This window comes from Oncorhynchus mykiss, chromosome Y (assembly GCF_013265735.2).
Source record: "Oncorhynchus mykiss isolate Arlee chromosome Y, USDA_OmykA_1.1, whole genome shotgun sequence".
Taxonomy (NCBI): domain Eukaryota; kingdom Metazoa; phylum Chordata; class Actinopteri; order Salmoniformes; family Salmonidae; genus Oncorhynchus; species Oncorhynchus mykiss.
The window spans coordinates 42,857,443-43,001,621 of NC_048593.1; the positions used below are offsets into that span (position 1 = coordinate 42,857,443).

The following is a 144,179-nucleotide window of genomic DNA, read 5'->3' on the forward strand; positions in this document are numbered from 1 at the left end:
TGTTAGTGTGGTGTGGATGTTAGTGAGGATGTTGGTGTGGTGTGGATGTTAGTGTGGTCTGGATGTTGGTGTGGATGTTAGTGTGGATGTTAGTGTGGTGTGGATGTTAGTGTGGTGTGGATGTTAGTGTGGTGTTGGTGTGGTGTGGATGTTAGTGTGGTGTGGATGTTAGTGTGGATGTTGGTGTGGTGTGGATGTTAGTGTGGTCTGGATGTTGGTGTGGTGTGGATGTTAGTGTGGTGTGGATGTTAGTGTGGTGTGGATGTTGGTGTGGTGTGGATGTTAGTATGGTGTGGATGTTGGTGTGGATGTTAGTGTGGTGTGGATGTTAGTGTGGTGTGGATGTTGGTGTGGTGTGGATGTTAGTATGATGTGGATGTTGGTGTGAATGTTAGTGTGGTGTGGATGTTAGTGCGGTGTGGATGTTAGTGTGGTGTGGATGTTGGTGTGGTGTGGATGTTAGTATGGTGTGGATGTTGGTGTGAATGTTAGTGTGGTGTGGATGTTAGTGCGGTGTGGATGTTAGTGTGGATGTTGGTGTGGTGTGGATGTTAGTGTGGTGTGGTGTGGATGTTAGTGTGGATGTTGGTGTGGTGTGGATGTTAGTGTGGTGTGGTGTGGATGTATTGTGGTGTGGATGTTAGTGTGGTGTGGTGTGGATGTTAGTGTGTTGTGGATGTTAGTGTGGTGTGGATGTTGGTGTGGTGTGGATGTTAGTGTGGTGTGGTGTGTGTGTGAGAGAGACCCCACTGCCCCCCCCCCCCCCCCGTTGCGTCGTGGCAACGCTCATCATCACATCCAACTTTTAATCTGCAGCCCAGTCACCTCCAGTCCCAACCACAAACTCTGTCCCAAAGACCATTACCTCTAGCCCCAACACCATCTGTCCTAGAGACAGCCACCTCCAGCCCCAACAACATATGTCCCAGAGACAGTCACCTCCAGCCCCAACAACATCTGTCCCAGAGAGACCTTCAGCCCCAACAACATCTGTCCCAGAGACCGTTCCCTCCAGCCCCAACAACCTCTGTCCCAGAGACCGTTACCTCCAGCCCCAACAACGTCTGTCCCAGAGACCGTTACCTCCAGCCCCAACAACCTCTGTCCCAGAGACCGTTACCTCCAGCCCCAACAACGTCTGTCCCAGAGACCGTTACCTCCAGCCCCAGCAACGTCTGTCCCAGAGACCGTTACCTCCAGCCCCAACAACCTCTGTCCCAGAGACTGTTCCCTCCAGCCCCAACAACCTCTGTCCCAGAGACCGTTACCTCCAGCCCCAACAACCTCTGTCCCAGAGACCGTCACCTCCAGCCCCAACAACATCTGTCCCAGAGACCGTTCCCTCCAGCCCCAACAACCTCTGTCCCAGAGACCGTTACCTCCAGCCCCAACAACGTCTGTCCCAGAGACCGTTACCTCCAGCCCCAACAACCTCTGTCCCAGAGACCGTTACCTCCAGCCCCAACAACGTCTGTCCCAGAGACCGTTACCTCCAGCCCCAGCAACGTCTGTCCCAGAGACCGTTACCTCCAGCCGCAACAACCTCTGTCCCAGAGACTGTTCCCTCCAGCCCCAACAACCTCTGTCCCAGAGACCGTTACCTCCAGCCCCAACAACCTCTGTCCCAGAGACCGTTACCTCCAGCCCCAACAACCTCTGTCCCAGAGACCGTTACCTCCAGCCCCAACAACGTCTGTCCCAGAGACCGTTACCTCCAGCCCCAACAACATCTGTCCCATTGAGTCACCTCCAGCCCCAACAACCTCTGTCCCAGAGACCGTTACCTCCAGCCCCAACAACATCTGTCCCAGAGACTGTTACCTCCAGCCCCAACAACATCTGTCCCATTGAGTCACCTCCAGCCCCAACAACCTCTGTCCCAGAGACTGTTACCTCCAGCCCCAACAACCTCTGTCCCATTGAGTCACCTCCAGCCCCAACAACATCTGTCCCAGAGACTGTTACCTCCAGCCCCAACAACATCTGTCCCATTGAGTCACTTCCAGCCCCAACAACCTCTGTCCCAGAGACCCTTACCTCCAGCCCCAACAACATCTGTCCCAGAGACTGTTCCCTCCAGCCCCAACAACCTCTGTCCCAGAGACTGTTCCCTCCAGCCCCAACAACCTCTGTCCCAGAGACCGTTACCTCCAGCCCCAACAACGTCTGTCCCAGAGACCGTTACCTCCAGCCCCAACAACGTCTGTCCCAGAGACCGTTACCTCCAGCCCCAACAACCTCTGTCCCAGAGACCGTCACCTCCAGCCCCAACAACATCTGTCCCAGAGACTGTTCCCTCCAGCCCCAACAACCTCTGTCCCAGAGACTGTTCCCTCCAGCCCCAACAACCTCTGTCCCAGAGACTGTTCCCTCCAGCCCCAACAACCTCTGTCCCAGAGACTGTTCCCTCCAGCCCCAACAACCTCTGTCCCAGAGACCGTTACCTCCAGCCCCAACAACATCTGTCCCAGAGACTGTTCCCTCCAGCCCCAACAACCTCTGTCCCAGAGACAGTCACCTCCAACCCCAACAACCTCTGTCCCAGAGACCGTTACCTCCAGCCCCAACAACCATCTCCATCCTAGAGACAATCACCTCGAGCCCCAACAACCTCTGTCCCAGAGACAGTCACCTCCAGCCCCAACAACCTCTGTCCCATTGAGTCATCTCCAGCCCCAACAACCTCTGTCCCAAAGGCAGTCATCCCTTGATCTAGAGAGGGAGGGAGGGAGGGAGGGAGGGAGGGAGGGAGGGAGGGAGGGATGAGAAGAGGGAGAGGTCATTAATTTTACAAGACCCAAAACCCAAACAAGTGTCTCTCTCTACCTCTCAGACAGAATACATTAAGAAACAAGTGTCTGAGACAGTTGAACCAACATACACGCACACACACATAATACATTCAAGAGCAACCGAATCAAAAAAGCAATTTCTCCTTTTGAAAACAGTTCATGTGGCATCGATGAGTCAGAAATGTTGTGTTTTTTTGTTTCAAAATTGACTACAAAATGTAAATAGGATAATTTTGGTCATGAAGTCAGTATCACCCAAAACGGAGATTTGCAAGATTCAGGGATGTAGAGTAAGTCAGAGCTTTTCTTGGTTTGACATCATCAACCCTGCCCAGAGCTGGCAAGATATCATCAACCCTGCCCACAGCTGGCAAGATATCATCAACCCTGCCCACAGCTGGCAAGATATCATCAACCCTGCCCAGAGCTGGCAAGATATCATCAACCCTGCCCAGAGTTGGCAAGATATCATCAACCCTGCCCAGAGCTGGCAAGATATCATCAACCCTGCCCACAGCTGGCAAGATATCATCAACCCTGCCCACAGCTGGTAAGATATCATCAACCCTGCCCAGAGCTGGCAAGATATCATCAACCCTGCCCACAGCTGGCGCAAGATATCATCAACCCTGCCCAGAGCTGGCAAGATATCATCAACCCTGCCCAGAGCTGGCAAGATATCATCAACCCTGCCCAGAGCTGGCATCACCCAAGAAATTACACATTTAGAGCGCAGCTGCACATGGCCCTGATTGTAATGCCCACTAGCACGTGGATACACGTGGATTGGTTTAATTAAATTGATAATTAGAAGATTGTGGAAGCTGTACTGTTAGATTTCAGTGCAGCCGTTGATATTATTGACCATAACCTGTTGTTGAAAAAAACATGTTTTATGGCTTTTCAACCTCTGCCATTTCGTGGATTCAGAGCTACAGTATCTATCTAATAGAACTCAGAGGGTTTTCTTTGATGGAAGCTTCTCTGTTAAACATGTAAAGTGTGGTGTACCACAGGGCAGCTCTCTAGGCCCTGTACTCTTTTCCATTTTTACCAATGACTTGCCACTGGCATTAAACAAAGCATGTGTGTGTCCATGTACGCTGATGGATGATTCAACCATATACCAATCAGCAACCACAGCTAATGAAGTCACTGAAACCCTTAACAAAGAGTTTGAGTCTGTTTTGGAATGGGTGGCCAGTAATAAACTGGCCCTGAACATCTCTAAAACTAAGAGCGTTTTATTTGGTACAAATCATTTCCTAAGTTCTAGACCTCAGCTGAATCTGGGAATTAACTGTTTGGCTGTTGAACAGGTTGGGGAGACTAAATTACTTAGTGTTACCTTAGATTGCAAACTGTCATCAAAACATATACACTCAATGACTGTAAAGATGGGGAGATGTTTATCTGTAATAAAGAGATGCTCTGCTTTTTTTGACACCACACTCCACAAAGCAAGTCCTGCAGGCTCTAGTTTAGTCTTATCTTGATTACTGTCCAGTCATGTGGTCGAGTGCTGCAAAGAAAGACCGAGTTAAGCTGCAGCTGGCCCAGAACAGAGTGTGGCATGTCTTGCTCTTCATTGTAATCAGAGAGCTGATATACAGTTGAAGTCAGAAGTTTACATGCGCCTTAGTCAAATACACTTAAACTCAGTTTTTCACAATTCCTGACGTTCAATCCTAGTAAAAAGTCCCTGTCTTAGGTCAGTTAGGATCACCACTTTATTTTAAGAATGTGAAATGTCAGAATAATAGTAGAGAGAATTATTTACTTCAGTTAGTTTTTCTTTCATCACATTCCCAGTGGGTCAGAAGTTTACATACACTCAACTAGTATTTGGTAGCATTGCCTTTAAATTGTTTAACTTGTGTTAAATGTTTTGGGTGGCCTTCCGATGGCGATGGGTAACGATGCTTCGAGGGTGACTGTTGTTAATGTGTGCAGAGGGTCCCTGGTTCGCGCCCGGGTATGGGCGAGGGGACGGTCTAAAGTTATATTAAAATATTCTCTAATAACAAATCACTTATTTTATTTTGGACATTCAACATCTATTTAGACATCCATCTCTCTGTATCTCTCTTTATCCATCTCTTTATCTCTCTGTATCTATCTCTTTATCTCTCTGTATCTATCTCTTTATCTCTCTGTATCTCTCTTTATCTCTCTGTATCTATCTCTTTATCTCTCTGTATCTATCTCTTTATCTCTCTGTATCTCTCTTTATCCATCTCTTTATCTCTCTGTATCTATCTCTTTATCTCTCTGTATCTATCTCTTTATCTCTCTTTATCTCTCTGTATCCATCTCTTTATCTCTCTGTATCTATCTCTTTATCTCTCTGTATCTCTCTCTATCCATCTATTTATCTCTCTCTATCCATGTCTTTATCTCTCTCTATCCATCTCTTTATCTCTCTCTATCCATCTATTTATCTCTCTCTATCCATATCTTTATATATCTCTATCCATCTCTTTATCTCTCTCTATCCATCTATTTATCTCTCTCTATCCATATCTTTATATATCTCTATCCATCTCTTTATCTCTCTCTATCCATCTATTTATCTCTCTCTATCCATATCTTTATATATCTCTATCCATCTCTTTATCTCTCTCTATCCATCTATTTATCTCTCTCTATCCATATCTTTATATATCTCTATCCATATCTTTATATATCTCTATCCATCTCTTTATCTCTCTCTATCCATCTATTTATCTCTCTCTATCCATATCTTTATATATCTCTATCCATCTCTTTATCTCTCTCTATCCATCTATTTATCTCTCTCTATCCATGTCTTTATCTCTCTCTATCCATCTCTTTATCTCTCTCTATCCATCTATTTATCTCTCTCTATCCATCTATTTATCTCTCTCTATCCATCTCTTTATCTCTCTCTATCCATCTATTTATCTCTCTCTATCCATCTATTTATCTCTCTCTATCCATCTATTTATCTCTCTCTATCCATATCTTTATATATCTCTATCCATCTCTTTATCTCTCTCTATCCATCTATTTATCTCTCTCTATCCATATCTTTATATATCTTTAGCCATCTCTTTTACTTTATCCATCTCTTTCTCTCTCTATATCAATCTTTATCCATCCATCCATCCATCCCAAAGACAAAGTGTTTAACTTAGTAGACCAAACAAACATGCATGGTGTTAAATCTACTCCATATTGGTCATAATCCTAGACACCATATGAGCAAAATATGTTTTTCCTCCTCTATAGCTTCTATTGTTCCTGCTGGTACAGTACAGTACAAAGGGCTGTCTGGCTGGAATTACTGGTCATCATCGCCACCTAGAGTTCATCTCTGGATATACTGTTCTTTTTTTTTAAACTTGGAAAATACCCCTATTAAGGAGACAAAGAACGAGTCTGAGTGCCAGTGTTTGAGCGATCATCAAAGATGGTGGATAAATGAAGATGTCCCACTCATCACTCAATTGTGATCTCCATTTTTGGGGTGCTCTCCCATAGGCACCAATACATTAGCAGCTGGGTCTGGTCTGCTTAGTTCATCGACTGTAGGCTATATGAACCAGAAAAAAAAGAGTGAGTGGGATGTCTCGCCCTCCTCTTCCATCTATCATGCCTTGGGTCCTGTGTTTTGATTAATTATGTCACATGACCTGAATTTAACCTTTCGTTTCAGCCTTTTCCAGAAATTAAAATTTGACAAAAAATAAAAGCAATTGTCTGAGGATGGTGCCGGAGGATGGTGATGGAGGGATGGTGCTGGAGGGATGGTGCCGGAGGATGGTGATGGAAAGATGGTGCCGGAGGATGGTGATGGAAGATGGTGCTGGAGGGATGGTGCTGGAGGGATGGTGCTGGAGGGATGGTGCCGGAGGATGGTGATGGAAAGATGGTGCCGGAGGATGGTGATGGAAGATGGTGCTGGAGGGATGGTGCCGGAGGATGGTGATGGCAGATGGTGCTGGAAGGATGGTGCCGGAGAATGGTGCTGGACACCAGGCTCTTTCTCAAATGCTTAAGAAGGACTGTACTGTACTGGCTGATTTCGTCTTGGTTTTCCTCCTCCTTTTGGGGAAACAAATGATACTGAAAACAAGATGTGTGTCTTGGAGGCATGGTTTGATGTGAGTGTGTCTTGAGTGTGTCCTCACTACCCAAGGTAGTGTGTTTGTAAAGTCACTCTGTCAATCCACTCCGATATGAGACCATTGCAAGTAAAACATTTGTGATAGAGCCTTTTTGGGACCTGATCAAAATTAGTGCACTCAACAGGGTTCCATTTAGGCCTCAAGCCACTGTTAATAGTGTGTTGGGGTTCAACCTGTTTTTTTTCTCGACAGCGTATCTGTACTCCGGTGTGGCTGGCTGCTGCTTGGGGCTCACTGCTGCCACCTGCTGACTGGAAGAACCCCAGGACAGTAGCTGTATGGACCACAGAATAAGATTAGATCAATCCAATCAAATGTTATTTGTCACAGCTGTAGGACTAACAGTGAAATGCTTACGGGTCCTTTCCCAACAACGCAAAGAGAAAGAAAATATAGAAATAATAGAAAAGTAAAACACGCAATAATAAATACACAACGATAACTTATAATATATATATATATACACAGAAGGGGTACTTTCCAATGTAACAGTATAACTTTAGACCGTCCCCTCGCCAAGACCCGGGCGCGAACCAGGGACCCTCTGCACACATCAACAACAGTCACCCACGAAGCATCGTTACCCATCGCTCCACAAAAGCTTTGATGTTGGAGGGGTACGAGGTAATCGAGGTAGATAGATAATAGCAACAGCGTGTGATATTATTTTAATTAACTTTCATCTTTATTTAACTCGGCAAGTCAGTTAAGAACAAATTCTTATTTACAATGACGGTCCACAGTCGTGTTGACGGCAAACTTAATGATGGTGTTGGAGTTTTGAGCAGCCATGCAGTCATGGGTGAACAAGGAGTACAGGCTGGAACTAAGCACGCAACCCTGAGGGGCCCCGGTGTTGAGGCTCAGCGTGGCTGATTTTGTGTTGCCTAACCTTACCACCTGGTGGCGTCCCGTCAGGACGTCCTGGATCCAGTTGCAGAGGGAGGTGTTTCGTCCCAGTCCCAGGGTCCTTAGCTTAGTGAAGAGCTTGGAGGGCACTATGGTGTTGAACGCTGAGCTGTAGTCAAGGAACAGCACTCACAAAAGGTGTTGCTCTTGTCCAAGTGGGAGAGGGCAGTGTGGAGTGTAATAGAGATTGTGTCATCTGTGGATCTGTTGGGGTGGTATGTGAATTGGAGTGGGTCCAGGGTGTCTTGGATAATGGTGTTGATGTGAGCCATGACCAGTCTTTCGAAGCACTTTATGGCTACAGGTAATCATTTAGACAGGTTACCTTGACGTTCTTGGGCACAGGGGCTATGGTGGTCTGCTTGAAACATGTAGGTATGCCAGACTGGCTCAGGGAGAGGTTGAAAATGTCAGTGAAGACACTTGTCAGCTGGTCAGCGCATCCTCCGAGTTTGCGTCCTGGTAATCTGTCTGTGAATGTTAACCTGTTTAAAGGCCTTACGTACATCGGCTACGGGGAGCGTGGTCACACAGTTGTCCAGTCTTAGACCTATATTGACACGTTGCCCGTTTGATGGGACATCAGAGGTCATAGCGGGATTTCCTATAAGCATCTGGGTTATTGTCCCACTCTTTGAAAGCGGCAGCTCTAGCCTTTAGCTCATTGTGGATGTTGCCTGTAATCCATGGCTTCTGGTTGGGATATGTACGTACGGTCACTGTGGGGATGACGTCATCGATGCACTTATTAATGAGGCTGATGACTGAGGTGGTTTACTCCTCAATGCCGTTGGATGAATCCCGGAACATATTCCAGTCTGTGCAAGCTTAGCAACCGCATCATCGGACCACTTCGGCATTGACTGGTACTTCCTGTTTGAGTTTTTGCTTGTAAGCGGGAATCAGGAGGATAGAGGTTTTACAAATGGAGGGCGAAGGAGAGCTTTGTATGCATTTCTGTGTGTGTAGTTAAAGATGATCTATAGTTGCACAGGTGACATGCTGGTAGAAATGAGATAAGACGGATTTCGGTTTTCCTGAATTAAAATCACTGGCCTCCGGATGAGCATTTTCTTGTTTGCTTATTGCTTTATATAGCTCGTTGAGTGTGGGTCTTATTGCCAGCATCAGTTTGTGGTGTTAAATATACAGCTACGAAAAATACAGATGATAAACACACTTGGTAAATAGTGTGGTCTACAGCTTATCATGAGGTGTTCTGACTCACGGGAGCAGAACCTTGAGAATGACTTAATAGGAGAGATCTCACACCAGCTGCTGTTAAAGGACAACTTGTCACCCAACCGGATACCTAGTTATTTGTAGGATGACACTTTTTCAATGGATAAGCCACCAGATGTGACAATGTTAACGTTCTCTGAGTTCAGGCTCTGGTAAAAGGTCATGAATGTAGTTTTTTTTTTGTACATTCAAGACCAGTTTGAGACCATAAAGGGAGGTGTCTGTTTCCAGTGATCCAGAGTCCACTGGCGACGAGCTTTCTACCACTCCAGCCGACACTTGGCATTGCACATGGTGATTTTATGCACATGGTGATCTTATGCACATGGTGATTTTATGCTTGTGTGCGGCTGCTCAGGCCTTGTTACCCCATTTCATGAAGACTCCCCCCGACGACCAGTTCTTGTGCTGACGTTGCTTCCAGATCTAGTTTGGAACTCGGTAGTGAGTGTTGCAACCGAGGACAGATGTTTTTTTACGTGTTACACCCCCGTTGTTGCTCGTAGACGTTTCCACTTCACAATAACAGCACTTACAGTTGACCGGGGCAGCTCTAGCGGGGCAGACATTTGATGAACTGGAAAGGTGGCATCCTATGACGGTGCCACATTGAAAGTCACTGAGGTCTTCAGTAAGGCAATTCTACTGCCAATGTTTTCCTATGGAGATTGCATGGCTGTGTGCTCGATTTATACACCTGTCAGCAACGGGTGTGACTGAAACAGCCAAATCCACTAATTTGAAGGGGTGTCCACATACTTTTGTTTATATAGTGTAGTGTATATCTCTTCTGCTTTATAAATTCTGTCTTTATGAATACCTGATTGATCTAGTCTCAGTCTGTGGTCCATGCAGCCGTGTCCTGGGATCTTCAATTAAATTGATTGATTGAAATTTAGAGAATGGCGATAGATGTTTATTGAAAGAATGTGGAATTTTGTCAGTAGAATGTTTAGCGGCCATTTTTATAGCCTCCTGACTAGTTCTGCTATTTAATTGGGGGGGGGGGGTTGCACTGATCGTAACTTCTTCGTTGTTGTTGTTGTACATAATGTTTCCCCCATTGTTTCCTGTGATGAGAAGAGCTTCTGGACATCAGAACAGAGATCACTAACCTGGATTTGGATAAAGATTGCTACTTCAACGTTTCGGCAGTGTAGCACATACTGCTCACCCCGGGAAAAAGGCCCCGATCCCCGACACTCAGTAGAGACGGCGATACAGAGGTCGACGTGCGGCCGTCCTGATGAAACTGCGGAGGAATAAACTGGATAAACCGCCTCTACCCTCTGTTCTGTTGGTACTACTGGAGAATAAACTGGATAAACCGCCTCTACCCTCTGTTCTGTTGGTAGTACTGGAGAATAAACTGGATGAACCGCCTCTACCCTCTGTTCTGTTGGTACCACTGGAGAATAAACTGGATAAACCGCCTCTACCCTCTGTTCTATTGGTACCACTGGAGAATTAACTGGATAAACCGCCTCTACCCTCTGTTATGTTGGTACCACTGGAGAATAAACTGGATAAACCACCTCTACCCTCTGTTCTGTTGGTACCAATGGAGAATAAACTGGATAAACTCCCTCTTTACCTCTGTAGTCTGGTCTCCTTCACCCCCAGCAGGTAAACTCCCTCTGTAGTCTGGTCTCCTTCACCACAAGCAGGTAAACTCCCTCTGTAGTCTGGTCTCCTTCACCACCAGCAGGTAAACTCCCTCTTTACCTCTGTAGTCTGGTCTCCTTCTCCACCAGCAGGTAAACTCCCTCTTTACTTCTGTAGTCTGGTCTCCTTCACCCCCAGCAGGTAAACTCCCTCTTTACCTCTGTAGTCTGGTCTCCTTCAACACCAGCATGTAAACTCCCTCGTTACCTCTGTAGTCTGGTCTCCTTCACCACCAGCAGGTAAACTCCCTCTTTACCTCTGTAGTCTGGACTCCTTCACCACCAGCAGGTAAACTCCCTCTTTACCTCTGTAGTCTGGTCTCCTTAACCACCAGCAGGTAAACTCCCTCTTTACCTCTGTAGTCTGGTCTCCTTAACCACCAGCAGGTAAACTCCCTCTTTACCTCTGTAGTCTGGTCTCCTTCACCACCAGCAGGTAAACTCCCTCTGTAGTCTGGTCTCCTTCACCACCAGCAGGTAAACTCCCTCTTTACCTCTGTAGTCTGGTCTCCTTCCCCACCAGCAGGTAAACTCCCTCTGTAGTCTGGTCTCCTACCCCAACCAGCAGGTAAACTCCCTCAGTAGTCTGGTCTCCTTCCCCACCAGCAGGTAAACTCCCTCTTTACCTCTGTAGTCTGGTCTCCTTCACCACCAGCAGGTAAACTCCCTCTTTACCTCTGTACTCTGGTCTCCTTCACCACCAGCAGGTAAACTCCCTCTTTACCTCTGTAGTCTGGCCTCCTTCACCACCAGCAGGTAAACTACCTCTTTACCTCTGTAGTCTGGTCTCCTTCACCACCAGCAGGTAAACTCCCTCTGTAGTCTGGTCTCCTGCACCACCAGCAGGCAAACTCCCTCTTTACCTCTGTAGTCTGGTCTCCTTCACCACCAGCAGGTAAACTCCCTCTTTACCTCTGTAGTCTGTTCTCCTTCACCACCAGCAGGTAAACTCCCTCTTTACCTCTGTAGTCCGGTCTCCTTCACCACCAGCAGGTAAACTCCCTCTTTACCTCTGTAGTCTGGTCTCCTTCACCACCAGCAGGTAAACTCCCTCTTTACCTCTGTAGTCTGATCTCCTTCACCACCAGCAGGTAAACTCCCTCTGTAGTCTGGTCTCCTTCACCACCAGCAGGTAAACTCCCTCTTTACCTCTGTAGTCTGGTCTCCATCCCCACCAGCAGGTAAACTCCCTCTGTAGTCTGGTCTCCTACCCCAACCAGCAGGTAAACTCCCTCAGTAGTCTGGTCTCCTTCCCCACCAGCAGGTAAACTCCCTCTTTACCTCTGTAGTCTGGTCTCCTTCACCACCAGCAGGTAAACTCCCTCTTTACCTCTGTACTCTGGTCTCCTTCACCACCAGCAGGTAAACTCCCTCTTTACCTCTGTAGTCTGGCCTCCTTCACCACCAGCAGGTAAACTACCTCTTTACCTCTGTAGTCTGGTCTCCTTCACCACCAGCAGGTAAACTCCCTCTGTAGTCTGGTCTCCTGCACCACCAGCAGGTAAACTCCCTCTTTACCTCTGTAGTCTGGTCTCCTTCACCACCAGCAGGTAAACTCCCTCTGTAGTCTGGTCTCCTACCCCAACCAGCAGGTAAACTCCCTCAGTAGTCTGGTCTCCTTCCCCACCAGCAGGTAAACTCCCTCTTTACCTCTGTAGTCTGGTCTCCTTCACCACCAGCAGGTAAACTCCCTCTTTACCTCTGTACTCTGGTCTCCTTCACCACCAGCAGGTAAACTCCCTCTTTACCTCTGTAGTCTGGCCTCCTTCACCACCAGCAGGTAAACTCCCTCTGTAGTCTGGTCTCCTGCACCACCAGCAGGTAAACTCCCTCTTTACCTCTGTAGTCTGGTCTCCATCACCACCAGCAGGTAAACTCCCTCTTTACCTCTGTAGTCTGTTCTCCTTCACCACCAGCAGGTAAACTCCCTCTTTACCTCTGTAGTCCGGTCTCCTTTACCACCAGCAGGTAAACTCCCTCTTTACCTCTGTAGTCTGGCCTCCTTCACCACCAGCAGGTAAACTCCCTCTGTAGTCTGGTCTCCTTCCCCACCAGCAGGTAAACTCCCTCTGTAGTCTGGTCTCCTTCACCACCAGCAGGTAAACTCCCTCTTTACCTCTGTAGTCTGGTCTCCTTCACCACCAGCAGGTAAACTCCCTCTGTAGTCTGGTCTCCTTCCCCACCAGCAGGTAAACTCCCTCTTTACCTCTGTAGTCTGGTCTCCTTCACCACCAGCAGGTAAACTCCCTCTGTACTCTGGTCTCCTTCTCCACCAGCAGGTAAACTCCCTCTTTACCTCTGTAGTCTAGTCTCCTTCACCACCAGCAGGTAAACTCCCTCTTTACCTCTGTAGTCTGGTCTCCTTCATCACCAGCAGGTAAACTCCCTATTTACCTCTGTAGTCTGGCCTCCTTCACCACCAGCAGGTAAACTCCCTCTATAGTCTGGTCTCCTTCACCACCAGCAGGTAAACTCCCTCTTTACCTCTGTAGTCTGGTCTCCTTCACCACCAGCAGGTAAACTCCCTCTTTACCTCTGTAGTCTGGTCTCCTTCACCACCAGCAGGTAAAATCCCTCTTTACCTCTGTAGTCTGGTCTCCTTCAACACCAGCAGGTAAACTCCCTCTTTACCTCTGTAGTCTGGTCTCCTTCACCACCAGCAGCTAAACTCCCTCTTTACCTCTGTAGTCTGGTCTCCTTCACCACCAGCAGGTAAACTCCCTCTTTACCTCTGTAGTCTGGTATCCTTTACCACCAGCAGGTAAACTCCCTCTGTAGTCTGGTCTCCTTCACCACCAGCAGGCAAACTCCCTCTTTACCTCTGTAGTCTGGTCTCCTTCACCACCAGAAGGTTAACTCCCTCTTTACCTCTGTAGTCTGGTCTCCTTCACCACCAGCAGGTAAACTCCCTCTTTACCTCTGTAGTCTGGTCTCCTTCACCACCAGAAGGTTAACTCCCTCTTTACCTCTGTAGTCTGGTCTCCTTCACCACCAGCAGGTAAACTCCCTCTTTACCTCTGTAGTCTGGTCTCCTTCATCACCAGCAGGTAAACTCCCTCTGTAGTCTGGTCTCCTTCACCACCAGCAGGCAAACTCCCTCTTTACCTCTGTAGTCTGGTCTCCTTCCCCACCAGCAGGTAAACTCCCTCTGTAGTCTGGTCTCCTACCCCAACCAGCATGTAAACTCCCTCAGTAGTCTGGTCTCCTTCCCCACCAGCAGGTAAACTCCCTCTTTACCTCTGTACTCTGGTATCCTTCACCACCAGCAGGTAAACTCCCTCTGTAGTCTGGTCTCCTTCACCACCAGCAGGTAAACTCCCTCTTTACCTCTGTAGTCTGGTCTCCTTCCCCACCAGCAGGTAAACTCCCTCTGTAGTCTGGTCTCCTACCCCAACCAGCAGGTAAACTCCCTCAGTAGTCTGGTCTCCTTCCCCACCAGCAGGTAAACTCCCTCTTTACCTCTGTAGTCTGGTCTCCTTCACCACCAGCAGGTAAACTCCCTCTTTACCTCTGTACTCTGGTCTCCTTCACCACCAGCAGGTAAACTCCCTCTTTACCTCTGTAGTCTGGCCTCCTTCAAAACCAGCAGGTAAACTACCTCTTTACCTCTGTAGTCTGGTCTCCTTCACCACCAGCAGGTAAACTCCCTCTGTAGTCTGGTCTCCTGCACCACCAGCAGGTAAACTCCCTCTTTACCTCTGTAGTCTGGTCTCCTTCACCACCAGCAGGTAAACTCCCTATTTACCTCTGTAGTCTGTTCTCCTTCACCACCAGCAGGTAAACTCCCTCTTTACCTCTGTAGTCCGGTCTCCTTAACCACCAGCAGGTAAACTCCCTCTGTAGTCTGGTCTCCTTCCCCACCACCAGGTAAACTCCCTCTGAAGTCTGGTCTCCTTCACCACCAGCAGGTAAACTCCCTCTTTACCTCTGTAGTCTGGTCTCCTTCACCACCAGCAGGTAAACTCCCTCTGTAGTCTGGTCTCCTTCCCCACCAGCAGGTAAACTCCCTCTTTACCTCTGTAGTCTGGCCTCCTTCACCACCAGCAGGTAAACTCCCTCTTTACCTATGTAGTCTGGTCTCCTTCACCACCAGCAGGTAAACTCCCTCTTTACCTCTGTAGTCTGGTCTCCTTCACCACCAGCAGGTAAACTCCCTCTGTAGTCTGGTCTCCTTCACCACCAGCAGGTAAACTCCCTCTGTAGTCTGGTATCCTTCACCACCAGCAGGTAAACTCCCTCTTTACCTCTGTAGTCTGGTCTCCTTCTCCACCAGCAGGTAAACTCCCTCTTTACTTCTGTAGTCTGGTCTCCTTCACCCCCAGCAGGTAAACTCCCTCTTTACCTCTGTAGTCTGGTCTCCTTCAACACCAGCAGGTAAACTCCCTCTTTACCTCTGTAGTCTGGACTCCTTCACCACCAGCAGGTAAACACCCTCTTTACCTCTGTAGTCTGGTCTCCTTCCCCACCAGCAGGTAAACTCCCTCTTTACCTCTGTAGTCTGGTCTCCTTCACCACCAGCAGGTAAACTCCCTCTTTACCTCTGTACTCTGGTCTCCTTCACCACCAGCAGGTAAACTCCCTCTTTACCTCTGTAGTCTGGCCTCCTTCACCACCAGCAGGTAAACTACCTCTTTACCTCTGTAGTCTGGTCTCCTTCACCACCAGCAGGTAAACTCCCTCTGTAGTCTGGTCTCCTGCACCACCAGCAGGTAAACTCCCTCTTTACCTCTGTAGTCTGGTCTCCTTCACCACCAGCAGGTAAACTCCCTCTTTACCTCTGTAGTCTGGCCTCCTTCACCATCAGCAGGTAAACTCCCTCTATAGTCTGGTCTCCTTCACCACCAGCAGGTAAACTCCCTCTTTACCTCTGTAGTCTGGTCTCCTTCAACACCAGCAGGTAAACTCCCTCTTTACCTCTGTAGTCTGGTCTCCTTCACCACCAGAAGGTTAACTCCCTCTTTACCTCTGTAGTCTGGTCTCCTTCACCACCAGCAGGTAAACTCCCTCTTTACCTCTGTAGTCTGGTCTCCTTCACCACCAGCAGGTAAACTCCCTCTGTAGTCTGGTCTCCTTCACCACCAGCAGGTAAACTCCCTCTTTACCTCTGTAGTCTGGTCTCCTTCCCCACCAGCAGGTAAACTCCCTCTGTAGTCTGGTCTCCTACCCCAACCAGCATGTAAACTCCCTCAGTAGTCTGGTCTCCTTCCCCACCAGCAGGTAAACTCCCTCTTTACCTCTGTACTCTGGTCTTCTTCACCACCAGCAGGTAAACTCCCTCTGTAGTCTGGTCTCCTTCACCACCAGCAGGTAAACTCCATCTTTACCTCTGTAGTCTGGTCTCCTTCCCCACCAGCAGGTAAACTCCCTCTGTAGTCTGGTCTCCTACCCCAACCAGCAGGTAAACTCCCTCAGTAGTCTGGTCTCCTTCCCCACCAGCAGGTAAACTCCCTCTTTACCTCTGTAGTCTGGTCTCCTTCACCACCAGCAGGTAAACTCCCTCTTTACCTCTGTACTCTGGTCTCCTTCACCACCAGCAGGTAAACTCCCTCTTTACCTCTGTAGTCTGGCCTCCTTCAAAACCAGCAGGTAAACTACCTCTTTACTTCTGTAGTCTGGTCTCCTTCACCACCAGCAGGTAAACTCCCTCTGTAGTCTGGTCTCCTTCACCACCAGCAGGTAAACTCCCTATTTACCTCTGTAGTCTGTTCTCCTTCACCACCAGCAGGTAAACTCCCTCTTTACCTCTGTAGTCCGGTCTCCTTAACCACCAGCAGGTAAACTCCCTCTGTAGTCTGGTCTCCTTCCCCACCAGCAGGTAAACTCCCTCTGAAGTCTGGTCTCCTTCACCACCAGCAGGTAAACTCCCTCTTTACCTCTGTAGTCTGTTCTCCTTCACCACCAGCAGGTAAACTCCCTCTGTAGTCTGGTCTCCTTCCCCACCAGCAGGTAAACTCCCTCTTTACCTCTGTAGTCTGGTCTCCTTCACCACCAGCAGGTAAACTCCCTCTTTACCTATGTAGTCTGGTCTCCTTCACCACCAGCAGGTAAACTCCCTCTTTACCTCTGTAGTCTGGTCTCCTTCACCACCAGCAGGTAAACTCCCTCTGTAGTCTGGTCTCCTTCACCACCAGCAGGTAAACTCCCTCTGTAGTCTGGTCTCCTTCACCACCAGCAGGTAAACTCCCTCTTTACCTCTGTAGTCTGGTCTCCTTCTCCACCAGCAGGTAAACTCCCTCTTTACTTCTGTAGTCTGGTCTCCTTCACCCCCAGCAGGTAAACTCCCTCTTTACCTCTGTAGTCTGGTCTCCTTCACCACCAGCAGGTAAACTCCCTCTGTACTCTGGTCTCCTTCACTACCAGCAGGTAAACTCCCTCTGTAGTCTGGTCTCCTTCAACACCAGCAGGTAAACTCCCTCTTTACCTCTGTAGTCTGGTCTCCTTCGCCACTAGCAGGTAAACTCCCTCTGTAGTCTGGTCTCCTTCACCACCAGCAGGTAAACTCCCTCTTTACCTCTGTAGTCTGGTCCCCTTCACCACCAGCAGGTAAACTCCCACTTTACCTCTGTAGTCTGGTCTCCTTCACCACCAGCAGGTAAACTCCCTCTGTAGTCTGGTCTCCTTCACCACCAGCAGGTAAACTCCCTCTTTACCTCTGTAGTCTGGTCTCCTTCGCCACTAGCAGGTAAACTCCCTCTGTAGTCTGGTCTCCTACCCCAACCAGCAGGTAAACTCCCTCAGTAGTCTGGTCTCCTTCCCCACCAGCAGGTAAACTCCCTCTTTACCTCTGTAGTCTGGTCTCCTTCACCACCAGCAGGTAAACTCCCTCTTTACCTCTGTACTCTGGTCTCCTTCACCACCAGCAGGTAAACTCCCTCTTTACCTCTGTAGTCTGGCCTCCTTCACCACCAGCAGGTAAACTACATCTTTACCTCTGTAGTCTGGTCTCCTTCACCACCAGCAGGTAAACTCCCTCTGTAGTCTGGTCTCCTGCACCACCAGCAGGTAAACTCCCTCTTTACCTCTGTAGTCTGGTCTCCTTCACCACCAGCAGGTAAACTCCCTCTTTACCTCTGTAGTCTGTTCTCCTTCACCACTAGCAGGTAAACTCCCTCTTTACATCTGTAGTCCGGTCTCCTTCACCACCAGCAGGTAAACTCCCTCTTTACCTCTGTAGTCTGGTCTCCTTCACCACCAGCAGGTAAACTCCCTCTTTACCTCTGTAGTCTGGTCTCCTTCACCACCAGCAGGCAAACTCCCTCTTTCCCTCTGTAGTCTGGTCTCCTTCCCCACCAGCAGGTAAACTCCCTCTGTAGTCTGGTCTCCTTCACCACCAGCAGGTAAACTCCCTCTTTACCTCTGTAGTCTGGTCTCCTTAACCACCAGCAGGTAAACTCCCTCTGTAGTCTGGTCTCCTTCCCCACCAGCAGGTAAACTCCCTCTGAAGTCTGGTCTCCTTCACCACCAGCAGGTAAACTCCCTCTTTACCTCTGTAGTCTGTTCTCCTTCACCACCAGCAGGTAAACTCCCTCTGTAGTCTGGTCTCCTTCCCCACCAGCAGGTAAACTCCCTCTTTACCTCTGTAGTCTGGTCTCCTTCACCACCAGCAGGTAAACTCCCTCTTTACCTATGTAGTCTGGTCTCCTTCACCACCAGCAGGTAAACTCCCTCTTTACCTCTGTAGTCTGGTCTCCTTCACCACCAGCAGGTAAACTCCCTCTGTAGTCTGGTCTCCTTCACCACCAGCAGGTAAACTCCCTCTGTAGTCTGGTCTCCTTCACCACCAGCAGGTAAACTCCCTCTTTACCTCTGTAGTCTGGTCTCCTTCTCCACCAGCAGGTAAACTCCCTCTTTACTTCTGTAGTCTGGTCTCCTTCACCCCCAGCAGGTAAACTCCCTCTTTACCTCTGTAGTCTGGTCTCCTTCACCACCAGCAGGTAAACTCCCTCTGTACTCTGGTCTCCTTCACTACCAGCAGGTAAACTCCCTCTGTAGTCTGGTCTCCTTCAACACCAGCAGGTAAACTCCCTCTTTACCTCTGTAGTCTGGTCTCCTTCGCCACTAGCAGGTAAACTCCCTCTGTAGTCTGGTCTCCTTCACCACCAGCAGGTAAACTCCCTCTTTACCTCTGTAGTCTGGTCCCCTTCACCACCAGCAGGTAAACTCCCTCTTTACCTCTGTAGTCTGGTCTCCTTCACCACCAGCAGGTAAACTCCCTCTGTAGTCTGGTCTCCTTCACCACCAGCAGGTAAACTCCCTCTTTACCTCTGTAGTCTGGTCTCCTTCGCCACTAGCAGGTAAACTCCCTCTGTAGTCTGGTCTCCTACCCCAACCAGCAGGTAAACTCCCTCAGTAGTCTGGTCTCCTTCCCCACCAGCAGGTAAACTCCCTCTTTACCTCTGTAGTCTGGTCTCCTTCACCACCAGCAGGTAAACTCCCTCTTTACCTCTGTACTCTGGTCTCCTTCACCACCAGCAGGTAAACTCCCTCTTTACCTCTGTAGTCTGGCCTCCTTCACCACCAGCAGGTAAACTACCTCTTTACCTCTGTAGTCTGGTCTCCTTCACCACCAGCAGGTAAACTCCCTCTGTAGTCTGGTCTCCTGCACCACCAGCAGGTAAACTCCCTCTTTACCTCTGTAGTCTGGTCTCCTTCATCACCAGCAGGTAAACTCCCTCTTTACCTCTGTAGTCTGGCCTCCTTCACCATCAGCAGGTAAACTCCCTCTATAGTCTGGTCTCCTTCACCACCAGCAGGTAAACTCCCTCTTTACCTCTGTAGTCTGGTCTCCTTCACCACCAGCAGGTAAAATCCCTCTTTACCTCTGTAGTCTGGTCTCCTTCAACACCAGCAGGTAAACTACCTCTTTACCTCTGTAGTCTGGTCTCCTTCACCACCAGAAGGTTAACTCCCTCTTTACCTCTGTAGTCTGTTCTCCTTCACCACTAGCAGGTAAACTCCCTCTTTACATCTGTAGTCCGGTCTCCTTCACCACCAGCAGGTAAACTCCCTCTTTACCTCTGTAGTCTGGTCTCCTTCACCACCAGCAGGTAAACTCCCTCTTTACCTCTGTAGTCTGGTCTCCTTCACCACCAGCAGGCAAACTCCCTCTTTCCCTCTGTAGTCTGGTCTCCTTCCCCACCAGCAGGTAAACTCCCTCTGTAGTCTGGTCTCCTTCACCACCAGCAGGTAAACTCCCTCTTTACCTCTGTAGTCTGGTCTCCTTCACCACCAGCAGGTAAACTCCCTCTGTAGTCTGGTCTCCTTCCCCACCAGCAGGTAAACTCCCTCTTTACCTCTGTAGTCGGTTCTCCTTCACCACCAGCAGGTAAACTCCCTCTTTACCTCTGTAGTCTGGTCTCCTTCATCACCAGCAGGTAAACTCCCTCTTTACCTCTGTAGTCTGGCCTCCTTCACCATCAGCAGGTAAACTCCCTCTATAGTCTGGTCTCCTTCACCACCAGCAGGTAAACTCCCTCTTTACCTCTGTAGTCTGGTCTCCTTCACCACCAGCAGGTAAAATCCCTCTTTACCTCTGTAGTCTGGTCTCCTTCAACACCAGCAGGTAAACTCCCTCTTTACCTCTGTAGTCTGGTCTCCTTCACCACCAGAAGGTTAACTCCCTCTTTACCTCTGTAGTCTGGTCTCCTTCACCACCAGCAGGTAAACTCCCTCTTTACCTCTGTAGTCTGGTCTCCTTCACCACCAGCAGGTAAACTCCCTCTGTAGTCTGGTCTCCTTCACCACCAGCAGGTAAACTCCCTCTTTACCTCTGTAGTCTGGTCTCCTTCACCACCAGCAGGTAAAATCCCTCTTTACCTCTGTAGTCTGGTCTCCTTCCCCACCAGCAGGTAAACTCCCTCTTTACCTCTGTACTCTGGTCTCCTTCCCCACCAGCAGGTAAACTCCCTCTTTACCTCTGTAGTCTGGTCTCCTGCACCACCAGCAGGTAAACTCCCTCTTTACCTCTGTAGTCTGGTCTCCTTCACCACCAGCAGGTAAACTCCCTCTGTAGTCTGGTCTCCTACCCCAACCAGCAGGTAAACTCCCTCAGTAGTCTGGTCTCCTTCCCCACCAGCAGGTAAACTCCCTCTTTACCTCTGTAGTCTGGTCTCCTTCACCACCAGCAGGTAAACTCCCTCTGTAGTCTGGTCTCCTGCACCACCAGCAGGTAAACTCCCTCTTTACCTCTGTAGTCTGGTCTCCATCACCACCAGCAGGTAAACTCCCTCTTTACCTCTGTAGTCTGTTCTCCTTCACCACCAGCAGGTAAACTCCCTCTTTACCTCTGTAGTCTGGTCTCCTTCACCACCAGCAGGTAAACTCCCTCTGTAGTCTGGTCTCCTTCCCCACCAGCAGGTAAACTCCCTCTTTACCTCTGTAGTCGGTTCTCCTTCACCACCAGCAGGTAAACTCCCTCTTTACCTCTGTAGTCTGGTCTCCTTCATCACCAGCAGGTAAACTCCCTCTTTACCTCTGTAGTCTGGCCTCCTTCACCATCAGCAGGTAAACTCCCTCTATAGTCTGGTCTCCTTCACCACCAGCAGGTAAACTCCCTCTTTACCTCTGTAGTCTGGTCTCCTTCACCACCAGCAGGTAAAATCCCTCTTTACCTCTGTAGTCTGGTCTCCTTCAACACCAGCAGGTAAACTCCCTCTTTACCTCTGTAGTCTGGTCTCCTTCACCACCAGAAGGTTAACTCCCTCTTTACCTCTGTAGTCTGGTCTCCTTCACCACCAGCAGGTAAACTCCCTCTTTACCTCTGTAGTCTGGTCTCCTTCACCACCAGCAGGTAAACTCCCTCTGTAGTCTGGTCTCCTTCACCACCAGCAGGTAAACTCCCTCTTTACCTCTGTAGTCTGGTCTCCTTCACCACCAGCAGGTAAAATCCCTCTTTACCTCTGTACTCTGGTCTCCTTCCCCACCAGCAGGTAAACTCCCTCTTTACCTCTGTAGTCTGGTCTCCTGCACCACCAGCAGGTAAACTCCCTCTTTACCTCTGTAGTCTGGTCTCCTTCACCACCAGCAGGTAAACTCCCTCTGTAGTCTGGTCTCCTACCCCAACCAGCAGGTAAACTCCCTCAGTAGTCTGGTCTCCTTCCCCACCAGCAGGTAAACTCCCTCTTTACCTCTGTAGTCTGGTCTCCTTCACCACCAGCAGGTAAACTCCCTCTGTAGTCTGGTCTCCTGCACCACCAGCAGGTAAACTCCCTCTTTACCTCTGTAGTCTGGTCTCCATCACCACCAGCAGGTAAACTCCCTCTTTACCTCTGTAGTCTGTTCTCCTTCACCACCAGCAGGTAAACTCCCTCTTTACCTCTGTAGTCCGGTCTCCTTCACCACCAGCAGGTAAACTCCCTCTGTAGTCTGGTCTCCTTCCCCACCAGCAGGTAAACTCCCTCTGTAGTCTGGTCTCCTTCACCACCAGCAGGTAAACTCCCTCTTTACCTCTGTACTCTGGTCTCCTTCACCACCAGCAGGTAAACTCCCTCTGTAGTCTGGTCTCCTTCCCCACCAGCAGGTAAACTCCCTCTTTACCTCTGTAGTCTGGTCTCCTTCACCACCAGCAGGTAAACTCCCTCTTTACCTCTGTAGTCTGGTCTCCTTCATCACCAGCAGGTAAACTCCCTCTTTACCTCTGTAGTCTGGCCTCCTTCACCACCAGCAGGTAAACTCCCTCTGTAGTCTGGTCTCCTTCAACACCAGCAGGTAAACTCCCTCTTTACCTCTGTAGTCTGGTCTCCTTCACCACCAGCAGGTAAACTCCCTCTTTACCTCTGTAGTCTGGTCTCCTTCACCACCAGCAGGTAAACTCCCTCTTTACCTCTGTAGTCTGGTATCCTTCACCACCAGCAGGTAAACTCCCTCTGTAGTCTGGTCTCCTGCACCACCAGCAGGTAAACTCCCTCTTTACCTCTGTAGTCTGGTCTCCTTCACCACCAGCAGGTAAACTCCCTATTTACCTCTGTAGTCTGTTCTCCTTCACCACCAGCAGGTAAACTCCCTATTTACCTCTGTAGTCTGTTCTCCTTAACCACCAGCAGGTAAACTCCCTCTGTAGTCTGGTCTCCTTCACCACCAGCAGGTAAACTCCCTCTTTACCTCTGTAGTCTGGTCTCCTTCACCACCAGCAGGTAAACTCCCTCTGTAGTCTGGTCTCCTTCCCCACCAGCAGGTAAACTCCCTCTTTACCTCTGTAGTCTGGTCTCCTTCACCACCAGCAGGTAAACTCCCTCTTTACCTATGTAGTCTGGTCTCCTTCACCACCAGCAGGTAAACTCCATCTTTACCTCTGTAGTCTGGTCTCCTTCACCACCAGCAGGTAAACTCCCTCTGTAGTCTGGTCTCCTTCACCACCAGCAGGTAAACTCCTTCTGTTGTCTGGTCTCCTTCACCACCAGCAGGTAAACTCCCTCTTTACCTCTGTAGTCTGGTCTCCTTCTCCACCAGCAGGTAAACTCCCTCTTTACTTCTGTAGTCTGGTCTCCTTCACCCCCAGCAGGTAAACTCCCTCTTTACCTCTGTAGTCTGGTCTCCTTCAACACCAGCAGGTAAACTCCCTCTTTACCTCTGTAGTCTGGACTCCTTCACCACCAGCAGGTAAACACCCTCTTTACCTCTGTAGTCTGGTCTCCTTCACCACCAGCAGGTAAACTCCCTCTTTACCTCTGTAGTCTGGTCTCCTTCACCACCAGCAGGTAAACTCCCTCTGTAGTCTGGTCTCCTTCGCCACCAGCAGGTAAACTCCCTCTGTAGTCTGGTCTCCTACCCCAACCAGCAGGTAAACTCCCTCAGTAGTCTGGTCTCCTTCCCCACCAGCAGGTAAACTCCCTCTTTACCTCTGTAGTCTGGTCTCCTTCACCACCAGCAGGTAAACTCCCTCTTTACCTCTGTACTCTGGTCTCCTTCACCACCAGCAGGTAAACTCCCTCTTTACCTCTGTAGTCTGGCCTCCTTCACCACCAGCAGGTAAACTACCTCTTTACCTCTGTAGTCTGGTCTCCTTCACCACCAGCAGGTAAACTCCCTCTGTAGTCTGGTCTCCTGCACCACCAGCAGGTAAACTCCCTATTTACCTCTGTAGTCTGGTCTCCTTCACCACCAGCAGGTAAACTCCCTCTTTACCTCTGTAGTCTGTTCTCCTTCACCACCAGCAGGTAAACTCCCTCTTTACCTCTGTAGTCCGGTCTCCTTCACCACCAGCAGGTAAATTCCCTCTGTAGTCTGGTCTCCTTCACCACCAGCAGGTAAACTCCCTCTGTAAACTAGTCTCCTTCACCACCAGCAGGTAAACTCCCTCTTTACCTCTGTAGTCTGGTCTCCTTCACCACCAGCAGGTAAACTCCCTCTGTAGTCTGGTCTCCTTCCCCACCAGCAGGTAAACTCCCTCTTTACCTCTGTAGTCTGGTCTCCTTCACCACCAGCAGGTAAACTCCCTCTTTACCTCTGTAGTCTGGTCTCCTTCATCACCAGCAGGTAAACTCCCTCTTTACCTCTGTAGTCTGGCCTCCTTCACCACCAGCAGGTAAACTCCCTCTATAGTCTGGTCTTCTTCACCACCAGCAGGTAAACTCCCTCTTTACCTCTGTAGTCTGGTCTCCTTCACCACCAGCAGGTAAACTCCCTCTTTACCTCTGTAGTCTGGTCTCCTTCATCACCAGCAGGTAAACTCCCTCTTTACCTCTGTAGTCTGGTCTCCTTCACCACCAGCAGGTAAACTCCCTCTTTACCTCTGTAGTCTGGTCTCCTTCACCAACAACAGGTAAACTCCCTCTTTACCTCTGTAGTCTGGTCTCCTTCCCCACCAGCAGGTAAACTCCCTCTGTAGTCTGGTCTCCTACCCCAACCAGCAGGTAAACTCCCTCAGTAGTCTGGTCTCCTTCCCCACCAGCAGGTAAACTCCCTCTTTACCTCTGTAGTCTGGTCTCCTTCACCACCAGCAGGTAAACTCCCTCTTTACCTCTGTACTCTGGTCTCCTTCACCACCAGCAGGTAAACTCCCTCTTTACCTCTGTAGTCTGGCCTCCTTCACCACCAGCAGGTAAACTACCTCTTTACCTCTGTAGTCTGGTCTCCTTCACCACCAGCAGGTAAACTCCCTATTTACCTCTGTAGTCTGTTCTCCTTCACCACCAGCAGGTAAACTCCCTCTTTACCTCTGTAGTCCGGTCTCCTTCACCACCAGCAGGTAAACTCCCTCTGTAGTCTGGTCTCCTTCCCCACCAGCAGGTAAACTCCCTCTGTAGTCTGGTCTCCTTCACCACCAGCAGGTAAACTCCCTCTGTAGTCTGGTCTCCTTCCCCACCAGCAGGTAAACTCCCTCTTTACCTCTGTAGTCTGGTCTCCTTCACCACGAGCAGGTAAACTCCCTCTTTACCTCTGTAGTCTGGTCTCCTTCATCATTAGCAGGTAAACTCCCTCTTTACCTCTGTAGTCTGGCCTCCTTCACCACCAGCAGGTAAACTCCCTCTTTACCTCTGTACTCTGGTCTCCTTCACCACCAGCAGGTAAACTCCCTCTTTACCTCTGTAGTCTGGCCTCCTTCACCACCAGCAGGTAAACTACCTCTTTACCTCTGTAGTCTGGTCTCCTTCACCACCAGCAGGTAAACTCCCTCTGTAGTCTGGTCTCCTGCACCACCAGCAGGTAAACTCCCTCTTTACCTCTGTAGTCTGGTCTCCTTCACCACCAGCAGGTAAACTCCCTCTTTACCTCTGTAGTCTGGCCTCCTTCACCACCAGCAGGTAAACTCCCTCTTTACCTCTGTAGTCCGGTCTCCTTCACCACCAGCAGGTAAACTCCCTCTGTAGTCTGGTCTCCTTCACCACCAGCAGGTAAACTCCCTCTGTAGTCTGGTCTCCTTCCCCACCAGCAGGTAAACTCCCTCTTTACCTCTGTAGTCTGGTCTCCTTCACCACCAGCAGGTAAACTCCCTCTGTAGTCTGGTCTCCTTCCCCACCAGCAGGTAAACTCCCTCTGTAGTCTGGTCTCCTTCCCCACCAGCAGGTAAACTCCCTCTTTACCTCTGTAGTCTGGTCTCCTTCATCACCAGCAGGTAAACTCCCTCTTTACCTCTGTAGTCTGGTCTCCTTCACCACCAGCAGGTAAACTCCCTCTTTACCTCTGTAGTCTGGTCTCCTTCACCACCAGCAGGTAAACTCCCTCTTTACCTCTGTAGTCTGGTATCCTTCACCACCAGCAGGTAAACTCCCTCTGTAGTCTGGTCTCCTGCACCACCAGCAGGTAAACTCCCTCTTTACCTCTGTAGTCTGGTCTCCTTCCCCACCAGCAGGTAAACTCCCTCTGTAGTCTGGTCTCCTACCCCAACCAGCAGGTAAACTCCCTCAGTAGTCTGTTATCCTTCCCCACCAGCAGGTAAACTCCCTCTTTACCTCTGTAGTCTGGTCTCCTTCACCACCAGCAGGTAAACTCCCTCTTTACCTCTGTACTCTGGTCTCCTTCACCACCAGCAGGTAAACTCCCTCTTTACCTCTGTAGTCTGGCCTCCTTCACCACCAGCAGGTAAACTCCCTCTTTACCTCTGTAGTCTGGTCTCCTTCACCACCAGCAGGTAAACTCCCTATTTACCTCTGTAGTCTGTTCTCCTTCACCACCAGCAGGTAAACTCCCTCTTTACCTCTGTAGTCCGGTCTCCTTCACCACCAGCAGGTAAACTCCCTCTGTAGTCTGGTCTCCTTCCCCACCAGCAGGTAAACTCCCTCTGTAGTCTGGTCTCCTTCACCACCAGCAGGTAAACTCCCTCTTTACCTCTGTACTCTGGTCTCCTTCACCACCAGCAGGTAAACTCCCTCTGTAGTCTGGTCTCCTTCCCCACCAGCAGGTAAACTCCCTCTTTACCTCTGTAGTCTGGTCTCCTTCACCACCAGCAGGTAAACTCCCTCTTTACCTCTGTAGTCTGGTCTCCTTCACCACCAGCAGGTAAACTCCCTCTTTACCTCTGTAGTCTGGTCTCCTTCACCACCAGCAGGTAAACTCCCTCTTTACCTCTGTAGTCTGGTCTCCTTCACCACCAGCAGGTAAACTCCCTCTTTACCTCTGCAGTCTGGTCTCCTTCACCACCAGCAGGTAAACTCCCTCTTTACCTCTGTAGTCTGGTCTCCTTCACCACCAGCAGGTAAACTCCCTCTTTACCTCTGTAGTCTGGTCTCCTTCACCACCAGCAGGTAAACTCCCTCTTTACCTCTGTAGTCTGGTCTCCTTCCCCACCAGCAGGTAAACTCCCTCTTTACCTCTGTAGTCTGGTCTCCTTTACCACCAGCAGGTAAACTCCCTCTTTACCTCTGTAGTCTGGTCTCCTTACCCAACCAGCAGGTAAACTCCCCCTGTAGTCTGGTCTCCTTCCCCACCAGCAGGTAAACTCCCTCTTTACCTCTGTAGTCTGGTCTCCTTCAACACCAGCAGGTAAAACTCCCTCTTTACCTCTGTAGTCTGGTCTCCTTCACCACCAGCAGGTAAACTCCCTATTTACCTCTGTAGTCTGTTCTCCTTCACCACCAGCAGGTAAACTCCCTCTTTACCTCTGCAGTCTGGTCTCCTTCACCACCAGCAGGTAAACTCCCTCTTTACCTCTGTAGTCTGGTCTCCTTCACCACCAGCAGGTAAACTCCCTCTGCAGTCTGGTCTCCTTCCCCACCAGCAGGTAAACTCCCTCTTTACCTCTGTAGTCTGGTCTCCTTCACCACCAGCAGGTAAACTCCCTCTTTACCTCTGTAGTCTGGTCTCCTTCATCACCAGCAGGTAAACTCCCTCTTTACCTCTGTAGTCTGTTCTCCTTCACCACCAGCAGGTAAACTCCCTCTTTACCTCTGTAGTCCGGTCTCCTTAACCACCAGCAGGTAAACTCCCTCTGTAGTCTGGTCTCCTTCCCCACCAGCAGGTAAACTCCCTCTGAAGTCTGGTCTCCTTCACCACCAGCAGGTAAACTCCCTCTTTACCTCTGTAGTCTGGTCTCCTTCACCACCAGCAGGTAAACTCCCTCTGTAGTCTGGTCTCCTTCACCACCAGCAGGTAAACTCCCTCTTTACCTCTGTAGTCTGGTCTCCTTCTCCACCAGCAGGTAAACTCCCTCTTTACTTCTGTAGTCTGGTCTCCTTCACCCCCAGCAGGTAAACTCCCTCTTTACCTCTGTAGTCTGGTCTCCTTCAACACCAGCAGGTAAACTCCCTCTTTACCTCTGTAGTCTGGACTCCTTCACCACCAGCAGGTAAACACCCTCTTTACCTCTGTAGTCTGGTCTCCTTCACCACCAGCAGGTAAACTCCCTCTTTACCTCTGTAGTCTGGTCTCCTTCACCACCAGCAGGTAAACTCCCTCTGTAGTCTGGTCTCCTTCACCACCAGCAGGTAAACTCCCTCTTTACCTCTGTAGTCTGGTCTCCTTCGCCACTAGCAGGTAAACTCCCTCTGTAGTCTGGTCTCCTACCCCAACCAGCAGGTAAACTCCCTCAGTAGTCTGGTCTCCTTCCCCACCAGCAGGTAAACTCCCTCTTTACCTCTGTAGTCTGGTCTCCTTCACCACCAGCAGGTAAACTCCCTCTTTACCTCTGTAGTCTGGCCTCCTTCACCACCAGCAGGTAAACTACCTCTTTACCTCTGTAGTCTGGTCTCCTTCACCACCAGCAGGTAAACTCCCTCTGTAGTCTGGTCTCCTGCACCACCAGCAGGTAAACTCCCTCTTTACCTCTGTAGTCTGGTCTCCTTCACCACCAGCAGGTAAACTACCTCTTTACCTCTGTAGTCTGTTCTCCTTCACCACTAGCAGGTAAACTCCCTCTTTAGATCTGTAGTCCGGTCTCCTTCACCACCAGCAGGTAAACTCCCTCTTTACCTCTGTAGTCTGGTCTCCTTCACCACCAGCAGGTAAACTCCCTCTTTACCTCTGTAGTCTGGTCTCCTTCACCACCAGCAGGCAAACTCCCTCTTTCCCTCTGTAGTCTGGTCTCCTTCCCCACCAGCAGGTAAACTCCCTCTGTAGTCTGGTCTCCTTCACCACCAGCAGGTAAACTCCCTCTTTACCTCTGTAGTCTGGTCTCCTTCACCACCAGCAGGTAAACTCCCTCTGTAGTCTGGTCTCCTTCCCCACCAGCAGGTAAACTCCCTCTTTACCTCTGTAGTCGGTTCTCCTTCACCACCAGCAGGTAAACTCCCTCTTTACCTCTGTAGTCTGGTCTCCTTCATCACCAGCAGGTAAACTCCCTCTTTACCTCTGTAGTCTGGCCTCCTTCACCATCAGCAGGTAAACTCCCTCTATAGTCTGGTCTCCTTCACCACCAGCAGGTAAACTCCCTCTTTACCTCTGTAGTCTGGTCTCCTTCACCACCAGCAGGTAAAATCCCTCTTTACCTCTGTAGTCTGGTCTCCTTCAACACCAGCAGGTAAACTCCCTCTTTACCTCTGTAGTCTGGTCTCCTTCACCACCAGAAGGTTACTCCCTCTTTACCTCTGTAGTCTGGTCTCCTTCACCACCAGCAGGTAAACTCCCTCTTTACCTCTGTAGTCTGGTCTCCTTCACCACCAGCAGGTAAACTCCCTCTGTAGTCTGGTCTCCTTCACCACCAGCAGGTAAACTCCCTCTTTACCTCTGTAGTATGGTCTCCTTCCCCACCAGCAGGTAAACTCCCTCTGTAGTCTGGTCTCCTACCCCAACCAGCATGTAAACTCCCTCAGTAGTCTGGTCTCCTTCCCCACCAGCAGGTAAACTCCCTCTTTACCTCTGTAGTCTGGTCTCCTTCACCACCAGCAGGTAAACTCCCTCTGTAGTCTGGTCTCCTACCCCAACCAGCAGGTAAACTCCCTCAGTAGTCTGGTCTCCTTCCCCACCAGCAGGTAAACTCCCTCTTTACCTCTGTAGTCTGGTCTCCTTCACCACCAGCAGGTAAACTCCCTCTGTAGTCGGGTCTCCTGCACCACCAGCAGGTAAACTCCCTCTATAGTCTGGTCTCCTTCACCACCAGCAGGTAAACTCCCTCTTTACCTCTGTAGTCTGGTCTCCTTCACCACCAGCAGGTAAACTCCCTCTGTAGTCTGGTCTCCTGCACCACCAGCAGGTAAACTCCCTCTATAGTCTGGTCTCCTTCACCACCAGCAGGTAAACTCCCTCTTTACCTCTGTAGTCTGGCCTCCTTCACCACCAGCAGGTAAACTCCCTCTTTACCTCTGTAGTCTGGTCTCCTTCACCACCAGCAGGTAAACTCCCTCTTTACTTCTGTAGTCTGGTCTCCTTCCCCACCAGCAGGTAAACTCCCTCTTTACCTCTGTAGTCTGGTCTCCTTCCCCACCAGCAGGTAAACTCCCTCTGTAGTCTGGTCTCCTTACCCAACCAGCAGGTAAACTCCCTCTTTACCTCTGTAGTCTGGCCTCCTTCGACACCAGCAGGTAAAACTCCCTCTTTACATCTGTAGTCTGGTCTCCTTCACCACCAGCAGGTAAACTCCCTCTTTACCTCTGTAGTCTGGTCTCCTTCACCACCAGCAGTTAAACTCCCTCTTTACCTCTGTAGTCTGGCCTCCTTCACCACCAGCAGGTAAACTCCCTCTTTACCTCTGTAGTCTGGTCTCCTTCACCACCAGCAGGTAAACTCCCTCTTTACCTCTGTAGTCTGGTCTCCTTCACCACCAGCAGGTAAACTCCCTCTGTAGTCTGGTCTCCTTCACCACCAGCAGTTAAACTCCCTCTTTACCTCTGTAGTCTGGACTCCTTCACCACCAGCAGGTAAACTCCCTCTTTACCTCTGTAGTCTGGTCTCCTTCACCACCAGCAGGTAAACTCCCTCTTTACCTCTGTAGTCTGGTCTCCTTCACCACCAGCAGGTAAACTCCCTCTGTAGTCTGGTCTCCTTCACCACCAGTAGGTAAACTCCCTCTGTAGTCTGGTCTCCTTCACCACCAGCAGGTAAACTCCCTCTTTACCTCTGTAGTCTGGCCTCCTTCACCACCAGCAGGTAAACTCCCTCTTTACCTCTATAGTCTGGTCTCCTTCACCACCAGCAGGTAAACTCCCTCTTTACCTCTGTAGTCTGGTCTCCTTCACCACCAGCAGGTAAACTCCCTCTTTACCTCTGTAGTCTGGTCTCCTTCAACACCAGCAGGTAAACTCCCTCTTTACCTCTGTAGTCTGGTCTCCTTCACCACCAGCAGGTAAACTCCCTCTTTACCTCTGTAGTCTGGTCTCCTTCACCACCAGCAGGTAAACTCCCTCTTTACCTCTGTAGTCTGGTATCCTTTACCACCAGCAGGTAAACTCCCTCTGTAGTCTGGTCTCCTTTACCACCAGCAGGTAAACTCCCTCTTTACCTCTGTAGTCTGGTCTCCTTCCCCACCAGCAGGTAAACTCCCTCTGTAGTCTGGTCTCCTACCCCAACCAGCAGGTAAACTCCCTCAGTAGTCTGGTCTCCTTCCCCACCAGCAGGTAAACTCCCTCTTTACCTCTGTAGTCTGGTCTCCTTCACCACCAGCAGGTAAACTCCCTCTTTACCTCTGTACTCTGGTCTCCTTCACCACCAGCAGGTAAACTCCCTCTTTACCTCTGTAGTCTGGCCTCCTTCACCACCAGCAGGTAAACTACCTCTTTACCTCTGTAGTCTGGTCTCCTTCACCACCAGCAGGTAAACTCCCTCTGTAGTCTGGTCTCCTGCACCACCAGCAGGTAAACTCCCTCTTTACCTCTGTAGTCTGGTCTCCTTCACCACCAGCAGGTAAACTCCCTATTTACCTCTGTAGTCTGGTCTCCTTCACCAACAGCAGGTAAACTCCCTCTTTACCTCTGTAGTCCGGTCTCCTTCACCACCAGCAGGTAAACTCCCTCTGTAGTCTGGTCTCCTTCCCCACCAGCAGGTAAACTCCCTCTGTAGTCTGGTCTCCTTCACCACCAGCAGGTAAACTCCCTCTTTACCTCTGTACTCTGGTCTCCTTCACCACCAGCAGGTAAACTCCCTCTGTAGTCTGGTCTCCTTCCCCACCAGCAGGTAAACTCCCTCTTTACCTCTGTAGTCTGGTCTCCTTCACCACCAGCAGGTAAACTCCCTCTTTACCTCTGTAGTCTGGTCTCCTTCATCACCAGCAGGTAAACTCCCTCTTTACCTCTGTAGTCTGGCCTCCTTCACCACCAGCAGGTAAACTCCCTCTATAGTCTGGTCTCCTTCACCACCAGCAGGTAAACTCCCTCTTTACCTCTGTAGTCTGGTCTCCTTCACCACCAGCAGGTAAACTCCCTCTTTACCTCTGTAGTCTGGTCTCCTTCACCACCAGCAGGTAAACTCCCTCTTTACCTCTGTAGTCTGGTCTCCTTCACCACCAGCAGGTAAACTCCCTCTTTACCTCTGCAGTCTGGTCTCCTTCACCACCAGCAGGTAAACTCCCTCTTTACCTCTGTAGTCTGGTCTCCTTCACCACCAGCAGGTAAACTCCCTCTTTACCTCTGTAGTCTGGTCTCCTTCACCACCAGCAGGTAAACTCCCTCTTTACCTCTGTAGTCTGGTCTCCTTCACCACCAGCAGTTAAACTCCCTCTTTACCTCTGTAGTCTGGCCTCCTTCACCACCAGCAGGTAAACTCCCTCTTTACCTCTGTAGTCTGGTCTCCTTCACCACCAGCAGGTAAACTCCCTCTTTACCTCTGTAGTCTGGTCTCCTTCACCACCAGCAGGTAAACTCCCTCTTTACCTCTGTAGTCTGGTCTCCTTCACCACCAGCAGTTAAACTCCCTCTTTACCTCTGTAGTCTGGACTCCTTCACCACCAGCAGGTAAACTCCCTCTTTACCTCTGTAGTCTGGTCTCCTTCACCACCAGCAGGTAAACTCCCTCTTTACCTCTGTAGTCTGGTCTCCTTCACCACCAGCAGGTAAACTCCCTCTGTAGTCTGGTCTCCTTCACCACCAGTAGGTAAACTCCCTCTTTACCTCTGTAGTCTGGCCTCCTTCACCACCAGCAGGTAAACTCCCTCTTTACCTCTATAGTCTGGTCTCCTTCACCACCAGCAGGTAAACTCCCTCTTTACCTCTGTAGTCTGGTCTCCTTCACCACCAGCAGGTAAACTCCCTCTTTACCTCTGTAGTCTGGTCTCCTTCACCACCAGCAGGTAAACTCCCTCTTTACCTCTGTAGTCTGGTATCCTTCACCACCAGCAGGTAAACTCCCTCTTTACCTCTGTAGTCTGGCCTCCTTCACCACCAGCAGGTAAACTACCTCTTTACCTCTGTAGTCTGGTCTCCTTCACCACCAGCAGGTAAACTCCCTCTGTAGTCTGGTCTCCTGCACCACCAGCAGGTAAACTCCCTCTTTACCTCTGTAGTCTGGTCTCCTTCACCACCAGCAGGTAAACTCCCTATTTACCTCTGTAGTCTGGTCTCCGTCACCACCAGCAGTTAAACTCCCTCTTTACCTCTGTAGTCTGGACTCCTTCACCACCAGCAGGTAAACTCCCTCTTTACCTCTGTAGTCTGGTCTCCTTCACCACCAGCAGGTAAACTCCCTCTTTACCTCTGTAGTCTGGTCTCCTTCACCACCAGCAGGTAAACTCCCTCTGTAGTCTGGTCTCCTTCACCACCAGTAGGTAAACTCCCTCTTTACCTCTGTAGTCTGGCCTCCTTCACCACCAGCAGGTAAACTCCCTCTTTACCTCTATAGTCTGGTCTCCTTCACCACCAGCAGGTAAACTCCCTCTTTACCTCTGTAGTCTGGTCTCCTTCACCACCAGCAGGTAAACTCCCTCTTTACCTCTGTAGTCTGGTCTCCTTCAACACCAGCAGGTAAACTCCCTCTTTACCTCTGTAGTCTGGTCTCCTTCACCACCAGCAGGTAAACTCCCTCTTTACCTCTGTAGTCTGGTCTCCTTCACCACCAGCAGGTAAACTCCCTCTTTACCTCTGTAGTCTGGTCTCCTTCACCACCAGCAGGTAAACTCCCTCTTTACCTCTGCAGTCTGGTCTCCTTCACCACCAGCAGGTAAACTCCCTCTTTACCTCTGTAGTCTGGTCTCCTTCACCACCAGCAGGTAAACTCCCTCTTTACCTCTGTAGTCTGGTCTCCTTCACCACCAGCAGGTAAACTCCCTCTTTACCTCTGTAGTCTGGTCTCCTTCACCACCAGCAGTTAAACTCCCTCTTTACCTCTGTAGTCTGGCCTCCTTCACCACCAGCAGGTAAACTCCCTCTTTACCTCTGTAGTCTGGTCTCCTTCACCACCAGCAGGTAAACTCCCTCTTTACCTCTGTAGTCTGGTCTCCTTCACCACCAGCAGGTAAACTCCCTCTTTACCTCTGTAGTCTGGTCTCCTTCACCACCAGCAGGTAAACTCCCTCTTTACCTCTGTAGTCTGGTCTCCTTCACCACCAGCAGGTAAACTCCCTCTGTAGTCTGGTCTCCTTCACCACCAGTAGGTAAACTCCCTCTTTACCTCTGTAGTCTGGCCTCCTTCACCACCAGCAGGTAAACTCCCTCTTTACCTCTATAGTCTGGTCTCCTTCACCACCAGCAGGTAAACTCCCTCTTTACCTCTGTAGTCTGGTATCCTTTACCACCAGCAGGTAAACTCCCTCTTTACCTCTGTAGTCTGGTCTCCTTCACCACCAGCAGGTAAACTCCCTCTTTACCTCTGTAGTCTGGTCTCCTTCACCACCAGCAGGTAAACTCCCTCTTTACCTCTGTAGTCTGGTCTCCTTCACCACCAGCAGGTAAACTCCCTCTGTAGTCTGGTCTCCTTCACCACCAGTAGGTAAACTCCCTCTTTACCTCTGTAGTCTGGCCTCCTTCACCACCAGCAGGTAAACTCCCTCTTTACCTCTATAGTCTGGTCTCCTTCACCACCAGCAGGTAAACTCCCTCTTTACCTCTGTAGTCTGGTCTCCTTCACCACCAGCAGGTAAACTCCCTCTTTACCTCTGTAGTCTGGTCTCCTTCAACACCAGCAGGTAAACTCCCTCTTTACCTCTGTAGTCTGGTCTCCTTCACCACCAGCAGGTAAACTCCCTCTTTACCTCTGTAGTCTGGTCTCCTTCACCACCAGCAGGTAAACTCCCTCTTTACCTCTGTAGTCTGGTCTCCTTCACCACCAGCAGGTAAACTCCCTCTTTACCTCTGCAGTCTGGTCTCCTTCACCACCAGCAGGTAAACTCCCTCTTTACCTCTGTAGTCTGGTCTCCTTCACCACCAGCAGGTAAACTCCCTCTTTACCTCTGTAGTCTGGTCTCCTTCACCACCAGCAGGTAAACTCCCTCTTTACCTCTGTAGTCTGGTCTCCTTCACCACCAGCAGTTAAACTCCCTCTTTACCTCTGTAGTCTGGCCTCCTTCACCACCAGCAGGTAAACTCCCTCTTTACCTCTGTAGTCTGGTCTCCTTCACCACCAGCAGGTAAACTCCCTCTTTACCTCTGTAGTCTGGTCTCCTTCACCACCAGCAGGTAAACTCCCTCTTTACCTCTGTAGTCTGGTCTCCTTCACCACCAGCAGGTAAACTCCCTCTTTACCTCTGTAGTCTGGTCTCCTTCACCACCAGCAGGTAAACTCCCTCTGTAGTCTGGTCTCCTTCACCACCAGTAGGTAAACTCCCTCTTTACCTCTGTAGTCTGGCCTCCTTCACCACCAGCAGGTAAACTCCCTCTTTACCTCTATAGTCTGGTCTCCTTCACCACCAGCAGGTAAACTCCCTCTTTACCTCTGTAGTCTGGTATCCTTTACCACCAGCAGGTAAACTCCCTCTTTACCTCTGTAGTCTGGTCTCCTTCACCACCAGCAGGTAAACTACCTCTTTACCTCTGTAGTCTGGTCTCCTTCACCACCAGCAGGTAAACTCCCTCTGTAGTCTGGTCTCCTTCACCACCAGCAGGTAAACTCCCTCTGTAGTCTGGTCTCCTTCACCACCAGCAGGTAAACTCCCTCTTTACCTCTGTAGTCTGGTATCCTTTACCACCAGCAGGTAAACTCCCTCTGTAGTCTGGTCTCCTTTACCACCAGCAGGTAAACTCCCTCTTTACCTCTGTAGTCTGGTCTCCTTCCCCACCAGCAGGTAAACTCCCTCTGTAGTCTGGTCTCCTACCCCAACCAGCAGGTAAACTCCCTCAGTAGTCTGGTCTCCTTCCCCACCAGCAGGTAAACTCCCTCTTTACCTCTGTAGTCTGGTCTCCTTCACCACCAGCAGGTAAACTCCCTCTTTACCTCTGTACTCTGGTCTCCTTCACCACCAGCAGGTAAACTCCCTCTTTACCTCTGTAGTCTGGCCTCCTTCACCACCAGCAGGTAAACTACCTCTTTACCTCTGTAGTCTGGTCTCCTTCACCACCAGCAGGTAAACTCCCTCTGTAGTCTGGTCTCCTGCACCACCAGCAGGTAAACTCCCTCTTTACCTCTGTAGTCTGGTCTCCTTCACCACCAGCAGGTAAACTCCCTATTTACCTCTGTAGTCTGGTCTCCTTCACCAACAGCAGGTAAACTCCCTCTTTACCTCTGTAGTCCGGTCTCCTTCACCACCAGCAGGTAAACTCCCTCTGTAGTCTGGTCTCCTTCCCCACCAGCAGGTAAACTCCCTCTGTAGTCTGGTCTCCTTCACCACCAGCAGGTAAACTCCCTCTTTACCTCTGTACTCTGGTCTCCTTCACCACCAGCAGGTAAACTCCCTCTGTAGTCTGGTCTCCTTCCCCACCAGCAGGTAAACTCCCTCTTTACCTCTGTAGTCTGGTCTCCTTCACCACCAGCAGGTAAACTCCCTCTTTACCTCTGTAGTCTGGTCTCCTTCATCACCAGCAGGTAAACTCCCTCTTTACCTCTGTAGTCTGGCCTCCTTCACCACCAGCAGGTAAACTCCCTCTATAGTCTGGTCTCCTTCACCACCAGCAGGTAAACTCCCTCTTTACCTCTGTAGTCTGGTCTCCTTCACCACCAGCAGGTAAACTCCCTCTTTACCTCTGTAGTCTGGTCTCCTTCACCACCAGCAGGTAAACTCCCTCTTTACCTCTGTAGTCTGGTCTCCTTCACCACCAGCAGGTAAACTCCCTCTTTACCTCTGCAGTCTGGTCTCCTTCACCACCAGCAGGTAAACTCCCTCTTTACCTCTGTAGTCTGGTCTCCTTCACCACCAGCAGGTAAACTCCCTCTTTACCTCTGTAGTCTGGTCTCCTTCACCACCAGCAGGTAAACTCCCTCTTTACCTCTGTAGTCTGGTCTCCTTCCCCACCAGCAGGTAAACTCCCTCTTTACCTCTATAGTCTGGTCTCCTTCACCACCAGCAGGTAAACTCCCTCGTTACCTCTGTAGTCTGGTCTCCTTACCCAACCAGCAGGTAAACTCCCCCTGTAGTCTGGTCTCCTTCCCCACCAGCAGGTAAACTCCCTCGTTACCTCTGTAGTCTGGTCTCCTTACCCAACCAGCAGGTAAACTCCCTCTGTAGTCTGGTCTCCTTCACCACCAGCAGGTAAACTCCCTATTTACCTCTGTAGTCTGTTCTCCTTCACCACCAGCAGGTAAACTCCCTCTTTACCTCTGTAGTCCGGTCTCCTTCACCACCAGCAGGTAAACTTCCTCTGTAGTCTGGTCTCCTTCCCCACCAGCAGGTAAACTCCCTCTGTAGTCTGGTCTCCTTCACCACCAGCAGGTAAACTCCCTCTTTACCTCTGTAGTCTGGTCTCCTTCACCACCAGCAGGTAAACTCCCTCTGTAGTCTGGTCTCCTTCCCCACCAGCAGGTAAACTCCCTCTTTACCTCTGTAGTCTGGTCTCCTTCACCACCAGCAGGTAAACTCCCTCTTTACCTCTGTAGTCTGGTCTCCTTCACCACCAGCAGGTAAACTCCCTCTTTACCTCTGCAGTCTGGTCTCCTTCACCACCAGCAGATAAACTCCCTCTTTACCTCTGTAGTCTGGTCTCCTTACCCAACCAGCAGGTAAACTCCCTCTGTAGTCTGGTCTCCTTCCCCACCAGCAGGTAAACTCCCTCTTTACCTCTGTAGTCTGGTCTCCTTCACCACCAGCAGTTAAACTCCCTCTTTACCTCTGTAGTCTGGCCTCCTTCACCACCAGCAGGTAAACTCCCTCTTTACCTCTGCAGTCTGGTCTCCTTCACCACCAGCAGATAAACTCCCTCTTTACCTCTGTAGTCTGGTCTCCTTACCCAACCAGCAGGTAAACTCCCTCTGTAGTCTGGTCTCCTTCCCCACCAGCAGGTAAACACCCTCTTTACCTCTGTAGTCTGGCCTCCTTCGACACCAGCAGGTAAAACACCCTCTTTACCTCTGTACTCTGGTCTCCTTCCCCACCAGCAGGTAAACTCCCTCTTTACCTCTGTAGTCTGGTCTCCTTCACCACCAGCAGTTAAACTCCCTCTTTACCTCTGTAGTCTGGCCTCCTTCACCACCAGCAGGTAAACTCCCTCTTTACCTCTGTAGTCTGGACTCCTTCACCACCAGCAGGAAAACTCCTTCTTTACCTCTGTAGTCTGGTCTCCTTCACCACCAGCAGGTAAACTCCCTCTGTAGTCTGGTCTCCTTCACCACCAGTAGGTAAACTCCCTCTTTACCTCTGTAGTCAGGTCTCCTTCCCCACCAGCAGATAAACTCCCTCTGTAGTCTGGTCTCCTTACCCAACCAGCAGGTAAACTCCCTCTGTAGTCTGGTCTCCTTCCCCACCAGCAGGTAAACTCCCTCTTTACCTCTGTAGTCTGGTCTCCTTCACCACCAGCAGTTAAACTCCCTGTTTACCTCTGTAGTCTGGTCTCCTTCACCACCAGCAGGTAAACTCCCTCTTTACCTCTGTAGTCTGGTCTCCTTCACCACCAGCAGGTAAACTCCCTCTGTAGTCTGGTCTCCTTCCCCACCAGCAGGTAAACTCCTTCTTTACCTCTGTAGTCTGGTCTCCTTCACCACCAGCAGGTAAACTCCCTCTTTACCTCTGTAGTCTGGTCTCCTTCACCACCAGCAGGTAAACTCCCTCTTTACCTCTGTAGTCTGGTCTCCTTCACCACCAGCAGGTAAACTCCCTCTGTAGTCTGGTCTCCTTCACCACCAGCAGGTAAACTCCCTCTTTACCTCTGTAGTCTGGTCTCCTTCCCCACCAGCAGGTAAACTCCCTCTGTAGTCTGGTCTCCTTCTCCAACCAGCAGGTAAACTCCCTCAGTAGTCTGGTCTCCTTCCCCACCAGCAGGTAAACTCCCTCTTTACCTCTGCAGTCTGGTCTCCTTCACCACCAGCAGGTAAACTCCCTCTTTACCTCTGTAGTCTGGTCTCCTTCACCACCAGCAGGTAAACTCTCTCTGTAGTCTGGTCTCCTTCACCACCAGCAGGTAAACTCCCTCTTTACCTCTGTAGTCTGGTCTCCTTCCCCACCAGCAGGTAAACTCCCTCTGTAGTCTGGTCTCCTTCTCCAACCAGCAGGTAAACTCCCTCAGTAGTCTGGTCTCCTTCCCCACCAGCAGGTAAACTCCCTCTTTACCTCTGTAGTCTGGTCTCCTTCACCACCAGCAGGTAAACTCCCTCTTTACCTCTGTAGTCTGGCCTCCTTCACCACCAGCAGGTAAACTACCTCTTTACCTCTGTAGTCTGGTCTCCTTCACCACCAGCAGGTAAACTCCCTCTGTAGTCTGGTCTCCTGCACCACCAGCAGGTAAACTCCCTCTTTACCTCTGTAGTCTGGTCTCCTTCACCACCAGCAGGTAAACTCCCTATTTACCTCTGTAGTCTGGTCTCCTTCACCACCAGCAGGTAAACTCCCTCTGTAGTCTGGTCTCCTTCACCACCAGCAGATAAACTCCCTCTTTACCTCTGTAGTCTGGTCTTCTTCACCACCAGCAGGTAAACTCCCTCTTTACCTCTGTAGTCTGGTCTCCTTCACCACCAGCAGGTAAACTCCCTCTTTACCTCTGTAGTCTGGTTTCCTTCACCACCAGCAGGTAAACTCCCTCTTTACCTCTGTAGTCTGGTCTCCTTCACCACCAGCAGGTAAACTCCCTCTTTACCTCTGTAGTCTGGTCTCCTTCACCACCAGCAGGTAAACTCCCTCTGTAGTCTGGTCTCCTTCACCACCAGCAGGTAAACTCCCTCTTTACCTCTGTAGTCTGGTCTCCTTCACCACCAGCAGGTAAACTCCCTCTGTAGTCTGGTCTCCTTCACCACCAGCAGGTAAAAACCCTCTGTAGTCTGGTCTCCTTCCCCACCAGCAGGTAAACTCCCTCTGTAGTCTGGTCTCCTTCACCACCAGCAGGTAAACTCCCTCTGTAGTCTGGTCTCGTTCACCCCCAGCAGGTAAACTCCCTCTGTAGTCTGGTCTCCTTCACCAGCAGCAGGTAAACTCCCTCTTTACCTCTGTAGTCTGGTTTCCTTCACCACCAGCAGGTAAACTCCCTCTGTAGTCTGGTCTCCTTCACCACCAGCAGGTAAACTCCCTCTTTACCTCTGTAGTCTGGTCTCCTTCACCACCAGCAGGTAAACTCCCTCTTTACCTCTGTAGTCTGGTCTCCTTCACCACCAGCAGGTAAACTCCCTCTGTAGTCTGGTCTCCTTCACCACCAGCAGGTAAACTCCCTCTTTACCTCTGTAGTCTGGTCTCCTTCACCACCAGCAGGTAAACTCCCTCTGTAGTCTGGTCTCCTTCACCACCAGCAGGTAAAAACCCTCTGTAGTCTGGTCTCCTTCCCCACCAGCAGGTAAACTCCCTCTGTAGTCTGGTCTCCTTCACCACCAGCAGGTAAACTCCCTCTGTAGTCTGGTCTCGTTCACCACCAGCAGGTAAACTCCCTCTTTACCTCTGTAGTCTGGTCTCCTTCACCACCAGCAGGTAAACTCCCTCTTTACCTCTGTAGTCTGGTCTCCTTCACCACCAGCAGGTAAACTCCCTCTTTACCTCTGTAGTCTGGTCTCCTTCACCACCAGCAGGTAAACTCCCTCTTTACCTCTGTAGTCTGGTCTCCTTCACCACCAGCAGGTAAACTCCCTCTGTAGTCTGGTCTCCTTCACCACCAGCAGGTAAACTCCCTCTTTACCTCTGTAGTCTGGTCTCCTTCACCACCAGCAGGTAAACTCCCTCTGTAGTCTGGTCTCCTTCACCACCAGCAGGTAAAAACCCTCTGTAGTCTGGTCTCCTTCCCCACCAGCAGGTAAACTCCCTCTGTAGTCTGGTCTCCTTCACCACCAGCAGGTAAACTCCCTCTGTAGTCTGGTCTCGTTCACCCCCAGCAGGTAAACTCCCTCTGTAGTCTGGTCTCCTTCACCAGCAGCAGGTAAACTCCCTCTTTACCTCTGTAGTCTGGTTTCCTTCACCACCAGCAGGTAAACTCCCTCTGTAGTCTGGTCTCCTTCACCACCAGCAGGTAAACTCCCTCTTTACCTCTGTAGTCTGGTCTCCTTCACCACCAGCAGGTAAACTCCCTCTTTACCTCTGTAGTCTGGTCTCCTTCACCACCAGCAGGTAAACTCCCTCTGTAGTCTGGTCTCCTTCACCACCAGCAGGTAAACTCCCTCTTTACCTCTGTAGTCTGGTCTCCTTCACCACCAGCAGGTAAACTCCCTCTGTAGTCTGGTCTCCTTCACCACCAGCAGGTAAAAACCCTCTGTAGTCTGGTCTCCTTCCCCACCAGCAGGTAAACTCCCTCTGTAGTCTGGTCTCCTTCACCACCAGCAGGTAAACTCCCTCTGTAGTCTGGTCTCGTTCACCCCCAGCAGGTAAACTCCCTCTGTAGTCTGGTCTCCTTCACCAGCAGCAGGTAAACTCCCTCTTTACCTCTGTAGTCTGGTTTCCTTCACCACCAGCAGGTAAACTCCCTCTGTAGTCTGGTCTCCTTCACCACCAGCAGGTAAACTCCCTCTTTACCTCTGTAGTCTGGTCTCCTTCACCACCAGCAGGTAAACTCCCTCTGTAGTCTGGTCTCCTTCCCCACCAGCAGGTAAACTCCCTCTGTAGTCTGGTCTCCTTCACCACCAGCAGGTAAACTCCCTCTTTACCTCTGTAGTCTGGTCTCCTTCACCACCAGCAGGTAAACTCCCTCTGTAGCCTGGTCTCCTTCACCACCAGCAGGTAAACTCCCTCTGTAGTCTGGTCTCCTGCACCACTAGCAGGTAAACTCCCTCTTTACCTCTGTAGTCTGGTCTCCTTCACCACCAGCAGGTAAACTCCCTATTTACCTCTGTAGTCTGGTCTCCTTCACCACCAGCAGGTAAACTCCCTCTGTAGTCTGGTCTCCTTCACCACCAGCAGATAAACTCCCTCTTTACCTCTGTAGTCTGGTCTTCTTCACCACCAGCAGGTAAACTCCCTCTTTACCTCTGTAGTCTGGTCTCCTTCACCACCAGCAGGTAAACTCCCTCTTTACCTCTGTAGTCTGGTCTCCTTCACCACCAGCAGGTAAACTCCCTCTTTACCTCTGTAGTCTGGTCTCCTTCACCACCAGCAGGTAAACTCCCTCTTTACCTCTGTAGTCTGGTCTCCTTCACCACCAGCAGGTAAACTCCCTCTGTAGTCTGGTCTCCTTCACCACCAGCAGGTAAACTCCCTCTTTACCTCTGTAGTCTGGTCTCCTTCACCACCAGCAGGTAAACTCCCTCTGTAGTCTGGTCTCCTTCACCACCAGCAGGTAAAAACCCTCTGTAGTCTGGTCTCCTTCCCCACCAGCAGGTAAACTCCCTCTGTAGTCTGGTCTCCTTCACCACCAGCAGGTAAACTCCCTCTGTAGTCTGGTCTCGTTCACCCCCAGCAGGTAAACTCCCTCTGTAGTCTGGTCTCCTTCACCAGCAGCAGGTAAACTCCCTCTTTACCTCTGTAGTCTGGTTTCCTTCACCACCAGCAGGTAAACTCCCTCTGTAGTCTGGTCTCCTTCACCACCAGCAGGTAAACTCCCTCTTTACCTCTGTAGTCTGGTCTCCTTCACCACCAGCAGGTAAACTCCCTCTTTACCTCTGTAGTCTGGTCTCCTTCACCACCAGCAGGTAAACTCCCTCTGTAGTCTGGTCTCCTTCACCACCAGCAGGTAAACTCCCTCTTTACCTCTGTAGTCTGGTCTCCTTCACCACCAGCAGGTAAACTCCCTCTGTAGTCTGGTCTCCTTCACCACCAGCAGGTAAAAACCCTCTGTAGTCTGGTCTCCTTCCCCACCAGCAGGTAAACTCCCTCTGTAGTCTGGTCTCCTTCACCACCAGCAGGTAAACTCCCTCTGTAGTCTGGTCTCGTTCACCCCCAGCAGGTAAACTCCCTCTGTAGTCTGGTCTCCTTCACCAGCAGCAGGTAAACTCCCTCTTTACCTCTGTAGTCTGGTTTCCTTCACCACCAGCAGGTAAACTCCCTCTGTAGTCTGGTCTCCTTCACCACCAGCAGGTAAACTCCCTCTTTACCTCTGTAGTCTGGTCTCCTTCACCACCAGCAGGTAAACTCCCTCTGTAGTCTGGTCTCCTTCCCCACCAGCAGGTAAACTCCCTCTGTAGTCTGGTCTCCTTCACCACCAGCAGGTAAACTCCCTCTTTACCTCTGTAGTCTGGTCTCCTTCACCACCAGCAGGTAAACTCCCTCTGTAGTCTGGTCTCCTTCACCACCAGTAGGTAAACTCCCTCTTTACCTCTGTAGTCTGGTCTCCTTCACCACCAGCAGGTAAACTCCCTCTGCAGTCTGGTCTCCTTCACCACCAGCAGGTAAACTCCCTCTGTAGTCTGGTCTCCTTCACCACCAGCAGGTAAACTCCCTCTGTAGTCTGGACTCCTTCACCACCAGCAGGTAAACTCCCTCTTTACCTCTGTAGTCTGGTCTCCTTCACCACCAGCAGGTAAACTCCCTCTTTACCTCTGTAGTCTGGTCTCCTTCACCACCAGCAGGTAAACTCCCTCTATAGTCTGGTCTCCTTCACCACCAGCAGGTAAACTCCCTCTTTACCTCTGCAGTCTGGTCTCCTTCACCACCAGCAGGTAAACTCCCTCTGTAGTCTGGTCTCCTTCACCACCAGCAGGTAAACTCCCTCTTTACCTCTGTAGTCTGGTCTCCTTCACCATCAGCAGGTAAACTCCCTCTGTAGTCTGGTCTCCTTCACCACCAGCAGGTAAACTCCCTCTTTACCTCTGTAGTCTGGTCTCCTTCACCACCAGCAGGTAAACTCCTTCTGTAGTCTGGTCTCCTTCACCACCAGTAGGTAAACTCCCTCTTTACCTCTGTAGTCTGGTCTCCTTCACCACCAGCAGGTAAACTCCCTCTGTAGTCTTGTCCCCTTCACAACCAGCAGGTAAACTCCCTCTGTAGTCTGGTCCCCTTCACCACCAGCAGGTAAACTCCCTCTTTACCTCTGTAGTCTGGTCTCCTTCACCACCAGCAGGTAAACTCCCTCTGTAGTCTGGTCTCCTTCACCACCAGCAGGTAAACTCCCTCTTTACCTCTGTAGTCTGGTCTCCTTCACCACCAGCAGGTAAACTCCCTCTGTAGTCTGGTCTCCTTCACCACCAGTAGGTAAACTCCCTCTTTACCTCTGTAGTCTGGTCTCCTTCACCACCAGCAGGTAAACTCCCTCTGTAGTCTGGTCTCCTTCACCACCAGCAGGTAAACTCCCTCTGTAGTCTGGTCTCCTTCACCACCAGCAGGTAAACTCCCTCTGTAGTCTGGTCTCCTTCACCACCAGTAGGTAAACTCCCTCTTTACCTCTGTAGTCTGGTCTCCTTCACAACCAGCAGGTAAACTCCCTCTGTAGTCTGGTCCCCTTCACCACCAGCAGGTAAACTCCCTCTTTACCTCTGTAGTCTGGTCTCCTTCACCACCAGCAGGTAAACTCCCTCTGTAGTCTGGTCTCCTTCACAACCAGCAGGTAAACTCCCTCTGTAGTCTGGTCCCTTTCACCACCAGCAGGTAAACTCCCTCTTTACCTCTGTAGTCTGGTCTCCTTCACCACCAGCAGGTAAATTATATATATATACATATATATATATATATATATATCTTCAAAACATTTCCAAAACATACATTTGACACAATTCAGATGAAATGAACACATTGTAATGCCTAGAAAATAAGGTACATTGTAATAATTCAAAAATTCAAATGAGGCATTGGTTAAATCCATATACAATACTGCCACCGTGTGGCCAAATACAATAACTACCCCCCAAAATCCCGTCTGTGGGCCACATATAAATGAATGTACAATACCGCCACCGTGTGGCCAAATGTTACAACTACAACTACCCCTCAAATCCCGTTCTGCTTTCGCTCCATACCGTTCTGCAAACTAGAGAGCGGACATGTTAGCCCTGTCATAACGGGGATACACGGGTAGTTGGACTCTTAGTGCAGGGATTTTCTGCTAGGGAAATCATGGACGCCGTAAACGCTTTTAACCATGAGGTGAGTTGTCCCATAGACCGTCGTGAGAGAGTGTGTTTAGTCCCGTTAAAAATAGGGGACCCGTCGTGTGTCTCTCGCTGTTATGGAGAAGAGGCCTGTTATGGAGGCCTTGCCTTAACCAACTACCTATCTGTGTATCTTACTAACAGCTCTAATCCAGGATTATTATTATTGAAATACTTTATCGTTAAAAGATGATCTTCCTTGATTTATAACTTGATAGGTTTTGATTAATTTACTGTAGTTTATCACGCAGTATTGAACACGGCTCGGTTGACCAGGTAAGCTAAACGTTAGCTTGTTACAACGAGCTATCGACATCAACACGATAGTTAATTATACAACAAAAAAGCAAGCATGTTAACTTGAGCAAATAACAAGATTTCTGTTCAGTTTGAACAAAAATAACAGCTACTGTCAAAAAAAGGTTTGTGTTAAAACCATAAAAAAAAACATAACTAAGCGAGTTAATAGCTAAAAACGTTACGACGGGAATATAAGTTCCCCCCCGTTGTAGGTTAGCATCATTAAGGTGTTCAGGTTAGGATACTTTTTTTAATGTTAAAATTAGGGGTTAAAATGGTTAAGGTGACTAGTTAAAATATGTCCTAACATGTTATAAATATTTTTTTTTTTAAAGAATGCACTTCCAATCGTAACTGCACTCCTAGTTTACCAACAAAAACCATTGATTTGGTTATTAAGCTAAGTGAGCCAAATTGGTTAACACAGGAAACACTGAAGAGCGGTTAGCTAGTTGTACTAACGCATCTAATAAGAGATCCTAACGTTACTTCCAATGATATATTTCATGAATAATACCCGACGCGGGTGTGGTATTATGGCCTATATACCACAGGCTGTTTCTGATGAACAACGCGGAGTGCTTTGGATACAGAGTCCTTAACCTGTGAAATATATTGGTCATATAATTTACACCATAAACCCACCGCGGTGCCTTATATTGCTCTGGTGAGCTGGTTACTAACGTAATAAAGAGTAAAAAAAAAAAAAAATACATGTTTTTTTTTTGGTCATACCACTGGTGTATGGTCTGATATGCCGCGTCTTTCAGCCAATCAGCATGCAGGACTCTTACCACCCAGTTTATAAAGCTACAGTATATGTGTTCCCATAGATGACTGACAGGGGGCGCTGTTGTGAAGGCACCGTCCACCATTAGGATAGTCAAAAGGTACAGCCTCCGTAGGAATGAATTGGGAATCGTGGGGACTGCAATATAAGAACTCTATAAAATAAATACATGTTTAGTGAGAAATGATTGACTTCTATTCAAGTTCAAACAATACTATATGTTGTTTAAAAAAATAATAATGTATGTATTAGTGTCTGTACTGAAGAAGAACAAAACATGTATCTTCCAAATCCTGTAGCAGTTGAAATGCATCACAATATTGATTCTTTTTTAATTAACTAGGCAAGTCAGTTAAGAATAAATTACTATTTACAATGACAGCCTACTCCGGCCAAACCCGGACGACGCTGGACCAATTGTGCTCCGTCCTATGGGACTCCCAATCACGGCCGGATGTGATACAGCCTGGATTACTAGAATGTAAAGCTGGACAAATTCATGCATCATCCCATAATATTGTTTTCAATATTGCCAATCAATTTAAGATCAATTTTATGGAAAAGTTATTTCCCAATGAAGTCAGTAAAAATACATGGCAATGTCATGGTGATCTAATGCTGAAAGCCCCGTATCATACTAAATATACAAGTAGATTTACCAAATCTACACAGAGAAAAGCCCCAAAACAAATAGCCTCTGTATCACGCTGAACCTGTATTATTTGACAGGTAGCGGGCAAGACCGCGCAATCTTCCCTGGAGAAACCAAATCTAACAGGTTCTCAAACAGGCACATATAAGCGCAGGTACATCATTGTCTCGTATTCATCATACTGACTCCACAAAGTTTGGTGCACAAGCCACATAGTTTACTTCTATGGGTACTGATACGCGCACGCTCCTATTACGTACAACCAGAATGACAGAGACACACAGAACTCTTAACATAACCCGGGAAAAATACACAAAGGAAACGAATACCCTATGTTAGTAATCGTTGCTTGTCGCCTAGAGCTTGCAAAATAAACCGTTTATATTCTTGATCACCCCCAATTTTTTTGGGGGGGGCTGCATATTTATTATGGCTATCCTCTCTTCAATTTGACCTCTGCGCTGTACCCGACCCTATAGCTGTACAGAAAATCCGTCAGCAGTCAGTTCACTAGCTCCCCCGACCTCTGTTAATTGAAAGTTTGCTAGTCCAATCAGAGGGACGAGGTTGCGTTTCACTAGCCAATCTGTTGTGTGTATTTGTGTGTGTACAGGAGGAGTATGACAATGTTGATATACATCATTGGTTACTCCTTCTAGTCCAAGGTCCTTTGTGGTACGGTTCTAGAAAAATAAATCACTAAACTTTCATATCACATTAAAATAATTTCACAAATGCAAAATACACACTTATGTACAGTGTTTTAACAGGTTAACACAGTACTTTTCAGTAAAAACATGTTTACTGCGTCTGTCTTCCTTTTATAGACAGACTCAGATATCTAATTAGCACAGATTGTCCACTCTGTCTTCCGTTTATAGACAGACTCAGATATCTAATTAGCACAGATTGTCCACTCTGTCTTCCGTTTATAGACAGACTCAGATATCTAATTAGCACAGATTGTCCACTCTGTCTTCCTTTTATAGACAGACTAAGATATCTAATTAGCACAGATTGTCCACTCTGTCTTCCGTTTATAGACAGACTCAGATATCTAATTAGCACAGATTGTCCACTGTCTTCCGTTTATAGACAGACTCAGATATCTAATTAGCACAGATTGTCCACTCTGTCTTCCGTTTATAGACAGACTCAGATATCTAATTAGCACAGATTGTCCACTCTGTCTTCTGTTTAAAGACAGACTCAGATATCTAATTAGCACAGATTGTCCACTCTGTCTTCTGTTTATAGACAGACTCAGATAGCTAATTAACACAGATTGTCCACTCTGTCTTCTGTTTATAGACAGACTCAGATAGCTAATTAACACAGATTGTCCACTCTGTCTTCTGTTTATAGACAGACTCAGATAGCTAATTAACACAGATTGTCCACTCTGTCTTCTGTTTATAGACAGACTCAGATAGCTAATTAACACAGATTGTCCACTCTGTCTTCTGTTTATAGACAGACTCAGATAGCTAATTAACACAGATTGTCCACTCTGTCTTCTGTTTATAGACAGACTCAGATATCTAATTAGCACAGATTGTCCACTCTGTCTTCTGTTTATAGACAGACTCAGATAGCTAATTAACACAGATTGTCCACTCTATAAAAGGTGTGTAGTAATTTCACCTTTTTGTTTAAAAAAAATAATTTCTTGCTGACTTTAAAGATGCATTCCTTATATTTCCAAAACTTCCTCAAGCGATGCGTGTTAAAAGCCAAATGCAGTCAAAAAAATGTGATTTTTTTTTTTCCTCCTGTGTTTTTATAAAGATTTCCACACCGTGAGTTTGAAATAATACTGTGAAATTGTGAAAATGATAATAATGCCCTTTTAGTGTAACAGCTGTTTTGAAAAGACTTCCTGACATTTCAGCCTGTTTTGTTGGGATGGAGTTTTGGCCCGCCATTGTGACATCACCAGGCGGTTAATTGGTTAATAGACGAATAGAGTTCCAAACCCTTTCTACCAATAACGTCTGGTTTTCTTACTTGAGAAATTGCTTTTTGCAAAGAAGCAATAATGCATTCATAAAGTATTTAGGCCCCTTCACTATTTCCACATTGTTAAAATACATAGATATTACTGCACTGTTGGAGCTAGAAACACAAGCATTTATCTAGATATTACTGTACTGTTGGAGCTAGAAACACAAGCATTAGATATTACTGCACTGTTGGAGCTAGAAACACAAGCATTTATCTAGATATTACTGCACTGTTGGAGCTAGAAACACAAGCATTAGATATTACTGTACTGTTGGAGCTAGAAACACAAGCATTAGATATTACTGTACTGTTGGAGCTAGAAACACAAGCATTTATCTAGATATTACTACACTGTTGGAGCTAGAAACAAGCATTTATCTAGATATTACTACACTGTTGGAGCTAGAAACAAGCATTTATCTAGATATTACTGCACTGTTGGAGCTAGAAACACAAGCATTTATCTAGATATTACTGCACTGTTGGAGCTAGAAACACAAGCATTAGATATTACTGCACTGTTGGAGCTAGAAACACAAGCATTTATCTAGATATTACTGCACTGTTGGAGCTAGAAACACAAGCATTAGATATTACTGTACTGTTGGAGCTAGAAACACAAGCATTAGATATTACTGTACTGTTGGAGCTAGAAACACAAGCATTAGGTATTACTGCACCTTTTGGAGCTAGAAACACAAGCATTTCGCTTCCCCTGCGATAACCTCTGCCAATTATGTGTACGTGACTAATGAGATTAGTTTTTTATTTGAGGAGTACCTACCATAGGAGTCACCTCGAAGCGTACCGTTGACTGTGTACAGACCTACTGTGCTGCAGGAGTTGTGACCTGTTGTTGTTGTTGGTCATCTCTCTCTCCCTCTTTCGTCTCTCCTCTTTCTCACTCTTTCTCTCTCCCCCAGCTGTTCTCCTTGATGGACATGAAGCCCCCAATATCTCGAGCCAAGATGATATCCATCACTAAGTCAGCCATCAAAGCTATGAAGGTAAGTTGTGTGTGGAATGAGAGTATAAATCGATGCTTTGCGGAGGGAGAGAAGTCGTGCTCTCGACAGGGACAGCTGGTTGTGTGTGTGTGTGTGTGTGTGTGTGTGTGTGTGTGTGAGAGATAAAACCACTGAACCAGCTCCGCCTGCTATGTTCAGTGTCGGACCGTAAGTCTAAGACAACACCATGTGTGTCTGTTTACAAGTCCTAAGAGCCAGACTCAGATTAAAGGGTTACTGTTGAGATTCGGACAACTTAACCATTTTCCCCCCGATACAATTCTAACTGGCGTTAATTAAGGTAAATCCATTTTGTTTTAAACAAAACATTCCATACCTGCTTTCCCACGGAAGAAGTGGTCAGAAAGGGATGTTTTCAGACCTGAAGGCCAAAACGTTCAGGAGATAAAAGGTGGCATCGTATAGTGTTAGCTTTCTGCTGTGCTAGTTATCTCAGTCAGTCTCTGAATTAATAAGGAGACAGGCATCGTATAGTGTTAGCTTTCTGCTGTGCTAGTTATCTCAGTCAGTCTCTGAATTAATAAGGAGACAGGCATCGTATAGTGTTAGCTTTCTGCTGTGCTAGTTATCTCAGTCAGTCTCTGAATTAATAAGGAGACAGGCATCGTATAGTGTTAGCTTTCTGCTGTGCTAGTTATCTCAGTTAGTGTCTGAATTAATAAGGAGACAGGCATCGTATAGTGTTAGCTTTCTGCTGTGCTAGTTATCTCAGTCAGTGTCTGAATTAATAAGGAGACAGGCATCGTATAGTGTTAGCTTTCTGCTGTGCTAGTTATCTCAGTGTCTGAATTAATAAGGAGACAGGCATCGTATAGTGTTAGCTTTCTGCTGTGCTAGTTATCTCAGTGTCTGAATTAATAAGGAGACAGGCATCGTATAATGTTAGCTTTCTGCTGTGCTAGTTATCTCAGTGTCTGAATTAATAAGGAGACAGGCATCGTATAGTGTTAGCTTTCTGCTGTGCTAGTTATCTCAGTCAGTGTCTGAATTAATAAGGAGACAGGCATCGTATAGTGTTAGCTTTCTGCTGTGCTAGTTATCTCAGTGTCTGAATTAATAAGGAGACAGGCATCGTATAGTGTTAGCTTTCTGCTGTGCTAGTTATCTCAGTGTCTGAATTAATAAGGAGACAGGCATCGTATAGTGTTAGCTTTCTGCTGTGCTAGTTATCTCAGTGTCTGAATTAATAAGGAGACAGGCATCGTATAATGTTAGCTTTCTGCTGTGCTAGTTATCTCAGTGTCTGAATTAATAAGGAGACAGGCATCGTATAGTGTTAGCTTTCTGCTGTGCTAGTTATCTCAGTGTCTGAATTAATAAGGAGACAGGCATCGTATAATGTTAGCTTTCTGCTGTGCTAGTTATCTCAGTGTCTGAATTAATAAGGAGACAGGCATCGTATAGTGTTAGCTTTCTGCTGTGCTAGTTATCTCAGTCAGTGTCTGAATTAATAAGGAGACAGGCATCGTATAGTGTTAGCTTTCTGCTGTGCTAGTTATCTCAGTGTCTGAATTAATAAGGAGACAGGCATCGTATAGTGTTAGCTTTCTGCTGTGCTAGTTATCTCAGTGTCTGAATTAATAAGGAGACAGGCATCGTATAGTGTTAGCTTTCTGCTGTGCTAGTTATCTCAGTGTCTGAATTAATAAGGAGACAGGCATCGTATAGTGTTAGCTTTCTGCTGTGCTAGTTATCTCAGTGTCTGAATTAATAAGGAGACAGGCATCGTATAGTGTTAGCTTTCTGCTGTGCTAGTTATCTCAGTCAGTGTCTGAATTAATAAGGAGACAGGCATCGTATAGTGTTAGCTTTCTGCTGTGCTAGTTATCTCAGTGTCTGAATTAATAAGGAGACAGGCATCGTATAGTGTTAGCTTTCTGCTGTGCTAGTTATCTCAGTGTCTGAATTAATAAGGAGACAGGCATCGTATAGTGTTAGCTTTCTGCTGTGCTAGTTATCTCAGTGTCTGAATTAATAAGGAGACAGGCATCGTATAGTGTTAGCTTTCTGCTGTGCTAGTTATCTCAGTGTCTGAATTAATAAGGAGACAGGCATCGTATAGTGTTAGCTTTCTGCTGTGCTAGTTATCTCAGTCAGTGTCTGAATTAATAAGGAGACAGGCATCGTATAGTGTTAGCTTTCTGCTGTGCTAGTTATCTCAGTGTCTGAATTAATAAGGAGACAGGCATCGTATAGTGTTAGCTTTCTGCTGTGCTAGTTATCTCAGTCAGTGTCTGAATTAATAAGGAGACAGGCATCGTATAGTGTTAGCTTTCTGCTGTGCTAGTTATCTCAGTTAGTGTCTGAATTAATAAGGAGACAGGCATCGTATAGTGTTAGCTTTCTGCTGTGCTAGTTATCTCAGTCAGTGTCTGAATTAATAAGGAGACAGGCATCGTATAGTGTTAGCTTTCTGCTGTGCTAGTTATCTCAGTGTCTGAATTAATAAGGAGACAGGCATCGTATAGTGTTAGCTTTCTGCTGTGCTAGTTATCTCAGTGTCTGAATTAATAAGGAGACAGGCATCGTATAGTGTTAGCTTTCTGCTGTGCTAGTTATCTCAGTCAGTGTCTGAATTAATAAGGAGACAGGCATCGTATAGTGTTAGCTTTCTGCTGTGCTAGTTATCTCAGTGTCTGAATTAATATGGAGACAGCCATCGTATAGTGTTAGCTTTCTGCTGTGTTTGAGAAGTCAAAGCGCTTTGGATAAGTTCTTGATTTCCTTGCGTTTTTATTCTCCTCTGCTCCTCTTCCCTCTTCTCCGAGCAGAGCAGGCAGGCCCGTTGCCCTAGCAACTCCACACAGACACAGTGTGTGACATGGTACCATGTCAGAGTGGTCATACCTTCCTGTCTGGTAGTAATGTGGTTACCATGGTAACATGTCAGTGTTCAAACCCTCCTGTCTTGTGTCCCGTATACAGTATTTGTTCCCTGATCCTGGTCCAGAATACACAGGGTTTCTCCCTCCCCATATTGACTGATACCTGATCCTGGTCCAGAATACACAGGGTTTCTCCCTCCCCATATTGACTGATACCTGATCCTGGTCCAGAATACCCAGGGTTTCTCCCTCCCCATATTGACTGATACCTGATCCTGGTTCAGAATACCCAGGGTTTCTCCCTCCCCATATTGACTGATACCTGATCCTGGTTCAGAATACACAGGGTTTCTCCCTCCCCATATTGACTGATCCTGGTTCAGAATACCCAGGGTTTCTCCCTCCCATATTGACTGATCCTGGTTCAGAATACCCAGGGTTTCTCCCTCCCCATATTGACTGATACCTGATTCTGGTTCAGAATATCCAGGGTTTCTCCCTCCCCATATTGACTGATACCTGATCCTGGTTCAGAATACACAGGGTTTCTCCCTCCCCATATTGACTGATCCTGGTTCAGAATACCCAGGGTTTCTCCCTCCCATATTGACTGATCCTGGTTCAGAATACCCAGGGTTTCTCCCTCCCATATTGACTGATCCTGGTTCAGAATACCCAGGGTTTCTCCCTCCCCATATTGACTGATACCTGATCCTGGTCCAGAATACCCAGGGTTTCTCCCTCCCCATATTGACTGATCCTGGTCCAGAATACCCAGGGTTTCTCCCTCCCCATATTGACTGATCCTGGTTCAGAATACACAGGGTTTCTCCCTCCCCATATTGACTGATACCTGATCCTGGTTCAGAATACACAGGGTTTCTCCCTCCCCATATTGACTGATACCTGATCCTGGTTCAGAATACCCAGGGTTTCTCCCTCCCCATATTGACTGATACCTGATCCTGGTTCAGAATACCCAGGGTTTCTCCCTCCCATATTGACTGATACCTGATCCTGGTTCAGAATACCCAGGGTTTCTCCCTCCCCATATTGACTGATACCATTAAATAATAATATACAATACAAGTAAAACGTATGTAGTTACATGTTAATGCTGCTTCACCAGGTCTCTGTCCATTCAGAGACATCAGTATCTGTCTGTCAGAGTGCCAGGTCTCTGTCCATTCAGAGACATCAGTATCTGTCTGTCAGAGTGCCAGGTCTCTGTCCATTCAGAGACATCAGTATCTGTCTGTCAGAGTGCCAGGTCTCTGTCCATTCAGAGACATCAGTATCTGTCTGTCAGAGTGCCAGGTCTCTGTCCATTCAGAGACATCAGTATCTGTCTGTCAGAGTGCCAGGTCTCTGTCCATTCAGAGACATCAGTATCTGTCTGTCAGAGTGCCAGGTCTCTGTCCATTCAGAGACATCAGTATCTGTCTGTCAGAGTGCCAGGTCCCTGTCCATTCAGAGACATCAGTATCTGTCTGTCAGAGTGCCAGGTCCCTGTCCATTCAGAGACATCAGTATCTGTCTGTCAGAGTGCCAGGTCTCTGTCCATTCAGAGACATCAGTATCTGTCTGTCAGAGTGCCAGGTCTCTGTCCATTCAGAGACATCAGTATCTGTCTGTCAGAGTGCCAGGTCCCTGTCCATTCAGAGACATCAGTATCTGTCTGTCAGAGTGCCAGGTCCCTGTCCATTCAGAGACATCAGTATCTGTCTGTCAGAGTGCCAGGTCTCTGTCCATTCAGAGACATCAGTATCTGTCTGTCAGAGTGCCAGGTCTCTGTCCATTCAGAGACATCAGTATCTGTCTGTCAGAGTGCCAGGTCTCTGTCCATTCAGAGACATCAGTATCTGTCTGTCAGAGTGCCAGGTCTCTGTCCATTCAGAGACATCAGTATCTATCTGTCAGAGTGCCAGGTCTCTGTCCATTCAGAGACATCAGTATCTGTCTGTCAGAGTGCCAGGTCTCTGTCCATTCAGAGACATCAGTATCTGTCTGTCAGAGTGCCAGGTCTCTGTCCATTCAGAGACATCAGTATCTGTCTGTCAGAGTGCCAGGTCTCTGTCCATTCAGAGACATCAGTATCTGTCTGTCAGAGTGCCAGGTCCCTGTCCATTCAGAGACATCAGTATCTGTCTGTCAGAGTGCCAGGTCTCTGTCCATTCAGAGACATCAGTATCTGTCTGTCAGAGTGCCAGGTCTCTGTCCATTCAGAGACATCAGTATCTGTCTGTCAGAGTGCCAGGTCTCTGTCCATTCAGAGACATCAGTATCTGTCTGTCAGAGTGCCAGGTCTCTGTCCATTCAGAGACATCAGTATCTATCTGTCAGAGTGCCAGGTCTCTGTCCATTCAGAGACATCAGTATCTGTCTGTCAGAGTGCCAGGTCTCTGTCCATTCAGAGACATCAGTATCTGTCTGTCAGAGTGCCAGGTCTCTGTCCATTCAGAGACATCAGTATCTGTCTGTCAGAGTGCCAGGTCTCTGTCCATTCAGAGACATCAGTATCTGTCTGTCAGAGTGCCAGGTCTCTGTCCATTCAGAGACATCAGTATCTGTCTGTCAGAGTGCCAGGTCTCTGTCCATTCAGAGACATCAGTATCTGTCTGTCAGAGTGCCAGGTCTCTGTCCATTCAGAGACATCAGTATCTGTCTGTCAGAGTGCCACGTCTCTGTCCATTCAGAGACATCAGTATCTGTCTGTCAGAGTGCCACGTCTCTGTCCATTCAGAGACATCAGTATCTGTCTGTCAGAGTGCCAGGTCTCTGTCCATTCAGAGACATCAGTATCTGTCTGTCAGAGTGCCAGGTCTCTGTCCATTCAGAGACATCAGTATCTGTCTGTCAGAGTGCCAGGTCTCTGTCCATTCAGAGACATCAGTATCTGTCTGTCAGAGTGCCAGGTCTCTGTCCATTCAGAGACATCAGTATCTGTCTGTCAGAGTGCCAGGTCTCTGTCCATTCAGAGACATCAGTATCTGTCTGTCAGAGTGCCAGGTCTCTGTCCATTCAGAGACATCAGTATCTGTCTGTCAGAGTGCCAGGTCTCTGTCCATTCAGAGACATCAGTATCTGTCTGTCAGAGTGCCAGGTCTCTGTCCATTCAGAGACATCAGTATCTGTCTGTCAGAGTGCCAGGTCTCTGTCCATTCAGAGACATCAGTATCTGTCTGTCAGAGTGCCAGGTCTCTGTCCATTCAGAGACATCAGTATCTGTCTGTCAGAGTGCCAGGTCTCTGTCCATTCAGAGACATCAGTATCTGTCTGTCAGAGTGCCAGGTCTCTGTCCATTCAGAGACATCAGTATCTGTCTGTCAGAGTGCCAGGTCTCTGTCCATTCAGAGACATCAGTATCTGTCTGTCAGAGTGCCAGGTCTCTGTCCATTCAGAGACATCAGTATCTGTCTGTCAGAGTGCCAGGTCTCTGTCCATTCAGAGACATCAGTATCTGTCTGTCAGAGTGCCAGGTCTCTGTCCATTCAGAGACATCAGTATCTGTCTGTCAGAGTGCCAGGTCTCTGTCCATTCAGAGACATCAGTATCTGTCTGTCAGTGCCAGGTCTCTGTCCATTCAGAGACATCAGTATCTGTCTGTCAGAGTGCCAGGTCTCTGTCCATTCAGAGACATCAGTATCTGTCTGTCAGAGTGCCAGGTCTCTGTCCATTCAGAGACATCAGTATCTGTCTGTCAGAGTGCCAGGTCTCTGTCCATTCAGAGACATCAGTATCTGTCTGTCAGAGTGCCAGGTCTCTGTCCATTCAGAGACATCAGTATCTGTCTGTCAGAGTGCCAGGTCTCTGTCCATTCAGAGACATCAGTATCTGTCTGTCAGAGTGCCAGGTCTCTGTCCATTCAGAGACATCAGTATCTGTCTGTCAGAGTGCCAGGTCTCTGTCCATTCAGAGACATCAGTATCTGTCTGTCAGAGTGCCAGGTCTCTGTCCATTCAGAGACATCAGTATCTGTCTGTCAGAGTGCCAGGTCTCTGTCCATTCAGAGACATCAGTATCTGTCTGTCAGAGTGCCAGGTCTCTGTCCATTCAGAGACATCAGTATCTGTCTGTCAGAGTGCCAGGTCTCTGTCCATTCAGAGACATCAGTATCTGTCTGTCAGAGTGCCAGGTCTCTGTCCATTCAGAGACATCAGTATCTGTCTGTCAGAGTGCCAGGTCTCTGTCCATTCAGAGACATCAGTATCTGTCTGTCAGAGTGCCAGGTCTCTGTCCATTCAGAGACATCAGTATCTGTCTGTCAGAGTGCCAGGTCTCTGTCCATTCAGAGACATCAGTATCTGTCTGTCAGAGTGCCAGGTCTCTCTCCATTCAGAGACATCAGTATCTGTCTGTCAGAGTGCCAGGTCTCTGTCCATTCAGAGACATCAGTATCTGTCTGTCAGAGTGCCAGGTCTCTGTCCATTCAGATACATCAGTATCTGTCTGTCAGAGTGCCAGGTCTCTGTCCATTCAGAGACATCAGTATCTGTCTGTCAGAGTGCCAGGTCTCTGTCCATTCAGAGACATCAGTATCTGTCTGTCAGAGTGCCAGGTCTCTGTCCATTCAGAGACATCAGTATCTGTCTGTCAGAGTGCCAGGTCTCTGTCCATTCAGAGACATCAGTATCTGTCTGTCAGAGTGCCAGGTCTCTGTCCATTCAGAGACATCAGTATCTGTCTGTCAGAGTGCCAGGTCTCTGTCCATTCAGAGACATCAGTATCTGTCTGTCAGAGTGCCAGGTCTCTGTCCATTCAGAGACATCAGTATCTGTCTGTCAGTGCCAGGTCTCTGTCCATTCAGAGACATCAGTATCTGTCTGTCAGAGTGCCAGGTCTCTCTCCATTCAGAGACATCAGTATCTGTCTGTCAGAGTGCCAGGTCTCTGTCCATTCAGAGACATCAGTATCTGTCTGTCAGTGCCAGGTCTCTGTCCATTCAGAGACATCAGTATCTGTCTGTCAGAGTGCCAGGTCTCTCTCCATTCAGAGACATCAGTATCTGTCTGTCAGAGTGCCAGGTCTCTGTCCATTCAGAGACATCAGTATCTGTCTGTCAGAGTGCCAGGTCTCTGTCCATTCAGAGACATCAGTATCTGTCTGTCAGAGTGCCAGGTCTCTGTCCATTCAGAGACATCAGTATCTGTCTGTCAGAGTGCCAGGTCTCTGTCCATTCAGAGACATCAGTATCTGTCTGTCAGAGTGCCAGGTCTCTGTCCATTCAGAGACATCAGTATCTGTCTGTCAGAGTGCCAGGTCTCTGTCCATTCAGAGACATCAGTATCTGTCTGTCAGAGTGCCAGGTCTCTGTCCATTCAGAGACATCAGTATCTGTCTGTCAGAGTGCCAGGTCTCTGTCCATTCAGAGACATCAGTATCTGTCTGTCAGTGCCAGGTCTCTGTCCATTCAGAGACATCAGTATCTGTCTGTCAGAGTGCCAGGTCTCTCTCCATTCAGAGACATCAGTATCTGTCTGTCAGAGTGCCAGGTCTCTGTCCATTCAGAGACATCAGTATCTGTCTGTCAGAGTGCCAGGTCTCTGTCCATTCAGAGACATCAGTATCTGTCTGTCAGAGTGCCAGGTCTCTGTCCATTCAGAGACATCAGTATCTGTCTGTCAGAGTGCCAGGTCTCTGTCCATTCAGAGACATCAGTATCTGTCTGTCAGAGTGCCAGGTCTCTGTCCATTCAGAGACATCAGTATCTGTCTGTCAGAGTGCCAGGTCTCTGTCCATTCAGAGACATCAGTATCAAGCCTGTCTGTCAGAGTGCCACGTCTCTGTCCATTCAGAGACATCAGTATCAAGCCTGTCTGTCAGAGTGCCAGGTCTCTGTCCATTCAGAGACATCAGTATCTATCTGTCAGAGTGCCATGTCTCTGTCCATTCAGAGACATCAGTATCAAGCCTGTCTGTCAGAGTGCCAGGTCTCTGTCCATTCAGAGACATCAGTATCTAGCCTGTCTGTCTGGCTGGACAGAGTCTCTATGTGATGGTTCCATACATGTTTCTCGTAACACACACAGGTCACTGTTCTATTACCAATGGCAGTTAGGATGGGTCATATTTGACTCACAAGCAAGTACTATGTTGAAGTTTGAACAGGTCAGACTAAAACCTACCTAATTCTGTTCTTCTCATCGATGACTGTTGGTGAGCAGGTAAGTGGTCAGGCTGGAGGTGAGGTCTTTGCCAGAGCCTCATTGATGGACATAGCAGCATAGCTCAGTTCCTGGCCCCTCATCAAAGATACTGGTCGATCTCACACACACACACACACACACGCACACGCACACACACACAGATTCCATTACCAATGGTAGTTATGATTATCTTGGTGGAACCAAGCTATGGATGTGTTCAGCTTTCTATTTCACTTCAGATATCATCAAATTAAATAGAATGATAAACACAGATCAGGCTGGTTCCCATCAGGCTAGGTAATACCCTGGTCATTATATGGTGATCAGGCTGGTTCCCATCAGGCTAGGATATACCCTGGTCATTATATGGTGATCAGGCTGGCTCCATCAGGCTAGGTTATACCCTGGTCATTATATGGTGATCAGGCTGGTTCCCATCAGGCTAGGTTATACCCTGGTCATTATATGGTGATCAGGCTGGCTCCACCAGGCTAGGTAATACCCTGGTCATTATATGGTGATCAGGCTGGCTCCATCAGGCTAGGATATACCCTGGTCATTATATTGTAATATACCCTTGTAAAACTGACCATCCTACCAATCCTCGACTTTGGCGATGTCATTTACAAAATAGCCTCCAATACCCTACTCAACAAATTGGATGCAGTCTATCACAGTGCAATCCGTTTTGTCACCAAAGCCCCATATACTACCCACCATTGCGACCTGTACGCTCTCGTTGGCTGGCCCTCGCTTCATACTCGTCGCCAAACCCACTGGCTCCATGTCATCTACAAGACCCTGCTAGGTAAAGTCCCACCTTATCTCAGCTCGCTGGTCACCATTGCATCTCCCACCTGTAGCACACGCTCCAGCAGGTATATCTCTCTAGTCACCCCCAAAACCAATTCTTTCTTTGGCCGCCTCTCTTTCCAGTTCTCTGCTGCCAATGACTGGAACGAACTACAAAAATCTCTGAAACTGGAAACACTTATCTCCCTCACTAGCTTTAAGCACCAACTGTCAGAGCAGCTCACAGATTACTGCACCTGTACATAGCCCACCTATAATTTAGCCCTATCAACTACCTCTTTCCCAACTGTATTTAATTAATTTATTTATTTTGCTCCTTTGCACCCCATTATTTTTATTTCTAATTTGCACATTCTTCCATTGCAAAACTACCATTCCAGTGTTTTACTTGCTATATTGTATTTACCTTGCCACCAAGGCCTTTTTTGCCTTTACCTCCCTTCTCACCTCATTTGCTCACATCGTATATAGACTTGTTTATACTGTATTATTGACTGTATGTTTGTTTTACTCCATGTGTAACTCTGTGTTGTTGTATCTGTCGAACTGCTTTGCTTTATCTTGGCCAGGTCGCAATTGTAAATGAGAACTTGTTCTCAACTGGCCTACCTGGTTAAATAAAGGTGTTCTCAACTGGCCTACCTGGTTAAATAAAGGTGTTCTCAACTGGCCTACCTGGTTAAATAAAGGTGTTCTCGACTGGCCTACCTGGTTAAATAAAGGTGTTCTCAACTAGCCTACCTGGTTAAATAAAGGTGTTCTCAACTGGCCTACCTGGTTAAATAAAGGTGAAATAAATAAAAAATAAATAAATATAGTGATCAGGCTGGTTCCATCAGGCTAGGATATACCCTGGACATTATATAGTGATCAGGCTGGTTCACACCAGGCTAGGTTATACCCTGGACAAAGCTGTTGCAACTGAGAGGTGAAGGTTGCTGGCTGGATACTTGCCAACATGTGTCTGACTGTTCCATTCATATGAATGTTCACAGTGAGGTCATGTGGTTGACTGTTCCATTTATATGAATGCTCACAGTGAGGTCATGTCTGTCTGTTCCATTCATAGGAATGCTCACAGTGAGGTCACGTGGTTGTCTGTTCCATTCATAGGAATGCTCACAGTGAGGTCATGTCTGCCTGTTCCATTCATAGGAATGCTCACAGTGAGGTCATGTCTGTCTGTTCCATTCATATGAATGCTCACAGTGAGGTCATGTCTGTCTGTTCCATTCATAGGAATGCTCACAGTGAGGGCATGTCTGACTGATGTTGATGAGGGACCCCTTGCTGGTCATCTCGATACTGCGTGTTCAGCTGCAAACTGGACATCTCTAGAACTGCAGCAGGCACTCTTATGAGGTGGTGTTGACTGGGAGGGCCAGTGACGGGGAGATATAATAAACAGCCAAGTTGTAAATTGTATTTTGTTCTACAGAAAGGACAAAGATTGGTTTTGCTAATGATTCTACTAGATGTATCTGCTAGTTTATCAAGCCGGTTATTTTTTTACCATTAAACTTTTCACATAACAGATTTCCTGTCGTTGTTGATGAAGCCGTTCGTGTCCTCAGGGCAGTAACTCAGGTCACTATCAGAGGCCTCGTGATGGGGTGTCCTTGACATAGGATGTCGAGGGAGACTGGCAACAACAGAGGAGGTGTAACAGGGGGTACTTCTATCATAGGAGTTGAGGGAGACTGGTCACAACACAGGAGGTGTAACAGGGGGTACTTCTATCATAGGAGTTGAGGGAGACTGGTCACAACAGAGGAGGTGTAACGGGGTACTTCTATCATAGGAGTCGAGGGAGACTGGTCACAACAGAGGAGGTGTAACAGGGGGTACTTCTATCATAGGAGTCGAGGGAGACTGGTCACAACAGAGGATGTGTAACAGGGGGTACTTCTATCATAGGAGTTGAGGGAGACTGGTCACAACAGAGGAGGTGTAACAGGGGGTACTTCTATCATAGGAGTCGAGGGAGACTGGTCACAACAGAGGAGGTGTAACAGGGGGTACTTCTATCATAGGAGTCGAGGGAGACTGGTCACAACAGAGGAGGTGTAACAGGGGGTACTTCTATCATAGGAGTCGAGGGAGACTGGTCACAACAGAGGAGGTGTAACAGGGGGTACTTCTATCATAGGAGTCGAGGGAGACTGGTCACAACAGAGGAGGTGTAACAGGGGGTACTTCTATCATAGGAGTCGAGGGAGACTGGTCACAACAGAGGAGGTGTAACAGGGGGTACTTCTATCATAGGAGTCGAGGGAGACTGGTCACAACAGAGGAGGTGTAACAGGGGGTACTTCTATCATAGGAGTCGAGGGAGACTGGTCACAACAGAGGAGGTGTAACGGGGTACTTCTATCATAGGAGTTGAGGGAGACTGGTAACAACAGAGGAGGTGTAACAGGGGGTACTTCTATCATAGGAGTTGAGGGAGACTGGTCACAACAGAGGAGGTGTAACAGGGGGTACTTCTATCATAGGAGTCGAGGGAGACTGGTAACAACAGAGGAGGTGTAACAGGGGGTAATGGTAACAACAGAGGGAGAATGGCACTTTCATTCTGAGCTCTTGCTTGACAAGCTGTTAAAATAGCAAGTGAACCTTCGAATGCAATTTATTTTTGGAGGTCGGTCAACCATTGCTGGACATGTTATGGTACATGGTATGGTACATGTTATGGTACATGGTATGGTACATGGTATGGTACATGGTATGGTACATGCTATGGTACATGTTATGGTACATGGTATGGTACATGGTACGGTACATGGTATGGTACATGTTATGGTACATGGTGTGGTACATGTTATGGTGCATGCTATGGTACATGTTATGGTACATGCTATGGTACATGTTATGGTACATGCTATGGTACATGGTATGGTACATGGTATGGTACATGTTATGGTACATGGTATGGTACATGGTATGGCACATGGTATGGTACATGTTATGGTACATGTTATGGTACATGGTATGGTGCATGGTATGGTGCATGGTATGGTGCATGGTATGGTGCATGGTATGGTACATGTTATGGTACATGTTATGGTACATGTTATGGTGCATGGTATGGTGCATGGTATGGTACATGGTATGGTACATGTTATGGTACATGGTATGGTACATGGTATGGTACATGGTATGGTACACGCCATTGCTCCTTCTGGTAGATTCCGGCGTCCGTTCAACTGTGCACTTTTTGCCTAACAGAAAAACAGGGTTGGCGATTGTCATCATCCCTCAATTATAAACGTAGCTCGAGAAATAAGGTCATCTCGTTTGGAAGTTAATTCTATGCTTTATAGACTGACTAATTTTTTATAATTTTTTTTAAATCAAGAAATGTATGGAATAGAAACGCTGTTTGTAAGTTTAAAAAAAAAATGTTATCAAACTCAGCCCTTTATATATTCCAGTGTAAACATGACTGTCTCATGTTTTGTAAAAAACGGGTCAACTTTGAGCACCTTTTATCTCCTGAATTTTTCCGCCTTCAGGTCTGAAAACATCACTTTCTGACCACTTCTTCCGTGGGACAGCAGGTATGGAATGTTTTGTTTAAAACAAAATGGATTTACCTTAATTAACGCCAGTTAGAATTGGATCGGGGGGGGAAATGGTTTAGTTGTCCGAATCTCAACAGTAACCCTTTAATCTGAGTCTGGCTCTTAGGACTTGTAAACAGACACACATGGTGTTGTCTTAGACTTACGGTCCGACACTGAACATAGCAGGCGGAGCTGGTTCAGTGGTTTTATCTCTCACACACACACACACACACACACACACACACGTATGATTTATTATTAATGTTTTAAACAAAAGGATGCGAGAAAAAAGTGATTTTTAAACCCATTAGTGCAATGACTGAACGTCTCCATTAAATAAATAAAAATATATATTTTAACCTTTATAACTAGGAAAGTCGGTCAAGAACAAATTCTTATTTATAATGACGGGCTTCCCGGGGAACAGTGGGTTAACTGCCTTGTTCAGGGGAACAGTGGGTTAACTGCTTTGTTCAGGGGAACAGTGGGTTAACTGCCTTGTTCAGGGGAACAGTGGGTTAACTGCCTTGTTCAGGGGAACAGTGGGTTAACTGCTTTGTTCAGGGGAACAGTGGGTTAACTGCCTTGTTCAGGGGAACAGTGGGTTAACTGCTTTGTTCAGGGGAACAGTGGGTTAACTGCTTTGTTCAGGGGAACAGTGGGTTAACTGCCTTGTTCAGGGGAACAGTGGGTTAACTGCCTTGTTCAGGGGAACAGTGGGTTAACTGCTTTTTTCAGGGGAACAGTGGGTTAACTGCTTTGTTCAGGGGAACAGTGGGTTAACTGCCTTGTTCAGGGGAACAGTGGGTTAACTGCCTTGTTCAGGGGAACAGTGGGTTAACTGCCTTGTTTCAGGGGAACAGTGGGTTAACTGCCTTGTTCAGGGGAACAGTGGGTTAACTGCCTTGTTCAGGGGAACAGTGGGTTAAACTGCCTTGTTCAGGGGAACAGTGGGTTAAACTGCCTTGTTCAGGGGAACAGTGGGTTAAACTGCCTTGTTCAGGGGAACAGTGGGTTAAACTGCCTTGTTCAGGGGAACAGTGGGTTAACTGTCTCGTTCAGGGGAACAGTGGGTTAACTGCCTTGTTCAGGGGAACAGTGGGTTAACTGCCTTGTTCAGGGGAACAGTGGGTTAACTGCCTCGTTCAGGGGGCAGAACAACCGATTTTGACTTTGTCAGCTCGGGGGGGATTTGATCTTGCAACCTTTCGGTTCCAAGTCCAATGCTCGAACCACTAGGCTACCCTGCCGCCCCCAGCATACACTAAGCATCCTTCTAATGAAGCCTAGTCCTCCTGCACTGGAAAACAGGCTCCATTTGAAGAGAGAATTTTAGTCCTTGACTAGGCTTCCGTCTGTGTCTGTTACTAAAACTCGGTGACATCTCTCTTCTCCCCTTTCCAGTTATATAAACACGTGGTCCAGATTGTTGAGAAGTTCATTAAAAAGGTGAGGCGCCTCCACACCTCATCGTCTTCTACACTGTGTGCTATACTTTCGGGATAGTCGACTCAGATCCTTACGAGATCCTAATCGCTGCTAGTTTTCTGTTCTACCTCATACCTCGATATCACCCAGGTGGTGACCCAGGCCTACATCAGTCCCTGATTTTAAAGGGGAAGAATTTAAGAAAGCAGTGGAACTGGCTTGGAGGTCCATACAGGCCTATACATTATCCACATCCCAAACTTCCTAGCATTGAGGCCTATACATTATCCACATCACAAACTTCCTACCATTGAGGCCTATACATTATCCTCAGCCCAAACTTCCTAGCATTGAGGCCTATACATTATCCACATCCCAAACTTCCTAGCATTGAGGCCTATACATTATCCACATCATAAACTTCCTAGCATTGAGGCCTATACATTATCCACATCCCAAACTTCCTAGCATTGACGTCTCTACATTATCCACATCCCAAACTTCCTAGCATTGAGGACTCTACATTATCCACATCCCAAACTTCCTAGCATTGAGGCCTATACATTATCCACATCCCAAACGTCCTAGCATTGAGGCCCTATACATTATCCACATCCCAAACTTCCTAGCATTGAGGCCTATACATTATCCACATCACAAACTTCCTACCATTGAGGCCTATACATTATCCTCAGCCCAAACTTCCTAGCATTGAGGCCTATACATTATCCACATCCCAAACTTCCTAGCATTGAGGTCTATACATTATCCTCAGCCCAAACTTCCTAGCATTGAGGCCTATACATTATCCACATCCCAAACTTCCTACCATTGAGGCCTATACATTATCCACATCCCAAACATCCTAGCATTGAGGTCAATACATTATCCACATCCCAAACTTCCTAGCATTGAGGCCTATACATTATCCACATCCCAAACTTCCTAGCATTGAGGTCTATACATTATCCACATCACAAACTTCCTACCATTGAGGCCTATACATTATCCTCAGCCCAAACTTCCTAGCATTGAGGCCTATACATTATCCACATCCCAAACTTCCTAGCATTGAGGTCAATACATTATCCACATCATAAACTTCCTAGCATTGAGGCCTATACATTATCCACATCCCAAACTTCCTAGCATTGAGGCCTATACATTATCCACATCACAAACTTCCTACCATTGAGGCCTATACATTATCCTCAGCCCAAACTTCCTAGCATTGAGGCCTATACATTATCCACATCCCAAACTTCCTAGCATTGAGGCCTATACATTATCCACATCCCAAACTTCCTAGCATTGAGGTCAATACATTATCCACATCCCAAACTTCCTAGCATTGAGGCCTATACATTATCCACATCCCAAACTTCCTAGCATTGAGGTCAATACATTATCCACATCCCAAACTTCCTAGCATTGAGGCCTATACATTATCCACATCCCAAACTTCCTAGCATTGAGGTCAATACATTATCCACATCCCAAACTTCCTAGCATTGAGGTCAATACATTATCCACATCATAAACTTCCTAGCATTGAGGCCTATACATTATCCACATCCCAAACTTCCTAGCATTGAGGTCAATACATTATCCACATCATAAACTTCCTAGCATTGAGGCCTATACATTATCCACATCACAAACTTCCTACCATTGAGGCCTATACATTATCCTCAGCCCAAACTTCCTAGCATTGAGGCCTATACATTATCCACATCCCAAACTTCCTAGCATTGAGGTCAATACGTTATCCACATCATAAACTTCCTAGCATTGAGGTCAATACATTATCCACATCCCAAACTTCCTAGCATTGAGGCCTATACATTATCCACATCCCAAACTTCCTAGCATTGAGGCCTATACATTATCCACATCCCAAACTTCCTAGCATTGAGGTCAATACATTATCCACATCCCAAACTTCCTAGCATTGAGGCCTATACATTATCCACATCCCAAACTTCCTAGCATTGAGGCCTATACATTATCCACATCCCAAACTTCCTAGCATTGAGGTCAATACATTATCCACATCCCAAACTTCCTAGCATTGAGGCCTATACATTATCCACATCCCAAACTTCCTAGCATTGAGGCCTATACATTATCCACATCCCAAACTTCCTAGCATTGAGGTCAATACATTATCCACATCCCAAACTTCCTAGCATTGAGGTCAATACATTATCCACATCCCAAACTTCCTAGCATTGAGGTCAATACATTATCCACATCATAAACTTCCTAGCATTGAGGCCTATACATTATCCACATCCCAAACTTCCTAGCATTGAGGCCTATACATTATCCACATCCCAAACTTCCTAGCATTGAGGCCTATACATTATCCACATCCCAAACTTCCTGTCTGGCTGTCTGTCTGTCTGTCTGTCTGTCTGTCTGTCTCGCTGTCTGTCTGTCTCGCTGTCTGTCTGTCTCGCTGTCTGTCTGTCTCGCTGTCTGTCTGTCTCGCTGTCTGTCTGTCTGGCTGTCTGTCTGTCTGTCTGTCTGTCTCGCTGTCTGTCTGTCTGTCTCGCTGTCTGTCTCGCTGTCTGTCTGTCTGTCTCGCTGTCTGTCTGTCTGTCTCGCTGTCTGTCTGTCTTGCTGTCTGTCTGTCTTGCTGTCTGTCTGTCTTGCTGTCTGTCTGTCTTGCTGTCTGTCTGTCTTGCTGTCTGTCTGTCTTGCTGTCTGTCTGTCTCGCTGTCTGTCTCGCTGTCTGTCTGTCTCGCTGTCTGTCTGTCTCGCTGTCTGTCTGTCTCGCTGTCTGTCTGTCTCGCTGTCTGTCTCGCTGTCTGTCTCGCTGTCTGTCTGTCTCGCTGTCTGTCTCGCTGTCTGTCTGTCTGTCTCGCTGTCTGTCTGTCTCGCTGTCTGTCTGTCTTGCTGTCTGTCTGTCTGTCTGTCTTGCTGTCTGTCTGTCTCGCTGTCTGTCTGTCTCGCTGTCTGTCTGTCTCGCTGTCTGTCTGTCTCGCTGTCTGTCTGTCTCGCTGTCTGTCTGTCTCGCTGTCTGTCTGTCTCGCTGTCTGTCTGTCTCGCTGTCTGTCTGTCTCGCTGTCTGTCTGTCTCGCTGTCTGTCTGTCTGTCTGTCTGTCTGTCTCGCTGTCTGTCTCGCTGTCTGTCTGTCTGTCTCGCTGTCTGTCTGTCTGGCCGTCTGTCTCGCTGTCTGTCTGTCTTGCTGTCTGTCTCTCTGTCTTGCTGTCTGTCTCTCTGTCTTGCTGTCTGTCTGTCTGTCTCGCTGTCTGTCTGTCTCGCTGTCTGTCTCGCTGTCTGTCTGTCTGTCTCGCTGTCTGTCTGTCTCGCTGTCTGTCTTACTGTCTCTCTTTGTCTGTATGTCTCCTCTCTCTCTCTCTCTGTCTGTATGTCTCCTGTCTCTCTCCCTCTTTGCCTGTCTGTTTGTCTCGCTGTCTGTTTGTCTCGCTGTCTGTTTGTCTCGCTGTCTGTTTGTCTCGCTGTCTGTTTGTCTCGCTGTCTGTCTGTCTCGCTGTCTGTCTGTCTGTCTCGTTGTCTGTCTTACTGTCTCTCCCTGTCTGTATGTCTCCTCTCTCTCTGTCTGTATGTCTCCTCTCTCTCTCTCTGTCTGTATGTCTCCTGTCTCTCTATCTCTCCATTTAATTTTCAATTGACTCTCTTTCTGTCTGTATCTTACTCCCCCCCAGTGTAAGCCGGAGTACAAGGTGGCAGGTCTATATGTTGTAGACTCCATCGTCCGACAGTCCCGTCATCAGTTTGGCATGGACAAGGACGTGTTCGGGCCACGGTTCACCAAGAACATCACAGGAACGTTTGAGAACCTCTGTCTCTGTCCCACTGAAGAACGGGTAAGACCATGATGATGATTATAATGGTGGTGAAACAAGTTATGATGGATACCTGAGGACGCTGTACTTACTTATAACAAATCTCTCTCTCTCCTCTTTTCTCTGCTCTTTTCTCTCTCTCTTTCCTCTCTCCTCTCGCTCCTTTCTCTCTCCTCTCTCTCCTTTCTCTCTCTCTTTCTCTCTACTTCTTTCTCTCTCCTTCTTTCTCTCTCCCCTTCTTTCTCTCTCTCTTTCTCACGATCCTCCCCTCTCTCTCCCTCTCTCTCCCTCCTATCTGTAGAGTAAGATAGTGCGTGTGTTGAATCTGTGGCAGAAGAATGGTGTGTTTAAGATGGAGATCATCCAGCCTCTTCTAGATATGGCGACATCTGGTTCCAGCAGTGTTGCAGACACCGAGATGGACGACCCAGACCCAGGTATTACTGTCTGTCTGTTAACCCAGACCCAGGTATTACTGTCTGTATGTTAACCCAGACCCAGGTATTACTGTCTGTCTGTTAACCCAGACCCAGGTATTACTGTCTGTCTGTTAACCCAGACCCAGGTATTACTGTCTGTCTGTTAACCCAGACCCAGGTATTACTGTCTGTCTGTTAACCCAGACCCAGGTATTACTGCTGTCTGTCTGTTAACCCAGACCCAGGTATTACTGTCTGTCTGTTAACCCAGACCCAGGTATTACTGTCTGTCTGTTAACCCAGACCCAGGTATTACTGCTGTCTGTCTGTTAACCCAGAACCAGGTATTACTGTCTGTCTGTTAACCCAGACCCAGGTATTACTGTCTGTTAACCCAGACCAAGGTGTCACTGCTGTCTGTCTGTCTGTGGATATGTCAGTCTGTCTGTCTGTTAGCTCAGACCAAGGTATTACTGCTGCCTGTCTGCCTGTCTGTCTGTGGATATGTCTCTCTGTCTGTCTGTCTGTCTCTGCCTGTCTGCCTTCCTGTCTGTCTGTCTCTCTGCCTGTCTGCCTGCCTGCCTGTCTGTCTGTCTCTCTGCCTGTCTGTCTCTCTGACTGTCTCTCTGCCTGTCTGCCTGTCTCTCTCTCTGCCTGTCTGTCTGCCTGTCTGTCTGTCTGTCTGATTCTCTTGTACTGCTGTCCTCCAGGTTTCCCCTCATCCCCGTCACCAGTAAAGGGTAAGGTCACCTCAGTAACGGAAAACACTGTTGTGGCGCCTGTCTCTCAGCTGCAGAACTCTGACGCATTCGCCGCTGTCGCTCAGCTCTTCCAGTCCTCAAAAGGACAACAGGTGTGTGTGTGTGTGTGTGTTTTTTATTTTTGCTAGTCCCATCTTCAGGCATCCCCCAGTGTCCTAACTCAGCTCTCTCTCTCTCACTCTGCAGCTTCAACAAATTTTCCAGAACTTTCAACAAAATCCACCCCAGACCCACAGCCACCCCCAGCCTCAACCCCAGCCTCAACCCCATCCCCAGCCTCAACCCCCACCCCAGACCCACAGCCACCCCCAGCCTCAACCCCATCCCCAGCCTCAACCCCAACCCCAGCCTCAACCCCATCTCCATCCTCAACCCCATCCTCAACCCCATCCCCAGCCGCATCTCCAGCCTCTACCCCATCCCCAGGCTCAACCCCATCCCCAGCCGCATCTCCAGCCTCTACCCCATCCCCAGGCTCAACCCCATCCCCAGCCGCATCTCCAGCCTCTACCCCATCCCCAGGCTCAACCCCATCCCCAGCCGCATCTCCAGGCTCAACCCCATCCCCAGCCGCATCTCCAGGCTCAACCCCATCCTCAACCCCAGCACCAGGCTCAACCCCATCACCAGGCTCAACCCCAGCCTCCTGCCAACCTCCACCACCTCCACTCCCAGCTCCATCTCCAGTCCCTGACCCCTGCCCTGGGTACGACCGCTCAGCGACTCCCCCTCCCCTCCAGCGAGCTCAGCCAGCAGAAAACAGCGTTTGACAAGGTGGCTGTGAGTTCCTCTTCTTACTGTCGACCTTTAACCACAGAGTTCCCCTTCCTTGTCCCACAGGGGTGTTAGTGACGGGGTAAAGGGGATTCAGAATAGTTTATTTTTTTGGTGGCGTTTCAAAAATGATTGTTTTTATGGGGAAATGTCTCGTCTCTAGTAATGGTAGCCTCTCGTTTGTCTAGACGCTGTTGAACAAATCAACAACCTAACCTAGATTTAGACTTGAATGAGAATAACCAAAATATTTATTTAACCAGGTCAGTCATTTATAAAACACATTCTCGTTGACCGTAACGACCTGAACAACACACGGGAAATACACTGTGCAGCAAAGCAAGACATTTCTTGAAAATCTCAACACACACAGTGCCTTCGGGAAAGCATTCAAACCCCTTACGTTACAGCTTTATTCTACAATTGTAATCAGTCTACACACAATACCCCATAATGACATCACAATACCCCATAATGACATCACAATACCCCATAATGACATCACAATACCCCATAATGACATCACAATACCCCATAATGACATCACAATACCCCATAATGACATCACAACACCCCATAATGACATCACAATACCCCATAATGACATCACAATACCCCATAATGACATCACAATACCCCATAATGACATCACAATACCCCATAATGACATCACAATACCCCATAATGACATCACAATACCCCATAATGACATCACAATACCCCATAATGACATCACAATACCCCATAATGACAAAGTGAAAACAGGTTTTTAGACATTTTTGCAAATGTATTAAAAATAAAAAACAGAAATATTGATTGATTGAACATGATTTGGAAAGGCACACACCTGTCTATATAAGGTCCCACAGTTGACAGTGCATGTCAGAGCACAAACCAAGCCATGAGGTCGAAGGAATTGTCCTTAGAGCTCCGAGACAGGATTGTGTCGAGGCAAAGAGCTGGGGAAGGGTACCAAAACATTTCTGCAGCATTGAAGGTCCCCAAGAACACAGTGGCCTCCATCATTCTGTAGCCACCAAGACTCTTCCTAGATCTGGCCGCCCGGCCAAACTGAGCAATCGGGGGAGAAGGGCCTTGTTCAGGGTGGTGACCAAGAACCTGATGATCACTCTGACAGAGCTCCAGAGTTCCTCTGTGGAGATGGGAGAACCTTCCAGAAGGACAACCATCTCTGCAACACTCTACCAATCAGGCCTTTATGGTAGAGAGGCCAGACAGAAGCCACTCCTCTGTAAAAGGCACATGCCAGCCTGCTTGGAGTTTGGCAAAAAGGTACCTAAAGACTCTCAGACCATGAGAAACACGATTCCCTGGTCTGATGAAACCAAGATTGAACTCTTTGGCCTGAATGCCAAGCGTCACGTCTGGAGGAAACCTGGCACCATCCCTACGGTGAAGCATGGTGGTGGCAGCATCGTGCTGTGGGGATGTTTTTCAGTGGCAGGGACTGGGAGACTAGGCAGGATCGAGGGAAAGATGAACGAAACAAAGTACAGAGATCCTTGATGAAAACCTGCTCCAGTGCACTCAGGGTATTCGAACACAGCTATTGACAACAAGCAGGCTTGGAAATGGAAAACAATGTGTTTGAGTTGAACCTTGTCTCCTCTCCTTTGTCTAGACGCTGTTGAACCTTGTCTCCTCTCCTTTGTCGAGACGCTGTTGAACCTTGTCTCCTCTCCTTTGTCTAGATGCTGTTGAACCTTGTCTCCTCTCCTTTGTCGAGACGCTGTTGAACCTTGTCTCCTCTCGTTTGTCTAGATGCTGTTGAACCTTGTCTCCTCTCCTTTGTCTAGATGCTGTTGAACCTTGTCTCCTCTCGTTTGTCTAGATGCTGTTGAACCTTGTCTCCTCTCCTTTGTCTAGATGCTGTTGAACCTTGTCTCCTCTCGTTTGTCGAGACGCTGTTGAACCTTGTCTCCTCTCCCTTGTCTAGACGCTGTTGAACCTTGTCTCCTCTCCTTTGTCTAGACGCTGTTGAACCTTGTCTCCTCTCCTTTGTCTAGATGCTGTTGAACCTTGTCTCCTCTCGTTTGTCGAGACGCTGTTGAACCTTGTCTCCTCTCCTTTGTCTAGACGCTGTTGAACCTTGTCTCCTCTCCTTTGTCTAGATGCTGTTGAACCTTGTCTCCTCTCCTTTGTCTAGATGCTGTTGAACCTTGTCTCCTCTCCTTTGTCTAGATGCTGTTGAACCTTGTCTCCTCTCCTTTGTCTAGATGCTGTTGAACCTTGTCTCCTCTCGTTTGTCTAGACGCTGTTGAACCTTGTCTCCTCTCCTTTGTCTAGATGCTGTTGAACCTTGTCTCCTCTCGTTTGTCTAGATGCTGTTGAACCTTGTCTCCTCTCCTTTGTCTAGATGCTGTTGAACCTTGTCTCCTCTCATTTGTCTAGATGCTGTTGAACCTTGTCTCCTCTCCTTTGTCTAGATGCTGTAGAACCTTGTCTCCTCTCCTTTGTCGAGACGCTGTTGAACCTTGTCTCCTCTCGTTTGTCTAGACGCTGTTGAACCTTGTCTCCTCTCCTTTGTCTAGACGCTGTTGAACCTTGTCTCCTCTCCTTTGTCTAGATGCTGTTGAACCTTGTCTCCTCTCCTTTGTCTAGATGCTGTTGAACCTTGTCTCCTCTCGTTTGTCTAGATGCTGTTGAACCTTGTCTCCTCTCCTTTGTCTAGATGCTGTTGAACCTTGTCTCCTCTCCTTTGTCAAGATGCTGTTGAACCTTGTCTCCTCTCGTTTGTCTAGACGCTGTTGAACCTTGTCTCCTCTCGTTTGTCTAGACGCTGTTGAACCTTGTCTCCTCTCGTTTGTCTAGACGCTGTTGAACCTTGTCTCCTCTCGTTTGTCTAGACGCTGTTGAACCTTGTCTCCTCTCCTTTGTCTAGATACTGTTGAACCTTGTCTCCTCTCCCTTGTCTAGATGCTGTTGAACCTTATCTCCTCTCCTTTGTCTAGATGCTGTTGAACCTTGTCTCCTCTCCTTTGTCGAGACGCTGTTGAACCTTGTCTCCTCTCGTTTGTCTAGACGCTGTTGAACCTTTGTCTCCTCTCGTTTGTCTAGACGCTGTTGGACCGTTTTGACTATGACGATGAGCCTGAGGGAGCCGACGAATCAAAGAAGGACCAGACGTCTTTGTAAGACCTTTCCCCTTATACTGTGTGTGTGTGTGTGTGTGTGTGTGTGTGTGTTGTACTGTTAAGTTGTATGTTAACTGTGTGTATTTGTTTCATTCTGACAGTACCCAGCAGCCTCCAGGTTTCCCCCAGCACTTTCAACAACACATGATGGGCATGGTCCAAGACCTCACACGCCAGGTAACTAACATGGTCTCAGACCTCACACACCAGGTAATTAACATGGTCCAAGACCTCACACACCAGGTAATTAACATGGTCCAAGACCTCACACACCAGGTAATTAACATGGTCTCAGACCTCACACACCAGGTAACTAACATGGTCCAGGACCTCACACGCCAGGTAATTAACATGGTCTCAGACCTCACACACCAGGTAACTAACATGGTCCAGGACCTCACACGCCAGGTAATTAACATGGTCTCAGACCTCACACACCAGGTAACTAACATGGTCCAGGACCTCACACGCCAGGTAACTAACATGGTCTCAGACCTCACACACCAGGTAATTAACATGGTCCAGGACCTCACACGCCAGGTAACTAACATGGTCTCAGACCTCACACACCAGGTAATTAACATGGTCCAAGACCTCACACGCCAGGTAATTAACATGGTCTCAGACCTCACACACCAGGTAATTAACATGGTCCAGGACCTCACACGCCAGGTAATTAACATGGTCTCAGACCTCACACACCAGGTAATTAACATGGTCCAGGACCTCACACACCAGGTAACTAACATGGTCTCAGACCTCACACACCAGGTAATTAACATGGTCTCAGACCTCACACACCAGGTAACTAACATGGTCTCAGACCTCACACACCAGGTAATATACTGATCTTGCTCTCTATTTGTCTCTCCCTCTCCTCTCCTTCTCTCCCTCTCTCTCCCCTCTCCTCTCTCCCCTCTCCTCTCTCTCCTCTCCTTCTCTCCCTCCTCTCTCCCCTCTCTCTCTCTCCCCTTTCTCTCCCCTTTCTCTCCCCTTTCTCTTCTCTTTCTCTTCTCTCTCTCTCAGAACACACACACACACACACAGTATTAAAACAAAACTCTCCTTGTCTTTCACGCTCCTTCCAGATATCTCTGCCTCCTAACGGCCAGCTCCAGGGCTATGGTTTGCTGCCGGGCCAGGCCTACCCAGGAATGGTGGTTCCTCCAGGCCAGCCCCTCCCTGGTACAGGACCTCCAGGCTTCCCTGGGGGATTCCCTCCAAACAAGGACACCTTTGGCCAACACGTGGGCCAGCAGGAACAGGTGAGATTAGTACATCAATAGATTTTAATTAGGTTCGGTGGAGTTTTATTAGGTATGAATGGTTAAAAACATTGTTGTGTCTTTGGCATCATTAAAGTGAATGAAGACTGTTGTTTTATCGAATAAATTCTCTAATTATTATTACGTGATTAAACTAATCATGTAAATGTAATTAACTAGGAAGTCGGGGGAACCGCGGAAAATCTTCAGATTACAAAGTTATCATTTTCCTAGTGTAACTTTCAGATATTTTAATATCTGATCACTTAGTCTTCTAATTAACTCTTGGAACTACCCATCCCGGATCCGGGAGAATTGTCATCAACTGACACTAATTAGCATAGCGCAACGGACAAACTATTACTAGAAAATATTCATATTCATGAAATCACAAGTGAAATATAGTGAAACACAGCTTAGGCTTTTGTTAATCACCCTGTCATCTCAGATTTTGAAATTGCAGCCAACGCTAGACAAGCGTTTGTGTAAGTTTATCGATAGCCTAGCATAGCATTATGTCCAGTTAGCAGCAGGAAGCTTGGTCACGAAAATCAGAAAAGTAATCAAATGATTTGTTTACCTTTGATGAGCTTCGGATGTTTTCACTCACGAGACTCCCAGTTAGACAGCAAATGTTCCTTTTGTCCCATAAAGATTATTTTTATAGCCGAAATACCTCCGTTTGTTCTTCACGTTATGTTGAGAAATCCACCGGAAATAGCGGTCACGACAACGCCCAAATTCCAAATTAGATCCATAATATCGACAGAAACATGGCAAACGTTTTTTATAATTAATCCTCAAGGTGTTTTTCAAATATCTATTTGATAATATATCAACCGGGTCAGTTGGCTTCTTATTAGGAGCGAGAGAAACAATGGCCGCATTTGTCTATTACGCACATATCACTCTGAGAGCCACCAGCTGACCACTGACGCAATGTTGTTGCTCACGCTCATTTTTCTAAATAAAAGCCTGAAATTATGTCTTGTGACACTAGACACATTAGGGAAGCCATAGAAAATACATTAGGGAAGCCATAGAAAATACATTAGGGAAGCCATAGAAAATGGAATCTGGTTGATATCCCTTTTCCTGATTGGATTTTTCTCAGGCTTTCGCCTGCAATATCAGTTCTGTTATACTCACAGACAATATTTTTTTATCCTAAGCTGTCAATTATATGCATATTCTATTATCTGGTCCTGAAAAATAGCCCGTTTACTTTGGGAACGTTATTTTTCCAAAAATGAAAATAGTGCCCCCTAGTTTCAAGAGGTTAATTATTCTTTACCTCACATTAGTCTCATTCCAAACGCCGTAAATTGTTGGTTATCTGCACGAACCCAGCCTTTTCTATAAATCATCCATACACCAATTGTCTTAATAATTTATTTACTAACTAAATAATCACAGAAATGCATAAACACACAAACAGTAGCTATGGTTACAGGGAAATGATAGGGGAGGTTCCCTAGTGGGCTAAGTTGATATGACGGCTTGGTGGACAAAGGGGAGTGGGTATGGTCTGAGAAGGGGGTGTGGACTGAGAAGGGGGTGTGGACTGAGAAGGGGGTGTGGACTGAGAAGGGGGTGTGGTCTGAGAAGGACAGGACAAGAGTCACTACACAGTTGATAATTATATTGATTGAGATGCTAATCTTTTGCACATGAACGCTCACTCATTCGGGAATAATTTACGATCGGTGTGTCTTCCTGATCTCTGTTGGAATCGTCAGTCCTTCTTTTGGAGAGTTCATCCGAGTGTGTCTCTGCTTCCCTGGCGTCTGTCGCGGTTAGAATGAATACTTCAGAGTACCATTCAGAAATGTTCTTATAGAATAGATGTTTCGGTGGTTGTCGGTCATCGCGTCCCAGGTTGACATAATTTCTAGCTGCAGACTAGTAATTAATATCTAAGATTTGCTCTTATTCTGTCGGGATCGATAGTCTCAGAGTTGAACCATTTCCACCCGTGTAGCCAATGCTCGACATGGTATGGTTAGGAATTCAGCAACCATTACATCCTTAGCTTAGACTGAGGTTTTTGTGGTCTAAACTCAACCTGTGTCCCCTCGGTGTCCATCGAGGAACGCATGGTCTGAAAACTATTTATTCAGGGGGGGGGTTTTATTCGTAACAATAGGAGTTCCATGACGCCAGATCATGTCTGTGCTCACGGGGGGCGGGCCAATGACTTAGTTAAACTTGAAAGGAAATACAATTCTCTTTCATTAAAGGTTTAACATCCACCTTACATCATTTCACAAATAGTTTCATCTTTACTCATTGATTTTATACAATAATTAGATGCAAACCCCATAACGGAGGCACCCGTATAAACAGAGTTATGCTAATGTGGCTGTGTTGTCTTTCATGAGGTCACAAACATGAAACGAAACGGACCGGGTCGTACCTGGCTTCTCCACCGACCGTTTACACATTCTCCAAAACATGGACATTGTTCAGTTCTCAAACTCTGTGATGTAGAATGAGTTCCTTTGTTCTACTGTGAAACTCTCTCTCTGCATTGCCATGAGGAGAGAGTCTCCTCCAGGAATTTACAACCTGAGATAACAGAACCTGGGTGTAGGAGAGGGGGGGGGGGGGGCACGATCTATGCCGAGAAAGGGCCACGTCATGACAACATGTAAATAGTAATCCTGCCCTTTAATTTAATAGACATGGACCAGTCCAATCTTTATTATTATCTTTTATTAATTAACTAGGCAAGTCAGTTAACACTTATTTACAATGACAGTCTAGGAACAATGGGTTAACTGCCCTGTTCAGGGGCAGAACGACAGATTTTGACCTTGTCCGCTCTGGGATTTGATCTAGCAACCTTTCGGTTACTGGCCCAACGCTTTAACCACTGGGCTTCCCAGCCTCTAACCGCTAGGCTTCCCAGCCTCTAACCGCTAGGCTTCCCAGCCTCTAACCGCTAGGCTACCTGCCTCTAACTGCTAGGCTACCTGCCTCTAACCGCTAGGCTTCCCAGCCTCTAACCGCTAGGCTTCCCAGCCTCTAACCGCTAGGCTTCCCAGCCTCTAACCGCTAGGCTTCTTGTCTCTAACCGCTAGGCTTCTTGTCTCTAACCGCTAGGCTTCTTGTCTCTAACCGCTAGGCTTCCTGCCGCCCCAAAATGGTCATATGATTTGGAATATTCAATTAGTCAGTCAATGTGTATCACTTTTCAGAACTCATCATGCATTGCAGGTGTTCTTCCTGTTCATGCAACAATTGAATGGTACTAACATATCTACAAACTTACTGATGTTGTAAATGTTATGGTTTCTTCTTGTCAGGATATGAATATGGACCTGGACCTCCCCTCCATGAAGGATGGAAGACACCGACCAGATGGCAGGAAGTCACCATCGGGATCTAGGTGAGTGCTGGTCAGATGGCCAGTCCCTATTGGTTAACGGCTAAAGACACCGACCAGATGGCAGGAAGTCACCATCGGGATCTAGGTGAGTGCTGGTCAGATTGGTTAACGTCTAAAGACAGCGTTCAAATGGCCAGTTCCTATTGGTTAACGGCTAAAGACAGCGTTCAAATGGCCAGTTCCTATTGGTTTACGGCTAAAGACAGCGTTCAAATGGCCAGTTCCTATTGGTTAACGTCTAAAGACGGCGTTCAAATGGCCAGTTTCTATTTGTTAACGTCTAAAGACAGCGTTCAAATGGCCAGTTTCTATTGGTTATCGTCTAAAGACAGCGTTCAAATGGCCAGTTTCTATTGGTTATCGTCTAAAGACAGCGTTCAAATGGCCAGTTTCTATTGGTTAACGTCTAAAGACAGCGTTCAAATGGCCAGTCCCTATTGGTTAACGTCTAAAGACAGCGTTCAAATGGCCAGTCCCTATTGGTTAATGGCTAAAGACAGCGTTCAAATGGCCAGTTCCTATTGGTTAACGTTTAAAGACAGCGTTCAAATGGCCAGAACCTATTGGTTATCGTCTAAAGACAGCGTTCAAATGGCCAGTTCCTATTGGTTAACGCCTAAAGACAGCGTTCAAATGGCCAGTTCCTATTGGTTAACGTCTAAAGACAGCGTTCAAATGGCCAGTTCCTATTGGTTAACGGCTAAAGACAGCGTTCAAATGGCCAGTTCCTATTGGTTAACGGCTAAAGACAGCGTTCAAATGGCCAGTTCCTATTGGTTTACGGCTAAAGACAGCGTTCAAATGGCCAGTTCCTATTGGTTAACGTCTAAAGACGGCGTTCAAATGGCCAGTTTCTATTGGTTATCGTCTAAAGACAGCGTTCAAATGGCCAGTTCCTATTGGTTAACGCCTAAAGACGGCGTTCAAATGGCCAGTTCCTATTGGTTAACGCCTAAAGACAGCGTTCAAATGGCCAGTTCCTATTGGTTAACGCCTAAAGACAGCGTTCAAATGGCCAGTTCCTATTGGTTAACGCCTAAAGACAGTGTTCAAATGGCCAGTTCCTATTGGTTAACGCCTAAAGACGGCGTTCAAATGGCCAGTTCCTATTGGTTAACGTCTAAAGACAGCGTTCAAATGGCCAGTTCCTATTGGTTAACGTCTAAAGACGGCGTTCAAATGGCCAGTTCCTATTGGTTAACGCCTAAAGACGGCGTTCAAATGGCCAGTTCCTATTGGTTAACGCCTAAAGACAGCATTCAGATGGCCAGTTCCTATCAGGGCCTGAAATGAACTTTTTGGTTAAGCAGCCAAAATATATTTTGCCATTTAAAAAAAAAAATTAAGTAAGCATTCATTCTGATGTTTCTAAAAAAACAAGACATGTATTACTAGGAAGCAGTAATATGGTATATTGCTCATTGAGTCTTTTAACCAATGTAATGTTAAAATGAATCATTTAGATACAATAGTGAAAACAGATTCCACAACTGAACAACAAGAATGAACAGTGTCCTGCCCTGCCACAAAGTGCTGAGTTATCAGGGTATATTTTTAGCAATAAGGCACGTGGGGGTGGGTTATGGCCAATATAACACGACTAAGGTCTGTTCTTAGGCACGATGTGTCGCGGGTGAAATGTACAAGCACACAAATAAATGTTGGAGAACAATTTTTAAGTATTTGAGTGTTATATATATTTTTTATGATAAGAAATGACCTGCAAGTTAATGAATGAAATTGTTTTTTTTGTGAGCGTTCCAATGCGTCGCTGCCCCTTTAAGGGGCGGGCCGTTACCGTGGTAACTGGGGCCCCCCTCACAGACACCGGGTGACGGAAACAGAAGCTCCAGTCTCATGCAACGATTGCAGAAAACTTAAACTAAACATTTGAAAAAAAATAAATAAAAAATAAGAAACCTGGACGTGTGAACTTAAGGATGCCGACAAAAGACGAGGACAAAGTTAAAGTTTTACAATACTTTCTCGTCACTTTGACCAACTTCTACATTGTGGGCTTTAGGATTGAAGAACATAAACTCTTCCCACCAACGTGGCTGGTGAAAATAGACATTCTTACCCGCGAATTACAAAAATCGACTCTCATTTTTGGCGGGAGTTAATTTCCCAACCCTGGAAATGAACTCCTATCATCCTCACAGACCTTGTGCGGTTGCTTACGAGGTGTGGGATTTTCCGACGCTAGCCAAGCAGTAATATAAGAGGTATGTGATTTGTGTCTGTCTCTCTCTCTCTCTCTAGGTCTCCTAAGAGGAGACGGTCGCGGTCCATCTCTAGAACACACCGGTCCAGAGACCGCCGCAGACACTCCCCGCGGTCACGCTCCCAGGAACGCAGGGAGAGAGAGAAGGAGAAGGAGAAGGAGAGGGAGAGACGACAGAAAGGACTGCCACAGCCCAAGGCTGACACGCTGAGCGGTGAGACAACTCTCTCTCTTCACCTAGTCAGTCTGTCATGGAAAGAGCAGGTGTTCTTAATGTTTTGTACACTGTCTATATATATCATATTTTTTACTATTGGTTCCCTTTCCAATGTGAATCACTGTCACTTAATCTGTCATTATTTCACACTCTCTCCCCCTGTCTCTCTCCCCCTGTCTCTCTCCCCCTGTCTCTCTCCCCCTGTCTCTCTCCCCCTGTCTCTCTCTCCCCCTGTCTCTCTCTCCCCCTGTCTCTCTCTCCCCCTGTCTCTCTCCCCCTGTCTCTCTCCCCCTGTCTCTCTCCCCCTGTCTCTCTCCCCCTGTCTCTCTCCCCCTGTCTCTCTCTCCCCCTGTCTCTCTCTCCCCCGTCTCTCTCTCCCCCTGTCTCTCTCTCCCCTGTCTCTCTCTCCCCCTGTCTCTCTCTCCCCCTGTCTCTCTCTCCCCCTGTCTCTCTCTCCCCCTGTCTCTCTCTCCCCCTGTCTCTCTCTCCCCCTGTCTCTCTCTCCCCCTGTCTCTCTCTCCCCCTGTCTCTCTCTCTGTCTCTGTCTCTGTCTCTGTCTCTCTCTCTCTCTCTCTCTCCCCCTGTCTCTCTCTCCCCCTGTCTCTCTCTCCCCCGTCTCTCTCTCCCCCTGTCTCTCTCTCCCCCTGTCTCTCTCTCCCCTGTCTCTCTCTCCCCCTGTCTCTCTCTCCCCCTGTCTCTCTCCCCCTGTCTCTCTCCCCCTGTCTCTCTCCCCCTGTCTCTCTCTCCCCCTGTCTCTCTCTCCCCCTGTCTCTCTCTCCCCTGTCTCTCTCTCCCCCTGTCTCTCTCTCCCCCTGTCTCTCTCTCCCCCTGTCTCTCTCTCCCCCTGTCTCTCTCTCCCCCTGTCTCTCTCTCCCCCTGTCTCTCTCTCTGTCTCTGTCTCTGTCTCTCTCTGTGTCTCTCTCTCTCTCTCCTCCAGTGTGTAGTACCACTCTGTGGGTGGGTCAGCTGGACAAGAGAACCCAGCAGCAGGATGTAGCCTGTCTACTGGAGGAGTTTGGACAGATAGACTCCATCAACGTAAGTGTAGAGTGTGTTGAAACCACACCGACTCTTTAGGTTGCTCTTAAATTATTCACATTTAGAATCTGATTTCTCGTGCCAATATCTTCCAATTCACTTGGTAATCTCCTTCCTCTCTCCTCTCTCCCCTCCTCTCTCCTCTCCTCTCTCACCTCCTCTCCTCTCTCACCTCCTCTCCTCTCTCACCTCCTCTCCTCTCTCCCCTCCTCTCCTCTCTCCCCTCCTCTCCCCTCCTCTCTCTCCCCTCCTCTCTCTCCCCTCCTCTCCTCTCTCCCCTCCTCTCCTCTCTCCCCTCCTCTCCTCTCTCCTCTCCTCTCTCCTCTCCTCTCTCCTCTCCTCTCTCTCCTCTCCTCTCTCCTCTCCTCTCTCTCCCCTCCTCTCCTCTCTCCCCTCCTCTCCTCTCTCCCCTCCTCTCCTCTCTCCCCTCCTCTCCTCTCTCCCCTCCTCTCCTCTCTCCCCTCCTCTCTCTCCTCTCATCTCTCCCCTCTCCTCCCTCCTCATCTCTCCCCTCCTCTCATCTCTCCCCTCCTCTCATCTCTCCCCTCCTCTCATCTCTCCCCTCCTCTCATCTCTCCCTCCTCTCATCCCTCCTCTCCTCTCAACCCTCCTCTCCTCCCTCAGATGATTCCTCCTCGAGGTTGTGCCTACATCGTCATGGTCCACAGACAGGATGCATTCAGAGCTCTGCAGAAACTCAGCAGAGGATCCTACAAAGTCAACCAGAAAGCCATCAAGGTATGTGGGCTTTGTTAGAACAAAGGGCCAGTTTCCCGGACACAGATTAAGCCTTGTCCTTAGGCAATCTTAAAAAGCAAGTTCAATTAAGTGCTTCTTAGTTTATGACTAAGGCTAAGTCGGTGTCCGGGAGACCGACCATCGATGTACGAAAGTAAATATGAATATTGATTTAATTGAATGTGTATATTGTCGCCTCGTTCCCCAGATTGCGTGGGCCTTGAATAAAGGGATCAAGGCAGAGTTGAAGCTGTACTGGGATGTGGAGCTGGGCGTTACCTTCATCCCCTGGTCGAAGATACGACAGGACCAGCTAGAGGACGTCAGAGAGGGAGGGACGCTGGACCCAGACACACTGGACCCAGGTAAAACCACACACTGGACCCAGACACACTGGACCCAGGTAATAACACACACTGGACCCAGACACACTGGACCCAGGTAATAACACACACTGGACCCAGACACACTGGACCCAGGTAATAACACACACTGGACCCAGACACACTGGACCCAGGTAATAACACACACTAGACCTAGGTAATAACACACACTGGACCCAGGTAATAACACACTGGACCCAGACACGCTGGACCCAGATAATAACACACGCTGGACCCAGACACACTGGACTCAGACACATGCTGGACCCAGACACACTGGACCCAGGTAATAACACACACTGGACCCAGGTAATAACACACACACTGGACCCAGACACACTGGACCCAGGTAATAACACAAACTAGACCCAGGTAATAACACACACTGGACCCAGGTAATAACACGCTGGACCCAGGTAATAACACACACTGGACCCAGACACACTGGACCCAGACACACTGGACCCAGGTAATAACACACACTGGACCCAGACACACTGGACCCAGGTAATAACACACACTGGACCCAGACACACTGGACCCAGGTAATAACACACACTAGACCCAGACACACTGGACCCAGGTAATAACACACACTGGACCCAGACACACTGGACCCAGGTAATAACACATGCTGGACCCAGACACACTGGACCCAGGTAATAACACACACTGGACCCAGGTAATAACACACACTGGACCCAGACACATGCTGGACCCAGACACACTGGACCCAGGTAATAACACACACACTGGACCCAGACACACTGGACCCAGGTAATAACACACACTGGACCCAGGTAATAACACACACTAGACCCAGGTAATAACACACTGGACCCAGACACGCTGGACCCAGGTAATAACACACACTGGACCCAGACACACTGGACCCAGGTAATAACACACACTGGACCCAGACACACTGGACCCAGGTAATAACACACACTGGACCCAGGTAATAACACACACACTGGACCCAGACACACTGGACCCAGGTAATAACACACACTGGACCCAGGTAATAACACACACTGGACCCAGACACACTGGACCCAGACACTCTGGACCCAGACACACTGGACCCAGGTAATAGCACACGCTGGACTCAGGTAATAACACACACTGGACCCAGACACACTGGACCCAGGTAATAACACACACTGGACCCAGACACACTGGACTCAGGTAATAACACACACTGGACCCAGGTAATAACACACACTGGACCCAGACACACTGGACCCAGGTAATAACACACACTGGACCCAGACACATGCTGGACCCAGACACACTGGACCCAGGTAATAACACACACACTGGACCCAGACACACTGGACCCAGGTAATAACACACACTGGACCCAGGTAATAACACACACTAGACCCAGGTAATAACACACTGGACCCAGACACGCTGGACCCAGGTAATAACACACACTGGACCCAGACACACTGGACCCAGGTAATAACACACACTGGACCCAGACACACTGGACCCAGGTAATAACACACACTGGACCCAGGTAATAACACACACACTGGACCCAGACACACTGGACCCAGGTAATAACACACACTGGACCCAGGTAATAACACACACTGGACCCAGACACACTGGACCCAGACACTCTGGACCCAGACACACTGGACCCAGGTAATAGCACACGCTGGACTCAGGTAATAACACACACTGGACCCAGACACACTGGACCCAGGTAATAACACACACTGGACCCAGACACACTGGACCCAGGTAATAACACACACTGGACCCAGACACACTGGACTCAGGTAATAACACACACTGGACCCAGGTAATAACACACACTGGACCCAGACACACTGGACCCAGGTAATAACACAAACTGGACCCAGGTAATAACACACACTGGACCCAGGTAATAACACACACTGGACCCAGGTAATAACGCACACTGGACCCAGACACACTGGACCCAGACACACTGGACCCAGGTAATAACACATGCTGGACTCAGGTAATAACACATGCTGGACCCAGACACACTGGACCCAGGTAATAACACACACACTGGACCCAGACACACTGGACCCAGGTAATAACACACACTGGACCCAGGTAATAACACACACTAGACCCAGGTAATAACACACTGGACCCAGACACGCTGGACCCAGGTAATAACACACACTGGACCCAGACACACTGGACCCAGGTAATAACACACACTGGACCCAGACACACTGGACCCAGGTAATAACACACACTGGACCCAGGTAATAACACACACACTGGACCCAGACACACTGGACCCAGGTAATAACACACACTGGACCCAGGTAATAACACACACTGGACCCAGACACACTGGACCCAGACACTCTGGACCCAGACACACTGGACCCAGGTAATAGCACACGCTGGACTCAGGTAATAACACACACTGGACCCAGACACACTGGACCCAGGTAATAACACACACTGGACCCAGACACACTGGACCCAGGTAATAACACACACTGGACCCAGACACACTGGACTCAGGTAATAACACACACTGGACCCAGGTAATAACACACACTGGACCCAGACACACTGGACCCAGGTAATAACACAAACTGGACCCAGGTAATAACACACACTGGACCCAGGTAATAACACACACTGGACCCAGGTAATAACGCACACTGGACCCAGACACACTGGACCCAGACACACTGGACCCAGGTAATAACACATGCTGGACTCAGGTAATAACACATGCTGGACCCAGACACACTGGACCCAGGTAATAACACACACTGGACCCAGACATGCTGGACCCAGGTAATAACACACACTGGACCCAGACACACTGGACCCAGGTAATAACACACACTGGACCCAGGTAATAACACACACTGGACCCAGACATGCTGGACCCAGATAATAACACACACTGGACCCAGACACACTGGACCCAGGTAATAACACACACTGGACCCAGGTAATAACACACACTGGATCCAGGTAATAACACACACTGGACCCAGACACACTGGACCCAGGTAATAACACACACTGGACCCAGACACACTGGACCCAGGTAATAACACACACTGGACCCAGACACACTGGACCCAGGTAATAACACACACTGGACCCAGACATACTGGACCCAGGTAATAACACACACTGGACCCAGGTAATAACACACACTGGACCCAGGTAATAACACACACTGGACCCAGGTAATAACACACGCTGGACCCAGACACACTGGACCCAGACACACTGGATCCAGGTAATAGCACATACTGGACCCAGGTAATAACACACACTGGACCCAGACACACTGGACCCAGACACACTGGACCCAGGTAATAACACACACCTGGGCCATGTTCAGTACTAAACTGTTCTGAAATTCTGCAGATAGAAATGCCACAATTTTCATTTCACCTTTATTTAACCAGGTAGGCCAGTTGAGAACAAGTTCTCATTTACAATTGCGACCTGGCCAAGATAAAGCAAAGCAGTTCAACACAAACAAGAACACAGAGTTACACATGGAGTAAAACAAACATACAGTCAATAATACAGTATAAACAAGTCTATATACGATGTGAGCAAATGAGGTGAGATAAGGCAAAAAGGCCATGGTGGCAAGGTAAATACATTATAGCAAGTAAAACACTGGAATGGAAATATAACCAACATGATTCCTTATTTTACATTTCTTCATGGTGTAGAAGATGTTGGGTCCTGCTGAACACACACACACGCACACACACACATACATACATACACACACACACACACACACACATACATACATACATACACACACACACACACACACACACACACACACACACATACACACACACATACACACACACACACACACACACACACACACACACACATACACACACACACACACACACACATACACACATACAACGCACCCCAGGTAAACACAAAACACACCTTCCTGCAAGCTTCTACACAAGCCTCAGCGACATGGCCACCAGCAGCACCACAGATATAGAGATGAGCGTGATGCAAGGCTCCACTCTGAGAGTATCTGCACCTGTTTACAGGTGCGTTTCACGCTGCTACAACGTGGCAGCTACGGGGCTAGAACAGCAGACAAGTGTTGCCTTGCGGTTCAACGCTCACGCACACGCGCACACACACAGGTACCTGTACACTACCTGTCTGACCACGTGTCCCCTTGATTGACAGAGTGGGGGAGTGTTCAGAACAACCAGGAGGCACCAGAGGAGTTCAGACAAAATGGCCGCTCTGAGCCGTTAGCCACGGTGGAGGACACAGCTGGGACCGCACCTGTAGACGCTCCTGTACAGGTATTTTTAGTTTGTTCCCCCTTTTTTTTTAGAGATACCTATACTTATCTCCCCAGCCTGGGCTCTACCTCAGTGGGCTAACACAGTTTTCAGATTCTGTATGCCACCCTATTCCCTATATAGTGCACTACTTTAGACCAGAGTCCTATGGCACCCTATTCCCTATATAGTGCACTACTTTAGACCAGAGTCCTCTCTAATATTTAGTGAATAGGGTGCCATTTTAGGGAGTTCCACTTGGGTCACTCTACAACCCTCTGTCTAACAGGCTCCTCCCTCGGCGTCTCCTCTACCCCAGGTGCATCCGGTCCAGGTGCAGTCGATGGGAGGTGTAGGTTCTCTCCAGCAGCACCCCTCCTTCCCCCCTGGGCCTGGCCCTCCTGGTGGTCCCCCCATGGGCCTGCCTCCCCCTACCTTCCCCCCTGGTGTCCCACCCGGACCTCCTCCCTCCTTCATGAGACCGGGACCAAGGTTCAACCCCATGCAGATGATGCCACCAGGTAACACTATGAGATATCTCTCTCTCTCAAAACCTTTCTCTCTCTCTGTCTCGATATCTCTCTCAAAACCTCTGTCTCGATATCTGTCTAAGATCTCTCTCTCTCAAAACCTTTCTCTATCAAGAAATCTCTCTCAAGATATCTCTCTATCAAGATATATCTCTCCCTCTCTATTTCAATCACTCATTCTCAAACATCTATCAGTCTACTGTATCTATATAAAGCTGTCCATCTCACAAGCCTGAGTCTTTCTCTCTCTCTCTCCACCAGGTTTCCTTCCGCCTGGGTCGATGCCATTGGGCCCCTCTGGCCCCCCTCCCTCAGCAGCAGGGGGTGTAGGGGTAGCTGAACTGTCTCTGGGTCCAGCCGGCCTGGGTTTGTAACCTTAACCAGACATCATAGTAGAATAGTATTTTACTAAAGGTTGTAGAGTTAGAGGGCGGAGAGTCGATTGGAGGGGGCGGAGAGTCGATTGGAGGGGGCGGGGAGTCGATTGGAGGGGGCGGAGAGTCGATTGGAGGGGGCGGAGAGTCGATTGGAGGGGGCGGAGAGTCGATTGGAGCGCAGAGTAGAGTAAAGTGAGGGGCTTTAAGGGATAATTATGAGTTTTGCACAGCATGGAGTCCTGACCTAACCTCTGTGGAAGACAAGGACCACACATACCAGCACAGCGGACTGTCTCTAGTAGTTACCTGATAGATGTTTACCAGACCATGTTACTGTCTCTAGTAGTCTAGTAGTTACCTGATAGATGTTTATCAGACCATGTTACTGTCTCTAGTAGTCTAGTAGTTACCTGATAGATGTTTATCAGGCCATGTTACTGTCTCTAGTAGTTACCTGATAGATGTTTATCAGACCATGTTACTGTCTCTAGTAGTCTAGTAGTTACCTGATAGATGTTTATCAGACCATGTTACTGTCTCTAGTAGTCTAGTAGTTACCTGATAGATGTTTACCAGACCATGTTACTGTCTCTAGTAGTCTAGTAGTTACCTGATAGATGTTTATCAGGCCATGTTACTGTCTCTAGTAGTCTAGTAGTTACCTGATAGATGTTTACCAGACCATGTTACTGTCTCTAGTAGTCTAGTAGTTACCTGATAGATGTTTATCAGGCCATGTTACTGTCTCTAGTAGTTACCTGATAGATGTTTATCAGACCATGTTACTGTCTCTAGTAGTTACCTGAGATGTTTACCAGACCATGTTACTGTCTCTAGTAGTCTAGTAGTTACCTGATAGATGTTTACCAGACCATGTTACTGTCTCTAGTAGTCTAGTAGTTACCTGATAGATGTTTATCAGGCCATGTTACTGTCTCTAGTAGTCTAGTAGTTACCTGATAGATGTTTATCAGGCCATGTTACTGTCTCTAGTAGTTACCTGAGATGTTTACCAGACCATGTTACTGTCTCTAGTAGTCTAGTAGTTACCTGATAGATGTTTATCAGGCCATGTTACTGTCTCTAGTAGTCTAGTAGTTACCTGATAGATGTTTACCAGACCATGTTACTGTCTCTAGTAGTCTAGTAGTTACCTGATAGATGTTTACCAGACCATGTTACTGTCTCTAGTAGTCTAGTAGTTACCTGATAGATGTTTATCAGGCCATGTTACTGTCTCTAGTAGTCTAGTAGTTACCTGATAGATGTTTATCAGGCCATGTTACTGTCTCTAGTAGTTACCTGAGATGTTTACCAGACCATGTTACTGTCTCTAGTAGTCTAGTAGTTACCTGATAGATGTTTATCAGACCATGTTACTGTCTCTAGTAGTCTAGTAGTTACCTGATAGATGTTTCAGACCATGTTACTGTCTCTAGTAGTCTAGTAGTTACCTGATAGATGTTTATCAGGCCATGTTACTGTCTCTAGTAGTCTAGTAGTTACCTGATAGATGTTTATCAGGCCATGTTACTGTCTCTAGTAGTCTAGTAGTTACCTGATAGATGTTTATCAGGCCATGTTACTGTCTCTAGTAGTCTAGTAGTTACCTGATAGATGTTTATCAGACCATGTTACTGTCTCTAGTAGTCTAGTAGTTACCTGATAGATGTTTATCAGGCCATGTTACTGTCTCTAGTAGTCTAGTAGTTACCTGATAGATGTTTATCAGACCATGTTACTGTCTCTAGTAGTCTAGTAGTTACCTGATAGATGTTTATCAGACCATGTTACTGTCTCTAGTAGTCTAGTAGTTACCTGATAGATGTTTATCAGACCATGTTACTGTCTCTAGTAGTCTAGTAGTTACCTGAGATGTTTACCAGACCATGTTACTGTCTCTAGTAGTCTAGTAGTTACCTGATAGATGTTTACCAGACCATGTTACTGTCTCTAGTAGTCTAGTAGTTACCTGATAGATGTTTATCAGGCCATGTTACTGTCTCTAGTAGTTACCTGATAGATGTTTATCAGACCATGTTACTGTCTCTAGTAGTCTAGTAGTTACCTGATAGATGTTTATCAGACCATGTTACTGTCTCTAGTAGTCTAGTAGTTACCTGATAGATGTTTATCAGGCCATGTTACTGTCTCTAGTAGTCTAGTAGTTACCTGATAGATGTTTATCAGACCATGTTACCGTCTCTAGTAGTCTAGTAGTTACCTGATAGATGTTTACCAGACCATGTTACTGTCTCTAGTAGTTACCTGATAGATGTTTATCAGACCATGTTACTGTCTCTAGTTGTTACCTGATAGATGTTTACCAGACCATGTTACTGTCTCTAGTAGTTACCTGATAGATGTTTACCAGACCATGTTACTGTCTCTAGTAGTTACCTGATAGATGTTTATCAGGCCATGTTACTGTCTCTAGTAGTTACCTGAGATGTTTACCAGACCATGTTACTGTCTCTAGTAGTCTAGTAGTTACCTGATAGATGTTTATCAGACCATGTTACTGTCTCTAGTAGTTACCTGATAGATGTTTATCAGACCATGTTACTGTCTCTAGTAGTTACCTGATAGATGTTTATCAGACCATGTTACTGTCTCTAGTAGTCTAGTAGTTACCTGATAGATGTTTATCAGGCCATGTTACTGTCTCTAATAGTCTAGTAGTTACCTGATAGATGTTTATCAGGCCATGTTACTGTCTCTAGTAGTCTAGTAGTTACCTGATAGATGTTTACCAGACCATGTTACTGTCTCTAGTAGTCTAGTAGTTACCTGATAGATGTTTACCAGACCATGTTACTGTCTCTAGTAGTCTAGTAGTTACCTGATAGATGTTTATCAGACCATGTTACTGTCTCTAGTAGTCTAGTAGTTACCTGATAGATGTTTATCAGACCATGTTACTGTCTCTAGTAGTCTAGTAGTTACCTGATAGATGTTTACCAGACCATGTTACTGTCTCTAGTAGTCTAGTAGTTACCTGATAGATGTTTACCAGACCATGTTACTGTCTCTAGTAGTCTAGTAGTTACCTGATAGATGTTTATCAGGCCATGTTACTGTCTCTAGTAGTTACCTGATAGATGTTTATCAGACCATGTTACTGTCTCTAGTAGTCTAGTAGTTACCTGATAGATGTTTATCAGGCCATGTTACTGTCTCTAGTAGTCTAGTAGTTACCTGATAGATGTTTACCAGACCATGTTACTGTCTCTAGTAGTCTAGTAGTTACCTGATAGATGTTTATCAGGCCATGTTACTGTCTCTAGTAGTCTAGTAGTTACCTGATAGATGTTTATCAGGCCATGTTACTGTCTCTAGTAGTCTAGTAGTTACCTGATAGATGTTTACCAGACCATGTTACTGTCTCTAGTAGTCTAGTAGTTACCTGATAGATGTTTATCAGGCCATGTTACTGTCTCTAGTAGTCTAGTAGTTACCTGATAGATGTTTATCAGGCCATGTTACTGTCTCTAGTAGTTACCCGATAGATGTTTATCAGGCCATGTTACTGTCTCTAGTAGTCTAGTAGTTACCTGATAGATGTTTATCAGAACATGTCTATTAAACCTGTATTCTCTGTTCCCTCATCAGGTAATCAGGTGCCTGGTCCTCCAGGAGGCTCACCAGGCGGTCCCATCCCGCTGTCTGGAGGTCTTCTTGGGGCTCGCCCCGGTATGATCCCCCTCCAGCGACCCCCAGTCCACTCTCCTGGTCCGGTCCTCCCCCCACCTCACATGCAGCGCTTCCCTCCTCCCCACGGTGGCCCACATGGCCCCCACCCCCCTCGGGGCCCTCCCCACCACAACATGCCACCCCAGATGATGCCCCCCAACAGGGGCCCCCACCCTCACATGATCCACCACGATGGCCCCCCTCTGCCGCCCGGGGGCCCACGGGGGTTTGGGATGGGCATGCCCCCTTCCCATCCCATAAGGGGTCCCTTCCCTCCCCACGGGCCCCTCCCTGGGGGGCCCCCACCACCCTTCATGAGGGGGGGCCCTCGAGGGCCAGATGGGCCAGAGGAGATTGAGGGGAGGGGGCCCTTCAGGGGGGAGAGACCTGGGTTTAGGGACAGGGATCCAGACAGGGAGAGAGAGAGGGACTGGGAGAGGGATGGGGAGAGGTTTGGTGGAGGGGGGAGGCGGTTTGGGGAAGGAGGGAGAGGAGGAGGAGGAGGATGGGGAGAAAGGATGGAGGGAAGGGAAAGGTTTGGGGGGTGGCAGGAGGACGGGGGAGAGCCGAGAGGAGGGGGAGGGTGGGAGAGAGATAGAGACAGGCGGGACTGGAGAGAGAGACGAAGCAGTCCTGATGGAGAGAGGGAACGAGGGAGAGGAGGAGAGAGTGATCGCGGAAGGAGTGCGGGAGGAGAGAGGGAGCGAGGTAGAGGATCAGAGGTAGGGGAGAGGGGGAGAGGAGAGGTAGGAGAAAGGGGTATAGGAGAGAGGGGTAGAGGTAGAGGAGAGGTAGGAGAGAGGGGTAGAGGTAGAGGAGAGGTAGGAGAGAGGGGGAGAGGTAGAGGAGAGGTAGGAGAGAGGGGGAGAAGTAGAGGAGAGGTAGGAGAAAGGGGTGTAGGAGAGAGGGGGAGAGATAGAGGAGATGTAGGAGAAAGGGGGGTAGGAGAGAGGGGGAGAGATAGAGGAGAGGTAGGAGAAAGGGGGAGAGATAGAGGAGAGGTAGGAGAAAGGGGGGTAGGAGAGAGGGGTAGAGGAGAGGTAGGAGAGAGAGGAAGAGGAGAGGTAGGAGAAAGGGGGGTAGGAGAGAGGGGTAGAGGAGAGGTAGGAGAAAGGGGGGTAGGAGAGAGGGGTAGAGGAGAGGTAGGAGAAAGGGGGGTAGGGGAGAGGGGGAGAGGAGAGGTAGGAGAAAGGGGGGTAGGAGAGAGGGGGCGCGGCAGGAGTGAGGGAGGAGAGGGAGAGAGGCAGAGGCGACCGAGGAACAGAGAGAGGACATCTCGTTGGGACACAGACGATCGACTAGGAGACAAAGCAGAGATAGAACCAGAGAACGTGGAACTCAAGCTCCGGAACTCTGACGACAACAACACAGAAAACCCCCCACCTACTACTACTGTTGTTGCTGCTGCTACTAAAGAACCCTCTAAAGAACCTCCTACAGATTCTAAAGATTCCACTGTAGAACCCTTCCAATCCCAACAGAAGGTGGAATCAGAACCCTCTGGATTCCCTGTTGAAGTGACTGCTACAGAACCGCCTGTGGCGTGTGTATCTGAACCGACAAGTCAACCTCGCCCCGTAGAGAAAACACATGCGGCTGAGACACAGGAGACTGAGGCAGTCATAGGCTAGTGGCTACCAAAAACGTTTTAATTTTTTTTTAAATGTTAGCCTAGGTGCCAGTCTGTTTCTGCCTTCTTGACAACTCCCGTCACTAACTCATGGAATTGTCATGTTTGGCTTGACATTTACAGCAATGGAGGTGGCAAGAGCGCAAACGGATCTGGGACCAGGCTAGTTTGATGTTGCCCTTCAACCACAGATCTAGAATCAGATTCCCCTTATCCCTCCAATTGTAACCTTAGGGGATGGTAATATACAGAGCATTCGGGAAAATATTCAGACCCCAAGACTTTTTCAACATTCTGTTACCTTACAGCCTTATTCTAATATGGATTAAATAGACCCCCCCCCCCCAAAACGTATTAAAAATAAAAAACTGAAATATGACATTTACATAAGTATTCAGACCCTTTACTCTGTACTTTGTTGAAGCACGTTCGGCAGCGATTACAGCCTCGAGTCTTATTGTGTATGATGCTATGAGATTGGCATACCTCTGCAGATCCTCTCAAGCTCTGTCAGGTTGGATGGGGAGCATCGCTGCACAGCTATTTTCAGGTCTCTCCAGAGATGTTAGATTGGGTTCAAGTCCGGGCTCTGGCTGGGCCACTCAAGGATATTCAGAGACTTGTCCTGAAGCCACTCCTGCGTTGTCTTGGCAGTGTGCTTAGGGTCGTTGTCCTGCTGGAAGGTGAACCTTCACCCCGGTCTGAGGTCCTGAGCACTCTGGAGTAGGTTTTCATCCGTATATCTTTCCCTCGATCCTGACTAGTCTCCCAGTCCCTGCCGTTGACAAATATCCCCACAGCATGATGCCACCACCACCATGCTTCACCGTAGGAATGGTGCCAGGTTTCATCCAGATGTGACTCTTGGCATTCAGGCCAAAGAGTTCAATCTTGGTTTCATCAGACCAGAGAATCGTGTTTCTCATGGTCTGAGAGTCTTTAGGTACCTTTTTGCCAAACTCCCAAGCAGGCTGGCATGTGCCTTTTACAGAGGAGTGGCCTCTGTCTGGCCACTCTACCATAAAGGCCTGATTGGTGGAGTGCTGCTGAGATGGTTGTCCTTCTGGAAGATTCTCTCATCTCCATAGAGGAACTCTAGAGCTCTGTCAGAGTGACCATTGGGTTCTTGGTCACCTCCCTGACCAATTTGGCCGGGCGGCCAGCTCTAGGAAGAGTCTTGGCGATTCCAAACTTCTTCCATTTAAGAATGGAGGCCACTGTGTTCTTGGGGACCTTCAATGCTGCAGAAATGTTTTGGTACCCTTCCCCAGATCTGTGCCTCGACACAATCCTGTCTCGGAGCTCTATGGACAATTCCTTCGATCTCATGGCTTGGTTTTTGCTCTGACATGCACTGTCAACTGTGGGACCTTATATAGACAGGTGTATGCCTTTCCAAGTCATGTCCAATCAATTGAATTGACCACAGATGAACTCCAATCAAGTTGTAGGAACATCTCAAGGATGATCAATGGAAACAGGAAGCACCTGAGCTCAATTTAGAGTCTCATAGCGAAGGGTCTGAATATTTAAAGTAAATCATGTATTTCAGTTTTGTTTTTTAATATACATTTGCTAAAAATGAATGTACAACTTTTTGCTTTGTGTCTAGATTGACGTTTTAAAAACAACAACAATTTAATCCATTTTAGAATAAGGCTTTAACTAAATGGAAAAAGGGTCAAGGGGTCTAAATACTTCCCCGAAGGCCCCTGGATATGTCCCCTGGGCGCTCTGGTCAGTGTACTGTAAGGTGCCATTTGGACTGTATTGAATATCTGATCCTGGATCGGTGGCTACAGGTCACTTCTACATCTTTTCCCTAACAGTCTCTCAATGGCCTCCTTTACTCGTCCTCCTCTCCTTCGTTGACCACCCTAACAGAGAGAAGATGTGCTAGGCATCCGCAGTAGTACGACGTCAACTAAAAACCCATCCAGTCCTTATACCCATCAGTGGTCATGAAGGAAAGGAGACGAGGAAAGGACTTTTAAAAAGGGGTCATCTAAATAATATGTTCTCGTCTCCTCGTCTCCTCCCACTTCGTGCTCTCACAAAGCAATGTGGTAGATGTGTTCAGTTGTCCAATCGGTTGCAGACAAAGTAAAGAAAGGAAGCCAGGAGTCCATACTGTAACTGGAAGGACTGTTTTAGTGTTTTTATCTGACTGACCCCTGACCTCTTGAGTAACCACGCCCACTTTAGAGCTGGAATGTTTTTGTTTTTTTCGTTTTTTTTTTTTTTTTTTAAACACTGACAAACCCAAGTTCGATTCGGGGTTGTATTCATTAGGTACCAAATGGAATAAAATGGACTGAAACAGGGAGGAGCTACCTGAACTTGTCCAATAAGAAACGTTCGTCTTTCCGCTGCAAAAGCGTTTTGATACGGTACGCACTAATGAATACGACCCAGATGAAGAGAAAAGAGAGGCCTGAGGCCGTTTAGATGCTGTAAATATGCTTTTTTTATTGCCAGTTGCCACTCAATGTGTTGTTAATTTTGAGCATCACGACAGGAAAAAAAAATGAACAAAAAGGCCTCTTTTTTTGCTGTAAAGTTTTTTTAAACTGGTAAATGTTACAGCAAGGCTTTAGGATATGAAAAGTTTGTTTCGTTTTTAAGTTAAAAGAAAGAAACAATGGAATAAAATCTCCCGATATTTCAGCGATAGGGAAATTGTTTTTAATAATAAACTATTTTCGTACCAGACCCAGCCTTTTTTCTGATTTGTCGATTTTGATTTCTCGAACCATGATGAGAAAAAGTCATCCCTTCTTTGCTGAGCTCAATAACTAATCCGTTATGAACCTTTTTTTTTTAAAGTGATATTTCACTACAAAATCAAAGTTTGTTGGATGTTTTCAGACCTTCAAGTGGTCTTATGTAAAAGTTCCTGCTTGAAAACATCTGTCCTTCCTATCTTCCTCCTAAAGTTTTTGAACAGGGTCCAAATGCCAGGTTTGTTTGTTGATCCAACTTTAATCCGCTTATTCCTGCCCCTGTGTTATAACACTGATGTTGAGGGTTTGATACCTGAATGGGCCAAGTTATACTAGACCTATAGAACTGTGTGAACTGGAAAGTAAGTGCCAGAACCAGAATGGCCTATAGGGCAGGAGCCTACAGTGCCTTCAGACCCCTTGACTTCTCCACATTTTGTTACGTTACAGCCTTATTCTAAAATTGATCTAGAATTTTTGTTGTTGTTGCAATCTACAAACTACCCCATAAGACAAAGCAAAAACAGTTTAAAGATTTTTGCTCATATATAAAATATATATATATATATATATATATATATATATATATATATATATATATAAAATATATATATAAATAGCACATTTACATAAGTATTCAGTACTTTGTTGAAGCACCTTTTGGTAGTAATTACAGCGGCAACTTTTCATGCTCAGTTTGGCCAGGCGGCCAGCTCTAGGAAGAGTCTTGGTGGTTCCAAACTTCTTCCATTTAAGAATGGAGGCCACTGTGTTCTTGGGGACCTTCAATGTTGCAGACATGTTTTGGTACCCTTCCCCAGATCTGTGCCTCGACACAATCCTGTCTCTTAAGATAATTCCTTCGATCTCATGGCTTGGTTTTTGCTCTGACATGCACTGTCAACTGTGGGATCTCGTATAGACAGGTGTGTGCCTTTCCAAATCATTTCCAATCAATTGAATTTACCACAGGTGGACTCCAATCAAGTTGTAGAAACATCTCAAGGATGATCAATGGGAAACAGGATGCACCTGAACTCAATTTAGAGTCTCATAGCGAAGGGTCTGAATACTTAAGCTATTTTTTTATTTGCAAAAATTTCTAAACTCGTTTTTCCGTTTTTTCATTGTGGGCTATTTGTGTGTAGATTGCTGAGGATTTTTTTATTTAGTACATTTTAGAATAAGGCTGTAACAACAAGATGTGGAGAAAAAAAATTGCCCTGAATACTTTCCTAATGCGGCTGTATCTCGTTTGTGTAGCGTGAGGCAGCATGATGGACAGGTAGCCCTCTGGACAGGACGCTAGCCCGTTGCAGGATTTTAGGATACAAGTTAAATGATTTTACAAAGGTAATAAGCGTGATTTTAATTTACATGACCAGAGTTCATCTATCCATGTAAAGTTGAATCCATATCACCAGAATGGTGATGTATGGGCCCCATCCTGGTTGTACATGCTTCGTACATCGTATGCCCTCAGAGGTGGTAGGGTAGAGTCGTCCGTTCTTCCCCTGACCACCAATAATATGTGATTTCAGGGTTGAGTCGTCGGCGAGGTAACTTTGGTCAACTTTGAGTTCAACTCAGGATAACCAGTCGCAACGACTCACCTTTTAGCCAGGTACATTTCTATGGCGACGAATCCATCGATATGAACCTGTTTCCTGGGCAGGCTAACTCCGTTTATCCAGTTTGTAATCAGATTCCCTCCCTCTCGCAAAGATTGCATCATCGTCCCCTTTTCATTAGAGAAGTATTTTATTAAATCACAAGTTGTTGTTTTTTTGTTTGGTATGTTATAATACCACAGTTACGGATGAAGCCCCGAGCCGGAATGTGAAGCTAACTGAAGCTGGTTTGAGAGGAGATCTAGCCTAACGTTGTAGAAGACCACTCTGGTTATGTGTATAGTTGTTCCAGTTTGACCCAATTTTAATCGGCTTATTCTTGATACCAAACCGACAATTACAATGTTGTAAAACAGGGTCAAAAGTAAGCTGATTTTAAAGTTAACATATAGCCTAGACATAGTACTATATAGACTTGTGTATTTTATTTATATACCTATTTACTGTATTTTGAGTATTTCCTAATAATGTGGCTGAAATCAACGACTTTAGTTGGATGTATTTGAAAGTATTGTAGCCCCGACCAGCACTCGAACTCGTGTCCAACAACAGTCAAGCAAACACCTTAACCTAACCGTTACGCCAAGAGGTCTGAGCCTACGCTAGATGTTCGGTTAAGGTCGCTACAATACCCCCCCCCCCTTTTCCTTCGGGAGAGCCTGTCCCCAAGCTTCTCTAAACCAAGTCCCTCATGTGTACACGCCTCTCTCTTGGGTTAAAAATCGCTACAATGTTTTCAAATACATTATTTCAAATACTCTTACGGACCTGGGTCCAAATGCATGGGAGTATTAATTTGTATTTGAAAATAACTGGTGTTTTTTTTTTTTTTTTTTAGTATTTTCAAATACATTGCAATACTTTCCAATACTTGTATTTTCCAAATAAAATATCTCTGAATACTTACTTCAAAATGTACGTGAACTTAATTTAAAGAGTATTTGAACCAAAAAGGTCTGGTACTATTGTGTTGTTAACTGTAAATTGATTTAAGGTAAAGTAGCCTCATCCCAGCCGAGGCAAATCGCATGTATTTGTCACATGGCCGAGTACAACAGGTGTAGACTTTACTGTGAAATGCTTACTTTACAAGACCTTAACCAAAAATGTTCTTTATACATACAAGGGGTACCACTACCGAGTCAATGTGCAGTGGTAGAGGTAGTTGACGTAATATGTACAGGTACCAGTGAAAAGTTTGGACACACCTCCTCATTCAAGGGTTTTTCTTTATTTGTACTATTTTCTACATTGTAGAATAATAGTGAAAGCATCAAAATGATGGAATAACACGTATGGAATCATGTAGTAACCAAAAAAGTGTTAAACAAATCAAAATATATCACCCTTTGCCTTGATGACAGCTTTGCAAACTCTTGGCATTTTCTCAACCAGCTTCACCTGGAATGCTTTTCCAACACGAAGGGCCTGATTCACGCAGTCTTCTCTGAACAGTTGATGTTGAGATGTGTCTGTTACTTCAACTCCGTGAAGCATTTATTTGGGCTGCAATCTGTTTTTTTGCAACTGCACTTGAAAAAACTTTCAAAGTTCTTAGAAATTTTCCGTAATGACTGACCTTCATGTCTTTAAAGTAACACGTTTGAAGGTAAGACAGACGATGTCGAAGTAACAAAAGTTTATTAATTTGAACAAGGGCAGTCAAAGGTAGGCAGGCCCAGGGTCAGGCAGGGGTCGGTAATCCAGAGTACTGGGGCAAAGGTACGGGACGGTAGGCAGGCCCAGGGTCAGGCAGGGGTCAGGCAGGGGTCGGTAATCCAGAGTAGTGGGGCAAAGGTACGGGACGGTAGGCAGGCCCAGGGTCAGGGCAGGGGTCGGTAATCCAGAGTAGTGGGGCAAAGGTACAGGACGGTAGGCAGGCCCAGGGTCAGGCAGGGGTCGGTAATCCAGAGTAGTGGGGCAAAGGTACGGGACGGTAGGCAGGCCCAGGGTCAGGCAGGGGTCGGTAATCCAGAGTAGTGGGGCAAAGGTACGGGACGGTAGGCAGGCCCAGGGTCAGGCAGGGGTCAGGCTGGGTAGGCAGGCCCAGGGTCAGGCAGGGGTCAGGCAGGGGTCGGTAATCCAGAGTAGTGGGGCAAAGGTACGGGACGGTAGGCAGGCCCAGGGTCAGGCAGGGGTCGGTAATCCAGAGTAGTGGGGCAAAGGTACGGGACGGTAGGCAGGCTCAAAGTCAGGGCAGGCAGAAAAGGTAAAAACCGGGAAAACTAGAGAACAGGGTCAGGGCAGGCAGAGGTCATTAATCCAGAGTTCAGGAGCAAGGGGGAAACGCTGGTAGGTATGTATGAATGAACAAAACAAACTGGCAACAGACGGAGAACACAGGTATAAATACACAGGGGATAATGGGGAAGATGGGCTACACCTGGAGGGGGGGTGGAGACAAACGCAAAGACAGGTGAAACAGATCAGGGTGTGACATTAAAGTAATGATGGACTGTCGTTTCTCTTTGCTTATTTGAGCTGTTCCTGCCATAATATGTACTTGGTCTTTTACCAAATAGGGCTTCCTTCTGTATACCCCTCCTACCTTGTCACAGCACAACTGATTGTCTCAAATGCATTAAGAAGGAAAGAAATTCCACAAATGTACTTTTAACAAGGCACACCTGCTAATTGAAATGCATTCCAGGTGACTACCTCATGAAGCTGGTTGAGAGAATGCCAAGAGTGAGCAAAGCTGTCATCAAGGCAAAGGGTGGCTACTTTGCAGAATCTCAAATATAAAATATATTTGGATTTTTTTTAACACTTTTTTGGTTACTACATGATTCCATATGTGTTATTTCATAGTTTTGATGTCTTCACAAATATTGTACAATGTATAAAATAGTAAAAATAAAGAAAAACTCTTGAATGAGTAGGTGAGTCCAAACGCTTGACTGGTACTGTGTGTTTGTGTGTGAAATACGTTTCATTGCTTCATTCACACCTGCACTGTTCGAGCTGGGATCTGAAATATTTCACTGTAACCCTGTTCCTGGAGAGACACCCTCCTGTAGGTTTTCACTCCAACCCTGTTCCTGGAGAGACACCCTCCTGTAGGTTTTCACTCAACTATATCTACAGTCCTGTGCATGTGACTAAATAACAATCTAAACTAATCGATGGTGACCAGATTTTCCAGAACTTTTCAGTACTCTGGCGCAGGTCAAAAGTGTGTTTTTCTAGTGGTAAAATAGATGAAAGCCTGAGAGAGCCACATTCTCGCAGACTGTATTTCAGGTGTTGAACACAATACCAGATTACATTTTTGGCGGGCTAAATAGACCAGAACAGTATGTTCGGAGAAACGAGCAAATTGTCTAAGATCCTCTAAATGTATAAATGAACCTAATTCTAATAATAACTGGATTCTGTTGCCAAAATACACGCAGAAAGGAGCCAATATCTTGTTGACATTTTAAACATAAATGTGATGCACCGGTAAACATTCTGTTAAGGTGAACTGGTTCTATGAAAGATAAAAAAAAAAATTGAGTTCTTGTGTGTTTATAGAGATACAATCGGGGTAGATCATTTCGCGGTTAGCAGTCCAGTCTTCGTTACCAATTCGTTACTCCCAATGTCTCTCTCCCGAATATGTCTCAATGCGTCATAGGATGAGGCACTTCTGCTTGACAAGATAGAATATATGTCACAGATTAAACCCCTCCGAGCAGTAGGATTAGAAATGTATTTTTTTCTACCTCAGTCATTTGAAAACATAGTTTACTCACTTTCTTCTGGCCCTCTACAAAATTTCTGAATTGGAGATACTTAAAAAAATAAAAAGTCCTTATTGGGTATATTAAAATCAGTCTTTATCTGTTGGAACGACTTTAGAGTATACTGAATAATTGTATTCATTTTTATTTAATCTTTATTTAACCTTTTATTTAACTAGGCAAATCAGTTAAGAACAAATTCTTATTTACAATGACAGGCAGCTTACAATGATAGGCAGCTTAAACTTCTTGAATTCAACCATTATTGGGTTCAAATACACATTTAGATTTGTGAATTGCCATCTACAACAACCACAATCTGTGTCTTCACTGACATTTTCAACCACTCCCTGGCCTAGTCTGTAATACCAACATGTTTCAAGCAAACGACCACAGTCCCTGTGCCCAAGAACACAAAGGCAACCTGCCTAAATGACTACCGACCCCATAGTACTCATGTTCGTATCCATGAAGGGCTTTGAAAGGCTGGTAATGGCTCACATCAACACCATTATCCCAGAAACCATAGACCCACTCCAATTTGCATACCGCCCTCACAGATCCACAGATGATGCAATCTCTATTGCACTCCACACTGCCCTTTCCCACCTGGACAAAAGGAACACCTACGTGAGAATGTTATTCATTGACTACAGCTCAGCATTCAATACCATAGTGCCAACAAAGCTCATCACTAAGCTAAGGACCCTGGGATTGAACACCTCCCTCTGCAACTGGATCCTGGACTTTTTAATGGGCCGCCCCCCAGGCGGTAAGGGTAGGCAACAACACATCTGCCATGCTGATCCTCAACACAGGGGCCCCTCGGGGGTGCGTGCTTAGTCCCCTCCTGTACTCCCTGTTCATCCATGATTGCATGGCCTGGCACGACTCCAACGCCATCATTAAGTTTGCTGACGACACAACAGTGGTAGGCCTGATCACCGACAATGATGAGACAGCCTATAGGAAGGAGGTCAGAGACCTGGCATTGTGGTGCCAGGACAACATCCTATCCCTCAATGTGAGCAAGACAAATGAGCTGATTGTGGACTACAGGAAAAGGAGGGTCGAACAGGCCCCCATTCTCATCAACGGGGCTGTAGTGGAGCAGGTCGAGAGTTTCAAGTTCCTTGGTGTCCACATCACCAACAAACTATCATGGTCCAAACACACCAAGACAGTTGTGAAGAGTGCACAACATCAGCTTTTCTCCCTAATGAGACTGAAAAGATTTGACATGGGTCCCCAGATCGTCAAAAAGTTATACAGCTGCACCATCGAGAGCATGGTTGCATCACCGCCTGGTATGGCAACTGCTCGGCATCTGACCGTAAGACGCTACAGAGGGTAGTGCATACGGCCCAGTACAGCTCTAGGGACAAGCTTCCTGCCATCCAGGACATATATACTAGTCAGAGGAAGGCCCAAAACAATTCCAAGTCATAGACTGTTCTCTCTGCTACCGCGTGGAACTGGAACACCAAGTCTAGGACCAAAAGGCTCCTTAACAGCTTCTACCCCCAAGCCATAAGACTGTTGAACAACTAATCAAATGGCCACCCAGACTATTTACATTGACTCTGTACCGGTACCCCCTGTATATAGCCTCCACATTGACTCTGTACTGGTACCCCCTGTATATAGCCTCCACATTGACTCTGTACCGGTACCCCCTGTATATAGCCTCCACATTGACTCTGTACCGGTACCCCCTGTATATAGCCTCCACATTGACTCTGTACCGTAACACCCTGTATATAGCCTCCACATTGACTCTGTACCGTAACACCCTGTATATAGCCTCCACATTGACTCTGTACCGTAACACCCTGTATATAGCCTCCACATTGACTCTGTACCTTAACACCCTGTATATAGCCTCCACATTGACTCTGTACCGGTACCCCCCTGTATATAGCCTCCACATTGACTCTGTACCGTAAGACCCTGTATATAGCCTCCACATTGACTCTGCACCGGTACCCCCTGTATATAGCCTCCACATTGACTCAGTACCGTAACACCCTGTATATAGCCTCCACATTGACTCTGTACCGGTACCCCCTGTATATAGCCTCCACATTGACTCTGTACCGTAACACCCTGTATATAGCCTCCACATTGACTCTGTACCGTAACACCCTGTATATAGCCTCCACATTGACTCTGTACCTTAACACCCTGTATATAGCCTCCACATTGACTCTGTACCGTAACACCCTGTATATAGCCTCCACATTGACTCTGTACCGGTACCCCCCTGTATATAGCCTCCACATTGACTCTGTACCGTAAGACCCTGTATATAGCCTCCACATTGACTCTGCACCGGTACCCCCTGTATATAGCCTCCACATTGACTCAGTACCGTAACACCCTGTATATAGCCTCCACATTGACTCTGTACCGGTACCCCCTGTATATAGCCTCCACATTGACTCTGTACCGTAACACCCTGTATATAGCCTCCACATTGACTCTGCACCGGTACCCCCTGTATATAGCCTCCACATTGACTCAGTACCGTAACACCCTGTATATAGCCTCCACATTGACTCTGTACCGGTACCCCCTGTATATAGCCTCCACATTGACTCTGTACCGTAACACCCTGTATATAGCCTCCACATTGACTCTGTACCATAACACCCTGTATATAGCCTCCACATTGACTCTGTACTGGTACCCCCTGTATATAGCCTCCACATTGACTCTGTACCGGTACCCCCTGTATATAGCCTCCACATTGACTCTGTACCGTAACACCCTGTATATAGCCTCCACATTGACTCTGTACCGTAACACCCTGTATATAGCCTCCACATTGACTCTGTACCGTAACACCCTGCATATAGCCTCCACATTGACTCTGTACCAGTACCCCCTGTATATAGCCTCCACATTGACTCTGTACCGTAACCCCTTGCATATAGCCTCCACATTGACTCTGTACCGTAACACCCTGTATATAGCCTCCACATTGACTCAGTACCGTAACACCCTGTATATAGCCTCCACATTGACTCTGTACCGTAATACCCTGTATATAGCCTCCACATTGACTCTGTACCCCCTGTATATAGCCTCCACATTGACTCAGTACCGTAACACCCTGTATATAGCCTCCACATTGACTCTGTACCGTAATACCCTGTATATAGCCTCCACATTGACTCTGTACCCCCTGTATATAGCCTCCACATTGACTCAGTACCGTAACACCCTGTATATAGCCTCCACATTGACTCTGTACCGTAACCCCTTGCATATAGCCTCCACATTGACTCTGTACCGTAACACCCTGTATATAGCCTCCACATTGACTCAGTACCGTAACACCCTGTATATAGCCTCCACATTGACTCTGTACCGTAATACCCTGTATATAGCCTCCACATTGACTCTGTACCCCCTGTATATAGCCTCCACATTGACTCAGTACCGTAACACCCTGTATATAGCCTCCACATTGACTCTGTACCGTAATACCCTGTATAAAACCTTGTTATTGTTATGTACATTTTTTGTGTTCATTTGTGATTGATTAGATTTTTTTAAACTTTAGTTTATTTAGTAAATATTTTATTAACTCTATTTCTTGAACTGCATTGTTGGTTAAGGGCCTGTCAGTAAACATTTCACGGGAAGGTCTACATCTGTTGTATTCTGCGCATGTGACAAATAAAATGAGATTAGATTTTTATGGAATGGTCTGCCTCTTTACTGAAGACTCATCTCTTCAGTAGATTCTATGATTGAGTGTAGTCTGGCCCAGGGTTGCGATAGTGAAACGGCAATGCACTGGAACGACGAACCACCCTCGCTGTCTCTGCCTGGCCGGTTCCCCTCTCTCCACTGGGATTCTCTGCCTCTGACAGAACTTATTACATGGGCTGAGTCACTGGCTTACTGGTGCTCCTCCATGCCGTTCTTGGGAGGGGTGCGTCACTTGAGTGGGTTGGCTTACTAGTGTAAATCTTGGTGGGGCAATTTTTTGAATGTTTAGATGGATGCCAGCAAAGCCACTACACTACACAACGCAACTCTAAACAATACATGAATTGCACTATAACAGTGACAAACGTTGCCCACAAACTGTTAGGTTTACATAAAGCTGTCCCAACAGCAGTCCCAACATCTTACCATGGCTACACCTGGCTATCAGCGGATCCTTGTCTGGCAGCCATACAGTTCATTCAGCCTCAGGCTAAAACACCTGCAATTTGGAGTTGCCTTTTTATTTTTTTGCTAAACAAGGTGGGGCTCACCTGCCATGAATGACAGGTTGCAACTGTTCGTACATTGCGTTCCCCAGAGTTATATATCGTTGAAACTTGATTTAAACAAGCCTATAAACGAGTGTTCTCATTAGCCAATCAGATCTCTGCTCACCCATCACCTCGCCCCTGATTGGACACTATTATCCCCACGCCCCTGATTGGACACTATTAGAGGAAGGAAACTCGACTTCTAGCGTGCAGAAATTTGGTATTCGGGACTTGAGATCTTTAGGTCAGGCAAGTAGGACGTGAAGAGATGGCAATGAAGGCTGTTTGCGTGCTCAAAGGCACCGGTGAAGTTACCGGGACCGTATTCTTTGAGCAGGAGGTAAAATATTTCGTTTATATGGGAAATACATGCATGCACTTGGAGACGTAGACTGTGTAGATGATGGGGCCTCGTTCAACTAGCTAACGTTAGCAACTTGGCTATCTTAGCTAACTAGCGTTGTCAAACTCTTGCAGGTCACTTATGCAACTGTTTTAGTATCATAGATCCCTAGCTAATTTTTATTGCCTGACGACGTTTTTAACGCTAACTAGGTAGCTTTTTAAAAATGTATCTGCTTAAAAGCAGTTTAATTCAAAGCTCAGTCATTTAGTTGACAGCCTGCAGGCGTTAGCTACTGTAGCCGTAGCATGTCTCCCAGCCTTTTGATACCAGCCGTCTCGTAACCTGTAGTTGCACTTTTAAACCCCTCGTTGTAAATGATTAACTCCATGTAGTTAGATGCCGTAGCTAGTAGTCTATAAGCAGGGTAAAGTGGGAATTATATGCATTAAATGCTAACTAGTGCTGCCTGTTATATACTTAATGTTTTAACTAGGAAGTTTGGGGAAAACTAATGTAAACGCCTAACACGTTACTGTAACACGGCGGGGAACAGATTAATAAAAGGCCGACCCCTTTTTTGAAATGAATTTTTATTGCTGAGTCATTGTATCCTGTGCGCCAGTCCGTTTCTGATACAGCAGATACAGCTATCGGATCAGGCTGGAGTCATTCTGCCTGGTCTCCCCCCTCCACCTCCATTTCCCTTGAACCTGGTGTGTTAATCTGTCACGACCAATGTGCACCGAGAAGGCGTGTGGTCGTCGAGGCCAACAAACTAGCGGTGACTGTTGTAACCAGTTCACAGTTGATCTTTCAACATTTCCAAAATGTCTAAAAACAGCTGGTGCTATATACTAGCCTGAGTGTCTGTTTTGTGCTGTCATGCAAAACACTTGATAAATTACGTTCGTAAATTCATTCTGGCTAAAAAAAAACTGCAGAATAACTGAAATAATGGAACGGTTTGAGCTGGGTGGTTGAATACTGATTGGTCGACAGCCGTGGTATATCAGACGTATACCACGTGTATGGCAACGTGTTTTTACTGTTCTAATTACTTTGGTAACCCGTTTGAATATATTTTGTTCAGTATAGATTTTAATTACATGTTTTCTTACTTTATCTATCTAGCCAACAGTTATGTTTCTCCTATTCCCCTCTGATAAGATAAGCATGTTTGTGCATCACTATCTAGCTAGACACCAGCGCTGCTACCAGGCAGTGTTAGCGAGCTACGTTTGCTTTGACTCTTTATACATTCAGCAAGCTAGATGGCCAGCTAACTAGTGATATTTTAGCATTAGGGGCTAACACATTATTTTGCTAAGGAACGAAACTAGCAGATGGTAGTTGGCAGACAGTAAGACAACTAAATGTGTATAGAATGTTTATGGAGAGCAGCATGTCACCGAGCCAGTCAAACCACGCTGAGTGAGCAACACAGTCCCACTGGCTCTGTGGTTGAGCCAACTGCTCTCTCCCTTAGGTGCAGGCGGGCACCGAGAGACTGAAAAACACAGCTTTTATCTCAAGGCCATCAGGCTGTTAAAACAGCCACCACTAACATTGAGTGGCTGCTGCCAACATACTGACTCATCTCTAGCTCACTTTAATAATGGAAAAATTGATGTAATAAATGTGTCACTTTAAACAATGCCGCTTCATATAATGTTTACATACCCTGCATTACTCATCTCATATATGCATGTACTGTACTTAATACCATCTACTGCAACTTGCCTATGCCGTTCGGCCATCGCTCATTCATATATTTATTATTCGCTCATTCATATAATAATGTATTATTCTTCACACTTGTGTGTGTATAAGGTAGTTGTTGTGGAATTGTTAGTTATAAATGCAGGGTCAGAACTAGAAGCACAAGCATACTCGCTACACTCGCATTAACATCTGCTAACCATGTGTATGTGACCAATAACATCTGTTAACCATGTGTATGTGACCAATAACATCTGTTAACCATGTGTATGTGACCAATAACATCTGCTAACCATGTGTATGTGACCAATAACATCTGTTAACCATGTGTATGTGACCAATAACATCTGCTAACCGTGTGTATGTGACCAATAACATCTGCTAACCATGTGTATGTGACCAATAACATCTGCTAACCATGTGTATGTGACCAATAACATCTGCTAACCATGTGTATGTGACCAATAACATCTGTTAACCATGTGTATGTGACCAATACGATTTGAGGCAGGGCTTGGTGTGGTTAGTGGCATGCAGGAAGAGAGGGGGATAGAGACGACCCGACTAGCAAATGGAGTAATCTATAAAAACCGTACAGTGTGTGTATAGGCCTATAACTTGTCTGTCTGTAGGGTGCCGATGGTCCTGTGAAGCTGATTGGGGAGATCTCGGGTCTGGCCCCGGGGGAACATGGCTTCCACGTCCATGCTTATGGAGACAACACCAACGGCTGTATGAGTGCCGGACCCCACTTCAACCCCCACAACAAGACCCACGGAGGACCCACTGATGCTGTTCGGTTAGTCTGGCCCCCATGACTGAAGGAGTTAGGCCTGATAGACCAGGAGTTTTTTCCAGCTGTTTCATCTACATAATTCAGGCAGACGACAATTGTGAAACGTCTGGATGGTCCCAGAGTTTTTGAAAGCGTTTGTGCTCGATGGCCACACTAGTAATGATTTAATGGTATGGCTGTGTATACTGAGTTGAGTTTGAGTTTATTTTTTTTATTTTTACAGGGACAGTGCACATTAATCAACGTTTCAGTAAAAGTGACGGTTTTAGCCAGCCGGCTAATTTTCAACCGCAGTCCCTGGGCAGGTTATTAAAAACAATTACAATATAGACAATAGCAGCATAGAACAAGCAAGACATATCAACATAGGACAAGCAAGACGTAGCATACAGACAGAGCAACATAGGACAAGCAAGACGTAGCAACATGGGACAAGCAAGACGTAGCATACAGACAGAGCAACATAGGACAAGCAAGACGTAGCATACAGACAGAGCAACATAGGACAAGCAAGACGTAGCATACAGACAGAGCAACATAGGACAAGCAAGACGCAGCATACAGACAGAGCAACATAGGACAAGCAAGACGTAGCATACAGACAGAGCAACATAGGACAAGCAAGACGTAGCATACAGACAGAGCAACATAGGACAAGCAAGACGCAGCATACAGACAGAGCAACATAGGACAAGCAAGACGCAGCATACAGACAGAGCAACATAGGACAAGCAAGACGCAGCATGCAGACAGAGCAACATAAAACAAAAAGCAGCAAGACAAAATTCATAAAAGTAACAAAGTGTTTCCACACCTCACAAGCTACAGACAACAGACAACATGGAAAGCGGCAACACACAGCTAGGGACCATGTTCACACATTTGATTGACCTTTTTGACCTACTGTTCAACACAGTTATACAAAGACCTAATAGAATTGGTTATAATCAAGCACGTAGAATTCTAGTTAATGTAATGAACCTTAGCGTGTTTAACTCTTGCCAGTCTTGCCCTTATTTAATCTTATAATAGTCTATGGGACAGACCCACTAAGTGGAGAATCTCTTTGTTGCCGTGACTCCTCACATCCTCTACTCCCCTCAAACAATGTTCTGACCTCGTGCAGTGTTTTGAGGTAGCGAGGGATTTAGTGATTTTGGCGGGGGGGGGGGGGGGGTGAATCGATAGTTAAATATCTGGATATTATTTTTGCTCTGGTTGTCTGTACTCAAACCAAAATTCCGGTCTTTTTCCCTTCATAGCTTGTGCTCATCTTTTTATAGGGAGTTAATTTGTTTTCAGAGCTTGTTTATGATTAACATTTGTTCTCATGGCTCTGTCTCGTCCCTCTGCAGCAGGACACATGCTGAGCGATATGTTGGGAGCATTGAATCGTAATACATATCGTGAGATTCGAATCCGTATCGTATTCGGGACCTAACTTATGGTGATCATATTGTATCGTGAGTTCCCCTGGCAATTCATAGGGAATCAAATAAATGCACAGTTGCGATTCTCCTGCTGATTCTATGCCTCTCGCGTCACATGTCCTTATGTCTGTTTGTTGGCTTGACCAACTGATGCCCAGCAGAACCAGCCGGGTGGCGAGATTGCATGTTGGAAGCTCCATGATTGGCTCTCGGGCCTGATCCCCATAAATAGCAGTAACATTAGGAAGTATTCAGACCCCCTTGACTTCTTTTTCCACATTTTGTTACGTTACAGCCTGATTCTAAAATGTATTATAATTTTAAGTCTATATATAATTGGACATGATTTGGAAAGGCACTCCTGTCTATATAAGGTCCCACAGTTGACAGTGCATCTCAGTGCAAAAACCAAGCCATGAGGTCGACGGAATTGTCCGTAGGGCGCCAAGACAAGATTGTCGAGGCACAGATCTGGGGAAGGCTACCAAAACATGTCTGAAGCATTGAAAGTCCCCAAGAACACAGTTGGAGGCCCTTCTCCCCCGATTGCTTAGTTATGCTAGAAGGACAGGTCTAGGAAGAAGTTTGGCACCACCAAAACTCTTCCATGTAAGAATGATGGAGGCCACTGTGTTCTTGGTCCTTCAAAGCTACAGATGTTTGATGGCTTGGTTTTCCCTCTGCCGTGCACTGTCAACTGTAGGACTATGTATGTATGTGTGTGTATATGTATAGACAAGTGTGTGCCTTTCCAAGTCATGTCCAATCAACTGAATTTACCACATGTTTCTACAACTTGATGTGAGTCCACATCTCAAGGATGACCAATGGAAACAGGATGCACCTGAACTCAATTTAGAATCTCATAGCGAAGGGTCTCAATACTTGTTTGTTTCTGGTTTTTCAAAAAATTTCTAAACCTGTTTTAGTGTATAAATTAATTGCATAATTTTTTTTTAGAAGGTTGCAAGGGGTCTGAATGCTCTGTAGTCAACGACTCATACGGTCTGAACTAAGACGTTGCTACGAGCGACCGGATGAGCCGCAGATAGAGAACATTAAGAGCGCTGCTGCAAGTTGATGGGACCAGAACAGCAGACCATTTTAGCCTCCAATTCACATACTTAGTTGTCGGGAAGTCTGCTGGAATTTTCTGTTTTTTTAGATGCTATGTTGACTCTTATTGGGTAGATCTGTGATGGAATCAAAATGAGATCACATGTGAAAATAGTGGTTTAGGGAAATGTCAACCACCTACCCTTGGCTCTCATTGTTTTGCTACGGTGTGTACTTTTGAGGGTGGGGGTACACTATTCTAAAACCGTACCCTTTCCTCTGACGTCATATCCTGTCTGTGTTGCTAGCCACGTAGGGGACCTTGGCAACGTGACTGCAGGAGCTGACAATGTGGCTAAGATCAACATCCAGGATAAGATGTTGACTCTCACTGGACCTGACTCTATCATCGGCAGGACCATGGTGGTAAGACCCATTTTTCAAATGTCTCATTATTCTGACCTACTTTGAGCAGAATTGTATTCCTAATGAACACCAACCACACTTGCGGTTTCTCTACATAAACACAACCCTGTTTCACCCTTAATCTCCCCTCTCTGTCCTCGCTCTCTTTTGCGTCCCTCCCCCTTTTATCATTAGATCCATGAGAAGGCTGATGATCTGGGAAAAGGAGGCAACGAGGAGAGTCTGAAGACTGGCAACGCTGGCGGTCGGCAGGCCTGTGGAGTGATTGGCATTGCCCAGTAAACAGGACACACTCCCTTACTGGGAGCCCTGGAACACACTAGCCTCTGCTTGAAGACCACTGTAGCTACCGCAGACCCCCCCCCCCCCCCATAGAAGGTTCTGTAAAATACATTTCTAGCCCAACCCCTACCTAGACCTTTATGACACCTCATCTGACAGAACTGTGTCCCAAATGACCCCCCCCCCCTAGTGTTTATGTAGTGCACTACATATGGGTTAGGGTGCCATATGGGACAGACCCTGTGTTCTGAGGGCTTTGACTCGGACACACAGGTTGCAGGGGTGACCCAAATGACTCCCTATTTAGACAAGAGCCCTACGGCAGGTACAGACAATCTGGTAGTATTCCATGTAGTCGTGGCTCAATGGTAAGCTAGGTGGAAATTTCACCATATAGTTTGTACCTATAAAAATCAGATCAAGTGCCCTACGATGTAGTGGCTAGGGTTGTTTTGGGATTTGGTTTCTAATGACCGCAGAATATAAAGCGCTTATTTAAAATTCATTATCAACCAGTATCTCTGTTGATCCTGCTAAGACTTGTTGCTTCCTGTCTATATGTGAGTCATATTATTCTGTTGTACGCTGTCCTAAAGCTAGTACAGGGGACATTTTGGGACACATCTGTGTATGTTCACTTTGAGTACCAAGCTGCCCCAATAAATAAAAAATGAATTGTCACTGATGAAACTCGATTGTGTTATGTTGCTAGTGGTCATTATTGGCTTGTCACGTCCAGTGGAGGAGATTTGGTTGGAAGTTAAGGTGAGACGGGATGGTCGTAGTCGAGGGCTACATCTGTAGGCAGAAGTGATTTGGAAATTTAAAAAGTCGTTTTTCTGTAGCATCCTGAGTAAGCGTTAGTGCCAGTTTTGAATAGAACCTAGACAAATATTTGACTCAAGTGAAAGGGGGTGTACCAAATATCTCTGCAGTCACTAGGTTGTTGACCGCTGTTACTGCTTACAAAAAAGGCCTCTAACTGTCGTACTCTGTAGTACATTGAGAAGTTTGCGCTTGTCATGATTTTTTGGTGCCACTAGATGGCGCCATCGCCATGTCTGTCCCTGTCACGGAATGGTTGACAGTGAGGAAGAGGTGAAGCTGGCGGGATAAGTCATAACGTTGATAAAATGCTCCACATGCGAGGACAAAAAAAATATATATAATGGAGATGAATGAGTCTAATTTAGTCAACAAAAAAATGACTTTGATCAAATAGACGTTTCGTAATGCTGAGGTTGTACTGCGACGAGTAGGACACGTTGACATCCTGGCAACTTGCCGTGAAAAATCACGACATCGGGGCTGTGCCTGTTCACATGTTGGGCTGTGGCGGTCTGTCTCATGGTAATTTACCATGAATTAACACATTTAACCTCTCCTGTCTTCCACACACAGCCTACACGCCACTAATGCTGAACTTTGGAACATCTACATATTTAAAGTCTAAATGCATTTTATATAGTCTACACCTTCCCAAATCTTATTTTAGACGGGTCTAAAGACACACGAAGAAAATGGTTATTTCAGAAGAACAGAAGCGTACTGAGTTGTGTTCGGCTCTGATACAAGATACAAGACGAGTTGGTTTAACGATCAGCAAAAGCGCCAGCCTATGTCACTATCTCACACAGTACAAACGTTGACCTATTTTATTTGTTAATTTGGCCTTCTGTGCAAAAAAATAAATATTCAGAACCTACTCTGGGATGTGAAATCCCAAACGAATACAACCACCCATCCAAAATAGCAATGAGGTTGATGCAACAGATCAGAACGTTCAGTTTGCAATGTTTAGAAAGTATTTATTCACATAAGCGCAGCAGTGCGTACACGGTAGCAGGCTAGACGCGCAAATGTTCCAAAGTGAAATCAATCAGCGGGAAAACACTGTTCTGAAATGACCGCAAATTTAGCGTCTGAGCTCCTAGAGTGTGCGGCTCTCTTTTATTTTTCAAGTTTTCTACTCCGCTAGCCAGCACCTCGCCTAAATAGGTGTGGTTTTTCTTCTAGAAAATATAAAACCGTATGCCAGGGAAAATGATCTTCCCCAAACCAGAAACTCAGGCACCGCTTATGTATGCCAGTTAGGTTCTACACCGTTTGTAAAGCAGATTAATGTGCTTAATTTCAATACTTTTATTTGTCTATCAACATTGACAAGCCACCGGGGTCTGACAACTTGGATGGAAAATTACTGAAGATAATAGGGGGCGGTATTGCCACTCCTATTTGCCATATCTTCAATTTAAACTTACTAGAAAGTGTGTGCCCTCAGGTCTGGATGGAAGCAAAAACTATTCCCCTACCCAAGAATAATAAAGTCCCCATTACTGGCTCAAATAGCCGACCAATCAGCCTGTTACCAACCCTTAGTAAACGTCTGGGGAAAATTGTGTTTGACCAGATAAAATTATATTTTTACAGTAAACAAATTCACAGCAGACTTTCAGCACACTTATAGAGAATGACATTCAACAAGCACAGCACTTACACAAATGACTGATGATTGGCTGAGAGAAAATGATAAAAATGATTGCGTGGGCGGTTTTGTTAGACTTCAGTGTAGCTTTTGACATTATCGATCATAGTCTGCTGCTGGAAAACTTGTGTTATGGCTTTACACCCCCCTTGCTATATTGTGGGTAAAGAGTTACCTGTCTAACAGAACACAGAGGGTGTTCTAGAATGGAAGCCTCTCCAACATAATTCATGTAGAATCAGGAATTCCCCAGGGCAGCTGTTGAGGCCCATTACATTTTTAATATTTACTAACGACATGTCTATATGTATGCGGATGACTCAACACTATACATGTCACCTACCACAGCGACTGAAATGACTGCAACACTGTACACGTCACCTACCACAGCGACTGAAATGACTGCAACACTGTACACGTCACCTACCACAGCGACTGAAATGACTGCAACACTATACACGTCACCTACCACAGCGACTGAAATGACTGCAACACTGTACACGTCCCCTACCACAGCGACTGAAATGACTGCAACACTATACATGTCACCTACCACAGCGACTGAAATGACTGCAACACTGTACACGTCACCTACCACAGCGACTGAAATGACTGCAACACTGTACACGTCACCTACCACAGCGACTGAAATGACTGCAACACTGTACACGTCACCTACCACAGCGACTGAAATGACTGCAACACTATACACGTCACCTACCACAGCGACTGAAATGACTAACACTTAAGAGCTGCAGTTTAGTTTCTGAGTGGGTGGCAAGGAATGTTAGTCCTAAATATAAAAAATAAAAACATTGTATTTGGGATAAATCATTCACTAAACCCTAAACCTCAATTACATCTAGTAATGAATAATGTGGCAGTTGAGCAAGTTGAGGAGGCTAAATGGCTGCATTAACCCTGGATCATAAACTGTCATGGTCAAAACATATTGATACAACAGTAGCTAGGATGAGGAGAAGTCTGTCCATAATAAATCCCTGCTCTGCATTCTTAACAGCACTAACAACAAGGCATGTCCTACAGGCTCTAGTTTTGTCGCACCTGGACTACTGTTCAGTCGTGTGGTCAGGTGCCATAAAGAGGGATTTAGGAAAATTGCAATTGGCTCAGAACAGGGCAGCACGGCTGACCATTTCCCTTGGATGTACACAGAGAGCTAACATTAACCATATGTATGTCAATCTCTCCTGGCTCAAAGTGGAGGACAGATTGATTTCATCACTACTTGTGTTTGTGAGAGGTATTGACATGTTGAATGCGTCAGACAGCCATGCATACCCCACAAGACATGCCACCAAAAGTATGTTTACAATCCAGAACAGACTATGGGAGGTACCCAGTACTACATAGAGCCATGGCTACATGGAACTCTATTCCACAGTACTACATAGAGCCATGACTACATGGAACTCTATTCCACAGTACTACATAGAGCCATGACTACATGGAACTCTATTCCACAGTACTACATAGAGCCATGACTACATGGAACTCTATTCCACAGTACTACATAGAGCCATGACTACATGGAACTCTATTCCACAGTACTACATAGAGCCATGACTACATGGAACTCTATTCCACAGTACTACATAGAGCCATGACTACATGGAACTCTATTCCACAGTACTACATAGAGCCATGACTACATGGAACTCTATTCCACAGTACTACATAGAGCCATGACTACATGGAACTCTATTCCACAGTACTACATAGAGCCATGACTACATGGCACTCTATTCCACAGTACTACATAGAGCCATGACTACATGGCACTCTATTCCACAGTACTACATAGAGCCATGACTACATGGAACTCTATTCCACAGTACCACATAGAGCCATGACTACATGGAACTCTATTCCACAGTACTACATAGAGCCATGACTACATGGAACTCTATTCCACAGTACTACATAGAGCCATGACTACATGGAACTCTATTCCACAGTACTACATAGAGCCATGACTACATGGAACTCTATTCCACAGTACTACATAGAGCCATGACTACATGGAACTCTATTCCACAGTACTACATAGAGCCATGACTACATGGAACTCTATTCCACAGTACTACATAGAGCCATGACTACATGGCACTCTATTCCACAGTACTACATAGAGCCATGACCACATGGAACTCTATTCCACAGTACTACATAGAGCCATGACTACATGGCACTCTATTCCACAGTACTACATAGAGCCATGACTACATGGAACTCTATTCCACAGTACTACATAGAGCCATGACTACATGGCACTCTATTCCACAGTACTACATAGAGCCATGACTACATGGAACTCTATTCCACAGTACTACATAGAGCCATGACTACATGGAACTCTATTCCACAGTACTACATAGAGCCATGACTACATGGAACTCTATTCCACAGTACTACATAGAGCCATGACTACATGGCACTCTATTCCACAGTACTACATAGAGCCATGACCACATGGAACTCTATTCCACAGTACTACATAGAGCCATGACTACATGGCACTCTATTCCACAGTACTACATAGAGCCATGACTACATGGAACTCTATTCCACAGTACTACATAGAGCCATGACTACATGGCACTCTATTCCACAGTACTACATAGAGCCATGACTACATGGAACTCTATTCCACAGTACTACATAGAGCCATGACTACATGGCACTCTATTCCACAGTACTACATAGTGCCATGACTACATGGAACTCTATTCCACAGTGCTACATAGAGCCATGACTACATGGAACTCTATTCCACAGTACTACATAGAGCCATGACTACATGGAACTCTATTCCACAGTACTACATAGAGACATGACTACATGGAACTCTATTCCACAGTACTACATAGAGCCATGACTACATGGAACTCTATTCCACAGTACTACATAGAGCCATGACTACATGGAACTCTATTCCACAGTACTACATAGAGCCATAACTACATGGAACTCTATTCCACAGTACTACATAGAGCCATGACTACATGGAACTCTATTCCACAGTACTACATAGAGCCATGACTACATGGAACTCTATTCCACAGTACTACATAGAGCCATAACTACATGGAACTCTATTCCACAGTACTACATAGAGCCATGACTACATGGAACTCTATTCCACAGTACTACATAGAGCCATGACTACATGGAACTCTATTCCACAGTACTACATAGAGCCATTACTACATGGAACTCTATTCCACAGTACTACATAGAGCCATGACTACATGGAACTCTATTCCACAGTACTACAGAGACATGACTACATGGAACTCTATTCCACAGTACTACATAGAGCCATGACTACATGGAACTCTATTCCACAGTGCTACATAGAGCCATGACTACATGGAACTCTATTCCACAGTACTACATAGAGCCATGACTACATGGCACTCTATTCCACAGTACTACATAGAGCCATGACTACATGGCACTCTATTCCACAGTACTACATAGAGCCATGACTACATGGAACTCTATTCCACAGTACTACATAGAGCCATGACTACATGGAACTCTATTCCACAGTACAACGTAGAGCCATGACTACATGGAACTCTATTCCACAGTACTACATAGAGCCATGACTACATGGAACTCTATTCCACAGTACTACATAGAGCCATGACTACATGGAACTCTATTCCACAGTACTACATTGAGCCATGACTACATGGAACTCTATTCCACAGTACTACATAGAGCCATGACTACATGGAACTCTATTCCACAGTGCTACATAGAGCCATGACTACATGGAACTCTATTCCACAGTACTACATAGAGCCATGACTACATGGCACTCTATTCCACAGTACTACATAGAGCCATGACTACATGGAACTCTATTCCACAGTACTACATAGAGCCATGACTACATGGAACTCTATTCCACAGTACAACATAGAGCCATGACTACATGGAACTCTATTCCACAGTACTACATAGAGCCATGACTACATGGAACTCTATTCCACAGTACTACATAGAGCCATGACTACATGGAACTCTATTCCACAGTACTACATTGAGCCATGACTACATGGAACTCTATTCCACAGTACTACATAGAGCCATGACTACATGGAACTCTATTCCACAGTACTACATAGAGCCATGACTACATGGAACTCTATTCCACAGTACTACATAGAGCCATGACTACATGGCACTCTATTCCACAGTACTACATAGAGCCATAGAACTTTGGAACATCTACATATTTAAAGTCTACATGCATTTTATATAGTCTACACCTTCCCAAATCTTATTTTAGACGGGTCTAAAGACACACGAAGAAAATAGTTATTTCAGAAGAACAGAAGCGTACTGAGTTGTGTTCGGCTCTGATACATGATACAAGACGAGTTGGTTTAACGATCAGCAAAAGCGCCAGCCTATGTCACGATCTCACACAGTACAAACGTTGACCTATTTTATTGGTTAATTTGGCCTTCTGTGCAAAAAAAATATTCAGAACCTACTCTGGGATGTGAAATCCCAAATGAATACAACCACCCATCCAAAATAGCAATGAGGTTGATGCAACAGATCAGAACGTTCAGTTTGCAATGTTTAGAAAGTATTTATTCACATAAGCGCAGCAATGCGTACACGGTAGCAGGCTATACGCGCAAATGTCCCAAAGTCAAATCAATCAGCGGGAAAACACTGTTCTGAAATGACCGCAAATTTAGCGTCTGAGCTCCTAGAGTGTGCGGCTCTCTTTTATTTTCAAGTTTTCTACTCCGCTAGCCAGCACCTCGCCTAAATAGGTGTTTTTCTTCTAGAAAATATAAAACCGTATGCCAGGGAAAATGATCTTCCCCCAAACTAGAAACTCAGGCACCGCTTATTAGGTTCCAGTTAGGTTCTACACCGTTTGTAAAGCAGATTAATGTGCTTAATTTCAATACTTTTATTTGTCTATCAACATTGACAAGCCACCGGGGTCTGACAACTTGGATGGAAAATTACTGAAGATAATAGCGGGCGGTATTGCCACTCCTATTTGCCATGTCTTCAATTTAAACTTACTAGAAAGTGTGTGCCCTCAGGTCTGGATGGAAGCAAAAACGATTCCCCTACCTAAGAATAATAAAGTCCCCATTACTGGCTCAAATAGCCGACCAATCAGCCTGTTACCAACCCTTAGTAAACGTCTGGGGAAAATTGTGTTTGACCAGATAAAATTATATTTTTACAGTAAACAAATTGACAGACTTTCAGCACACTTATAGAGAATGACATTCAACAAGCACAGCACTTACACAAATGACTGATGATTGGCTGAGAGAAAATGATTAAAAATGATTGTGTGGGCGGTTTTGTTAGACTTCAGTGTAGCTTTTGACATTATCGATCATAGTCTGCTGCTGGAAAACTTGTTATGGCTTTACACCCCCTGCTATATTGTGGATAAAGAGTTACCTGTCTAACAGAACACAGAGGTGTTATGGCTTTACACCCCCTGCTATATTGTGGATAAAGAGTTACCTGTCTAACAGAACACAGAGGTGTTATGGCTTTACACCCCCCTTGCTATATTGTGGATAAAGAGTTACCTGTCTAACAGAACACAGAGGTGTTCTAGAATGGAAGCCTCTCTAACATAGTCCAGGTAGAATCAGGAATTCCCCAGGGCAGCTGTTGAGGCCCATTACATTTTTAATCTTTACTAACGACATGTCTATGTATGCGGATGACTCAACACTATACATGTCACCTACCACAGCGACTGAAATGACTGCAACACTGTACACGTCACCTACCACAGCGACTGAAATGACTGCAACACTATACACATCAGCTACCACAGTGACTGAAATGACTGCAACACTATACACATCAGCTACCACAGCGACTGAAATGACTGCAACACTATACACATCAGCTACCACAGCGACTGAAATGACTGCAACACTATACACGTCACCTACCACAGCGACTGAAATGACTAACACTTAAGAGCTGCAGTTTAGTTTCTGAGTGGGTGGCAAGGAATGTTAGTCCTAAATATATTTAAAAAAAAACTAAAAACATTGTATTTGGGATAAATCATTCACTAAACCCTAAACCTCAATTACATCTAGTAATGAATAATGTGGCAGTTGAGCAAGTTGAGGAGGCTAAATGGCTGCATTAACCCTGGATCATAAACTGTCATGGTCAAAACATGTTGATACAACAGTAGCTAGGATGAGGAGAAGTCTGTCTGTAATAAAGCACTGCTCTACCTTCTTAACAACACTATCAACAAGGCAGGTCCTACAGGCCCTAGTTTCTACCTTCTTAACAACACTATCAACAAGGCAGGTCCTACAGGCCCTAGTTTCTACCTTCTTAACAACACTATCAACAAGGCAGGTCCTACAGGCCCTAGTTTCTACCTTCTTAACAACACTATCAACAAGGCAGGTCCTACAGGCCCTAGTTTCTACCTTCTTAACAACACTATCAACAAGGCAGGTCTTACAGGCCCTAGTTTCTACCTTCTTAACAACACTATCAACAAGGCAGGTCCTACAGACCCTAGTTTCTACCTTCTTAACAACACTATCAACAAGGCAGGTCCTACAGGCCCTAGTTTCTACCTTCTTAACAACACCATCAACAAGGCAGGTCCTACAGGCCCTAGTTTCTACCTTCTTAACAACACTATCAACAAGGCAGGTCCTACAGGCCCTAGTTTCTACCTTCTTAACAACACTATCAACAAGGCAGGTCTTACAGGCCCTAGTTTCTACCTTCTTAACAACACTATCAACAAGGCAGGTCCTACAGGCCCTAGTTTCTACCTTCTTAACAACACTATCAACAAGGCAGGTCCTACAGGCCCTAGTTTCTACCTTCTTAACAACACTATCAACAAGGCAGGTCTTACAGGCCCTAGTTTCTACCTTCTTAACAACACTATCAACAAGGCAGGTCCTACAGGCCCTAGTTTCTACCTTCTTAACAACACTATCAACAAGGCAAGTCCTACAGGCCCTAGTTTCTACCTTCTTAACAACACTATCAACAAGGCAGGTCCTACAGGCCCTAGTTTCTACCTTCTTAACAACACTATCAACAAGGCAGGTCCTACAGGCCCTAGTTTCTACCTTCTTAACAACACTATCAACAAGGCAGGTCTTACAGGCCCTAGTTTCTACCTTCTTAACAACACTATCAACAAGGCAGGTCCTACAGACCCTAGTTTCTACCTTCTTAACAACACTATCAACAAGGCAGGTCCTACAGGCCCTAGTTTCTACCTTCTTAACAACACTATCAACAAGGCAGGTCCTACAGACCCTAGTTTCTACCTTCTTAACAACACTATCAACAAGGCAGGTCCTACAGGTTCTAGTTTCTACCTTAACAACACTATCAACAAGGCAGGTCCTACAGGCCCTAGTTTCTACCTTCTTAACAACACTATCAACAAGGCAGGTCCTACAGACTCTAGTTTCTACCTTCTTAACAACACTATCAACAAGGCAGGTCCTACAGGCCCTAGTTTCTACCTTCTTAACAACACTATCAACAAGGCAGGTCCTACAGGACCTAGTTTCTACCTTAACAACACTATCAACAAGGCAGGTCCTACAGGCCCTAGTTTCTACCTTCTTCACAACACTATCAACAAGGCAGGTCCTACAGGCCCTAGTTTCTACCTTCTTAACAACACTATCAACAAGGCAGGTCCTACAGGCCCAAGTTTCTACCTTCTTAACAACACTATCAACAAGGCAGGTCCTACAGGCCCTAGTTTTGTCACACCTGGACTACTGTTCAGTCGTGTGGTCAGGTGCCATAAAGAGGGATTTAGGAAAATTGCAATTGGCTCAGAACAGGGCAGCACGGCTGACCATTTCCCTTGGATGTACACAGAGAGCTAACATTAACCATATGCATGTCAATCTCTCCTGGCTCAAAGTGGAGGACAGATTGATTTCATCACTACTTGTGTTTGTGAGAGGTATTGACATGTTGAATGCGTCAGACAGCCATGCATACCCCACAAGACATGCCACCAAAGGTCACAGTACTACATAGAGCCATGGCTACATGGAACTCTATTCCACAGTACTACATAGAGCCATGGCTACATGGAACTCTATTCCACAGTACTACATAGAGCCATGAATACATGGAACTCTATTCCACAGTACTACATAGAGCCATGACTACATGGAACTCTATTCCACAGTACTACATAGAGCCATGACTACATGGAACTCTATTCCACAGTACTACATAGAGCCATGACTACATGGAACTCTATTCCACAGTACTACATAGAGCCATGGCTACATGGAACTCTATTCCACAGTACTACATAGAGCCATGACTACATGGAACTCTATTCCACAGTACTACATAGAGCCATGACTACATGGAACTCTATTCCACAGTACTACATAGAGCCATGACTACATGGAACTCTATTCCACAGTACTACATAGAGCCATGACTACATGGAACTCTATTCCACAGTACTACATAGAGCCATGACTACATGGAACTCTATTCCACAGTACTACATAGAGCCATGACTACATGGAACTCTATTCCACAGTACTACATAGAGCCATGACTACATGGAACTCTATTCCACAGTACTACATAGAGCCATGACTACATGGAACTCTATTCCACAGTACTACATAGAGCCATGGCTACATGGAACTCTATTCCACAGTACTACATAGAGCCATGACTACATGGAACTCTATTCCACAGTACTACATAGAGCCATGACTACATGGAACTCTATTCCACAGTACTACATAGAGCCATGACTACATGGAACTCTATTCCACAGTACTACATAGAGCCATGACTACATGGCACTCTATTCCACAGTACTACATAGAGACATGACTACATGGAACTCTATTCCACGTCATAAAAAATAAAATAAAACAGCTAAGAGTGGGACTGTGAAGCAACACAAGCACAGACACATGCATATACACACACAATAACACACGCACTATACACACATGTGCGCACGGATTCTGGTTATAGATATGTGGTAGTAGATTTGTGAGTAGAGGCCTGAGGGCACACACTTAATATGTTGTGAAATCTGTTATGAATGAAACGATAGGCTACAATGACTTTTGTCATGATCACACACGTCGCAATGTAACTAAAGGTCCTTGAATGTACTTTTTTTCCCGGGGTACCTTAACGTTATGTGGATAGACGCTTGCGGTTGCTAGGTAACGTTGCACCAATCAAAGCATTGGAGCAAAGACGTCGGTGGTCTAAACCATTCATCTTGGGGTGACGGGGGGGGGGGGGGGGGGGGGGGGGTTTAGAGAAATATTACACAATTATATCATTTATAAAATGGTCATATCTGTTTTTTTTGTTGTTTTTTTGTAATACAGACTAGCTCAAAAAATAAGTTAAAATTGACAAATGATCCACTTCCCCTATGATAATTATATATTTTTTTTTGGGGGGGGGGGGGAGTGGGAGTGGGGGTGCCCAAAAAAAACATTTGTACCTCCTATTTTCCTTTGTTCCAGGCTGCCAAGTGGACACAAGGCTCATTTCAGTCAAGAAGAGGAATAACGTTGCAACTGGTGGGTGGTAACATTGAAATAAAACCCAGCATTGAAACGAAACAGGCTGAAAGGAATTTGTCAAATTCCATAATGCCTGATTCCATAATGACTACCGTGACTACTTCTATTCTAGCACGAGGACGAAAAAAAAACTAACATGAAAGAAACGTGATCTTTTCAAATTCAGCAGGCTACGGTGTGGAATAAATATGCTTTTAGAAGTGCCGTGTTCATTTAATGATTTATCGTTAAGTGTGTTTATCAATGCACCAAGCACCTTTTCCCCCCACTCTTATCGCTCCAGCTTGTTGCGTTGTGGTGGCTATGGACATACGATTCATGGAAGGGTTTTTGAAACCTCTAACCCTGACAATTCTCCTGTTAAATGTATGGGTACGCTAGCAATGCCTGACACTCTAGACTTGGATGGGAACAGCCCTTTGTGGATGATTTGTCTATGGTTGGTTGTGCCGTGTCGGTTTGTCTTTAAGCAAATTTCTAAATACAATCGTGTGAAAAACTTAGTTTGGAAAGGAGGCGTTGTCATTACTAATTACTAATTGTCTCATCTGACCAGAGTACCTTCTTCCATATGTTTGGGGAGTCTCCCACATGCCTTTTGGCGAACACCAAACGTGTTTGCTTATTTTCCTCTTTAAGCTATGTCTTTTTTTCTGGCCACTCTTCCGTAACGCCCAGCTCTTTGGATTGTATGGCTTAAAGTGGTCCTATGGACAGATACTCCAATCTCCGCTGTGGAGCTTTGCAGCTCCTTCAGGGTTATTATCTCTGGTCTTTTTGTTGCCTCTCTGGTTAATGCCCTCCTTGCCTGGTATGTGAGTTTTGGTGGGTGGCCCTCTCTTGGCAGGTTTGTTGTGGTGCCATGTTCTTTCCATTTTTTAACAATGGATTTAATGGTGCTCCGTGGGATGTTCAAAGTTTCAGATATTTTTTTATAACCCTGATATGTACTTCTCCACAACTTTGTCCCTGGAGAGCTCCTTGGTCTTCATGGTGGTGCTCCTTGGTCTTCATGGTGACGCTTGCTTGGTGGTGCCCCTTGCTTAGTGGTGTTGCAGACTCTGGGGCCTTTCAGAACAGGTGTATATATACTGAGATCATGTGACAGATCATGTGACACTTAGATTGCACACAGGTGGACTTTATTTAATTATTATTTAACTAATTATTCGACTTTTGAATGTAATATGTTACACCAGATCTTATTTAGGGGCTTCATATCAAAGGGGGTGAATACACATCTACCCACCACTTTTCAGTTTTTATTTTTTTTATTTCACTTCACCAATTTGGACTATTTTGTGTATGTCCATTACATGAAATCCAAATTAAATCCCATTTAAATTACAGGTTGTAATGCAACAAAATAGGAAAAACGCCAAGGGGGATGAATACATTTGCAAGCCACTGTAGGTATTTTAACATTATAATTTATTTTTACACACAAACGTTTTTGGGAGGTTAATAAAATATTTAATCAGTCATCTTCCTCAAATGAAGGGGATGATGACAATCTTTGCGAGAGGGAGGGAATCCTCTCATTTCATTGGTCCTCAACTCGATAAATGGAACACCGGAACAGGTTAGTTGTGAAGGATTCGTTGCCATAGAAATGTACCTGTCTAAAAAGTGTGCCACTTTTTATCCCGCGTTCAGATTAGAGTTGATCAAAGTCTCCCAACAGTTCTCTGGTGCTGAGAGACAGGTTTTCTGACACTAGAGGGCGGTGTAGAGCTGTGCCTGATAACAGGTAGACAGACTACTGTGGATCTACAGGCTAGAACACGGCACACTGTTCAAAGTAGTGCGCTATGTAACAAACAGGGTGCCCTTTGGGGGACTGTCTGAATGTACAGAATGTTTTCCTGAGATGCTTTTAGTCCCACGTCTCTGTTCACTATGAAACTGATGACCTGTCGATGCTTCAGAAAGACTGATCAACATGTTCCTCAACATGTCCTCTTGATAAAGGTGACTCCCCCCCCCCCCCCCCCCTTATTGTAGAAACAACACTGTGTAGTAGTGTTACCGTCTACACAGTGTTACCGTCTGCACAGTGTTACCGTCTGCACAGTGTTACCGTCTACACAGTGTTACCGTCTGCACAGTGTTACCGTCTACACAGTGTTACCGTCTACACAGTGTTACCGTCTACACAGTGTTACCATCTACACAGTGTTACCGTCTACACAGTGTTACCGTCTACACAGTGTTACCGTCTACACAGTGTTACCATCTACACAGTGTTACCGTCTACACAGTGTTACCGTCTACACAGTGTTACCGTCTACACAGTGTTACCGTCTACACAGTGTTACCGTCTACACAGTGTTACCATCTACACAGTGTTACCGTCTACACAGTGTTACCGTCTACACAGTGTTACCGTCTACACAGTGTTACCGTCTACACAGTGTTACCGTCTGCACAGTGTTACCGTCTACACAGTGTTACCGTCTACACAGTGTTACCATCTACACAGTGTTACCGTCTACACAGTGTTACCGTCTACACAGTGTTACCGTCTACACAGTGTTACCATCTACACAGTGTTACCGTCTACACAGGGTTACCGTCTACACAGTGTTACCGTCTACACAGGGTTACCGTCTACACAGTGTTGCCATAGAGTTATCATTGAAGTACACATACAGTGCCTTCGGAAAGTGTTCAGACCCCTTGACCCCCCCCCCCCCCCCCCCCCCCCCCCCCCAAAATGACATTACAGCCTTATTCTAAAATGTATTCAATAGTTTTTTTCCCCTCATCAATATACACACAATATCCCATAATTGCATTTTTACTAACTTTAATATATATCTTTTTTTAATACCGCATTTACATAAGTATTCAGACCCTTTACTCAATACTTTGTTGAAGCACCTTTGGCAGTGATTACAGCATCGAGTCTTCTTGGGTCTGATACTACAAGCTTGGCACACCTGTAATTGGGGAGTTTCTCCCATTCTTCTCTGCAGATCCTCTCAAACTCTGTCAGGTTGGATGGGGAGCTTTGCTGCACAGCTATTTTCAGGTCTCTCCATAGATGTTCATTCAGGTTCAAGTCCAGGCTCTGGCTGGGCCACTCAAGGACATTCAGAGACTTGTCCCAAAGCCACTCCTTCATTGTCTTGGCTGTGTGCTTAGGGTCGTTGTCCTGTTGGAAGGTGAAACTTCACCCCAGTCTGAGGTGCTGAGCGCTCTGGAGCAGGTTTTCATCAAGGATCTCTCTGTACTTTTCTCCATTCATCTTTACCTCAATCCTTACTAGTCTCCCAGTCCCTGCCGCTGAAAAACATCCCCACAGCATGATGCTGCCACAGGTGGACTCCCATCAAGTTGCAGAAACATCTCAAGGATGATCAATGGAAACAAGATGCACCTGAACTCAATGTTGAGTCTCATTGCAAAGGGGCTGAAAACGAATGTAAGTAAGGTATTTCTGTTTTTTTTTTAATTTGTAATAAATTCGCAAACATTTCTAAAAACATGTTTTCGCTTTGTCTATGGGGTATTTGTGTGTAGATTCCTGAGGATTTTTTATTTTTTATTATTGAATCCATTTTAGAATCAGGCTGTCATGTAACAAACTGTGGAAGAAGTCAAGGGGGTCTGAATCCTTTCCGAAGGCTCTGTAAAAACAACTTAACGTAAAGAAATGTCCCTATAGAAGAGTACAACACCGACTGACCATAAGTAAACACACCGTTCCCTTTCGTGTTTTGATAGGGTCTCATACGGTTCACTTGGTAGAGCGTGGTGCTTGCAATGCCGGGGTTGTGGGTTCAAATCCCTACGAGGGACCAGTATGAAATAGGAAGTCACTACTGTAAGTCACTCTGGATAAGAGTGTCTGTCTGCTAAATGAATCAAATGAAAGATATTTCAAGAACCCATTACTAAAAATGTTTTTCATCTCCTCATTAACATACCCAACGTTGCCTTTCTTGAAAGAAGCCAGTTGAATATGGATTCTCATCTCAATGTGGACTATAGTTGATTACATGCACCTGAGCACTACAGAATGGTCTATATAAGAAATCTATGGTGTTTTTAGTGTGGCTTGCGAAGCAACAGTCCCCACTTTTTAAATCTTCGACATGCTTCTGACTTATTTGGAACGCAACTCCTCATACACCTAGAAGCTAGAAATGTAATGCAAACTTATATGGATATTACAGGTCTTATATATATATACATATATAATATATACATATATATGGATTCTCATCTCAATGCAGACTATAGTTGATTCGATGCAGTCATGCACACAGTGCCTTCAGAAAGGAGTTCAATACTTAATGACTCAAGACATTTCAGATTTTCATTTTCAATTCATTTGTAAAAAATAAATAAAATGTTTTCTAAAAACGTAATTTCACTTTGGCATTATGGGTTATTGTGTGTAGATTTTTTAAAATTATTTTTTAACATCCGTTTTGAATTCATGCTGTAACACAACAAAATGTGGAAATAAGTCAAGAGGTGTGAATACTTCCTGAAAGGCTCTGTGTATGGAAGTAGTTTAATGCCCCCCAAAAAGGCTTAAATGTGGGTAGAAAATAATACAAATCATTTCCTGAACTTTCATATATATCTCTCAGATATAGGACATTTAAAAACAAACTTCCATTTGTATTCATTTTTCGACTGTCTGTTTTGCCAGGTATGAATTTGTTATTCAATGTGTTTCTACGGGCCTAATAGCATTAAGGCCAAATTCAATGTTTTATCCCCAAAAAAATTGATCGGTCCTAAAACTCTAAATCAAATAGCTAAATGATCCATGGTACGACCGTCCTAAAACAATTCCATATGTCGGCTGATTAGAAACACATCCTCGGCCCTTAAACATTACGCTATTTATATCACTACATAAAACGCCCAAAACTGAGTGAGTAAACCCCCCCAAAAAAGTTGGGCACGTACTCTACACATAGACGACCTGCAGTTTTGAGCTCGTGGGCAAATAGCAGGGGACAAACAAAAAAACGGTTGCCTTGGCAACGGTGCAGAACCGAGCAGCGCAGCCACAGGCACCACTCCCCCCCTCAGCACTGAGTTCGTTCTCTATCCCACAGAGGCAAAAAAAAATAACACATTGAGGAAGAGCTTGTAAACAATAACTACTAAAGGAGAGGCCAGAAACCCCCTTTTTTTTCTTACAGACCTCTACAGAAATGGTGATGTGAGTAATCCCATCTTTTTTCACTGACCAGCCAAATGCATGGCACTCAGTACTACCCATCCACAAAGACAGAGGTAGCTAGACAACCCAGACAGCACTATGATACAAATACACCTCTACAAGAATGACATCTTTTTCCCAGCTTTTTTTTTTTTACAAACAGCTAATATTCTGACCCCTATCCCCAACAAAATAGACAAAAAGGTAGATAGAGCATATGAAATCTTCCTCTACTTCTCAGGCTTTTCACATCTGAAATCAGAACAAAAAAATATATTCTACCAATCGAACAATATTTGAGGAACTGATTTTGAGGAACTGATTTTGAGGAACTGATTTTGAGGAACTGATTTTGAGGAACTGATTTTGAGGAACTGATTTTGAGGAACTGATTTATGAGGAACTGATTTATGAGGAACTGATTTTGAGGAACTGATTTATGAGGAACTGATTTTGAGGAACTGATTTTGAGGAACTGATTTTGAGGAACTGATTTTGAGGAACTGATTTATGAGGAACTGATTTATGAGGAACTGATTTATGAGGAACTGATTTATGAGGAACTGATTTTGAGGAACTGATTTATGAGGAACTGATTTTGAGGAACTGATTTTGAGGAACTGATTTTGAGGAACTGATTTTGAGGAACTGATTTATGAGGAACTGATTTATGAGGAACTGATTTATGAGGAACTGATTTATGAGGAACTGATTTTGAGGAACTGATTTATGAGGAACTGATTTTGAGGAACTGATTTTGAGGAACTGATTTTGAGGAACTGATTTATGAGGAACTGATTTATGAGGAACTGATTTATGAGGAACTGATTTTGAGGAACTGATTTATGAGGAACTGATTTTGAGGAACTGATTTTGAGGAACTGATTTTGAGGAACTGATTTATGAGGAACTGATTTTGAGGAACTGACTACTTTTCTTAATATTTTTTTTTTTTAAACGTCTTGCATTTCAGAATATTAAATCGTTCTCTACTTCTTTGGCTATTCACATCTAAAATCAGAACACGTTTCTCCATTACCACAAACATACTGTTAAAGAACTAAACTAAACCACAGGTTTACTTCATGTAAAGTTACCATCTAGTTCATATTTTTAGTCTGGGATTGAAAAAGTCATGGTGTCTGCTCTTCGTTTCATACAAACACACACTTTCCCCAAAATCTGGAGTGGGTGGATGTCTCTTCCTCACTAACATCCGACTTCATATTTTATATTGCTATCAGACAGCTGTGGCCTAATTTCGCCGATACACACACAGCTGGCCAGCGTATGGCTGCTGGAAAGCATATGCTGCTCCAAGAGCCTTTAGTTCTTTTCATGGGAATGGCAGAGGATTTTTACTATTTTCTATGTCCTCCCTCATCCTATTCTCTCCTCCCCGTTTCTCATTTCCTCTCCCCTTTGCTCTTCTCCCTTCCTATCTCTTCTCCTTTCCTTTCCTATCTCTTCTCCTTTCCTATCCTCTCCTCCCCTTTTCTCATTTCCTCTCCCCCTTGCTCTTCTCCCTTCCCCTCTCTTCTCCTTACCTATCCCCTCCTCCCCTTTTCTCTCCTCTCTCTTTCTCTCCTGTTCTCCCCCCCCCCCCCCCCCCCCCCCCCCCCCCCCCCCCCTTTCCCTCTATTCTCTCTAGGGGTAATGAAAGATTGGAGAGCCTTCGATAGAGAAAAAAGCCCTTGGGAACAGATAGAGGCAGGCTATAGAAAGCTCATGAAATTGTTGGCATTGAAAATGCATGAACCGTAATGATGGTTAGACAAGCTATAGGGAGTGCAGCCGCAATTGAAGGAATTGGAATTGACCCCCACCCCACTCTGACCGGCACACACACACACACACACACACACACACACACACACACACACACACACACACACACACACACACAACATTTGCACATTATTCTTTCAAAAAAATCTTAAAACTCTGTCAAATTGGTTATTGATCATTGCTAGACAACCATTTTCAGGTCTTGCGATACATTTTCAAGCAGATTTAAGTCAAAACACTCTTGGTTCTTGGTAAGTAACTCCAGTGTATATTTGGTCTTGTGGTTTATGTTATTGTCCTGCTTTCAGGTGAATTCGTCTCACAGTGTCTGGTGGAAAACAGACTGAACCAGGTTTTCTTCTAGGATTTTGCCTGTGCTAAGCTCCAACCCATTTCTTTTATATCCCGAAAAACTCCCCAGTCGTTAATGATTACAAGCATACCCATAACATGATGCAGCCACCACTATGCTTGAAAATATGGAGAGTGGTACTCAGTAATGTGTTGTATTGGATTTGCCCCAAACAAAACACTTTCTATTTAGGACAAAAAGTAAATTGCTTTGCCACATTTTTCGCAGTATTACTTTAGTGTCTTGTTGCAAACAGGATGCATGTTTTGGAATATTTATTTATCTGTACAGGCTTCCTTCTTTTCACTCTACTCTCTAACAGTTTTAAAGCCACCATTGGCCTCATGGTGAAATCCCTGAGCGGTTTAATTCCTCTCCGGCAACTGAGTTAGGAAGGACGCCCGTATCAATCAAATTTAATCAAATTTATTTTATATAGCCCTTCGTACATCAGCTAATATCTCAAAGTGCTGTACAGAAACCCAGCCTAAAACCCCAAACAGCAAGCAATGCAGGTGAAGAAGCACGGTGGCTAGGAAAAACTCCCTAGAAAGGCCAAAACCTAGGAAGAAACCTAGAGAGGAACCAGGCTATGTGGGGTGGCCAGTCCTCTTCTGGCTGTGCCGGGTGGAGATTATAACAAAACATGGTCAAGATGTTCAAATGTTCATAAATGACCAGCATGGTCGAATAATAATAAGGCAGAATAGTTGAAACTGGAGCAGCAGCACAGTCAGGTGGACTGGGGACAGCAAAGAGTCATCATGTCAGGTATTCCTGGGGCATGGTCCTAGGGCTCAGGTCCTCCGAGAGAGAGAAAGAAAGAGAGAATTAGAGAGAGCATATGTGGGATGGCCAGTCCTCTTCTGGCTGTGCCGGGTGGAGATTATAACAGAACATGGCCAAGATGTTCAAATGTTCATAAATGATCAGCATGGTTGAATAATAATAAGGCAGAACAGTTGAAACTGGAGCAGCAGCACAGCCAGGTGGACTGGGGACAGCAAGGAGTCATCATGTCAGGTAGTCCTGGGGCATGGTCCTAGGGCTCAGGTCCTCCGAGAGAGAGAAAGAGAGAAGGAGAGAATTAGAGAACGCACACTTAGATTCACACAGGACACCGAATAGGACAGGAGAAGTACTCCAGATATAACAAGCTGACCCTAGCCCCCCGACACATAAACTACTGCAGCATAAATACTGGAGGCTGAGACAGGAGGGGTCAGGAGACACTGTGGCCCACTCCGAGGACACCCCCGGACAGGGCCAAACAGGAAGGATATAACCCCACCCACTTTGCCAAAGCACAGCCCCCACACCACTAGAGGGATATCTTCAACCACCAACATACCATCCTGAGACAAGGCTGAGTATAGCCCACAAAGACCTCCGCCACGGCACAACTTAAGGGGGGGGGGGGGGGGGCGCCAACCCAGACAGGATGACCACATCAGTGACTCAACCCACTCAGGTGACGCACCCCCTCCAGGGACGGCATGAGAGAGCCCCAGTAAAGCCAGTGACTCAGCCCCTGTAATAGGGTTAGAGGCAGAGAATCCCAGTGGAAAGAGGGGAACCGGCCAGGCAGAGACAGCAAGGGTGGTTCGTTGCTCCAGAGCCTTTCCGTTCACCCTCCCACTCCTGGGCCAGACTACACTCAATCATATGACCCACTGAAGAGATGAGTCTTCAGTAGAGACTTAAAGGTTGAGACCGAGTTTGCGTCTCTGACATGGGTAGGCAGACCGTTCCATAAAAATGGAGCTCTATAGGAGAAAGCCCTGCCTCCAGCTGTTTGCTTAAAAATTCTAGGGACAATTAGGAGGCCTGCGTCTTGTGACCGTAGCGTACGTGTAGGTATGTACGGCAGGACCAAATCACAGAGATAGATAGGAGCAAGCCCATGTAATGCTTTGTAGGTTAGCAGTAAAACCTTGAAATCAGCCCTTGCTTTGACAGGAAGCCAGTGTAGAGAGGCTAGCACTGGAGTAATATGATCAAATTTTTTGGTTCTAGTCAGGATTCTAGCAGCCGTATTTAGCACTAACTGAAGTTTATTTAGTGCTTTATCCGGGTAGCCGGAGAGTAGAGCATTGCAGTAGTCTAACCTGGAAGTGACAAAAGCATGGATTAATTTTTCTGCATCATTTTTGGACAGAAAGTTCCTGATTTTTGCAATGTTACGTAGATGGAAAAAAGCTGTCCTTGAAATGGTCTTGATATGTTCTTCAAAAGAGAGATCAGGGTCCAGAGTAACGCCGAGGTCCTTCACAGTTTTATTTGAGACGACTGTACAACCATTAAGATTAATTGTCAGATTCAACAGAAGATCTCTTTGTTTCTTGGGACCTAGAACAAGCATCTCTGTTTTGTCCGAGTTTAAAAGTAGAAAGTTTGCAGCCATCCACTTCCTTATGTCTGAAACAAATTCTTCTAGCAAGGGCAATTTTGGGGCTTCACCATGTTTAATTGAAATGTACAGCTGTGTGTCATCCGCATAGCAGTGAAAGTTAACATTATGTTTTCGAATAACATCCCCAAGAGGTAAAATATATAGTGAAAACAATAGTGGTCCTAAAACGGAACCTTGAGGAACACCGAAATTTACAGTTGATTTGTCAGAGGACAGACCATTCACAGAGACAAACTGATATCTTTCCGACAGATAAGATCTAAACCAGGCCAGAACTTGTCCGTGTAGACCAATTTGGGTTTCCAATCTCTCCAAAAGAATGTGGTGATCGATGGTATCAAAAGCAGCACTAAGGTCTAGGAGCACGAGGACAGATGCAGAGCCTCGGTCCGATGCCATTAAAATGTCATTTACCACCTTCACAAGTGCCGTCTCAGTGCTATGATGGGGTCTAAAACCAGACTGAAGCATTTCGTATACATTGTTTGTCTTCAGGAAGGCAGCGAGTTGTTGCGCAACAGCCTTTTCAAAAATTTTTGAGAGGAATGGAAGATTCGATATAGGCCGATAGTTTTTTATATTTTCTGGGTCAAGGTTTGGCTTTTTCAAGAGAGGCTTTATTACTGCCACTTTTAGTGAGTTTGGTACACATCCGGTGGATAGAGAGCCGTTTATTATGTTCAACATAGGAGGGCCAAGCACAGGAAGCAGCTCTTTCAGTAGTTTAGTTGGAATAGGGTCCAGTATGCAGCTTGAAGGTTTAGAGGCCATGATTATTTTCATCATTGTGTCAAGAGATATAGTACTAAAACACTTGAGTGTCTCTCTTGATCCTAGGTCCTGGCAGAGTTGTGCAGACTCAGGACAACTGAGCTTTGAAGGAATACGCAGATTTAAGGAAGAGTCCGTAATTTGCTTTCTAATAATCATAATCTTTTCCTCAAAGAAGTTCATGAATTTATCACTGCTAAAGTGAAAGTCATCCTCTCTTGGGGAATGCTGCTTTTTAGTTAGCTTTGCGACAGTATCAAAAAGGAATTTCGGATTGTTCTTATTTTCCTCAATTAAGTTAGAAAAATAGGATGATCGAGCAGCAGTAAGGGCTCTTCGGTACTGCACAGTACTGTCTTTCCAAGCTAGTCGGAAGACTTCCAGTTTGGTGTGTCGCCATTTCCGTTCCAATTTTCTGGAAGCTTGCTTCAGAGCTCGGGTATTTTCTGTGTACCAGGGAGCTAGTTTCTTATGAGAAATGTTTTTAGTTTTTAGGGGTGCAACTGCATCTAGGGTATTGCGCAAGGTTAAGTTGAGTTCCTCAGTTAGGTGGTTAACTGATTTTTGTCCTCTGGCGTCCTTGGGTAGACAGAGGGAATCTGGAAGGACATCAAGGAATCTTTGTGTTGTCTGTGAATTTATAGCACGACTTTTGATGATCCTTGGTTGGGGTCTGAGCAGATTATTTGTTGCAATTGCAAACGTAATAAAATGGTGGTCCGATAGTCCAGGATTATGAGGAAAAACATTAAGATCCACAACATTTATTCCATGGGACAAAACTAGGTCCAGCGTATGACTGTGACAGTGAGTGGGTCCAGAGACATGTTGGACAAAACCCACTGAGTCGATGATGGCTCCGAAAGCCTTTTGGAGTGGGTCTGTGGACTTTTCCATGTGAATATTAAAGTCACCAAAGATTAGAATATTATCCGCTATGACTACAAGGTCCGATAGGAATTCAGGGAACTCAGTGAGGAACGCTGTATATGGCCCAGGAGGCCTGTAAACAGTAGCTATAAAAAGTGATTGAGTAGGCTGCATAGATTTCATGACTAGAAGCTCAAAAGACGAAAACGTCATTTTTTTTTTTTGTAAATTGAAATTTGCTATCGTAAATGTTAGCAACACCTCCGCCTTTGCGGGATGCACGGGGGATATGGTCACTAGTGTAGCCAGGAGGTGAGGCCTCATTTAACACAGTAAATTCATCAGGCTTAAGCCATGTTTCAGTCAGGCCAATCACATCAAGATTATGATCAGTGATTAGTTCATTGACTATAATTGCCTTTGAAGTAAGGGATCTAACATTAAGTAGCCCTATTTTGAGATGTGAGGTATCATGATCTCTTTCAATAATGACAGGAATGGAGGTGGTCTTTATCCTAGTGAGATTGCTAAAGCGAACACCGCCATGTTTAGTTTTGCCCAACCTAGGTCGAGGCACAGACACGGTCTCAATGGTGATAGCTGAGCTGACTACACTGACTGTGCTAGTGGCAGACTCCACTATGCTGGCAGGCTGGCTAACAGCCTGCTGCCTGGCCTGCACCCTATTTCATTGTGGAGCTAGAGGAGTTAGAGCCCTGTCTATGTTGGTAGATAAAATGAGAGCACCCCTCCAGCTAGGATGGAGTCCGTCACTCCTCAGCAGGTCAGGCTTGGTCCTGTTTGTGGGTGAGTCCCAGAAAGAGGGCCAATTATCTACAAATTCTATCTTTTGGGAGGGGCAGAAAACAGTTTTCAACCAGCGATTGAGTTGTGAGACTCTGCTGTAGAGCTCATCACTCCCCCTAACTGGGAGGGGGCCAGAGACAATTACTCGATGCCGACACATCTTTCTAGCTGATTTACACGCAGAAGCTATGTTGCGCTTGGTGATCTCTGACTGTTTCATCCTAACATCGTTGGTGCCGACGTGGATAACAATATCTCTATACTCTCTACACTCGCCAGTTTTAGCTTTAGCCAGCACCATCTTCAGATTAGCCTTAACGTCGGTAGCCCTGCCCCCCGGTAAACAGTGTATGATCGCTGGATGATTCTCAAGTCTAATACTGCGGGTAACGGAGTCGCCAATGACTAGAGTTTTCAATTTGTCAGAGCTAATGGTGGGAAGCTTCGGCGTCTCAGACCCCGTAACGGGAGGAGTAGAGACCAGAGAAGACTCGGCCTCTGACTCCGACCCGCTGCTTAATGGGGAAAACCGGTTGAAAGTTTCTGTCGGCTGAATGAGCGACACCGGTTGAGCGTTCCTACAGCATTTCCTTCCAGAAACCGTGAGAAAGTTGTCCGGCTGCGGGGACTGTGCCAGGGGATTTATACTACTATCTGTACTTACTGGTGGCACAGACGCTGTTTCATCCTTTCCTACACTGAAATTACCCTTGCCTAGCGATTGCGTCTGAAGCTGGGCTTGTAGCACAGCTATCCTCGCCGTAAGGCGAGTACAGCGACTGCAATTAGAAGGCATCATGTTAATGTTACTACTTAGCTTCGGCTGTTGGAGGTCCTGACGAACCGTGTCCAGATAAAGCGTCCGGAGTGAAAAAGTTGAGTAGGAAAAAACTAAAATATAAACGGTAATTAAAAAGTAAAAACCGTAAATTTGTCAGGTAGCAAAACAGGTTGGCAACAAAACGCACAGCAACTCAAAAACAAGTCTTTGTATCTTTGTAGTATCTTTGTAGTGACTGGGTGATACACCATACAAAGTGTAATGAATAACTTTACCATGCTCCAAGGGATATTCAATGTCTGCTTTTTGATTTGTACCCATCTACCAGTAGGTGCCCTTCTTTGCAAGGCATTGGAAAACCTCCCTGGTCTTTGTTCAAAAATAAAAAATCTGGTTAAATTAAAACACTATTTTTGCACACTGAGTCCATTCAACTTGTTAAGCTTTTTTTTTTTTTTATCCCTGAACATATTTAGGCTTGCAATTACAAAGCGTTTGAATATTTATTGACTCGAGACGTTAAAAATGTCTAAAATCATAATACGCAATTTAATCCATTTTTTTTTAAAGTCAAGGGGTGTATTTGTGGTTTATTATGGATCCCCATTAGTTCCTGCCAAGGCAGCAGCTACTCTTCCTGGGGTTTATTATGGATCCCCATTAGTTCCTGCCAAGGCAGCAGCTACTCTTCCTGGGGTTTATTATGGATCCCCATTAGTTCCTGCCATGGCAGCAGCTACTTTTCCTGGGGTTTATTATGGATCCCCATTAGTTCCTGCCAAGGCAGCAGCTACTCTTCCTGGTGTTTATTATGGATCCCCATTAGTTCCTGCCATGGCAGCAGCTACTCTTCCTGGGGTTTATTATGGATCCCCATTAGTTCCTGTCAAGGCAGCAGCTACTCTTCCTGGGGTTTATTATGGATCCCCATTAGTTCCTGTCAAGGCAGCAGCTACTCTTCCTGGGGTTTATTATGGATCCCCATTAGTTCCTGCCATGGCAGCAGCTACTCTTCCTGGGGTTTATTATGGATCCCCATTAGTTCCTGTCAAGGCAGCAGCTACTCTTCCTGGGGTTTATTATGGATCCCCATTAGTTCCTACCAAGGCAGCAGCTACTCTTCCTGGGGTTTATTATGGATCCCCATTAGTTCCTGTCAAGGCAGCAGCTACTCTTCCTGGGGTTTATTATGGATCCCCATTAGTTCCTGTCAAGGCAGCAGCTACTCTTCCTGGGGTTTATTATGGATCCCCATTAGTTCCTGCCAAGGCAGCAGCTACTCTTCCTGGGGTTTATTATGGATCCCCATTAGTTCCTGCCATGGCAGCAGCTACTCTTCCTGGGGTTTATTATGGATCCCCATTAGTTCCTGCCAAGGCAGCAGCTACACTTCCTGGGGTTTATTATGGATCCCCATTAGTTCCTGTCAAGAAAGCAGCTACTCTTCCTGGGGTTTATTATGGATCCCCATTAGTTCCTGTCAAGGCAGCAGCTACTCTTCCTGGGGTTTATTATGGATCCCCATTAGTTCCTGTCAAGGCAGCAGCTACTCTTCCTGGGGTTTATTATGGATCCCCATTAGTTCCTGCCATGGCAGCAGCTACTCTTCCTGGGGTTTATTATGGATCCCCATTAGTTCCTGTCAAGGCAGCAGCTACTCTTCCTGGGGTTTATTATGGATCCCCATTAGTTCCTACCAAGGCAGCAGCTACTCTTCCTGGGGTTTATTATGGATCCCCATTAGTTCCTGTCAAGGCAGCAGCTACTCTTCCTGGGGTTTATTATGGATCCCCATTAGTTCCTGTCAAGGCAGCAGCTACTCTTCCTGGGGTTTATTATGGATCCCCATTAGTTCCTGCCATGGCAGCAGCTACTCTTCCTGGGGTTTATTATGGATCCCCATTAGTTCCTGCCAAGGCAGCAGCTACACTTCCTGGGGTTTATTATGGATCCCCATTAGTTCCTGTCAAGAAAGCAGCTACTCTTCCTGGGGTTTATTATGGATCCCCATTAGTTCCTGTCAAGGCAGCAGCTACTCTTCCTGGGGTTTATTATGGATCCCCATTAGTTCCTGTCAAGGCAGCAGCTACTCTTCCTGGGGTTTATTATGGATCCCCATTAGTTCCTGCCAAGGCAGCAGCTACTCTTCCTGGGGTTTATTATGGATCCCCATTAGTTCCTATCAAGGCAGCACCTACTCTTCCTGGGGTTTATTATGGATCCCCATTAGTTCCTGTCAAGGCAGCAGCTACTCTTCCTGGGGTTTATTATGGATCCCCATTAGTTCCTGCCAAGGCAGCAGCTACTCTTCCTGGGGTTTATTATGGATCCCCATTAGTTCCTGTCAAGGCAGCGGCTACTCTTCCTGGGGTTTATTATGGATCCCCATTAGTTCCTGTCAAGGCAGCAGCTACTCTTCCTGGGGTTTATTATGGATCCCCATTAGTTCCTGCCATGGCAGCAGCTACTCTTCCTGGGGTTTATTATGGATCCCCATTAGTTCCTGTCAAGGCAGCAGCTACTCTTCCTGGGGTTTATTATGGATCCCCATTAGTTCCTGCCATGGCAGCAGCTACTCTTCCTGGGGTTTATTATGGATCCCCATTAGTTCCTGCCAAGGCAGCAGCTACACTTCCTGGGGTTTATTATGGATCGTCATTAGTTCCTGCCAAAGCAGCAGCTACTCTTCCTGGGGTTTATTATGTATCCCTGTTAGTTCCAGTTTATACAATTTAAAAATATTATGTCACATTGGTAACAATGATTCAGGAGACAGGCGGAGAGGAATGCGTAATAGTTTTTATTCCACCTTTATTTAACCAGATGAGGCCAGTCGAGAACAAGTTCTCATTTACAACTGCGACCTGGCCAAGATGAACTACGGCGTGCCGTGCAAGGACACGGGGACGAAGACCAAACAAAAACACAGGGTTGAACCCCAAACAAAAGAGCGAGGAGAACAAATAACACTACGGGACGAGACCCGTAATCATCGGTGCAATCCACAATGGCACGAAAGCCCAAAAAACACACAGCGCAGGTACTCACACGCACCAACGAACATTGTAACAATAAACGACGGCGCCGTGGTGAACAAAAGGGCACGTATGTACAAGTACAATCAGCGGGAATAGGGGACAAAGTGGGTCGTGAGGAAAGTTCCAGAAGGATCCGTGAAACATTACAAAACATTCACCGATTTCACAACACACACTGTGTGCCCTCAGGCCCCTACTCCACCACTACCACATATCTACAGTAGTAAATCTAAGTACTGAGTGTATGTATAGTGCGTATGTTATCGTGTGTGTGTTATCGTGTGTGTGTGTTATCGTGTGTGTGTGTGTTTGTGTGTGTTTGTGTGTGTGTGTTTGTGTGTGTGTGTTTGTGTGTGATTGTGTGTGTGTGTGTGTGTGTGTGGGTGTGTGATTGTGTGTGTGTGGGTGATTGTGTGTGTGTGTGTGTGTGGGTGTGTGATTGTGTGTGTGTGGGTGTTTGTGTGTGTGTGTGGGTGTGTGATTGTGTGTGTGTGTGTTTTATGTACGTGTGTGCATGGGCTTGCAGGATAGGAATTCATAGAACCGGTCTTAAGTGATGGTTGCTGAGATGAGATGAGAAAGACAGACAGAGAGGAAGTCAGGAGTGCAGCACACTGTAGGTACAGACAGAGAGCATCATGTATAAATAGCCTGTAGTGTGATGGAGATGGATGTTTGAGAGAGAGAGAGAGAGAGAGAGAGAGAGAGAGAGAGAGAGAGAGAGAGAGAGAGAGAGAGAGAGAGAGAGAGAGAGAGAGAGAGAGAGAGAGAGAGAGAGAGAGAGAGAGAGAGAGAGACAGAGAGAGACAGAGAGAGACAGAGAGACAGAGAGGAGTCATGGAGACTAGAGGGAATGTGGAGGGGTGGAGAGAGGAGAAGAAATGAATAATACAATATAATGCCAGTCGGTGGCACGACTGTGTAAGAATGTTTCAGGAGAATGGTTACCTGTGTTGGTGAGGCAGGAGAATGGTTACCTGTGTTGGTGAGGCAGGAAAATGGTTATGGTTACCTGTGTTGGTGAGGCAGGAGAATGGTTACCTGTGTTGGTGAGGCAGGAGAATGGTTACCTGTGTTGGTGAGGCAGGAGAATGGTTATGGTTACCTGTGTTGGTGAGGCAGGAGAATGGTTACCTGTGTTGGTGAGGCCTGTGTTGGTGAGACCTATGTTGGTGAGGCAGGAGAATGGTTACCTGTGTTGGTGAGGCAGGAGAATGGTTACCTGTGTTGGTGAGGCAGGAGAATGGTTACCTGTGTTGGTGAGGCAGGAGAATGGTTATCTGTGTTGGTGAGGCAGGAGAATGGTTACCTGTGTTGGTGAGGCAGGAGAATGGTTACCTGTGTTGGTGAGGCCTGTGTTGGTGAGACCTGTGTTGGTGAGGCAGGAGAATGGTTACCTGTGTTGGTGAGACAGGAGAATGGTTACCTGTGTTGGTGAGGCAGGAGAATGGTTACCTGTGTTGGTGAGGCCTGTGTTGGTGAGACCTGTGTTTGTGAGGCAGAAGAATGGTTACCTGTGTTGGCGAGGCAGGATAATGGTTACCTGTGTTGGTGAGGCAGGAGAGTGGTTACCTGTGTTGGTGAGGCAGGAGAGTGGTTACCTGTGTTGGTGAGGCAGGAGAGTGGTTACCTGTGTTGGTGAGGCAGGAGAATGGTTACCTGTGTTGGTGAGGCCTGTGTTGGTGAGACCTGTGTTTGTGAGACCTGTGTTTGTGAGGCAGGAGAATGGTTACCTGTGTTGGTGAGGCAGGAGAATGGTTACCTGTGTTGGTGAGACCTGTGTTTGTGAGACCTGTGTTTGTGAGGCAGGAGAATGGTTACCTGTGTTGGTGAGGCAGGAGAATGGTTACCTGTGTTGGTGAGGCCTGTGTTGGTGAGACCTGTGTTTGTGAGGCAGGAGAGTGGTTACCTGTGTTGGTGAGGCAGGAGAATGGTTACCTGTGTTGGTGAGGCCTGTGTTGGTGAGACCTGTGTTGGTGAGGCAAGAGAGGAGGTGTATCTGAGAAGTCGTCAGTGTATCTGAGAAGTCGTCAGTGTATCTGATAAGTCGTCAGTGTATCTGATAAGTCGTCTGTGTATCTGATAAGTCTTCTGTGTATCTGATAAGTCGTCTGTGTATCTGATAAGTCGTTGATGAGCCAGGAACAGCTTGACCACTGTCTGATGAGCCAGGAACAGCTTGACCCCTGTCTGATGAGCCAGGAACAGCTTGACCACTGTCTGATGAGCCAGGAACAGCTTGACCCCTGTCTGATGAGCCAGGAACAGCTTGACCCCTGTCTGTGTGTCTGATAAGTCCTCGGTGTATCTGATAAGTCGTCAGTGTGTCTGATAAGTCATCAGTGTGTCTGATAAGTCGTCAGTGTGTCTGATAAGTCGTCAGTGTGTCTGATAAGTCGTCGGTGTGTCTGATAAGTCGACGGTGTATCTGATAAGTCCTCTTTGTATCAGATAAGTCCTCGGTGTATCTGATAAGTCATCGGTGTATCTGATAAGTCGACGGTGTATCTGATAAGTCGACGGTGTATCTGATAAGTCCTCGGTGTATCGGATAAGTCCTCGGTGTATCTGATAGTCCTCGGTGTATCTGATAAGTCCTCGGTGTATTTGAACCTCCAGTAAACAACCTTTCCCTCTTTAGCTCGTCTGAACATCTCTGAGTTTCAGTGTTCAGAGCATTTCTTCAGGGCGTTGTCATCATAACCTGTTTTACACTCATAGTGGAGTTTCATATCATAACCTATATATAGGTTAGTTAGTCATAGTGGTTGGGTTTTCATGTGGAAGATGTTGCGTGTGTGGTTTCATATCACAACCTGTAACTATCTGGGAAATTAATCCTACTGTGTCGTCATCCTTTCATACATCCTACAGTGTCATCATGGTTTCATACATCCTACGGTGTCGTCATGGTTTCATACATCCAACTGTGTCGTCATGGTTTCATACATCCTACGGTGTCGTCATGGTTTCATACATCCAAGTGTGTCGTCATGGTTTCATACATCCTACCGTGTTGTCATGGTTTCATACATCATACCGTGTCGTCATGGTTTCATACATCCTACAGTGTCGTCATGGTTTCATACATCCTTCGGTGTCGTCATGGTTTCATACATCCAACTGTGTCGTCATGGTTTCATACATCCTACCGTGTTGTCATGGTTTCATACATCATACCGTGTCGTCATGGTTTCATACATCCTACCGTGTCGTCATGGTTTCATACATCCTACCGTGTCATCATACTGCTTATCTGGAAGTGGGAGGTACTGTATATCCCAGAAGTAGAAAAAATACTTGAATAGCTGAGGCTGCTTGTTATTTTTTTAAATACTTAAAAAAATATATTTCTTTTTCGAACCTTTATTTAACTAGGCAAGTCAGTTAAGAACGCTGTTTGATGAGCCAGGAACAGCTTGACCACTGTTGGATGAGCCAGGAACAGCTTAACCCCTGTTTGATGAGCCAGGAACAGCTTGACCCCTGTCTGATTAGCCAGGAACAGCTTGACACCTGTCTGATGAGCCAGGAACAGCTTGACCCCTGTCTGATGAGCCAGGAACAGCTTGGCCACTGTCTGATGAGCCAGGAACAGCTTGACCCCTGTCTGATGAGCCAGGAACAGCTTGACCACTGTCTGATGAGCCAGGAACAGCTTGACCACTGTCTGATGAGCCAGGATCAGCTTGACCCCTGTCTGATGAGCCAGGAACAGCTTGACCACTGTCTGATGAGCCAGGAACAGCTTGACCCCTGTCTGATGAGCCAGGAACAGCTTGACCCCTGTCTGATGTGCCAGGAACAGCTTGACCACTGTCTGATGAGCCAGGAACAGCTTGGCCCCTGTCTGATGAGCCAGGAACAGCTTGACCACTGTCTGATGAGCCAGGAACAGCGTGACCCCTGTCTGATGAGCCAGTAACAGCTTGGCCACTGTCTGATGAGCCAGGAACAGCTTGACGTCGTCAGTGTATCTGATAAGTCGTCAGTGTGTCTGATAAGTCGTCAGTGTATCTCGGCGGTGTATCTGATAAGTCCTCGTTGTATCTGATAAGTCGTCAGTGTATCTCGTCAGTGTGTCTGATAAGTCGTCAGTGTATCTGATAAGTCGTCTGTGTATCTGATAAGTTGATAGTGTATCTGAGAAGTCGTCAGAGTATCTAATAAGTTGTCAGTGTATCTGATAAGTCGTCAGTGTATCTCGACGGTGTATCTGATAAGTCCTCGGTGTATCTAATAAGTCGTCAGTGTATCTGATAAGTCCTCGGTGTATCTGATAAGTCGTCAGTGGGTCTGATAAGTCCTCGGTGT

General features: G+C 46.4%; 2 protein-coding genes across 3 annotated transcripts; both read left to right on the forward strand.

The window, feature by feature from the left end:
* Positions 1-44,918: 44,918 nt before the first annotated feature.
* Positions 44,919-97,326, forward strand: scaf4a (SR-related CTD-associated factor 4a). The gene is made up of 20 exons (XM_036967728.1): positions 44,919-45,055; positions 49,730-49,813; positions 64,589-64,633; positions 68,287-68,448; positions 68,729-68,864; positions 69,557-69,699; positions 69,794-70,387; positions 73,460-73,533; positions 73,638-73,713; positions 74,625-74,801; positions 78,110-78,192; positions 80,455-80,630; positions 81,571-81,671; positions 82,296-82,409; positions 82,618-82,774; positions 87,005-87,126; positions 87,425-87,626; positions 87,897-88,001; positions 91,625-92,149; positions 97,322-97,326. The coding sequence occupies exons 1-20, from the start codon at positions 45,026-45,028 to the stop codon at positions 97,324-97,326; spliced, it is 3,111 nt and encodes a 1,036-aa protein (XP_036823623.1). The 5' UTR covers positions 44,919-45,025.
* An 8,516-nt stretch (positions 97,327-105,842) lies between these two features.
* On the forward strand, positions 105,843-112,426 carry sod1 (superoxide dismutase 1). 2 transcript variants are annotated; one of them, NM_001124329.1, is given in 5 exon segments: positions 105,934-106,025; positions 108,383-108,549; positions 111,341-111,458; positions 111,633-111,899; positions 111,976-112,252. In NM_001124329.1, coding segments are annotated over 4 exon segments (465 nt in total). In that variant the 5' UTR covers positions 105,934-105,953; the 3' UTR covers positions 111,741-111,899; positions 111,976-112,252.
* Positions 112,427-144,179: the final 31,753 nt, after the last annotated feature.

Bases quoted from the DNA above. Each gene is read 5' to 3' on its own strand.
- scaf4a (XM_036967728.1), top strand. From the start codon at position 45,026: ATGGACGCCGTAAACGCTTTTAACCATGAG. The intron at 49,814-64,588 runs GTAAGTTGTGTG...TCCCCTTTCCAG, and splicing joins CAGCCATCAAAGCTATGAAG to TTATATAAACACGTGGTCCA. The intron at 69,700-69,793 runs GTGTGTGTGTGT...CTCACTCTGCAG, and splicing joins AGTCCTCAAAAGGACAACAG to CTTCAACAAATTTTCCAGAA.
- sod1 (XM_021590204.2), top strand. From the start codon at position 105,954: ATGGCAATGAAGGCTGTTTGCGTGCTCAAAGGCACCGGTGAAGTTACC. The intron at 106,026-108,382 runs GTAAAATATTTC...GTCTGTCTGTAG, and splicing joins CCGTATTCTTTGAGCAGGAG to GGTGCCGATGGTCCTGTGAA. The intron at 108,550-111,340 runs GTTAGTCTGGCC...CTGTGTTGCTAG, and splicing joins GGACCCACTGATGCTGTTCG to CCACGTAGGGGACCTTGGCA.